Below are 144,179 nucleotides of genomic sequence, written 5' to 3' on the forward strand. Positions count from 1 at the left end.
GTAGCGCCGCCAAAGATAACCCCCTATTATCACACGTATTAATTCGAAGGATAACCCCCCCCCTATCTTAGTACCCTATTATCTTACTACTAATGTTTTGTAGTTGCATTTGCAGGCAATTTTTCTTCGATTTACAAGTGGAAAAAATTCCAGGACAACTAATAAACAGATTTTTGTCGCCCCACAATCAATCACAATAGAAGTTCTTGGATAAAAATACACAGCAAAGATATTACCAAAGTTTTAACGTTGCAAAAACGCGTTCAGAATATGGGCGCTTCGATGGACGACCGCGTAAATTAGAGATAATTTGATATCAATAATGTTGAAAATATAGTTAAATTGAAATAGAAGTTTTTGGTATTGAAAAATCATTCTGAAAAAATTTTTACAGCTGAGTCATCATGATTATATGAATCTATATGATCACTATCTTATTTTACAGTAATAAATCTTTTTTTTATAGATATCAACAACAAATTCTTCTGAGTTTTTTATTACTGTTGATATTGAACATTGCCAAGCATGATATTTTAACAATTCAGTTCTGCTATTTTGCAATTTTGCGATTGCAGACGATTATTTTGAATAATTTGGTCTCGTAAATTGATATATTTGACTGGTAGAAATGTTATTGGGCCCATAAAGTAGGAAAATTGAACGAATAGCAATATACCAATTTTTCTCAGTGCATTCTACGTAGAAAATTTAGCGAAGAATTTTTTGTAATAGTAAAAATTAGCACCACCATTTTTTCAATTGCCACATAGGGAATTAGGTATTCTACAGGACTGAAATCTTTTTCCACGGACAAGAATGTTGTTTTCATATTGACAACAGTGTGTTCAACTCTTTACTTTCCTCCTCCTAAAACATGGCAAATCAATATAGACTTAGCAAGCGTAATTATTTATCAATTGCTTAAAAAATATTGATGGTAATAAAACTGGGGAACAAGTACAAAGTTACTATTTATAGCTATTTGTAGAGCTAACGGTTAGCCATTTAACAGGTTAGTAAAATACGATATATTTGTTTTAGAGTAGGTTATTTAATCTAAAGACATTTTTTTTCTGTTTTCCATTTTTCTGTTCAGTTGACAAATTTGATAAATATAAAATTACGTTTTGTTTAATTGCTGCTTTCAACTAATATGAAGTACAACCTGAATATAACTTTGAGAAATACAAAACAGTCAATAGTTTTTTTTGCTCCTAACTAACAGAACTGCTTCAGGATTCCAAAAGCTATCTCAAATTTCACTTCACTGTATCACCAAATTTTTTTTGAATAAGTATAATGGGACGCCCTCTTTTAGCAGAACTCAAACGAAAACTTTTGACCAATTAACGCTATTTTTTAATCCTGAAGTCTGAAAATGGTTTGTTTTGTCAAAAGAAAATCAATTTTTGCATACAAATTTGGAACATTTCCTCAACTTTTGAAAAAGATAATTGGGTAAACAAAAACAATCGTCTCTTTTCACAAACGATCTGGAATCTAGTTGTTTAGCAGTTGTAAGCAAAAAACTAAACAAAAACAATCGTCTCTTTTTAAAAGCTATCTGGTGTCTAGTTGTTGAGCAGTAGCTTTTAAGCAGTAGCTGTGGAATCTAGTTGTTTCTTAGCAGTCTGATTGCTCAGTCTTCTAGTCATGTCAATTAGTATCCGCAAACAACTAGATTCCATATAGCTTTAAAAAGATACGATTGTTTTTGTTTACATTTTTGTTAACAACTGCTAAACAACTAGATTCCAGATAGTTCTTAAAAAGAGACGATTGTTTTTGTTTACATTTTTGCTAACAACTGCTAAACAACTAGACTCCAGATAGCTTTTAAAAAGAAACCATTGTTTTTGTTTACATTTTTGTTAGCACTCAATAATTCAAAACACGACACTTTTGCAAATAACCTTTTCTGTTGTTGGATTTTTTTCCCACACGAAACCACTGCAATGCTTTTGTGATATATGTAAAATTAATTTTAACAAAACTTTTCTAGATCTTCTCGAATGACCGGTCAGTTTTAAAATTATTGTTCTACTTTTTGTACAATTTGCAGATACTAAGTGACATGAAGAAAAGACAAAGCAATCAGACTAATCTACTACTAAACAACTAGACTCCAGATAGCTTTTAAAAAGAGACGATTGTTTTTGTTTACATTTTTGTTAACGACTGCTAAACAACTAGATTCCAGATAGCTTTCAAAAAGAGACGATTGTTTTTGTTTACATTTTTGTTAACAACTGCTAAACAACTAGATTCCAGATAGTTTTTAAAAAGAGACGATTGTTTTTGTTTACCTTTTTTATTACAACTGCTAAACAACTAGACTCCAGATAGCTTTTAAAAAGAAACCATTGTTTTTGTTTACATTTTTGTTAGCACTCAATAATTCAAAAGACGACACTCTTGCAAATAACCATTTAGCAGTATATAAAACTTTAAGCAAAACATTAAAAAACCTGACCAAAGTTGTCCATATGCTTTTCAATTCTCATGTCAAAGTTACTGCTGCCAAAAACCAGCATGATACAAAAATTTTAAATGGAATTTGAAAAATGGCTCCAGATTTTTTAAATGGAAATGGAGTTAAAAATGGAAGCAAAAATGTAACAAAGAGGGTCCATGATGTGCGCTCCAACATAATGTGTCCACAGCACACATCCTGATTCTTGGATTTTTGTATAATTCTATCAGAAAAACAACCAACAATTTGTAAACTAATACTTCTACGGTGACACAAACAATTGATTTTCAACAAAGCAAATTAAACCACATAAGGAAAAAATAATAGAGCAAAAGCAGGATAATTTGTTTCTTTTAAAATATCAAAAACAATTGAAAAGAACTGATATGCAAAACGCAAAAAAATTATTCCCAGTATTCCTACAACAGCATTGCGAAAAATGAAAACTAAGCTACGAAATTGACAAAATTGGACAACTACAAAACTAAAAAAAGAAAATGAAAATCACTTGCTAAAATGTTAACAGAACACCAAACCATATATCACAACCCCTATCTAATTAATGTCACTCGCAGTTGAAAAAGCAGCTAACATGGTAGTATCATCTTCTAAAACCATCAAGCAACAAATGAAAAGAAAAAGTCATGGCTTTTGAAAAACAACAAAAGAAGGCACGACTCAAACAACCAGTAAAAATGCTTGAATCTAATCGGAGAGGTGGTAATTTCAAGTAACTATAAACGAAAAACGCTAAATTAATTGACAAACGTCACACTAGAGGGAAAATGAGGTCGGTAGTTTTTTAATCTGAAACCTTTTATTGAGAAAACAAAGACAAACTAAGAAAAAACTCAGTAATTCACTTTTTTCACTTTTTTTAAAGGCAGGAATTTTCAAGGTCAAAAAGTTGCTCGATGAAAACAAAGTCCACTAAATAGATTCAATTATTCAATTATGTTGCGAGCGAAACCTGTGAATCAGACGACACCTGAGTAACCAGACTCAAATGAGTTTAAATTAAAAACAAAAAGTTTACGTTCTCAATTTTGACTCAGAAAGTGGGTACAGAAATCACCCTAACATTGTCAGTTAATTCAAGCACATTCGAGCGCAAAGTTTACCGAAAATTCCACTTATAAAAATGAGTCATTTTTTATTCCATTCATGGTGATCAGATGCTTATAAGAAACAGGAAGACCAAATAAGATAGCTTGAGTAGTATTGAACTAAATCGCAAGACAAATGGAAATACAAATAATTATCTAAAATTTTTGTGGCAGAACAGCCTTCCAAAACCTACACTGCATCTAACCTTTCATACGCGGAAAAACAGAAGAAAAAACTGATACCTCTTTTTTCCGAAAGCATCATTGTTATACTTCTTGAAGCCTGTCATATCATTTTGACGACAACCACAATACCCATCGCCTTGACAATCTCACACTGGCTGATTTTGAGAATATTGCCACAGAACACAACAAAAACGAGAAAACTGGACTTTTAGGCCCAAAAGAACTAGTGGCATTTTTCAAAGTTTTAACCAATTCATTCAAATTAAAACTCGAATAAGCAAACAATGAGTTCCGGTTGCAACTAAACAACAGAACAACAAATGAAATTATATCAAGGCATATCAATGAAAACAAATGAAGACAAGATACACAACATCAAAAGATAATTAGATATTTTAGAAAATAAGCGACCTTTCAGTGAATAAGATCAGGTGTAAACTGAAAACAGCAATTTAAATCAAAATGACACCCCACAGGGCCCATGTTATGTGCTATTATTGAGGTTAAAAACAAGACCTTCTGACAAAAAAAAACATCATAATTTACTGCAAGACGCAAAAAGCACGTTCTGTCAATAATAAAAGTTATTAAAAAAACTTTCAGTTACTATTTGAAATTACTAGTTAAGAAACGCCTTCTTCACTAATAATTCTCGGGGAGCCTGACATCATGGAGACAAATGATACAACAACAAAAAACAACAAAACTGAAAAACTAAAAAAAAACCGCATCATTTCTTTATTGCATTCCGATAATATTGCAGATGCATCACTAAAGCACAAATATCAACAACAGTAGCACTCTCGAGCACAGCAGGAGCAAAAAGCAGCAAAACGGCGTATTTTTCAGCACAATCCTGTACTTCAAAAAATTATGCATTGGAGATCCTCATTTTGTCGCTCTTCCTTTCCACCCTGATCAAAACTCCTTCTCATTTTTAATATCCCATTGACATGAATAGGACAAAAAAGTTTGAAAATATTTTTTTAAAACTGATCAAAATAATCCGAACCTTTGGAAGTGTAGACAGCCACATTGGGGTCTGAATTACTTCCAATACTAATCCGCAGCTACTGTAAATATGTAGTAAACACAAAAATAAACAAAAATCCATAATCACTATGAATTGACGCTTACAATTCTCTGCGATAATTAAAACTATTGAAAAAAATTTTTGGAAAACAAAAAATGTGTAAAACATGTAGTTCCTATCCCACTAATCGGCTTTTGCTATACGAGTTTATCAGTGTTCTTCATGATGATATCAGGGAGAATTTACACGACGAATCAGTGAGTAAACCTTCCTCTCTCCTTGAAATTGTGCTGATAAAACATCTGGTCATAGCTCCTAATTAATCGAAGTTGTTCATCTACATGAAATTATTTATTGTGAGAGTGGACAATTGGAAAACAAAACAAAAAATATTTTAATGGGTTGGGCGTTCTCTCCAGATAAAGTGGATTTTTTACGCTAATTATGCAGTTAAAATAAAACGATTTGAAAACTTTGAGTAATCACTAAAGTTGATTACCGTGAGATAGATTAGAAACTTCAGATAGCTATTTTCGTCCCGAAAACATTTTTTTGAGAATTTACGAAAATTTATGCTCATCTGAATCTTTATAGTAATCTAGTTCTTGTTCTTCAACGGCAGAAAATTAAAGAGAACAACTTTTGCAACCTTAAAACAGTGTACACTTGGCAATGTTTACTTAAGATTACTGAGCGTTACAATTAGCACACTTTCAGGAAGATTTATTCTGCCACAATAGATATTTCTCAAATATATTTAGTAGCAAACAATGGAAAGCAAACACTGTAGCTTCAATTTATTGATAAGGGAAAATTTTATCAAAGTATCCCTCTTATGTAAAATAAGCATTTTAAGAAAACCAATAGGACTTATCAACAAAGAGACTGAAAGAGACCAAAAACTACAAAAACAAAACAAAAAAACCAAAACTCAAAACAACTCACAGTGTTCAAGCAGTTAAAATCATAGGACGATTCAAATAAACAGTGAAATTTTTTGAAAATGAAAAAAGGGGTAAATAACATTAATAAGAATTGGAAAAAGGTTTGTTATTTGAAAATGAGACACTAGAGTGAAAAAAGGTCTGAATGTTTAAAATTGGAACTTGTTTTATTGAGAAAAAAACAGACAAATCTTTCAAAAACAAAATCTTGCTCAATGAAAACCGGATAGGCTAAGGAGATTTGATCGAGTTTAGAGAAAAATCAAATGAAATTTGTCAGTAAAGACACTAACGTAAGGATTTAGAAGCCAACCATAGAATATATAAATTGTAGCACCAGATTAGTAAAGTGGGTTGTTTTTCAGAAATTAACCCCTTCCAGTAAACAAATAAGTAAGACAGAAGAAAATGTTAATCAGACTTTCATTTAACGTGGCTTCAATTTTTCAGTTCTATCCAAAAATATATAAAAACTTGTCTGTATCAAAATGGAAAAATGTGTGGAAAATAGCAGTTATTTTGGAGCAGCAAGATAACCTGTGTTTTGTTCCCGACTTTATTATAAAATTTCATTACTAGTATTCATGGTTGTTCATGGTACCTGATTACCTTGAGATTATTATTTTCTTCTCCTAGATTTCAAGTTTATGGTCCATGAAACTAACAGTTTTTTGCTGGTCAAATTTAATCTTACTGAGGTGTACTCAGCTAAGGCTATTTTTTGCAGAACTATCTCTAATTAGTTCTGGCGTTGTTTCTTTTATATCTGATGTCTAAACCGATTGCATTATTATTGCGATTCAGAACAGTTTCAACGACAAAAGAAATAAATGACAATTAACGTCAGACTAAGAAATTAACCTTTTTCAAACTCGAAGATTACAAAAGTCAAAAACCTGTTGGAATTAAAAACATATCTCTTGAAGAGACGCTATTTTGTTCCATCATAGAATAGGATGAACCTGCTAAAATCAAAAATGAAGAACAGATAGGGTCCAAACACATAAATTCATTAGTTTTCAAAAACTAATGAAACTAAAGCAATGCTAACTTTTAAGTATCAACTGAAACAACTGTATATGTCAACTTAATCTTCTTTAGAAAACCAATGAGAGTTGTCAGCAAACAGACTAAAAGAGACCAAAAAAAACTACAGAGAAAGACAATGAAACAATCGAGCACAAATTTTAACGACAATCTTTTAAAAACATTCTGAGTTATTGTTGATTTCATTCAACTTGATCAGATGATTAAATCAAACATAAGGGAAGACATTGTATTTGCAAATTAGAAAGCTTTGGTAGTTTTGCGCTAAAACGATTGCCCACACTGCATCCAACCCCTCAACAAATGTAGTCTTAAGTGAACAGAGGAACCATTAATATTCTCATAATTTTGTCGCAAAACAGTCTTCGATAGCCCAAACTGCATCGTCATACGCGGAAAAACAGAAGAAGAAAAACCTGATACCTCATTTTCCCCCCAAAACCATCATTGTCATACTTATAAAGGCCTGTCGTTTCATTTTGACCACGATCTCACAACCCATCGCAATGAAAATCGCACAATGTTTGTTTTGAAGAGTATTGACAAAGAAAACATCAAAACGAGAAAACGGAACTTTTGGCAAAAAAATGAGCGGCATTTTTTCAAATTTTTTCACCATTTCATAAAAATTGAAACTCGAAAAAGCAAATATTGAATCCCAATTGCAGCTAAACATCGCAATGCAAACCAAATTGTACCAAGGAATAAAATTGAAAACAAATGAAGACAAGGTGTCGTACAGATTTACCATCTGTAGGAATGAGTTGTTTCGTGGCACCGATTAGCTTATTCTACAGCGGCTAATTAATGGTGATTTTGCGGTGCGATTTAACGCTATTGTTTGTTGCTTGTGGATTAAATATTCTAGTTACAGAATTTAGGTCGATTTGGCGTAGCGAAATCGCTTTCAATTATTTGTAGAGTATTTCGCTCAGCGAAAGATACTAAACTTTTGATACGTCTGAATTAAGACTTTGGCGAATCGGATTCTAGTTAAAGAGAGAGTCAACTAATTTGAATTGCGAAAATGAAGAGAATGAATTTAGACAAAATTAACAAAACTGATTAACAATTTGTTCATAAGATTACATTTCTAAATGCGGCAACTTACAATCACGAGACAATGTGAACAGACAAAAGATCATGCACAGGATGTAAACAAATTTACAAGTATGAAAACATAAGATTCGATCTTCAAAACTAGAACAAAATCAATGAACAAAATAAAGGTAGGTGAAATGAACTAAATTAAATTAAACATAAAATGAACCAATTTAGCTACACCAAACAATAGCCCCAAACTAAAAATGTACTATTGTACCACATTTCCCCCTTGGCGAAAATAAACAACAAGTTATTTATCAGAAAATTAATAGTCATATGTACTTTTTAAAATAATTAATTCTGTAATGTTTTAATCAGAGTTTTGAACGCAACAGTTTTTAGTCAAATCTACTTTAATCACTCTCACTTTCGTAATATCTCTCCGCTTCGCCAACTGTCATCGACAACTCTGGTTCTTCGTAATTGGGGGAGACATAGAATTGAGTAGGGTATGAGGTTGTTGGAGAACATGGGCCGACTGTAAAGTTAGATTCCTCTTGATTAGACTGTGCTGGAGCAGTTTGTATGGCCGAGATTATTGATTTATTCTCAATTTGTTGTTTCTTGATGTTTTGTCGTCTTTTTTTCCCAGTTGCTCCAGTACATGAGGTTGTGGGAGGGCAAGTTTGAACTGAAGTCGCAGATTCATCCGATTCTGTGATCGATACTGTGGAGCGCTTTCTTTTTGATGGAAATAATGCTACTGATGCTTTTGTAGCTGCTTTTCGCTTTGGCCTGCTGGGTGGCTCCGCGATGACAATGCTTGTGGTAGGTAATTCCATTGGCACCGCGAAATCGTTACTTGATTCGGTGGGTTGATTTGGCGGCGCTGTTGACAGTTGTCTTTTGGGCTTTGTTGGCATTCTTGCACGGATGGCACGTGTAACATTAGAATGAATTGACGACACTGTACTGACGTCATCTGCCACTTTCCTATGCTTCATTCGTTTCCCTCCTTCTAACTTCTTCCTGGATTCCTTTGCGTGATGGTTTATGAGTTCCTCAGTTGTTTTGCCCGTTGGTGATTTTGGACGTCGGTTAGCGTATACCTGCAATTCTGTGTCACGTTCCGCCTTCGTCCCAAACTTTGCTAGATTTGAGTTCCTGATTGTCACATCTCTCTTGCCCGGTTCTTTAATCACTGAATTATGTTCGTTCGTTTTAATTACTGACGATCCTGGTGCTAAGACGTCATATAAGCCATCGAGACTTTTCTTTGATCTTTTTGTGCGAGGTCTCTTTTTAGCCAGTTTTACCTCCAGTGATGCTTCCGTTCTGGGTATAGATTGGCCGACATCTGGATGAGAAATCAATCTTGATTCCTTATTTGGGTCCTCCTTTTGCCGTTTCATCGCCTCTTTGCCCAGTTTGTTCTTGTTCACCTCTATTTCAATTAAAACTGTAATGTTTTAATCAGAGTTTTGAACGCAACAGTTTTAGTCAAATGTACTTTAATCAATCTCACTTTCGTAATATCTCTCTGCTTCGCCAACTGTCATCGACAACTCTGGTTCTTCGTAATTTGGGGAGACATAGAATTGAATAGGGTATGAGGTTGTTGGAGAACATGGGCCGACTGTAAAGTTAGATTCCTCTTGATTAGACTGTGCTGGAGCAGTTTGTATGGCCGAGATTATTGATTTATTCTCAATTTGTTGTTTCTAGATGTTTTGTCGTCTTTTTTTCCCAATTGCTCCAGTACATGAGGTTGTGGGAGGGCAAGTTTGAACTGAAGTCGCAGATTCATCCGATTCTGTGATCGATACTGTGGAGCGCTTTCTTTTCGATGGAATTAATGCTACTGATGCTTTCGTAGCTGCTTTTCGCTTTGGCCTGCTGGGTGGCTCCGCGATGACAATGCTTATGGTAGGTAATTCCATTGGCACCGCGAAATCGTTACTTGATTCGGTGGGTTGATTTGGCGGCGCTGTTGACAGTTGTCTTTTGGGCTTTGTTGGCATTCTTACACGGAGGGCACGTGTAACATTAGAATGAATTGACGACACTGTACTGACGTCATCTGTCACTTTCCTATGCTTCATTCGTTTCCCTCCTTCTAACTTCTTCCTGGATTCCTTTGCGTGATGGTCTATGAGTTCCTCAGTTGTTTTGCCCGTTGGTAATTTTGGACGTCGGTTAGCGTATACCTGCAATTCTGTGTCACGTTCCGCCTTCGTCCCAAACTTTGCTAGATTTGAGTTCCTGATTGTCACATCTCTCTTGCCCGGTTCTTTAATCACTGAAGTATGTTCGTTCGTTTTAATTACTGACGATCCTGGTGCTAAGACGTCATATAAGCCATCGAGACTTTTCTTTGATCTTTTTGTGCGAGGTCTCTTTTTAGCCAGTTTTACCTCCAGTGATGCTTCCGTTCTGGGTATAGATTGGCCGACATCTGGATGAGAAATCAATCTTGATTCCTTATTTGGGTCCTCCTTTTGCCGTTTCATCGCCTCTTTGCCCAGTTTGTTCTTGTTCACCTCTATTTCAATTAAAACTGTAATGTTTTAATCAGAGTTTTGAACGCAACAGTTTTAGTCAAATGTACTTTAATCAATCTCACTTTCGTAATATCTCTCTGCTTCGCCAACTGTCATCGACAACTCTGGTTCTTCGTAATTTGGGGAGACATAGAATTGAATAGGGTATGAGGTTGTTGGAGAACATGGGCCGACTGTAAAGTTAGATTCCTCTTGATTAGACTGTGCTGGAGCAGTTTGTATGGCCGAGATTATTGATTTATTCTCAATTTGTTGTTTCTAGATGTTTTGTCGTCTTTTTTTCCCAATTGCTCCAGTACATGAGGTTGTGGGAGGGCAAGTTTGAACTGAAGTCGCAGATTCATCCGATTCTGTGATCGATACTGTGGAGCGCTTTCTTTTCGATGGAATTAATGCTACTGATGCTTTCGTAGCTGCTTTTCGCTTTGGCCTGCTGGGTGGCTCCGCGATGACAATGCTTATGGTAGGTAATTCCATTGGCACCGCGAAATCGTTACTTGATTCGGTGGGTTGATTTGGCGGCGCTGTTGACAGTTGTCTTTTGGGCTTTGTTGGCATTCTTACACGGAGGGCACGTGTAACATTAGAATGAATTGACGACACTGTACTGACGTCATCTGTCACTTTCCTATGCTTCATTCGTTTCCCTCCTTCTAACTTCTTCCTGGATTCCTTTGCGTGATGGTCTATGAGTTCCTCAGTTGTTTTGCCCGTTGGTAATTTTGGACGTCGGTTAGCGTATACCTGCAATTCTGTGTCACGTTCCGCCTTCGTCCCAAACTTTGCTAGATTTGAGTTCCTGATTGTCACATCTCTCTTGCCCGGTTCTTTAATCACTGAAGTATGTTCGTTCGTTTTAATTACTGACGATCCTGGTGCTAAGACGTCATATAAGCCATCGAGACTTTTCTTTGATCTTTTTGTGCGAGGTCTCTTTTTAGCCAGTTTTACCTCCAGTGATGCTTCCGTTCTGGGTATAGATTGGCCGACATCTGGATGAGAAATCAATCTTGATTCCTTATTTGGGTCCTCCTTTTGCCGTTTCATCGCCTCTTTGCCCAGTTTGTTCTTGTTCACCTCTATTTCAATTAAAACTGTAATGTTTTAATCAGAGTTTTGAACGCAACAGTTTTAGTCAAATGTACTTTAATCAATCTCACTTTCGTAATATCTCTCTGCTTCGCCAACTGTCATCGACAACTCTGGTTCTTCGTAATTTGGGGAGACATAGAATTGAATAGGGTATGAGGTTGTTGGAGAACATGGGCCGACTGTAAAGTTAGATTCCTCTTGATTAGACTGTGCTGGAGCAGTTTGTATGGCCGAGATTATTGATTTATTCTCAATTTGTTGTTTCTAGATGTTTTGTCGTCTTTTTTTCCCGATTGCTCCAGTACATGAGGTTGTGGGAGGGCAAGTTTGAACTGAAGTCGCAGTTTCATCCGATTCTGTGATCGATACTGTGGAGCGCTTTCTTTTCGATGGAATTAATGCTACTGATGCTTTCGTAGCTGCTTTTCGCTTTGGCCTGCTGGGTGGCTCCGCGATGACAATGCTTATGGTAGGTAATTCCATTGGCACCGCGAAATCGTTACTTGATTCGGTGGGTTGATTTGGCGGCGCTGTTGACAGTTGTCTTTTGGGCTTTGTTGGCATTCTTACACGGAGGGCACGTGTAACATTAGAATGAATTGACGACACTGTACTGACGTCATCTGTCACTTTCCTATGCTTCATTCGTTTCCCTCCTTCTAACTTCTTCCTGGATTCCTTTGCGTGATGGTCTATGAGTTCCTCAGTTGTTTTGCCCGTTGGTAATTTTGGACGTCGGTTAGCGTATACCTGCAATTCTGTGTCACGTTCCGCCTTCGTCCCAAACTTTGCTAGATTTGAGTTCCTGATTGTCACATCTCTCTTGCCCGGTTCTTTAATCACTGAAGTATGTTCGTTCATTTTAATTACTGACGATCCTGGTGCTAAGACGTCATATAAGCCATCGAGACTTTTCTTTGATCTTTTTGTTCGAGGTCTCTCTTTAGCCAGTTTTACCTCCAGTGATGCTTCCGTTCTGGGTATAGATTGGCCAACATCTGGATGAGAAATCAATCTTGATTCCTTATTTGGGTCCTTCTTTTGCCGTTTCATCGCCTCTTTGCCCAGTTTGTTCTTGTTCACCTCTATTTCAATGTCGCTACGCTCATCATTGTTCCAGTTTTCGTCTGTGATGAGCTCGTCCCATCCGACAGTCTCCAAATCTAAATAATTGTTTAAAATGTTTTTGTAAGTTAAACTTTTTGGGTCTGGTTTAGTCGTTATATTGCTTAATGACGTATTCGCATTTCTACCAAAATGTGCCTCAAATGGTGATATATTAATAGTTTTTTGACGACATATTCGTAGCTGATAAATTATTGAATTTATTGAAGCTTTCAAATTGAATTGATTTTGCGCGCCGTTTTAATACAAGCTAAGCGATTCTTGATTGTTTGAATTAGTCTTTCAACAAAACCAATTACTCTGTGGTCGTGTATTGGCGCCTCGATTAGCTGTATGTTATTTTGACTAGAAAATGTTTTAATTTGTTGCCCCGTTTGACATCGAGCTTGATCCAATCTAATTGCACGGGGTATACCGTGTAGCAAAACATACTCTCGAAGGAACCTTAAAATATTATCTGCATTAGCTCTATCAAATACTTCTGCTGTTGGAAATTTCGAAAATCGATCAATACATGCAAGAAAATAAATCTCTTGATTTTTTTCATTATAGATGGGTCCTCCAAAATCAATTTGAATTTCTTCATTTGGAACTTTACATAACTTTAATGGTGCCCATTTATTTGCAGGTATAATAGGTTTTAAATTTTTACCAATCTTGACACAGGGGTTGCACTTTGCAGTTTTCGTAGCTATGTCCCTGTGCATATATGGCCACCACGCGTGTGTTGCCATATCAGTCATCCCCCATGTGCCAGAATGAGTTGCGTTGATGGCGTCTACATAGGCATCTTTGATCGCATGGGGAAGAGCAATCCTGTCATCTATGCAGACACACCCGTTCTTTACATGCAAGTCTTTCCAGAAGGAATGGATGTAAAGGGAAATTTGTCTACATCTATCTTCGTTGTCCGTAAGAATGCAGTGGCGAATCTCTTTCAAAATCGCGTCCTTGGTTGTCAGGCTGGCCCTTAGGGAGCTGGAGAAGATCTTGGAGAGCGCGAAGTTGAAAGAGTCCAGGTAAAGGTCGTCTACTGACGGCGAAGTGCTGTTGTATCGGTTGTGGGCGTTATTGGAGTTACGGGTGCTGCTTGAGCTGTTGAAGGTCCCTCTTCTGCAAAGCGTACTCTCGATGGAGTCGATTGTTTGACTGTCATCAGCGTTTCATCATCAGAAGTTGATTGGGACATCATGTAGACGTTTTTGAATTTCGTGGCGATTCGTTGGAAATTGTTTAAATTAGAGAGTGACTGTTCAGTGGGTCGGTTTAAGGCAAAAAGCGAGTGAGGAATGTTAGTTGTCTCGATTTTGGGGATGGAATTTAAATTATTGATTGTTAATTCGCTAATTGAGTCGTCAAATTGCGTACTTGTAGAATGTTCTGGATTTTGCGGTGCGAATTCACTGCATAAGTTATAAGTGGAATTTGGATTATTTATGACGCATTTTGTAGGTGGATTTCGCGCTGCAAAATCGACGTAATTTTCGGCATTTAATAAGAAGCGTTTCGCACTACGTTTAATTACATCCAATTTAGCTACAATAAATTGCTCGTCATATGCAGATATATTAACAGCTTGTTGATGCGGGTCGCGAGAGATATAATCCACTAAACCCATTTTTGTGCCAGGAAGGTGATCAATCGAGAAATCAAATGGTAGTAAACGACCTACCCAACGTGTCAGTCTACTATTATATGATTTGTTAGATCTATTTTCTCTCATGATTGAGAGAAGTGCTCTATGATCAGTTATCACAGTAAAAGGTTTGCCGTATAAATAATACTTAAAATGTTCCACGGACCAAACAACACCCAGAAGTTCTAGTTCGTTTATACTATATCTGTCTTCAACAGAGTTCAAAAATTGTGACGCAAACAATACTGTATGCCACCCATTAGGTGTTCGTTGTTCCAATGCACATCCCAATCCTTTACGTGAGGCTCGCATTTAATTCGTGTTTCTAATTCCGGGTTGAAATGTTTATTTTCAGTGGTTTCCGTAATTTGTTCTTTTATTGGAGAAAACTGTTTATCGTGCTCTTCCGTCCAAAGAATTTTGAATTTTTCTTAAGCAATGGTCGCAGGGGGTAACATAATTGTGACAAATTTGGGATAAATTTTCCTAAATGGTGTACTGAACCCATAAAAGATCGAAGTTTTTTAAGATTAGTAGGTGCCGATAATTTTCCAATTGCATCCGTTTTACTTGAAAGTGGGGTTACACCTGATTGTGTAATGTTATGACCGAGCCATTCAATCGTTTCTTTCGCGATGACATTTTGCAAGATTTATGCGTAAGTTTTCTTGATCTAGTTTTATTAGGCATTTCCGTACCAAATCTAGATGTTTTTCGATTCCACCTCTGCTGACGATCAAAATATCATCTAAGAAACAGAAAGTATTTTCCAAAGCGGCAAGGGTACAATCAATAGCTTTTTGGAATTCAGCTGGCATATCCGTTAAACCGTAAAATCCAGTTTTAAATCGATACGTGCCAGTCATATCTCCGCTAACAATATTGAAGTTACAATGGCGAGCCGTATCACTGTGTAACTTAAGTTGACTCTAAGCGTATTGCAAATCAAGAGTCGTGAAATAAGCAGTCTCCTGCGGCGCCGTTGACAGTGTTTGCGAAATTGTTTGAATTAGCGAATCTATATTGGGCATTTGATACTTGTTTTTATGAATAGCTTTATTTAGGATTTTTGATAAAGTGCTATTTTGATTGATTTGTCCTTTTTTACCGTAATGACAATCGGAGATATGAAACATTGATCAGAACATTGTTTCAGATATGAAACATTGATCAATTTTTCGATATGTCCTTCATTTAACAGTTTTTCTAATTCAATTTTCACTTTCGGTTGAAGATGTATTGGCACTTTTCGGCCTTTCTGATGTATTACTCGATAATTTTAGTGGAATTTTGATTTGACCGTATGATATTTTGATTTTCCAATTCGGGATATCAAATCAAGAAACTCCTTTGCAAGTGATTTCTTTATTGCACAAGGTTGATCTATATTATTAACCTCTGTTTGCGGACAAGGCTCCTGAGAAATTGTGATGCCTAACTGATCAAAAAGATCTCGTCCTAATATTGGTCGAAACCCATCAGCTACAACTGTTGTTTTTGCTTTCTGAATGCTCCAATCATTACATTTCACCGGCGTTTTCAAAGTGCCGAGGGGTTGAACGATATCGTTAGAAAATGACTTCAATTCCAATGGTTTTTTCTCCGACCATTGTGATTGCGCACAGTTGAGCATTATTTCTCTTGCAAGTGACATATTAATAATGGTACAACCATTACCGGAGTCGAGAAGTAATCACAGTTTGTGTTTCCAATCGTTAATGACAAATTTTTCAGTGCTAAATTTGGTGAACTAATATTTTCTACTGTTGCAACGTAATTATCATCCGAGGAATCATAATCCGAGTTGATTTGTTCATTATAATTGATATAATTGACGTTCTGATTTTCCTGACAAGAATTTTGATTAGATGTTTCAGCTGTTTCTACAGTGTTAATGCGATTGGTTTGTTGAGTGTTTCTTGTATTGTTAAGTCTTCGACGACATACCTTAGCAAAATGGTTTTGCAAACCACAGTGGTTATATTTCTTACCCATTGCGGGGCAAACCTGACGATGTGTTGGTGTCCAGATTTGACCACAACCACGACATTGTCCAACAGATGCGCGGTTGGTGACTGCTCTGCTTGATTGATTTCCACGTACACCCGCGCCGCGAAATCGATTGAATTGTTGTATTGCGTTCACTGTACTGCCAGTTGCTCCGTTATGAAATTCTTTGCTGATTCTGATTACCCATTTCCATGTTGACTGCAATGCTGAGTGCCCTCTCTGGTTCAACTGTATCCCGTAGAAGCTCCCGCTGAATGTCATCATCCAACATGTTCGTGATGAAAATGTCCCTGATGATTGCTTCTTCACGGTTTTCAAAGTCACAATTTTCAGCCAATTCTTTCAAGATGCTGTAGAATTGCTCTACAGTTTCGCCCTTCTTCTGCTTCCGAGAGAAGAACACATATCGATCAAATGTGATGTTTCTTGGGCGGATAAATGCAACCTCCATCATTTCCCAGAGTTTGAGGGTAGTCAAATCGTAAATATTATCGTGCGGAAGTTTTTGTGTCAATAGTTGTCTTCCTTCAGTACCAATACTTTGGTACAACAAAGATACGCATTTTTGGTCACACAAATTCCATGGACGTTCCCCGCATAGTATTCCCGCTTCTGTTATCTTTTGAGGTTTTAGTTCCCATTGCAACTTCAACTGGTTGTTTCTAATTCGACGCTCTCTCTCTGCTTCCTCGGTTGTATCTTCAATTGGCATCTCGTACTTCGGTTCCGCTGGCAAGCGAACTGTCGTTGGTTTGGGTTGTAGCAATGTATCTATAGTGATATTCTCTCGAGCGAGAATCGCTAGTTTTACTTGAATTCTCCATTTCTCCCATCTGATTGGTGGGTCTGAAATTGGTCGTTCCCAAAATGGCTCTATCGACAACGGTGTTTTTCTAGATTCTCGAGCTGACTGCGCCATGTCGTACAGATTTACAATCTGTAGGAATGAGTTGTTTCGTGGCATCGATTAGCTTATTCTACAGCGGCTAATTAGTGGTGACTTTGCGGTGTGATTTAACGCTTTTGTTTGTTGCTTGTGGATTAAATATTCTAGTTACAGAATTTAAGTCGATTTGGCGTAGCGAAATTGCTTTCAATTATTTGTAGAGTATTTCGCTCAGAGAAAGATACTAAACTTTTGATACGTCTGAATTAAGACTTTGGCGAATCGGATTCTAGTTAAAGAGAGAGTCAACTAATTTGAATTGCAAAAATGAAGAGAATGAATTTAGACAAAATTAACAAAACTGATTAACAATTTGTTCATAAGATTACATTTCTAAATGCGGCAACTTACAATCACGAGACAATGTGAACAGACAAAAGATCATGCACAGGATGTAAACAAATTTACAAGTATGAAAACATAAGATTCGATCTTCAAAACTAGAACTAAATGAATGAACAAAATAAAGGTAGATGAAATGAACTAAATTAAATTAAACATAAAATGAACCAAGTTAGCTACACCAAACAATAGCTCCAAACTAAAAATGTACTATTGTACCACACAAGGTACAAAATAAATAGATAATTTAGAGACGACGTGACCTCTCAGTAATTATTAACAGGTTTAAACTGAAAACAGCAATTGAATTCAAAATGAGACATAACAGGGCCCGTGATATTTGCTATTATATAAACAAGTTAAAAACAGCTTCATGGAGAAAACAAAAACTGACAATTTACAGGAAGACGTAAACGCAACGCTGTTTCAATAACGAACTTTATCTAGTAAAAAACACTGTTGACGAAAGCTAAAACCAGTTATCCATAAAAGTTACTTTTTAAAGAAAAATGGCTCTTAAGAAAACGCCTTTGCTGATGAGTCCCGGCGGCCAGCAAATCTTGGGGACAAATGATACAACAATAAAAAACTAACAAACCTGCAAAACTCAGAAAATACGTATTATGTCCAAGTTGGATTCCAATAATATTGCATATACACCACCAAAGAACATATGTTAACATCAGTAGCACTCTCGAGCAAACCACGAAAAACATCAGCAAAAATGGGGTTTTTTTACCGCATAATCTTACAGTTCAAAACAATTATGCTTTGGAATACCTCACGTTTTGCAGTTTTTCCCCCGAAATCAAAACCACGATCAAAACCGTGATAAAAAATTGATCAAAACAACCCCAACGCTTTGCAGACACGAAAGGGTCTGTAAATCCTTCAACTCATCCCCAGCTACTGTATAACAAATTCAAAAACATAAAAATCCATAATAGATCAGAAATGGCGCTTAAAATTCTCAACACTAATTAAATCGATTGAAAAATATTGACAAAACACAAAAAATTTGTAGAACATTTCAGTTCCTATCCCACTAAGTGGGTTCGGTTTTATGAGTACACCAGTGTTCTTCATGATGATGTCAGGCCATAGTTCCTAATTAATCAAACTTGTTCGCCAACATTAAAACCGAAAGCACGTATGTTAGCATCAGTAGCGTTCTCAAGAAAACCAGGAGATATATCAGCAAAATGGGGCATATTTTTTTGCACAATCGTTCTCTTCAAAAAACTTTTAAGCTTTGGAACCTTCCATTTTTTCTCTGTTTTTTTCACTGTGATCAAAAGCCGTTCTCAAATTAAATATTTCCTTGACATAAAAAAGACGAAAAAGCGTCAAACGATTTAAATAACAGATCGAAATAATCCCAACGCTTTGCAGCGTAGAGAACCACGATGGGGTCTGTAATACCTTCAATACTGATTTAAGGTACCTTCAACACTGTAATTATTTAAGTCCAAAGAAAGCAATAAGATCCATAATATATCATGAATGGCGCTCACAATTCTATACAAAAATTTATTCGTTTGAAAAAATATGACGAAACGCCAAAAATGTGTAGAACATGTAGATCCGATCCCATTTAGTGGGTTCGGTTTCATGAGTATACCAGCGTTCTTCATGATGATATCAGGTAGAAAACATTATACGAGGGAACAGAGAATCAACACTCGTTTTTCTTTGAGTTTGCGCAGATAAAGCATCTGAACATATTTCCTAATTAATCAATTTGTTCACCTACATCAAATTATACTTTGTGAGAGTGGGCAATTAAAATACAATAGTTGCGAATTAGGCCGAGTATTTCAATCGGTTGGGCGTTCTCTCCAGATAAAGTGCATTTTTTAACCCTCACCAATGCAGGGAGAATGAAGCCATACTAAAAATTTGAGTAATTACTAAATTTAATTGCCAAGATATAGCTTAGAAAATTCAGATAGCTATTTTTTCATTGTCCCAAAAAACATAATTTTTGAGAATTCACAAAGTTTTATGGCAGTCATGCTCCTCTGAAACTTTATAGTCATCTAGTTCATACTCTTCAAAGGGAAAAAATTAAAGAGCTTAACTTTTGCAATGGTAGTTATGCTCCTCTGAAATTTTATAGTGATCTAGTGCTTCCTCTTCAAAACGATAAAATTAAAGAGAACAAAATGTAAGAGAACAATCCTAAAAAATTTAAACTGGGAAAATTTACTTTAATTTCCAGAACTTTATAATTAGCAGACTTTCAGTATGATTTCTAGTGTCAAATTTGGTCGAAAACTATCAAACACAAACATTGTAGCTTCAATTTAAAGACATGGGCTGATTTTATTAAAGTGAAATATTATTCTTCTGGCTAAAAAATAGAGGAAATCAATCTAAGAGATCATAAAAACAATTTTGAAATCTTTTGACAATATTATACCATCAACTATTAGACAACAGCGAACATTTCTTCCTAATTATAATCAAACAATAAAACGACAAACAGTATCAAAGCAACAAAAAACAATTTAATGCAAGATTCAAATGTCAATAGGGATATTGGAAAATAATTATTCTCGCGGTCAAGATTCAAATGTCAATAGGGATATTGGAAAATAATTATTCTCGCGGTCAAGATTCAAATGTCAATAGGGATATTGGAAAATAATTCTCGCGGTAAAAAATAATTATTCTCGCATGCCGAAGATATGTGTAATTCTTGAGATTCAGAACAGTTTCAATGGCAAAAAAACTAACAATTAATGGTAAACTGAGAATTTATCCTTTTCAATATTGAACTTTAAAAAAGTAAAAAAAAACTGTTGGATAAAATTAGAACCACTAAAAACACTCAATTTTGTTCCGTTTTAAGTTGAGAGACACCTGTATAAGATCAAATTTAAATGAAACTGTTGAGAATAAAACAGAAAAAGTTATCAAAACCAAAAACTCTCGATGAAAAACGAATATACTAAAGAGAATACATTAAAGAGAATCACTAACAAATACACCTGTCATTAATGAGGCTAACGTAACGCTTTGGGAGCCAACTGTCGAGAACATAAATTTTAGCACCAGATAAATAAAGTGGAATGCTTTTCAGAAAACGCTCGCGTCAAGTAAACAAATTAGTAAAACATGAGAAAAAGACATTAATCAGATTTTTATTTAACGTGGTTTAACTTTTTCATCTTTATCTGAAAATATATAAAAGTTTCTTTCGATCAAAATGGAAAAATGCGTGGAGCAAAGCAGTTATTTTGGAGCAGCAAGATTCTCAGTGTTTTGTTTCCCACTCTTTTAAACAACTTCATTACTAGTATTCATGGTTTTTCATTACTTTTAATCCAGAGTTTCGCTTTATTGGGATTATTATTTATTTATTCTAGATGCTCATTGGTCTAAGGTAGAAAAAACTACCGGTTTTGCTGCTGGTCGAAATTGATCATTCTGAAGCATAATTGCCAACAGCGGTTGTTTTCGCAGAATTATTTTTAAATAGTTCTGGCGTTGATTGTTTCATCTGATATCCAAAGAGATCATAATTTCGGTCATTTTTTAAATGTTTTGATTATCTTTGATGAGGAGACTCAACATTTCTTCAACCTTTCTCGCGATGCAAAAAAATGCGAAGTTTCTTTGCCATTGCAAGTCACTCTGTACCCCAGTCAAAATAGGACGGTTATCTTGCAAGATCTTGCAAGATTCTTGCAAGAATCTTGCAAGATTACGTATCATCTTGCAAGATCTTGCAAGATTCTTGTAAGATCTTGCAAGATAACCGTCCGATTTGCAAGAGTCTTGCAAGATAACCGTCTATCTTGTAAGACTCTTGCAAGATAACCGTCTTGCAAGAAGCGCCGGAAACGTGCCTTAGCTGCTGCATGGGCCTCGTTGGCTTCTTTGAAGATTAGAGAATAGGATTCGACCAACTCTCTAACCGTCAAAGAAAAGAAGAGAGACCCTAAAATTACTCCCTAAAATGCACCCTAAAATACATTAGTCACACTTGATGTAGGCAATATAGGTAAAAAAACAACTATTGAATAATCTTTTTTGAAACCGGTCTTTCAAATACGTTATCGCCGGAAAAGCCCATATGAAACTTTCTGTTTAGGCCCGAGAGAAAAATTGGTTTAAGGCAAAAAATTTTTTGACTCAAATTTTTGAAGTTTAAATGTGTGTTACCCTCAGTAGGAGTGTTGTTCTGCTATAGAACGCTTTTTAAATGGATCGGAAGGCTTACCAAATTGACAATTTACGATTTTCGACATGTACACATTAATTCAAGAAAAAACGTTATTTTATCGCTATGCAAAACGTAATATCAGCTTTTCTGCCTCCCATACGTGTGTGGTCCAATTCATCGCACTACTTTTAATTAATTTTCATGGTATTTGAACACTATTTATGATTAAATGTGACTGGAATCAGTGAAAAGGCTTTTTTCGCCATGTACATATTCAATCAGTAAAAACGTTGTTTTATCGCTACACAAAACGTTAAATCAACGTTTCTGATTGTTTTCAAGTTTAAATCTACCAAATTTTTTTGACGGTTATCTTGCAAGATCTTGCAAGATTCTTGCAAGATAAACGTCCGGATCTTGCATCTTGCAAGATAAACGTTGTTTGCAAGAGTCTTGCAAGATGTTGCAAGATAAACGTTATTTGCAAGAATCTTGCAAGATCTTACAAGATAACCGTTGGAGTTCGTCTGGGGTATAGGACTCTTTGATTATATATTTCGCAAATTTCCCCCTTTTCCAAGTTATCTGACCTAAACCAGAGGAAAATTTTCCATTTTTAGCGCACTATTTTAAGTTGAGCAATCATAAGATTAAAATAATTGTTGGGGTTTTCCCCCTCTTAAAGGACAAGAAAATTGTTTAATTTTTCTTTCAAGACTTAGAAGCTGATGGTTTTCGTGTCTTCAAAATTAAAATTTGAAGGTATATTTTCTTCGAACAGCATCAAAAGAACATTGCCGTTTTTTTTGAGGAGCCGTCCAGATATCTGACTGACCTGATTCAGATTTTAGACTACAAACTTCAAAACGTCTAATCATATCGTGAAGTCTCAAAACCCTGAAATTTATCTGAAACAGGGTCAAAGTGCGGACTATACATTAAATTTATTCTGATCAGAGTTCGATTCGGTCTTTGAGAGTCTGATCAGAGATGCCGTCTAGTTCACTTCGAGCGCACGGAAATCTTCGAGCAAACGAACGTCTGGTTATAGGTTACTTAGGTCTGGAATGGTCGGATCAAAAGTCAATTTGTCAGGGACTGTCTTCCGATCAGACGTTGCTTCGATGGACAGGACGGCCTGGATGGCCGGCCTGGACAGGACGAAATGAGAGGCAAAAAATGGTTTGTAATAATTGAATTAAACGAAGTAAAGTTTCATTTGATGAAGAAAAAGACAATAATTGCGATAAATATTGCCACAATTGTAACGCTCGCAATCACTGCCACACACATTATTCGCTGAAACACAACAATAATCTATATCAACAAAAAAGTTTCCTAAAATTAAGTTAAATATAGTTTATAATAGCTCTGATGAAGTTGGATCTTCTCTGTTTCTGCCCCCCTCGCCGCCACCTGGGTTTTTACGCCCCTCACCTACAAATGATGTTTTGCTCTATAGTACGTTTAAAATATAAAAAATAACACGTGCGTCGGGAGGGGGCGTAAAAGTTTTTTTTTGGGGGGCGGGGGCAGAATAGATCAAGAAATCCGGCATTTTCATTGAAAAACCTGTAGCGTTCGAGATCAAATTCTCTTAAGTGACCTTTAGCAGGGTTACGTAATCTTGCTTGAAACCCCAACGTGCAAGTTTCATAATGCAGTTTTATAAATCTGTGCAGTGCAAGACTCTACAATGCAAGAGATTTATTAAAAAACAATGCCACATTTGAAAAAAAACTCCTGCCATATTAAAATTTTCCACAGGTACTTGTTTCAAGCTAGGTTAATGACTCCTGCGAAAGTCACTAGAACAAACTCTGGCTTAAAACTCGAACCGATTTCCGTCTCTCGGTCAAAGCCACATTTAAATTTCAGAAGTTGTTTATGGAAGAACCCGGCTCTGCAGTGATACGGTATTTTAAAAACTGTGCGTGAGTATTTCTCAAGGATAGGTTATAAATTTTGAATATCAATTGTTCAGAACCGCCGAATCAGCCTTTTTACAAAAATCGTACTCGTGCAAAAATTAGCGACCAACGCGCACCCTCAATATCCTGATTACAAAAAAAAAGATTTTTTATTCAGGGGATGCTAAGGGTTAAATGACCATATCTTGTTTTCTAAATCTGAAAAAACAGCAAATGTATTGAATTCCATCGGTTTAGTTAAAACTGTGCGTATATGTGTGATCCTTTAGGTTTAATCCACATTGAAATTTTGACGGAAAATCAGGAGAAATTAAAATCTTTTGTAATCACAAAAATTAAAGTTTCTCATTTTCTATTTCACCATAGTATATATCTTAATCAAATTTCAAAGGACATCAAAAAGTTGAAAGAGATTTAATTTTCTGAGCATAGCAAATAAGTCACCAAAAGTGTATATTAATCTCTGCACAAAAATAACTTCAAAAAAACAACACAAAATTGTTCTTATCACAAAACCTAAAAAGAATTACAATTCAATTCAGATATCAATACAAGGACCCAAATTGAAAATAATTTCTTTCGATAGTACGAGAAGCTCAAAACAGAAGACATCAACAGCTGGAAGCAAACAAACTTGAGTTGTGCAAAATTATACTTAATTTCTTTGGCTGCACTAAAATTTCGTTTTCAAAAACTGTACAAAATTCTTCAGCGAAAAGTAAAGGAAACGAAAACAGCATCTCAAAACTCACTTTTACTTCACCGAATAATTAGTTCTGTTGCTTGAATTTTCAATTGGTCTTTTATTACACGTCAAAAAAGAAAAACGTTGTTTTTTGTAAGTGAAATGACAAAAAGATATAATTTTGAGAAAAAAATGGAAAAAAAATAAACTTTTCACAGACTTTTGGATGCTTTCACTGCGTTCTTAAAGTTTGATTTGATGAACTTTTCTGGTCTTTCGAAAAATCAGTCTGTTTAAAATGTAATTAACCAGTGAGATAAAAAACACTACATAACAAAACATCTAGGAGAAAGCCAAAAGTGCTTTATATAGATTCAAAAATTTACATTGCCTAAAGGCATAGAAGTTGTATTGAAAAATTTGAGATTTATGAAGAAGAATTTGCACTACGCACAAGGCGCAGATTCACACGCGCCTTCCTCTTATATCTTAAATAGAGACTATTTTTTGAGGAACGGGTGTCAGGTTTTCCATGACAAAATAAATTGAACTTAAAGACAGATGAGTTGTTACAAAGGAAGCAATTGGTTCCTGTTTTGTTCCAAAAACTTCTTTCAACTAAATTTCTGTGCTTATGAAATATTTGAGTGCATTTCGTGAAAATCATATTTTACTCTGCTGACGCAATAACTGTTCCCATTTTGTACCTGCTCGGCACAATTTGTAGGAAAGTTGGAGACCAAATTAAGGGCCTAAACAAGTATTAACTGGAATTGTTTGGAAATAAGAGTTAGCAAGAAAGCAGTGATGAGCTATTAAGCAAAAAACTATCATAAAAGTTGGGCGAATTTTTTTTATTGTAGATACAATTAAATTTAAACCAATTGCTTAAAATTAAACAATTAATATCACTCATTTAGTCAACGTTTCTCATATCATCGCTCAGAGTAAAACTCTTTTTGAATACTTTTTTACGCTCAAATTTCTCTTTTCACAGGTAGTTTTTGTTTTTACTCATGCTACTTTTTTGGCCAAATACAACCACGGAGAAAATTCAGAGTAAAATAATGCATGTTTAAAGTTTGAGAAATTAAAAATCAAAACTTTTGAGAAAGTTTAAAATTTGACATCTGGCTAATTCACTCATTTGCGGGAAGATTGAGAAAACATTTTTAGGAATACACACTTTTTCAAAAAATGCGTAAAGTTTGGGTAATTTTGCAACCTTCGCCGTTCATTATGTAAAATAACCAGGGTCTGATGGTTTAATTTAGGTATGTTAGAATTTCGTTTTAAAACCGAATTGTTTTAATCCCATATCGCTCGGATTCTCCATTCGAAGTACATACGAGCAATCTCCTTCTCATTTCCCTCGTTTGGAAACAATTACTCAACGGGAGGGGAATCAAAGTGTAAGCAGAATCGGATTTAAAATTTTTTTCCCATGTCTCAAAATTTTCAAATGGAATTCACTTTTTAATCCGAGTAAATCGCTCGCTTCTTCTCTAAGCTTTCTAATCTGTAAACTAGAACGGAGATCTTGATCAAGAGATGATGGTTTTTTTACCGCTTCAGTTTAAATTCAAATTAAACGATTGTTTAAATCAGTAGGAGATTCGAACTCTTTAGATTATTATATAATGGAATTTACGTGGTTGAACAAATAATCTGAGCGAAAACTAAAACTAAATGTCATTTGCCAAACGTAACCTAAAACCTTCAGTTCATTACCGCTCCATTAATACTGCAGCAACTTCGCCGTATTTTTTTCGACTTTAAACTCTAAAATCACACCACAACCAATTTTCTCTATTTTTGTGACAAATTTTACTTAAAATCTTTCATAAATAACATCAACGATTTTATGATGGCGTCAATATCTTCTTTGACATCGTCAAAAACTATTTGTGATTTGCCCAAGTTGGGAAATTTTGGGATGAAAATAGAAAAATCCGCGGAAAACGAGCTTAGCGGAGAATTTTTGCGCAAAATCCGCTATTATGTTCATTTCCTGCATTAAATTTTGTCAAGTTTCTGTTCTTTTTTCTGCAATTCGCTGACTCTTTCACATGATTTGATTGCACAATTTGAGTGGAAGAAAAGGGAATATATTCTGTTTCAACTCTCCGTTCCTTTCTCTAAAAATAGATGTTATATGCCCACTAAGTGGGGGGGGGGGGGGGGGGGGGTCGGAAAAGAGGCCACCTTATATTAGGGTTATTGGATCCTTTCCGTTTGTGCCCCCCCCCCGCCCGCTTAGTTGCCGCATATTATTTGCATCCTTCAGACGCACGTGCCATATTTATACATTACGATTTACAATGTAATGGCATGTGCTCTGTAACTGGGTGCGCATAGCGTACTGGGGGGGGGGGGGGGGGGGGAGGGGAGGAGGGCAGAGCGTACTGGGGGGCACAAACGGAAAAGAGCCGGGCTACCTTTAAAAAAAGAATTAAATAACCGCCGCAAAAATATCTTACCGATCGTTTTCTCTGCTGTGACTTAATTTTTCTGGTACTAGAGGTGAAATTGTCAGCCTCGGTCGCAATGTCGCCTGAAATGAGAAGTCACTTGTGAAACCGTGCAATTGGTTAGGTAACATTTCAAACCAGACTAAAATACCAAAAAATACCCAGTGATATAATACCCAAAGAAGAATTTTTTAGATCGTTATTCTCAATTTCCAGTTACGAAATATCAGTTGTCCAAATTTGAAACAAGATGCTATGGGTTTTCAGATCTATTCTGTTTCTCCACCGTGATTTTTAAGAAAGTATTTTCAATCAGGATTGTACGTTAGAACATGAATCTATTTTCAACGTAAAGGTTCAATCTCTGTTTACAGGCAACCCTGTCAAAGCAAGAAACACAATCAAAACAACTCAGTATATTTTCACTATTTTGAAACTCCAGCGAAATTTCGAAAAATTGTAGGCATGCATATGAACATCAAATTGACTATAACTGAAGGTTTTAGATTTGAACTTTGATCTTTGAAACGTTCACTGGCTTTTCAACTGTATGCTACCCGAGTTGAGGTGGTCGAAATATGATTCGACAATTTTTTGTCTGGGGGTACCCCCTCCCAGACGATAAATACACGGTCTGGACCAAACTTTATTGTCGCACTATTTCAACTCATGGTCTGGCATCAACGAATCATAGTAGCAAAAAATCTGATATGCACGCCTTAATTCGAATCATAATCGGACACAACCGAATCATAGTCCCACAAAATCTTCCTAAATCGCCCTATTTCGGTTCAAAACGGACTATATTTCATATGCTTTTGCAACCCTCGCTCGCGTTGCAAATCTATAAATCTAATCTTCACCTGTTCGCTGCTGTAAATCTCTCAGTTTGTCGTCTCTGTCTTTGAATTTGCCCAAAGTGTCCCGAACTGCACTGGTTGCCGCATGCGCCTCCGTTTGCGCCCTAAATATTGGTTGTGATTAAAACTACTGCAATTACGATAAAAACTAAATTAAAATTACACACGTGATCATAATGATGATCACATTAACACATTGCTCAGTGTCAATTATTGTAACTTACAGTTTTTATTTTTTTGGGTTATTGGCCACTGAAATTTGGGTTTAGCGAGCAATGGTAACTTTTAATGAACCCAAAAAATTTTAGATAAGATTATATTAGTTTTTAAGGGAACAGAATATCAATGAGATGAATTATTGAATCTCTGGTCAAATCAATACTGTTTTAATTTGATATTTATGACAAATTTGTGATGACATAATAATACATTAGTATTTACACTAACGGCCAGCGTCCCTACTATAGATAAAGTGGGCTATTTCGTCCATTTTTCATATTTGGTTCCATAAAACGTATTTAAAAATGGCCTCTTAGTGTAGGATAGGGTGAGAAAACAACGATAATAAAAATTGGGTCCCGGGGAAAAGAACGGGGAAAAGAGTGTAAAGAGTGTTGAAATAAAAAAAATTACCCCCCTATTTCTCCGCTTAATTAGCGGTGTAAGAGTGTAATTATAAGAGTGTAATTTTAAATAATAATTACACTTTTAATTTTCTTTTACAACCTTTATGTCACACCTTTAAATTATTTTTACACTCTAACGTTATACCATTAAGCAATAGATTACAGTAAAATAAAACATTGTACTTGTTATTATGTCTTACGATGCCTTTTTATCAAAATTCCACAAATCAGCGCAATTTTAATTAAAATCTATTCATAGGGTCGCCATGATGTTCTCATTTGAACACTAAATGTTGATATTTAAAACACCAACTTCATGTGCATTTTAGCACATACAAAACCTTAACACATACGTACGCAGATTAGAAACGATCTCAAGTTATGACTTGAAAGTGAGTTCTTGAAATCTTATGATTTGTGCGAATTGAATAATTTACAGCTTGATTATTGTACTCAATCGATACGAGGTCCAGCCAAGTTGCGAAACTTTTTGAAATAATGATGCGAAAAACATTCAACCCATTATGCAATGGTAAGAAAAACTATAAAAAATGCAAAGGCGAGTCTTCCCCCATATAAGTGGTTTTCTATGTCTATCTTAAAACAATAATCAATTCGGATTTGTACAACAACATTTGGTGTCCTAAAAAGCAGAAATTCAACCATTTAATTTCCATGTCGTACTTTATTAAATTACCGTCGGCTTCGCCACGCGAAGACAAACTTTCAATTTGTGATTGGACTTCGCTAGGTGAAATGCTTACTAAAATCTAAGCTTAATTTTGCAGAGCGGAATCAAAGAGATTAAGGCAACTGACGTTCAATTGAGAACTAAGAGGAACAAAAATGAAATGGTTGTCAACAAATGAAATCAGATGAACAGACATGTCTGATCACGAGGCGGGAAATAAAAATCAACTGAATCAAAACAAATTAAAAGCGGGAAACGTGAAAAAATGTCTAGAGGTAAATTAAGAATGAAGGGTAAAATAAAGTGAGAACTAAATTTTGACTTCCTATCAAATTTTACTGCACTAAATTAAAAGATTAAAAAATTAAAAAATTAAAGTTAGGACAGTTTTTCATAATAGTAACAATATTTATAAAAATTAAAACTTGGTCCCCGGTTAAATGTGTAGTAACAATATACTAAGTGGATATAATAGCCAGTAATATGTACTATTATATAAAGTGAGTTTTGTTGAGTTCAAATGTATGTAACCATAGTTTTCATGATTTTCGGCCTCGTAAACTGTCATTGAAACGACGTCTTCCTCGAGGGTCGGGCATCAATAGTCTGCCTTAGCACGCACTCACCGGTCAGGGGCGAAACTGTTTCGATCAACTGAGAGATGCATGGTTCTTCCTGAACTTGGTCGTCTGTTGATTGGACTGTTTCTACCACCGAAAGTTTTGGTGGCTGCATATTTTCCACATCGCCCGCTCTACGTGGTCTCCTTGGTGCGGCCAAAATTTCCGTTTCGGGTGATGGATTTTCGAAACCATAGTATGAAGGGCTTCGGCGGTTTCGGCCGAATGAACGTCTATCTGCATTGGTCTTGGGTGTGGACGGGGGAATTTATTGCAGCGCTGAGGTCAGGGAGGTCGGTTGAGGGGTGATGAGTTCGCTTGGCGAATCAGGATTCGTTATTTCTTGTTGGTTTCTGAGTGCCAAAAAGTTTGGGAGTTTGAGGATACGACACCGCATTGCGCGTGAGATGTTTGATTTTGAGGAAGATACGCTGCTGCCTGGGTCCCATCGCTTATGCTTCATATCCTATCTCCTTTCAGATTCCCTGTCAATTCTTTACTTTGACTTTGAATTCTTTCTTCTACAATCTTTTCGCTTGTGCGCGATAACGACGGTCGGCATACATTTTAGGGATGTCTGGCGTTGTTGTTGTGTTCCACATTTCGCAATGTCACTATTGCGGACAAGGACAATCGCCTTACCCGGTTTTTAATTCTTGAAGTTGTTCAGCTGACCTTCAGTATATGAGATCCGGGTGGGAGCACTTCAAATATTCCTTCGAGGTTCTTTTTCGATCCGCGCTTCCCATTCACTTTGCAGGCTAGCTTGACTTGCACTGCGCGTTCCGATAATGGTATGGGCCTGCAAAGTGAGGTGCGGAGAAATCCGGGCTCTCCGTCAGTGCTATTTCCTTCCCGATCATTGGCGTTTTTGGTAGCTCGTGTAATCCCCTTCTCGACTTCTATATCAATTCTGTAGCCATTCTCCCACTTGTCGTCAGGAAGGATGGCTTCGGGGGTAACCGCGCCTTCATCTTGTTCTGATGAGGATTGTGTGACTGCAAGTCCTAGTTGATCATAGAGATCACCACCAATGAGTGGTTTGAGGCCGTCAGCAACAACTGTGACAGTGGCGTCTGAAATATGCCAACCGCTGCTGGTTACTCGTGTTCTAATATTACCCTCAATTTGTATCGGTTGATTTGAGAAAGTCCGCAATTGTGGTTTATTGATTTTGCGTACAAAGATTGCATATGGGCTACTGTTGATCACTCGCACTGCGAGTGACTTATTCAAAATGCTACAAGCACTTCCAGAGTTAACTAGTAAATTTAAAGAAATTTGGAATATTAGGGTCTTCTAGTTTCTTGAGATCCTTGTGACTTGTAGCCACCATGTTATCGTCGCCACTACTTCAGTCGGATTATGACAATGATAAAAGTGGACTATGATTGTAGAAGGTTTACGGAGTCCTCGGGATGGGGTTCTTCATCTACTGTGTTGACCAATCTTTTATTGGATTCTGAGGATTCGGATTCTTTTGTTTTCAACATAGTTTTTCGAAATGGTTGAACACACCACAATTGTTGCAAGTTTTACCTTTTGCGATGCATTTGTCACGATGACTTCGAAGCCACGGTCCCCCGCATTTTGAACAATATAGAGGTGGACGGTTGCCTTGCTTATAGAAGCTATTCAAAAGAGACCAATTCGAGGAGTGGGTACTATGCGGGTACTGAATTGCATTCACGCTGGCCGGAATGAGAGTCTTGTATTGTATTTTAATTTGGTGCTGATTTCGCTTACCGAGTTCATTATCTATTGCTAGCTCTAGCGCTCTCCTCGGCTCTACTGTATTTTCTTAAAGTTCCTTTTGTTTTTCAGGGTCGATTAAATTAGTGATGAAGACGTCTCTGATCAATGTTTCTTCTTTCTTCTCGAACTCGCAATTTTCAGTCACTTCCTTGAATTTTCCCTAGAAGTGTTCTACAGTTTCTTCCCTGTGATGCGCAAAACGTGTCTGTCAAAAGTTGGGTTATCGGGCCTGATGAATATGTCTTCTACGATTTTCCGAAATTCAGCAGTTGTGATAGAGTCTATCATTATGTGCGGATTCTCGCTCTTGGGGATTCTACGTCCCTCCAAGCCAAAACTAATGTAGAGTAGGGAGACTGTCTTTCGGTTGGCGAGTGGCCATGGTTTGTCTCCGCATATTATTCCTATTTTGATGAGTCTCTGGCATTTGTTTTGCCAATTCATCTTTTTTTGAGCATTTTGGGCGTTGCGTTCCCGTTCTGATTGCGCTGAAGAGCCGATGATCGTTTTTTCGTATATCGGCTACACGGGAAGTTCTACCATTTCGAGTTTCGGGCCGAGAAGTGTGTCCAGACAAACCCTTCACTATTCCCATCAGAAAAAAGGTTCGGGTGTAGGTTTAACCCAAAAGGCGTCAATTCCTAGTAGAGTTGGTTTCTATGCCGTAATGTCGTATTTCATTAAATTACCGTGGGCTTCAACAGGCGAAGACAAACTTTTACTTTGTGATTGGGTTTCGCTAAGCGAAATGCTTGCTAAATTCTACGTTTGATTTTGCGGAGCGGAATCGGAGCGATTAAGGCAACTGACAGTCAATTGAGAACTAATAAAAATACAAATGAAGTGGTATCAGCAAAGAAAATTAAGTGAATAAACATGTCTGATCACGAGGCGTGCAATTCCAATGAACTGAACCAAACAGAATTAAAAGCGGGAAACGTGAAATAATGTCTTGAGGTAAATTAAGGATGAAAGGTAAATTAAATTGAGAACAAAAGTATAACTTTGTATCAAATTATACTGCACTAAATAAAATGAAAGATTGACAATAATTGCAGAGGTAACACTCAACGGCTAGAGGCTGTTTTACGAACTTTTGACAAAAGTAAATGACCTTGTCTTCGTTTTCCAAAATGATCCAAAATTCACTTTTTTACATACTATTTGACCGTCCCTGGGATTCTAAACAGAAAAAATAAACAAAACAATCAGAGGTGTTTTAGGAGCAGACGAACAACATCAATAGGTGGGACACAAAAACTGTTATACAGAGCTTCTTCGAACATTTTTTAAAGAAAGTTTGTTAAACTGAACGAAACTTTGGTCAAATTTCCAGCGCAGCTTAAGGCCTGAAACAAAAACTTATGTTTTCTTTTTATAGTTTTATACTTTGCCATATAGAAAAAAGTGAAGTGCAAAATTTTCTGTTTTTTGAGAGCGAATAGGAAATATGTAGGCATTCAAAATTGCAGGCTCTACAACATTTGATATGTCACTCAATATTTACAGATAAATTAGGGACATATTCATCCTTTGCGAAAATATATAGATCAATACACTTAGTACAGTTTCCGGGATCTTAAACTTGGAAAATTAAGTCCAATAAAAGGCAAAACTAGGCAGCGCATTTTGGCGATAAGAGTCTGAGATCCATGTGAATTCAACATAATCAAATAATTATCACCTATTTACTGTAGCCAAGTTTTGATTAAAATACATTATGGTTTTTAGCTACAACATTAAAAATGATTAAAAGGAAGACTACGACCACTGAACTTCTGCAATTTATCTATCGAAAAGATAGTGTAAAAATTACAAGAACGTAACAAAAACTAATGAACATGCAGTTGCAGAAAATTAATACATTTCTGGCCAACTTTGCGGGCCGGACTTATAAAATTGAGCGCGGAGAAAATTTTTTGGATTATAGAATAAAATCCTTGAGTTTGAATAGAAAGATGCAGTATTTACTTTTATTTAAAGAGGCAAAAAATATATATTTGTTTGAGGGCAACTTTAATGTATTTTTAATGTATTTTTCTGGGTCTGTAGCATTATAGCCCCCAGCCTAGTGGTCCAATAATCTAAAGCCTCCCTCCAATTATGGTAACTTGACTATAATGGGGGCTATAATTTCAAGGGTTTTATAATGAGAAAAAAAATTATTTTTTTCAGCGAGTTTATTCTCTACTGGATTTTCTTTTTCGTCAATTTCAGTGTTTCAGAAATGCTTCTACTGAGGACCTGATTTTAATTATCACTTTTCACAACCAAAAAATCTACCAGATAGTGGTGTCCGCTCGCAAGCTAATTGCATGTGATAAATAAAAATCTACTTTTTTTGTCTTTTTCATATCGTTAAAGTTCGACAATCAGTTAGTATTATGTTTGCGAACGGAAACGGAGAAATTTGATCAATTGATTTCTTAGAGTATCACGATAGCCAAATTTCGTTTGCCAAAATCTGCTCCAAATAATTTTTCTTACATTACAGATCACGTTTATAGCAGTTTTTTTGAATTATTGGAGAATTGGTTTTAAATAAGCATCTAAAATGGAGAAACTCTTCAAATTTCAGACCCTCGTTTATTTTAAAAAAAAACAGATAGTGAGCAAAAAAATACACGCCTTCAAACGGCGCTGAATCTTTGCAACACAAGGAGAACATCTAAATTATTTAACTTGAAAGCATGAATGAAGTCATAAGTAGCCTAGAGTTCTTATACGTTGAGTTGCTAATATTAAAATGAAACAAACTGTAGTTATCAATTTAAAATTTGAGAAGTTTATGCCTAATACGAATTATAACTGTAGACAGTTAACAACTTAGGTTCGCTCAGGTGTAGGATTTCTTTTCAAAAAAAATTTTATTAAAGGTTTTAACTATTTAAGCTAACTGAACTTAATTATCATATCCAAAACATCTTATTAATAGTTAAATTATTAGTAAAATGCTATTGTTCATTTGACGATGACGACATTTATGCCTAATAAGGACTTTACATGTAGACTGTTGATAATTCAGGTGAACTCGGGTTATTGGCTATCTAGCTTCGAAAAAAGAGTTTAATGGAAAGTTTAATTTCAAGCTAACCCATCAATTGCAGCATATACCAAAAGTTTAGTGAAAAAATCACTTTAGTGACAAAAATAATGGACTATTACTTTATGTTCGTTCAAAACTAAATTTTTACTTGGAGGGAACATTGTGTTATACGTTTTTCATATAGATTTATTTATTACCGGTCACTCAATCATAGATATCGTGACAGAAAGCGAACATCCGACTGACCCCAGTTGAGTTGCTCCCCGAAGACTGACAGGGCCGGACTCTATTGTAACCTCCTTCAGCCAGGCTTGGGAGGAGTTTCTTGTGACGTGCGTGCTGCCATAAATTTACTGAGCGTGTTCGGAATGACCCTATGTCACTATTATAGACGAAATAGTCAACCAATTTTGCGCACTTTTCAAACTGTTTGCCCTTCGAAATGCAAAGTTCAAAATGCTATCCGAAACGGTCAGTGACAGGGCATTTTAGTTCAAGCGAAACCCAAAAAGCCAAGAACAAACGGTCAGGCCACACGTCAGGCGGTGAGCATAAAAGTAAAAATCGCCAGCCATAAATCTTTCGAACTTGACACCAATTAAAAATTTTCCACCCTAGCCTTAACTACCAAATCTTGTACATTCTCAAGTCTCCGATTTGAACTATCTGAAGTCATAAAAAGCCTCGAAAAGGCGAGTTCTTTGACGTTGAGAAGCTAAAAATAAATTACAAAAACTGCATTGATCTATTGCATTATTACAACATAGGTGGCAAACGGTCAGAAAATATACTGAACGAAATAAAATTTTTGAGGGGGAAAATTACTCCAACTTATCAAATTTTAAAAACATTTCTTGCTCATTTAATCCCGTACACCAGTACTCTCACCTACCTATGAATTTCTGATAAAACTCAACGTCCACTTACCAGAAATCCCAATGTAAAGTTGATGAACTTTTTCCAAGTTTCACAGTTGAAAAAGTTGGCTCAAAAAGTAGTAAGTTCTAACGTATGTTTAACTATGATTGCGTTAGCATTTGTGTTATACATGTCGCAACTTTCTTTACTGTGAAACTTCGATGCAGTTCGTCAACTTTACAATGAAATTACCGTAAGTGAACGTGAAGTTTTGTGTGAACTTCAAAGATAGGCGAGAGGAATTGTGTACAGTATAAAGGAGCAAATGTTTTCAAAACTTGATGTTAAGTTGGGGTAATATTGCCTCAGTAATTGATTCTTTAGGGGGTGCTAACTTCTTTTTGCCGTTCAGCGTAGCTGCCCTTGACCCCCTTGATGCACATCGATTTTGCGTAACTCATTCAGTGAATGGATTTAAAATCCATTAAGTGGAAACATTGAGTGAGATAATTCAGGAACCAAACCTGAAAGTCGTAACTTATGTGGAACTAAAAACGTTGTGTCGAAAGGTAAATAACTTAAAAACATGCCAAGACGATTCCTGACATACAATTCAAAAAAATTTTAATGATTAAACAAAAAACGAGACCTAAAATGGACTATGGATAGACCACTCCACTTCCTGTTTTGACGTGACCAAAACAAAACCATCACTTCCGCTTGACTTCAAAAACCATGAAAATGTGTTAACAAATCATTTTAATCAAAAGCGTAATGAAATGCTCGCAACACAATAGGCTGAAAAATGAAGACGCGCATCGAATCGTAATGAAGACATCGCCACAATAAGTTCAAATTCTTCAATTGTATGAAATGAGAGCGCCTAAATAATAGCCGTTGAGAGGCTGACGGAGGCTATTAAAAATGTATGCCATTTACGGACTCACGTGATCGGCTATCACGTTTTAAAAATCATTTTCTAAAATTTTGGAACTAACCTATCAATTGCAGCATCTATTCGGGTATTTCTGGACGAGGTTGCTCCGTAGGTTCCATTACTAGAAGGCCTGTTGTCCATTTTAGACTATTTATATTTCAGCGGCAACTATTGCAACAAATGACAATTTGACCATTAGTTGTAGATCAACGGCTTATAACTGAATTGAGCGACTGATTCTTAGTTTGCAATACGAGTCAATAACCATCATTCAGTCAACAATAATAAACAAAACAATGTTTTCACACAATGCCGGATCTTAATTTGTAACATTCCATCAGTTTCTAGTAAGAATGGCTCACTTTTTTTGAAGACGAAATTCTCAAAATATCTCTAAGGGAACTAAAAGAGACTGCTCCGTATTTTTTAAAGCCACTGCTCTATATTTTTGTCCAAATCGATTCTCGATTTTTTGTTCTGTCGTTAGTCTTCATTTCTCGTCTTGGTGAGCTGTTAATTAACAAATCACTCACTATTAGAAGAACCGAGTCTTCCAAATTTGTTTATTACTATAATGAGGCACATTTGTCCACTCAAACAACCTAGTTTTTGGCCGAGTGAGATAACATCTGCCAAGATAATTCTAAATTTTGTTCAAATTTGACAAACCAGAGCTGGCGCTGCGGTATCTTCGCTGCTGAAAAAAAATGGATGCTAAAGATGCGAATTGAATTTATCCAATCCCGAATACATTATTCAATTTACAGTAATTTGTATTATGTAGCTGCAGCGGCAAAAGAGGAAATATTAAAAATTATGTTTTTCATTTTTGATACAATTTTGACATCAATAATAAACGCTATGAAAAAAAAATCGTTAAAACTGTGATTTTTAGCGTATTTTTTTATTGATGTCAAATTGTATCAAAAATGAACAACAGAAATTTTTAGTATTCCTCCTGTCTTGCCGCTGCAGTTACATGTTACACATTACTATTAACATCGATAAACACCAGTTTCTTCTCCTGCGTTCAGTCTACGAAAAATGAGCTGCAATGAAATCTACAAAATCTCTAAGAGGCATAAGAGCTTTGCCAGATTTCGAAATATACTTCAAAATAACTGGTTTCAGTTCAAACAAAACCAATATGAAGAGTTCTTTGCTTTCGGCATGTTCGTACAGTTCGAATTCAATGTTGTAGCCAAATTCGGGCCACGTATAGTCGTGGGCTCTCATGGCTAGTCGGAGGAGTTGCATAGTTGTGTCATGGCCGCTCAGAAGACATAATTTGTGACCACTGTCAGTTGTGAGAAGACGAAGAACTTCTTGCATGAATGGTGTCCAGGATAAACGAAGACCATCGTCTACTAAAAATCAATCGAAGTTATCACTTATATTACTTAACACAAAAATTGTGATCTAATCTGTTCATTGATCTATTACCAGTACCTTTAATGAGAGCGTTGCAAAATATTTGTTTATAGAGCACATAAGTGTGTAAAACATATAGCCGGCAGATTGCCGAAATAGCTGCAAAACACAATAACGTGATGTAGAATATAGATAGCAACAGATACAGAATTGAGTTGATGTAGATAGCAACCTTTCTTAGACTAAGAATTTTTCAAACCAATTTCTTATTACAAAATCAAAATTATTTTTTATCTTGCTCGCGATGCTTCATTATTAACATTAATCATTATATGGCAGTCCTATATTGACCTCGAAAGGGGTTCGAGTGATCCCAAGAGAGCGGCAGGTAAGTTATGACAAAATCACACAGTCCAGCTCACCGCGAATTAGTTTAGGAAAAGACATCAAGCACAAAGTATCGACAAGGCAGTAAAACAGCGTCATGAAAAAATCAACGAAATTGCTTTTGAATTTGCAGCAAGAAAAAATAGAAAAAGAGTGCAAGACAAAACCGAAACAACATATGTACCAGGAGGCACGTGCTAAAAACTGTAACTTTGAAACACCAGCGCCGGTGAAGCAAGCTGATCAGTAGTGTGTGTTTCTCCGTTTGACTCCACGACGCAAGGACGCATCGGCCGTCCAACCTGGAGTGAGAAATTCATCGCTCGCTCGCTGTTTCACATTTCACCGTTCGTGCTTCGCACTCACTCTCGCTCTGAATTCCCACACCAACTTGAACAACCTCACCGTCCTCACCTCATGAAGTCAAACGGAGAAACACACACTACTTGTCTCGCCGACGGGCCAGCTACGCATAGAATCATAATTGAATGAATATGTTCACATAATGTTGAAATATAGTTTTATAATTGAATGAATATGTTCACATAATGATAAAAAATAGTTCGAATGCCTGTATATCCGCACTTTGGCAAACACAAATTTTTTCAAAAGTAAGCGTAGGTCTTTCAAAAATTGGTCTCTTGAATAAAGTTGACAACTTCAATAACTCAAAAAGCATAAAGCAATTAAAACGAAATCAGTTTCTTTTTAATTGCTCTGTTTACGAAAACATTTACGCTTGAGTGATTTTAATTATGTTAATTATCGCCTAAATGAACACAAAATTTCCAAAAATTATCTCCACAACTACTGCGAATTGGAAACTCTGGTTTTCACCATTATAACTAACGCATTCATACGAGTAAAATGAAATGTCGATGATCGAAATCCATTCAGTATTTCAAATGTTTGGTTTTAGGTGTATTGTTTACTATTTCTCATAAATAGCAGTATAAAAAACATCAAAATGTGCTCAGTTTTTGGATAATTTCTCCATGAATATTCATCCCATTGACTTCAAACAAAGGTTAAAATAACGTACACAAAATCCCAGATAAAATTATGAAAAATTATGGAAAAATTGTTAGGGAAAATTTTGGGAAAATCTGGGAAAACATGGGAAAATTTTTAGGAAAGTTTAAAATATATGGTTTGTGATATATCGTTGGAAAGCTGGGGATTTTTAGAGTTAGGAAATGTAATTAGTTTTTAAATAACCTCATTAATTCCAAGGTAAACTTTCAATTGCATTTTCATATTTACGTTTTTCATCAAATGTGCTGAGAGTTTTTTTCTCAACTTTTTGAAGGAACATATCATGATTAACAGATCTTATTAAATAATTATCACAAGTCTTTTGGTATTCTTTTCCAAATAAACAATTATAATACTCTTCAAATTTAATATTTTTTGCTTGTGCTCTAGTAATTCCTTTTAATTTATTAGTTGATTTGTTATTACATTTGAATGCATATGCTTTACTTCTCAAAGCTATAAATTCATCTATCCAAATACTTTCAGGTGTTTCAATTTTAAATTTACCAAGTACTTTTTTATTTTTGTTGCTAAATAATTCATTATTGGGATTCAAATTGCTAAAATCAAATAAGTCTTCTAGATTTTTCAAATCACTTATAATATCATCAGTCCTAATACTTAATACCATACTATCACAGTCGGTATAGTGATTTTGAATATTTTCTAAACCAAAATATGGTTGTAGTTTTTCATAATAAGTTTCATACATTAACAATTTACTCAAATCTAGAACTGCAAATCCTAAATAAATAGGTTTATCCATCAGAACTTCTGTTTGTTTGAAAGTGAAAGAACTATACTCTTCATAAGTCTTATGAATGCCATTGAATGATAATTTAGATTGCCATTTCAAATTTTTTTCATTTTCATTATTCTTTAGAAATTCAACTCTGATTCTATTCCTAACATTTTCCATAGTTTTGCCATAAAATGCATTATTCAATAAATTATAGAAGTCTTTTTCAAAATCATCATTAGTGTTATTTCGTTTTTGGGTATTATAATCAATATATTTTTCCAACCAGCAGGACTACTTAAATGATATAACTTCGTGAACTTTCGTAATTTCCATACCATGTTTCACATAAAATTTGAGCAATCGGTAGTGTACAAGATATTTTTGCTTATCAGTCCAATCACAAATTAGTTTCTTACATTTAACATAACTTTCAGGTTTATTGAGATCCATATAATCTGTAAAATTATCAATAGGTGAAAATTTATTCTCTGGACAAAATGGGAAGTTCTTTGTTTTATCTTTAATTTCATCTGGGTATTTCAAATCAACTTCTACAAAATAACCAATTTCAGAATCATCAGGAGTTGAAAGTATAGTTTCAATATCAATAGAATCAAATTTTAAATCTTTATAAGGTAATGATTGAGACATTGCATATCCATATAAATTATTAGCATCAATATAAAATATTTTCTTGTAATCATCAGATTTCACATATCTATCACCCATAACACTACTTATTCCACCTCTAATATTGTTTTCAAGCAATAATATCATATCTTTATCCTGTAAGGTATCTAATTTAATACTAGTATATTTCAATCCACATTGCCAAGTATAACCAGGTAAACTCACACTATATAATGGATTAATACCAAATTCTTTTACAGATACTTTGACAAAATTTTCAAAAACATCTGCTAACAAAATTACATCAGTTTTCAAATATAGTTCAGTCAATTCTTTTCCATTTTTGACTCCAAACACATCGATTATTTTATTTGTGCGTTCAATTTCTTCTGTATGGGGATAAATATTTGTAAGGATACTATAGTAGTCCTTTTTATCTAAGCTATCAAATGGAACTTCATAATCTTCAAATGATTTGAAATATTCATATGGATATGCTAATTTTTTGTTAAGGAGATCTATATCTTCAGGAAATTCTTTTTTGAGTAATACTAAGTCATTTTCTTGTAGAGACTTTACTAATGAGTCAAGTGATGATTGTAAAAATCTATAACTATCTATAAATCTAATACAACCAAAATTAACTGAAATATATTCTTCATTTGTTTTTGGGATTACTTTTAATTTCTGTGATTTAGATTTACACAATAAAGTTTTAAAAAACAAATGGCAATCATATTTACTAAAATTATGAAACATTACTGGAATAAAATTGCTTTGTTGTTTCTTAACATTGATGTTACAACTTTCATGAGCAGCACCTCGATATTTACCTGTCAAATGACGATGATCTCCAACTTTAGCTGATTCAAAAGGTAATTCACAAAACCAGCATTTATCACTTTTTTCAAAATTATATTCATCTTCAGGAAGCATATTCAGTTCAACATTAGTATTTTTAAAATAGAAATTCATTTTATTTTCTAATTTAATAATTTCATCTACAAACCAATCTACATTATTAGGACCAAAATTTGACACATAACCACTTTGTAATACTGAGGGTAAATTGCTTACAATATAGTAACCATTACAAACTAGATTCTGTTTATATATATTAGTAGTGTGAAGCCCCACATTCGACTCTACAGGTGAGTTATTACACTCAAAATCTGCATATATCCTAAAATATAGAGGTATTTTTTGATAATGCTTTTTCCAATTTAATTGTTTATCGAGTGGGAGTTTAATTGCAGTGAAATCTTGTTGTTCGCACCTATCTTTATGTTTCATCAACACATGCTCATGTTCAAAGCAACTCAAACATCTTCTACAAATAAATTTAGATTTAGAGTTACCTATAAATGTGTGCAATTTCTTAATTAGAACATAGTGATTTTTATAAATTAATAAGTCAATTGTGGTTTCATGTTCATTTTTTGAAAGCTCAATAGGTACTAATTTATGTTTGCCTTCCAAGTTAAATTTTAATTCGAAAATATTAATTGAGAGATTGTTAGCTGTTTCAAATCTCTTAACATCTGAAGTTTTGAATCCATTTGTAAAATCGAATCCATCAATATTTAATTCATTGAAATATTCTACATAACTAGAAGTTCTCTCAGGATGTCCATTCTTACAGGGGTGTAAGTGAGCTAGTATGCTCCATAAAAAGCAAAGTTTATCTTTATTCTGTATATTTAATAATGCTTGAGTTTTCAAAGGTAATTTTACATATGAAGACCCATTTAATTCATTAGTTTTATAAAAATAGATAGTCATTGAAACTAATTTGTCGAATACCCAACCAGATTCTTTCATTTGTTTATTTTCGATTTGTGATTCAACTTGAGAATTGATAGTTAAGTTATCCAAATCACTTAAAGTTAGTACGTGATTTAATTTCAAACTAATGTACATTTCAGTTTTATTTTCAATGTAACCAAATTCATTCATTTTCTCAAATAGAGCTGAAAATACAACTTGATATTTAAATTTATATTGTCCTATCAATCTTGCATAGATTAATGCCATTTCTTTAAAAATATTATTGATTTCTCTATTTTCAATTCTTAGATCATATTTGCTTCGAACTGTAATTTTACTATTGAGATGGTTTATGTTATGAGAATCTAGTTCGATTTTGTAGGCTAAATTTAATCTTTGAGAAAAATAATAAGGATTAATCATTTTCTGAGCTAACTGAGAATCAATTTCACTAGGCTTTTGTATAGTTAATAATTTTTTCATTGATAGTTCTTTCAAAGTTGGTACTTTTTTTCTAACAACAGTTTTAGGCTTCACTTCACTCTCTTTAAAGAAATTAGAAGGAATTATTCTTTGATTATCTTCATGCATTTTACTCCGTAAGTGTTTTGCATACGAAGCTCTTTGAACTTCAACATTACAGATATCACATTTTCGCGTCTCCATTTATTAGGAAATAATTTATTCAAATAACTTTTTCAAAATAAAATATTTAATAGTTTTGAATCTTTGAATAAGTATACTTGGTAGCCGAATTTATCTACATAATCAAAATCAAAATTAGTATTATTTACAAGCTCCACACTCTCACCCGACTCACCAAAAAACAAATTTATTTGAGTAATATATTAGCGAACTATTACTGTAGAATTGAAAATAGTACATTTATCATTCAAAATTTCATCGTCAGATTCATCACTACTATCTGATTCATCACTACTTGAATCATCAATAAAATCAAAATCAGAATCATGTATAGATTCATCACTGCTTAATTCACTATCACTATATATTGTTTCGGAGTCACTTGGTAAGCTCATTTATACTATCAAAAACTTCTAAAGTTATTATTATGTTTTTGTCTTTATTCATTATAGTGTAAATTAAATCAAAATAATTAATGTTATCATAATACTTATCTGATTGTAACCATTTAACGAGCCTTAATGCCTCATATCCATAGACCCACACACTCTTTGCATCTAAAACCACACTAGAGCCTAAATTATCAAGCATATTACAATATTTTTCAAATAAAGTATCATTAAAATTTAATTTCGATTTCTTCAGTAATAATAAAATTGCTGCAATTAAATTTGGATCACAAAGTGTATATATCTGCATAACATCCATACAAATAACTGATATTTTCAACTCTGCATACTTGAATCGATTACTAAAATTAGCTAATCTTTTTCTCTGAATCTTTGTTAGTTTTCGTTTTGGTTTTATTGCTTTAGCGTTACAAATTAAACATCTATATTCATATGGAAATTCGATAAAAAATCTTCGGTTGCAGCTTACACACATAGTAGCATATTTCATAATTATAGCATCTTCGCTTAGGACGTCTTCGGTAAGTTTTTTTGATTCTGTGTTTGCGAGTCGAGTAGTTTAAGCGTCCCATCGTCTAATTCTACTACTGATTGTGTTTTTGTTATTTTAGTATTGAATATAACTTCATATCTCGTTTTCAAAGATTTTGGCATTTTTGTTTCAAACATAGTTTTACCATCATGAATTATATATTTTTCGTTTTCAAGTTCTTTATAAAATTTTGCGTTGATGTATTTCATTTATTATAAATAATTTTATTCAAATTATTTTTCTAGGTTTAGATTTGACATAACTTGATCATTTTCATCTAGTGTTAATTTTGACTTCTTCAATATCGATTGATTATATCTTTCAGGCAAAAAATCAATATGGTAACTTGGTATTGTCTCATGAATTACTTCTGTTATCATATATAGCTTGTTACTCCAATTTGTAGTATCACCTTTGGAGAAAGTTTTATCAATATCAGCTGTTCTAACTAAGTCTCCTAATTTAAATTTCGGTTTTTGTTTTTTCCGCTTATCTTGCAAGTTATTTAATACTTTCTTTTGATTAGTAACTTTAGAAGCTTGAATTGGTGTCAATTTTGTTGAACTGTGAACTGTGTTATTATATTTTTTGATTATTGAGTCAATAATATCAATCCAGTTAGCATCACCATTTTCAAATACTGGTTTCTTCAAAAGATTCCTTATAGTTCTGTTAAATCTCTCTGCAAAAACTGCTCCTTTCGATGTATATCTAGAATATCTTTTAATGTTTTGAGATTTTAAGTTTCGAAGATTTTGTTAGCGAATTCTTTTCCATCATCAGTTTCAATTAAGTTTGGTTTTCTTTTTGAGTTTGTTATTATTTGTTCAAATGCTTCTTTAATCGTGGTTGCATATCTATTTTTCAGTGGAATTGTCCATCCATACTTTGAAAAGTTGTCAACACAAACCAAAACATAGCGATAACCTCTATTATTTTTCACATTATAATCGATAAGATCAAGAAGATCTAAACTCCAAGTATCATCTATACTTTTAACAATAGTTTTATTTGTAGGATAAATCTTTTTTGCTGGTTTATCATAAATTTCATCAATGAATATTTTGGTTGGGTCCTTCTTCATTTAATTTTCACAAAAGTTAGTGTCGAGGCATAACTCCCAAACGGACTCCTGAACCACTATAATTATCTGTTAATGTCAAAATTTTACCACCTGAAATTGATTTCAAGATTTGTGCAGTTGCTTGACCAGCTTTTGGGTTCTTCGATTTTGCTGCGACAGCCATACCAATAACAGGTGCAGCAGCGTTAACAGCAGGTTTCAAAAATTTGTTCCATGCAGTCTTGCTACCCTTAAATACTTTTTTCATAAAACTTTTTAAACTACCACCTTCTAATTCAAATTGTCTAGGAGTAAATGTTATCTGTTTTTGACATTTGCAATTTTGATTTGGACACATATCGTGAAGTTTTAGAATTGTTCCATTTGTGTTTAAATCAGTCCAAGCTGAACCTGATAAGCTACTAAAATGATTATTTCTACATTTTCCACATTTCTGAAAGTTTTCACCACGAGTCATTTAAATAGCTAAAATCATTTCGTTAGAATTTTCGATTTATTTCTGTTGCAGATTGAACATTTTCCTCTTATGACTACTATAAGTTTATTAGTTTTTGGATTAACTTTTTCAGTTTTTATTTCGTTAATAGTGTTTGAATAATGACGACCCCCTACGCAATATGTCTCACTCATTTAATAGTTGAGAAATATGCATAATCATAAACTCTATTTGCTTGAATAACTAAATCGTGTTCGTGATAATTATTACTTTTAATTCTGTTATCTTTTGCTAGTAAGGGTTGAATGTTAGAATAATGTGATGCTTCTTTTAGTTGTTCGTAATCTTTTAAATCGAATGAAGATAGTGGTCTGACATGGTCTAATTCAATATTGTTCCATTTCATTTCATCACTCATTAAGAACTCAATATAGTTTTTAAATTCTGAATATGAAATTCCTAAAAGCGCTTCTGTTGTGTCATTTTTTGATGCTACGAAGTCTGTTTCTGAGATTATGTGCTAACCTGAAGTTCATATCATTCGCATATTTATCTTTTTGATATTGATTATGATATTCAGGATTATTTTGTCTCCATTTTTTCTGACAATCTCGACAGTTATACTGTGTACCATCAATAGAATTGGCTCTTTTGTTAAATTCATTAATAGATTTTACAACATTACATTTTGTGCACTGTTTTTCAATCATCTTTTATATAATAATTTAAATTTCAAACAATTTCGTCATATAGTGGTAATTCGGGCGCAGATGGCTCTGACTTATCAATAGGTTTTAAGCTAATATCTATAGTTTTCTTGAATAATGACTTCCTAATCGATATGGTTATTTCATTTTTGCTAAAAAACTACTCAATTTCTGTAGTTGTTCGTTGCTGATAACATTCTCAACCATATCACCAATAATATCTTCAACACTAACGTTAGTCTCACTCATAATTTTCTTCTGATTTTTCAAGTAAAATTCATATATTTTCTTTAGTTCTAATCCTTCTTTCTCATCAATAACTTTATCAGCCATCGATTTCTTCAATACTTTTTCATAATCAACTCTTATTTTATTAACAAAAGTTCTTAATCTGATATAGCGTTCTTTTAATTTAGAAATATATTCGTTAATAGCTGTAACTGCGATCGAAATTAATAGACCACTAGTAGCTATTACTGGAACACCCGCGATCGCACCTACACCTGTTGCTGTTAGTGTTATTCCAGAGCTAACACCCAAAATTCCACTGATTATTCCTGCTACAATTGAAACACCTTTCTTTGTGTTTAGGGCTTTGTATTTTTTCTTGAATTTCTCTTCATCATCAATTAACTTCTTAATCACCCCTTCATAATTAATTTTTAGGTAATTATATTGTAAATCTCGGATATCGTTTTTTGATCTAACTGAGATGAGATCTGCTTCAATATCTTTGTTTAAGTCTTTATAGGTATTAGTCATTTAATAGTTTAAAATCTAGACTATTTTCTATATGTTTTATAAATTTGTCATAATCTAATTCTCCAGTGTTAACTTTATTAGCATATTTGAAAACATTATTAGTTAGCAAATATTTCATTACTAGTTGTAATATCCTCTTATCATTCGATATAATATTTGTTTGAACAATATTGTTATTTTCATCAAGAGATAATTTTGTTAGATTTGGATCGAATTTAAATTCAATAACAGTATCATTTTCATTTGCATTTAAAACTCCGTTTTTAACCAAATGATAATCAATCATTTTACCATTTCTGAAAATTACATAGTAGTTATCCATTTATCTGAGCAAATTACAAGTCTAGTTCAACCCAAATTGCAAAAACATCGACAGTGTTACTAGAATGGAAACTTAATACGTCGCCGTTTGATAATTCAATAGGATTTTGAAATATAGTTATAAATCTATCTTCATTTGAAGGTTTGGTAAAACTTGTTACGCTTGATCCATTAATTATAATATTTTGAGTCATAGTAGTACTAAATGAACCACTTAAACCTGCACGAATTATTCTTCCACTAGATAGCATAATAGTTTTTAATTTAATTTCAACAACTCTTTTGCGATCATCTACATATTGTTTAGTTGCAACATCTTGTGGGTCAACAGGATTTTTTACATTGGTTATTCTTGTGTCGTTGAAATTGTTGATTGTACCAATTTCTTTAATATATAAAGCAGCAACATCTACTTCATCATTTACAGCGAGATTAGCGCTTTCTCCTCTTAATCGCAAGAAAAAATTGAACTGTGTTGTATTATTAACAACTTCTTCACTTTCAGCAAACGACCAAGATTCCTTCAATATTGAATTTTTTTCAGATTGCATACCCCCTTCTTTCCAAATTCCTAACCCAACTGTCTTACCAATACTGCTATTAACACCACGTATAATAAATGTCATCTTATAAGTTTTATTTTGTATTAGTTCTGGTAGATTAGCTTTTGGAATATGCATTGTATAACTATTACCACCTGTGCACTTATATCGTTCGTATTTTTCACCTAAGAATGATAAATCATTAACAGTGTAACTTGTTGTATTATTACCACCATTGAAGGGAAATTCATTATATTTTAACCTGTAAAATTTATCAAAAATGTGTGGTGATGCAAAGATTTTCTCTAATTGATATTTTAATACGTATGGATGTGTTGAGATAGCTGCTTTTACATTATCATCAATATAACTTTTAGTAACAGCATCCTTATCATCAACTGGATAACCAATATTTATAATTCTGTTATTATTGAAATTGTTATTTTTGTTATTTCTAACAATTGTTGAATCACTATCAATATAACTTTTAGTAACAGCATCCTTATCATCAACTGGATATCCAATATTTATAATTCTGTTATTATTGAAATTGTTATTTTTATTATTTCTAACAATTGTTGAATCACTATCAATATAACTTTTAGTAACAGCATCATTTGCATTTACTGGATTTCCAATATTTATAATTCTGTTATTATTGAAATTGTTAACTTGATTGTTTCTAACAATTGTTGAATCACTATCAATATATGCTTTATTGACAGCATCATTTGCATTTACTGGATTTCCAATATCCGTAATTTTGTTGTTATTGAAACTATTTTCTTTGTTATTATATACTATATTATTATGGCTATCTATGTAATTCTTATTTGCAGCATCATTAGTATTAACTGGGTTTCCAATATTACTAATTATATTATTATTGAAATTGTTATTTTTGTTATTTCTAACAATTGTGTTATCATTATCGATATAGTTTTTCGTAGCAGCATCATTAGTGTTAACTGGGTTTGCAATATTTGTTAATCTGTTGTTGTTAAAGTTGTTTATTTTGTTATTATAAACAATATTACTATGTGAGTCTATATACCGCTTAGTAACTAGATCATATTCACCTGTTGGATCATCACTATTTATAACTTTATGTTGAAATTTTAAATCTATATTTTCATTTATTTGATCTGAAGTGTTTAATGCTTCAATATATAATGCAGCAATTTCTATTGTCTCACCCACTGAAAAAGAAGCCAAATCAATAAACACATTGAAGTCATTAGGGTTAGTATGTGTTGCTGTTAATTCAATAAGCTCGAAATCATAACTCAACACATGTTCTGAAAATTGATTTGAGAATCCAAATTTAATATTTTTCAGTGATTGTGATCTAATTAAAAATCGTAGTGTGTATTGAGAGCCAATATTCACATTAAGATCAGAAATATGAATTTGTGCTACTTTTGCATTTGGTCCTGTAACTGTGAAAATAGTATATGGTATTCCAAGAAAACTGTGATCTGGAGAAATCTCACTACTAGCGTTAGTTCTACCAGTTGAATAAACTTCATAAAAATTATTATATACAAATTTACTTCCAAATGTGTGTTCCAAATCTTTACGCAGTATATCTGGATGTTCATTTATTGATCTCCTAGTTCTGTTTAACTTAGAATCAACATATTCAGTGGTTGCAAAAGCAACATCTTGTCCAGTTAAGTCATTTACAAGATGAATATAATCGTTTTGAAAATTTTCATAATACGGAATTCGTAGTAGTGATCTTTCATCAATTTTTTCATCCATGTGTTGTTTTGTTGGTAGGGTTACTATTTCCGGAGTAAAATCATGATTAGCAATATCAATTGAATCTATTGTATCATTTGTTTTATTATAATTTTCAATTGAGATATCGTCTTTGACATAAATTGTAGTAGCTAATTCAACTACCTTATCTGACTCTATATTCTTTAGAGATACATAATCATTTGTTAGTGGTTCATATATTGGAATTCTTAGTAATGTACTTTCATTAATATTTTTATCAACATATGCTTTGTTAGCAGCTTCAAAATCATTTGTGGGATCTACTAAATTTGTAATTTTAAATTTCTGTTTCATATCAATATCTTCTTCCATATCAGATTCAATATAATTAGTTCTCAAATATAGTTTTTGTACAAAAAGTGTTGTATCTAGATTTGTTTGACCAGTCGAAGATGTACTACCAAACACATTCATAGGCATTATTTAACTAAAGAAAATATTCAATACAGCATCTTCATAGTTTACATTATTTTCCAGTAAGTAGAGAAAATATAGACAGTAGGTACCACACATTTTACTATAGATGTCTTGAATGATGTAGTTGTGATATATTATTGGTTTTGGTAACTGCTTTATCAACCATTGATCTGGTGGGCCTCCGAATGAATCAAAATAGCTACTACCTTCAAAAGCCACCCAGTGAGTTCCACCTTGTGACCCATTATCAATATTACAAATACCTTTTGTTGAATTAATTATTGAGTCTCTTGGATAGATTTCTACACCACTTATTTTAATTTTCTACAGTTTCTCTAATAATTCTGAAGTTTTCATTGTTTGATTTTTTAGCCCATAGGATTTCATAAACCGTTCTAGTGTTAGAATCATTATTTATACTAGAATAACTTATGATAGATATTTGCATCATCTATGACATCTATAGCAGGGTTTACTCAATATGTACTGATTTAGTGTTAATATCATTTATATAGTTATATAATATTAGCACTCACAATTTTATTTCCATCCGAAATCATCACTAATTCTCTATGTCTAATTAAAACCATAAACAGTCTCGCATTTGCAGGATCTGCTCTATACTCTTCGAATAGTTGTCTTTTTTGGATTAATGTGGTCGACTTGATGTCTTAAATCAATAACTTGAAATGGATATTTAGTTTTCACATCTGGATAGCTTATAAAGGGTTTCAATAGTGGTTCTCCAACATATTCTTTGAAAAATGATTCAATATCTCTATATTGATCTAAATAGTTATTAACTCCATATTCAGTATCAACAGCATCTTTGGGATATCTAATACCATCGATTTCAACATAGTATTTTCTAACGTTTAGGTTGTCGAAAATAGCATTGTTTTGAGTTTTCCCACCTCCTGCTCTAGCAATTGTTTGATGAGCTGCAATTAAATATTTAGGACTGTTTATATTTTGTGCTGAACCTATATCAACTTGGTGTTCTAAATCAGTATTACCTATATTTCTTAAACTTGTCCAAGAATCAAATGATATTTTGAAATTATCTTTTATAGAATTATTGAACATAGCTTGAGTTGCTGCATCTGGAATTAAAGTTGGAACAAACAAATGTAGACTATTTATGGTTACATCAATATCATCTGCAATAGTTGTGTAGAGTATATTTTGTAAGTCAGGTGTTTTTAAAGTTAGTTGGAATCCTAAACCTTTTGTAATTTTTTTGAATGTTTTACAGAAACCAAAAATGTGTTCTAGTGGTAACTGGCCAACTATTTTACCTTTATTAGCTGCAACTGTATGATTATCGATCAGTATTTGTTTTAACGATGAATTATTTATACCTGCTTGAGTTTCGTTAATATTATCAAAATATGACATCAAATCTCCATCTTTTTTAGTTAGAACTCTCATTATTGTTGAAATCGGTCCTACATATTTATTTTGTTCTATCTCTGAACCGCCTGTAAACGAAAGAGTAGCTTCTTTAATACAATAAGCAAATGCATTGTTAACTAATCTAATCACAGAAGCGTCTGTAAAAGGGGCATTATCGTGTCTCCTAACTGTTATATCATACTGAAGATAACTATTTCCAACTTGATGATAGTTATTATTTTCACCCCAAATGAATTCAACATTTTGATTAGAATCGTTAAGGTTTGCTCTATGTTGGTGATATATTTTTGTGTAGTCTCTTTTAACTATTGATGTGTCGATAGTTGTTTCGTCAATTAGTTGAAAATCTTCGATGCTCATTTACTTTCTGAAAATCGATTAGTGAATTTTAAGAAATCCTGAACCAGAGAGTAATTTTTCCTTGAATTCTTCTAATTTATCTTTGTTATATATGATTTTAGGTTTTTCTTTAACACTTTTTATTTTTGAAGTATTTAAGTTGGGTCTTTTTATTAAAGTTTTTGGCATTTACTTAACAAAAATTAATATTGCTTATATTAATGAAATTGAGTTTTCATTAAATTTAAAAAACAATAATGATAAAAATAACTAACTGATTGTATTGAAAAATTATTAAATTTAAAAACAAAATTGATGTTTTATAATTCCTTAATTGATAATCTAAAAGTAACAGATTGGCCATTAAAAGAAACAAGGTTTCCATTTTCGCTTCGTAATTTAAAATTGATTGCAGATATAGAATCTTTGCTTTCCATCATAAACCACATTATTCCACCTCTAAATTTTTCAATATATTTATAACCTGGATTCACATCCATAGTAAAATTATGAATTACACGAGTTCTTTTTCCATTAATAATCATACCTTGAGCAATGTCACATTCAACAAAAATATTATCAAAAGATATTATATCAACAGGATGATCAGATAAATTATAGTTTCCATTAACTACCCTTGCATCGAATCCTAAAATATTTCTAATTGTTCCAGCATAGGTAAAATCTATTTCCCATCCATCTTCAATTTCAATTATAGATCCCTGTGTTGTGAAATTTGGTTTAATTTTAAATGGAAATGTTTCACCATCAGAGTCGCCGTTTAAAACCATTAATCGTTTGATTTCTAAATCTATTGCTTCCAACTCATAGGCACCGTTTGGAATAACAATATCAACAATCATTTTTTCTGGAGTAACATAATAAAATTTGTTGTTTGCATCTGTAATATTGAAAATACCATTGTAACCAGTTAGAAATGTAATTGCTATTTTGAATTGTTTGTTATTAGTTTGAAGTGGTTCGTTTAAAATAAACTCATAAGTTGATTCGTCCATCACAATTAGCATATGCTCTTCAATTTTTGCTCTAGTATTGAAAGCTATTTGATCTAGTGTTTTATTGGATAATTCCATTTATATATTCATAATCAATATTGTTATTTGAACTTATCAATAGCATTTCGATATTGTTGTTCTGTCTCAATTTCACCTCTTTTTAATAAAGCATCAAGCAATTGTGAAGCTTCTATTAAAGTGTCAGTGTGACCTGCTAATTTTAATCCTAATAGAACTTGTAATCTAGTCCATATCTCATCGGTATCTGATGGCACTACTATTGTCTTTGTTCCATTGCCTTCTAAATCTGATTCTAAAGATTCATATTCATCTGATTCCCCACTTGCTATAGCTGCTACTGGAAATTTTAAAATATTTTGAACTCGTGATTTAAGTTGGTTTTTTATATATTTTTGTCTTGTAGATGAATTATCTTCATTTGGATTATAATTTATATCATTCAGAATTTCACTGAAGGTGAGAATATCATCATCACTCATTTTATTAAAATTATAACTTGTTTCAGTTAGAGCTTTTTGAATTGATGGTGTTATTTCATATATATTTTCTCCGATTTTCACGTTATTTCCACCCATAGGGTCCACATTAACGCCATTGAACATATATCGTCCTCCTTTTTTCTGATCTAATTTAAATTCGTTTCTGGCATTGACCATTTTACCTACTGTTGCGAATAGTTCACGACTCACTGTTACACCAGGTGGAGATTCTAACATAAAATTGTTCACAACGTTTGATGATTCTAATTCTTTTGTTGCCTCAACTACTTTGTCAATTTTTTTAGTTATGGGTTCGAATGTTTCTGATAATTTTTGATCATATGTTTGTTTGAATATCCTCTTCTTAATTTTTCTTGCTTTTTCATTTTTCTGTTGTTCAGCTAATTTTTCTAGTGAGAGTAAGTCTTCTTCAGTTACATGTGAATATACACTCATTTATCAAGTCAAAATGGGTCAGATTTAGGAACAAAAATAGAATCTAAACCTAATTTATATTTTCCTACTTCTTTATCTTTCGACATATCAATTGTCAATGGTTGAAATTTAGTTTGCCAACAGATATTGCATAAGAGTTTAAATTCATCAATAATCATATCCATACTAGCTTTATCTTGAAATAGATTTTGAACATCTAATATTATTTGGTTTGAATAAATGAAAAACATTACTGTTAGCTCTTATTGTTCTTTTTGGTAGTTCATAATAATCTTGACTAATAATGAAAACAGAAATATTATTATGTCGTGATCTTTTAAATAATACTTGTACTCGTTCATCTTTCATTTCATTTTCATTGAGGTCGTCTAAAATAATAACAGTTGATTCACTTTGGTAATCTTGTGGATATTTTAACTCATCAATATTTTCATGAACAAATATTTCAATGTTAGAGAGTTCATCACTAAGACAATCTTCAATAGTTTTTTTGTTTTTTAATATTTTAGAAATTGATATTGGTGGTATCTTTTGTTCGAAACATTCTATCAATTTTGTATATGTTTCTTGATGTATTGATGGTGAATAGATATATATTTCATTATAATCATTATTTCAGTTATTAATTTTGTTAGTAAACAGGTTTTTCCACAGCCTGATGGACCTGATATTACTACTCGTACAGGTGATTTTGGATAAAGAGTCCGATGCATCTTTTACTTTAAAAAAATATAATTAATAAAATAATGTTATTTAAATATGAATGAAGAACAATCACAAATTTGTTCTAAATGTAACCTTGTGAAAAATTTTGATGAATTATATTTTCGAAAAGATGTCAACAAATATATAAAGAATTGTAAAGTTTGTACTTTAGAAAATAGCTCGAGATACTATTTCAATAACAAAGATAAAATAAAAGATAATAGAAAACAATACCAAAAGAAAAATAAAGAAAAAATTGATATTTATAATAAAGATTATTACTTAAAAAACAGAGATAATCTGAAAGACTATCAAAAAAATTACAGAGAGAATAATAAAGAAAAAGTGAATGAGTGTAAAAAAAATTATTATTTCAACAATAAAGATAAAGTGATTGAATATCATCGAAAAAGACGTCAATCCAATACAAATGTTAGATTAATAAGTAATATGAGAAATCGAATTAATAAAGCTCTCAAAAATAAGTCAAAAGGATTTAAGGCAAAAGAAATTTTAGGAATTGATTTAGAAACTTACAAATTTTGGATTGAGTATCAAATGAGTGCAGAAATGAATTGGACTAATATTCATATCGATCATGTAAAACCAATTTCATCATTCGATGTTAGTAACGAGAATGAATTATTAGAAGCATTTAACTGGAAAAATACTCAACCACTATTAAAAGAAGAGAACCTTAGAAAAAGTAATAAATTTAACGAATTAGAATATCACCTTCAATTTGTTAAAGCAGAGATATTTCTTGAATTACATCAGAATTTATTTAATTATAAATGATGATTCAAACTGATAATGAATTTTATAATTTTAGATTAGCAATGTATCTAATATCTATGTTGTTAGTGGTGATATCGATTTCAAATTTAATCGCTATAATTTTATTCCCAACTATATTTAATTCAAATAATTGTTTATATATAAATGGTACCGAAGTGTCCTATCAATAGTATTGGGATTAGAAATCCTGTTATGTGTAGTGATGGTTATATGTATGAAGAGAAATGCTTAGTTGAGTGGATTAATTCGAATTGTACTTCACCTATAAATCGAGAATTTATTGATTTTGTTAATGTGTTTGAAATATCTGAAAAGTGTTTGAATGAATATTGTGACGAATTAGAAGATCCATATGAGAGAATTAATTTTACATATTCAAAAGAAGAAACAATAATTAAATATTATTTAAATATGCTTGAGAACGATGATGAAGTAGATACAATTTTTGATAAAGATTTAATATTAAAGCTAATTGATAGAAATTGTGCATGGTTCGAATTTGCAAGTGAAGAATTGAAAGATGACAAAGAAGTTGTGATGAAGGCGATTGAACATAGTGGAATGCTTATAGAATATGCTAGTAGCAGACTACAACAAGATGAGAGAGTCATTCTAGCAGCTGTGAAAACTGCTCCCAGTATTATATTATCTAATAAAATTTTGATAAATCATTTAATCTATGAAACTGCGTGTTATTATAATAATGTAAATTTTAGAGATGACTTTCTTTTAAAAAATAAATTAAATTCTGACTCTATTTGCAATATGATTGAAGAATTAAATAATATGAAAAAGTTATTTGAATAATTTGTTTCTTAATAAATGAAAGACTATTTGCCTCTTGTTAATTCTGAAGATACTTTTTGGAATGTCCCTTCTGAATCGGATTGTATAGAGAGGATTAAAAGACATAATAAAATATCTAAACGAATACTTATTACTAGCACTATTATTTTCCCAATTCTCGTTCCTACTATAATTATACCTAATTTTTTAGTAGTAAATTTACACATATTTCATATATCTCGTTTAGTTTTTAGAATAAGTAAAAAATATCTGAATATTATGAAAGAAACAGATGATCCTCATCATATTTATAATTGCTATGTGAAAGAACTTTATACAGAATCTGAAAGAAATGAATTAGGATTAAATATTACAGAACTTTTAAAAATTTAAGGTTGTAAACTTATAAGTATATGAACATATTTAATCAAATATTTTTTACAGTATGCGTAGCTGGCCCGCCGGCGAGGCAAGTAGTGTGTGTTTCTCCATTTGACTTCATGAGATGAGGACGGTGAGGTTGGAAAGATGGTGTGGGGAATTGATGAGTGAGTTATAGCGCGAGAGTGAGTGCGAAGCACGAACGGTGAGTCACTATGTGGCGAGCGAGCGCTAGAGCTAACGAGAGAATTCTCACTCCAGCTTTACGGCCGATGCGTCCTTGCGTCGTGGAGTCAAATGGAGAAACACACACTACTCTGATCAGCTGGATTCTCTGACGTCCGGCCACACCACCACCAACACCACACATTAACTGAAGGTGGAACACCGCACAACAGAGCAGGACAAATCCTGAACTACTATAAAAAAATTGTCACTGACTTAACAAAAAACTAGACCTAGAACAGACAATGAATGGATTGCGAAAACCATTTAGAAAAAATCCGATAGAAAAAAAGTGAAAAACATTAAAAATCAATGTCAGAATGCCGCAAGTCAAACAACAACTTGCGAGAGAACAAATTTTTCTCAAACACCGTGCTCTCACTCTGCCTAAAAATTATAGTAACAATTTTACGCTGCAAAAAAACTTCACTTCTTCGCATCACTTCCTGTTATAGGTGACCAAAATCTTCACTCGATTCGACTTCAAAAATCATGAAAGAGTGTTAACAGATTTTAAATCAATTATAGCCGGAAAAAATCAGGAATCAACTCGAAGTATCATAATGACTAACCTCACTGACATGGTGCACCTCCTAATTCATTACACAACATTAATGAACAATAACAGGAAAATTGACGAAAAAATTAATTAACAAAAACTGATAACGCATCTGATAAAACTTTACATGTTGCGATTATAAATTAACTATGGCAGTTCCTTCCGATACGGTGAATTTTCATTCTGTTGAGATCTTGTTGAGGAAAACCAACAAAAATTGTTCACATAGAGAAAACCGAGGAAACGGATAAGAAATGTAGGACAAAGTAAAAAAATATTCTCTACAAAATTCTCGAACAAAAACTTTAAAACCTACTTCTCAAAAAAATTGTTGAGAAAAACGAATTACTTCTGCGCAAAAATTCACGCACCCACTACCTGGTAGTAATATATGATACCAAGAAAAAAAACGGAAAATTTAGCAACATGTAATTAATTACTGTGAAGAGCACCTTCTAGCTTTCAAGTGTCACCTCACAGCAGCAACACCCACAGAGCCAGTCCCAATTAAAAACCGATCAAGAAAGGCAACAGCGGAAGGCATGAAATCAGAAGACAGGTAGAAAAAAACATTGACAAATGTTGGCCGAAAATTGCTCAAATTTACTCAATTTTCGTTAATAAACATACCCGGCAGATTGCCGGAAAATAGCCGCCGTTGATTCCAATAAGCATGATTGGGATTGAAATAACAGAAGATATTGAAAAAAGATTTTTGTACAAAAAAAACATTTTTTTAAGTCCGATTTATTTTGATGGCATTTCGTGGTTGAACATACTTCTGTTTTAGAGAGAGGCTACAGGGGCTACCATCAATAACAATAAGCATTAGAGATGGTAAATAAGACTTATAGGAACGACGTTCAAATAGCGGGCATCTAAAATTGGGCTTTATGGGTTTATCCCGTTTCTATTTCTGACTTCAATTTTTTATACCGACTCTGTTCATTTTGAATTGCTTTGCTGAGCAACTGATGTTCAAAATCACTTTTAGCAGAATGAGAGAAGAGAGAAACTAGCCTAGAGAAGTCAAAAAGATTTCACGCAAAATGTTGAAAAGGCGGCAAAATGAGGTAAAGCGAAACATTTTTTTATTCGACGAAGTAAAAAAAAAAAATAGGAGCGCTATAATAGCCGGCTGAGAAGATGAGGGCGGCTATTAAAAATAACTCAAAAAGTATTATCAAACAAATTGAGAGAAAAAATACTAGAACAACTGATTTCAACCACAAAAATTTCCAAACTATCAAATTGCAGAAAAATACAAAACTACTGAAAGCTCAAAACAAAACAAATGGTAAAAATAGCTAAAAGACACTCAGGGCTTAATATTTGCTTCAGATGATCAAAAATGCTTTCAGGCACACTTTTAGCAAAATAGATTCTTCAGGTAACCATATTTGACTGAAAAAGTTGGAGTTAAAACTATAAAACTGCTTTGCAAAAGCAGCACGTGATCAAAAAATTTTGCTCGCTGAGTGAAAACTTTTTCACGCCTACTTTTCTCTCTCTCTCACACACACACACATACACACAAAAAAACTCTCTCGCTCTCTCAAATAAGCGACATCAACAGAAAGCACTCTTTTTTTCATCAATTTGATCTAAATACTCTTTCACGTATATCACTTCCTGTTTCAAATACGCCCCGACAAAAATACCCATCGAAAAATTTCAATCCTGAAGGCCTTGAGGCAAGGCTTCAGACACGCAAGTGCACAGCATAAAATGCCGAAAGTCTGCAGTGCCAGAAGTTGCTATAAACATAGCCAGACGTTGACATTCGATGACTTTCATTATAAAACGTGCAAATTGCGTGCTTCAAGCAAAGTTACGTTGCTCCATCAGAAGTTCTAAATGACTTCAAGCAGAGTCACCTAACCTATACTTCATTAAACATAACCAACTAACGTCGGGAGAAATGCTCTCAAACGATCAGTTGGCTTCGTCAGTAGCTAGGCACGATTTAGTGAGGCTAGCTTTAGCTTAATTGAAGGTGCGCGCAGCGGGAGCTGATGGGGGTGGAGGCAACAGCGGGGGGGGGGGGGGACAACGGTGAGAGTGGGGTCTTTGGCTGCACGGGGCCCTTACCGCCTGAACGATGTGCAGGGGCAGGGCTTCGGTGGGGGGTCAACTTCTAAGAACAGCCCTTCACACCATAAGTTTAAGTCCCCAAAACAGTTTCTGTGAATCGCATATTTGGAGACTAGTGAGCTGAAAGGCTCTAAGAAAACTCAATGCCCGCTGGGCGCTACCTGTTTATCCCGTTTTTGAGGACGAAAAGTCAAAAGCGTCAGATGAAAAATCAGTCAAGCAAAAACTCGCATAAAAAAGACCGACAGGACTAATATAATTGCTACAAAATTCGTTTGAGAGCAATTAATAATTAACAGGTGTTGAGCGATACACATGTTGCACTCAAACTTACAAATAATAGATTCCAAAGCAACTGTATAGCTGCAGAACCTTTCACTCGTATCCAGATCCTCTTTGGTCAAATAGTTGCAGTGCTCCATCATGTCAAATGTCCAGAATGATTTGAGATAGTCCCGGATATGATGAATGTCCAGAACATCAGTTGAGATGCCAGATCTGTTCTCCACATACTTTGCCCACTTTGCGTAACCTTCTATGAACTTAGCTTGGGCTGGGGGCGAGTGTGAGAATAGCTGCGCCTGTTTGAGAATGGGATGTCTAAAACGTATGTAGATGTGTTTGCGGAGTTAGGAATCGGAGCTGAACGGCCGCAGAGCCGAATGAGAAATTTAAGCGCAGCGCCGAGCGCTTAAATTTGACTGGCCAAACAATCTGATTGTATTAAAATAAAGTACACCAAAAAAGAAATGGCAACCACGGATAGTTCTTTAAACTATTTTGTCATTATTGTCTCCAAAAATTTCCTTTAAAGTACTGAGATTAAGATCAACCAATCAAGTCACGGGCTCTAAATCTAATTTTATCGCATTCAGCTCTATTCCCGTCCTCGATGATTTGCGGGTATAAATATATCTGCTGAATTAAAGACAACGCGTCCTATTTAAATGATTTATTTTTATTGCGTTGATTTGACTTGTAGGAGGTTTTCGAATCATAGATAAAACACCATTTGCTTCATTCAAAATTGCAATTAACCCATATTAGCATAAATATCAGGACCAGATTCCAAAATACCCACAGTTTGCATACTGTTTCCTAAATTTCCAAATTTCAGAAACGTCACCTATCATGAACCTTCATAAATAATCTTATTGGTCGAAATTTGGAGTATGGACGTATAAATATAACCCAAGCACCTTGTAAATGATCATTATTTCTCAACGCTTGGCTGGAAACAATTAGGTTGGAACAAAAAAAGTTTTTATCATACCCACGGCTCCGCATATATCTGTTCAAAAGAACACCGATAACCTCTAACTTGAACAAAATAACCTATTAAGATGAAGCATAAACATAACTGACTAACGTCGGGCAAATTGCTCTCAAACGACAGCCGAGCGGTTAGCTTTGTCAGTAGCAATAATTTTCCGAAAAATTTAAATTTTATCAAAAAAATGCTGAGCTGGAGTCATTGAAATATTGATAACCATTACCTTAACTCTAGAAACTATGCAATAACTTATTATCAAACCATGGAGGAGGTCCCTAGGACCCTGGTGTCGGAAAAAAAATTAAGATTCAAAAAACTTAAAATTGCAAATATTTTTTTAAAAAAATGCTAAATTCGTGATATTAAAATCTTGAAAAACATTCCATTACATCTAAAAACTATGCCGAAATCTATTATCAAACCCTAGATGGGGTTATGTGGCTCTTGAGGCTGGAGAAACCTAGAAAATGACAAAAAATTTCAAAAAACTTGAAAATTGCAAATTTTCTAAAAAAAAAATTGTTAAAATTTGTGATAATAAAAAGTTAATAACTAATCCACGGCCAAAAAAAACTTTTCAGTAAAATATTATTAAACTCTAACGGAGTTTTTCTGATCCCTGAGGCTGAATAACCCTGAATGACAATAAATGTCAAAAATTGAAAAAAGTTTTGTCAAAAAATGCTAAATTTTGTGATATTAAAAAGTTGAAAACTATTAAATGGCAAACAAAATTTTTTCGATGGAGGGGGCTGCTGTGGGGGCAAGAGTGGTGGGGGCAACAGCGCGTTGCGAGGGGGGGGGGGGGGGGGGCAAAGTTGGGGGTGTCTTCAACCTCCAAGAACCGCCCTTCACAACATAAGTATAAGTCTCTGAAACAAAGCTGAAAGGCTCTAAGAACACTTAATGCCCACTGGGCGCTACCTGTTTTCCCCGTTTTTGAGTACGAAAAGTCAAATGTGTCAAACGAAAAATCGGTCAAGCGAAAAATTGCATTAAAAAAGACCGACAGGTTTAATATAATAGGTACAAACTTTGTTTGAGAGCAATTAATAAAAATCATTTCAGAAAGTTAGCATGCCAAAAACAAAGCTCATACTCAACAGCCTGAGTTATTTTCAACCCATTACTATCTCCTCCAAATCTAGTTTGTAACGAAAACCTAACTGGTTATGAAAAACTACTTCGTTACTTTCATTACTAATTCGAAAATTACATTCTAATAAAAAATAGTAGTTAGAAGACTCACTTATTAAATGGCAGATAAAAGTAAGTGTTAGCCGCATCTCTCTCAATATTAATCTTGACTCTAGGGCAAGTATCAATTTGACAAGAACCAATCAATCCGTTCAACAAACTCTGCAAAGACTCAACAGTTCGTTCGAAAGGTGTCGCAACTGTGTAGATAGAATTGTCTAGATCCAGACTACTCGAACACTGTTCCTTTAAAAAGTTTCCATATCTAGATCCCATTTGTTGGCCAACGTTGAAAAGTTGCTCAGCTCCTAAGTCGGTGAGAACTGCGTTTGTGTTGATACTGAAAAACAAGAACCAATTATTTTGATGAAACAAATACATAGCTACACAACGAAAAAGCTAAGTTGAATTTACCTTGACAGAACTAAGGTAAACTCATGTTAATGTTCGAATAAGGTAAACGTAATTTTAATTTTTCACTAGATTTTAAACTAGATTGAGTTAATTTTAAACTAGCCTTAATTTTACTCTAAATTACCAAGAACAGTTTTCGATATCCAATCAATGCCAAATTTTCTTTTGATAATAAAGATAGCTAAATTAGATCAACATCCACTTATTTTGAATTATTATTATTATTTATTCTTATTATCTGAAAATAGAAAAAAAAACAAAAAATCGAAGCCAAAATACCGCATGTAAACACCAAAACCACTAACGAAAGCGAATTTCTGTTCATACACCGTTTTCTCTACTTGAAAATTTAAATTAAAAAAATCTGCTCCGCAAAACCACTGTTTTTCGCTCAACTTGCTGTTTCGGCGTGGCCAAAATCATCGCTTCAATTTGACTTCAAAATTCATTAAAATGTGTGAAAAGATATTAAAACATAGCCAGAAAATTTCCGATACGACTCGAAGATGTCTTCGCCAAAAAGCAGTCTGCCAAATTAGTGGTTTCTGATGGCGGTAAGCATCGAAGAAAAGAAGAGTAGTAACTCAATTAAAGAGTTAACCAAAATGTAATTTAAATAAAAATAATACAAAAAACTTAATAAAATTCTCAAATTGTACCAATACATATACAAAGAGAAAACAATAATTCAAGCAATAAAGACATCTCCATTGCTAACACAAAATCTGACAAGCCAAACTAAGCAAAAAATTACACTTCGTTTTGAACTAATGCGAAAAAACAGTAAATGGTTGACTAAATTCGAAAAAATGAACCAAAAGAACCTGTATTTATTGTGTCATAGAAACTGCCCACGAGCAATAAGCTTAAATTCAGCAACAAGTACAATCAATAACACAGCGGGCCAAAAATCGCTAGAAAAGCCTTAAAACCAAAGAAATCGTCTAAAAATTTAAAATTAGCGCAAAACCCCCTTTAATTAACAGAAACCTTCGAAACTCTATCAAAACAGCCTGCAAATTATAACTTCAGCCATTTAGAAATAGAAATTTAAAAAAAAAATAAAAAACAACTTGAAAAGCCGCACGTTAACAAAAAAAATAGCTTAGCAAAATTTTTTCAAACCTACATTTCTCCCTGTTTCAAAAGAAGGCTTGAACAAAACAACAACAAAACAAAACAACCTGAACTTCCGGTTTCCTAAACTTGCTCGCTCACTTATCAAAAAAAACAGAAAATCGTAAAGCCTCTTCGACTCTTGAAAAAACAAGAGAAGGCCAATAATAGCCTCAGCTATCGCTTTGCGGATACTTACAAAAAATATTTCATTTCATGCATTCAAAGATTGAACTTTGGTTAAACATGGCCAGAAGACTCCCGGAAACGACTCGCAGCATAAAACTGACTATCATAACTAACATAATAAAACTTCTAATTGATAATGCCAATCAATTTAAAACAATAACAGGCGAAAAAACAATGGAAATAAAACTGCCCACAAAAACTGAAAAAGAAACTGATAAGTTCATCACGAATTGCAGCTACAAAACAACTACTGGCAAAAACCCTTTCAACACAGTTCTAGTTCAATAACCGAATGCCAATTGATAGAAGATGCCACAAAATAGTTCATACAGAGAAAACCGGGGAAAGGAAAAAGAAGAGAAGGACAGTGTCGAAACAAAAAATTCGACAGAACAATTGAACCAAATCATCCTCAAATTGTTGAAATGCAATTTCTGCTCAATCATTCGGCTGCTCAATCAAGTTTTATTAAATCTTCTGTTCAGGCACTTAGCCTCCCAACACATGGCAAAATCTTTTTAACAAAAATGTGAACGAAAAAAAAAAGGATTTTGTTTTAATTATTTCAGTGAAAATTACCCGCTCGGACCTTCAATGGCACCTTTTAGGATTAAAACCTATAGAAAAGATCCAAAAAAAAGATTGAACAAGAAAAACTATAGCGAGAAGCTTAATATGAGCAAAAATATTCAAAAGACCTAAAAAGCAGACAAAAATCGTCCAAAATTTTCTTATCAATTATCTTCAAAAAACAACTCAAAATGTAAAAATTATATCGCATAGCCAACCCAAAACTACTAAAACAGCTAGTTTGAACCACAGGACTCTCCAAATGCTTCATAAACTTGAATACAGAAAAGCTAAAAAAGCGTACAACATGGCAAAATGGTAAAATCAGCTCAAAAGTGAATCCAAAACACCACTTTTTGATTCAGATGCTCAAAACAGCATTTAAACACACTATTACTAGTTTGCGTGAAAATACAAACCTATTTGATTGAAAAAATTGAAGTTTAAACTAAAAAATTGCTGGAAAAATGCCGCACGTAATCAAAATAGTTGGATCAGCATTTTGACCTAAACACTTTTTTTCACGCATTTCAGTTCCTGTTTCAAATACACTCCAACAAAATAACCGATCAAAAAAGACGCTCCAACAATACTCCTCTTCGAGTCGTAATAAAAACAGAAAACCATAAAGCCTCTTCAAGTCTTCAAAAAGACAGCGCTCCAATACAATTCAACTTCTTGGAATTGTAAAAAATACAGAGCCCCAATACAATTCAAATTCTTTGAATTGTAAAAACAAACTAAGAGAAGGCCAATAATAGCCCCAGCTATCCCTGTGCGGCTATTAATATTAACCTGCTAAGTAAAATATTAACCTGTTGTCAAACTGCAGACCAAGATCATGCGTAATCTCAACATCAACATTCTTGTACAGAAACGCGTCTTTCTTCCCAAAGCAGTCCCCTTTGAAATGTTTGAAAAAGGTTTCATCAAACAATTGCTTCCTAGCGCCCTGCGCTTTCAAATTCAGCAGGGGAGTCCTGTGACCATGTCGGAATACAGCCACGACTCGCTTCAATTTGTAATTGGACGAAAAGTCTTCAGGTAAGCATGAGAAGTCGCTACATAATTCTGCTTGATTGTACTCGGCAAAATTGACCGATTCTTTAGGGACGAAGCTGTCGTTTTTAATCGTATCGCCACAATTCACCATTGTCAATTCAAGGTCAAAAACAAAGCAAAACTATCAAAGAACCTGAAAGTACGAAGAGGTGATTTCTTATCTTTAATTAAGAGTCTGATTACACAGGTCTTAGCTGTAATTTATGTCATGCTTGTTCTGAGAATATATAAAAAATGATGGACAGTACTGTTTCTGATGATCAAACAAACAGACAAGTTAGCCTAGCCAACTAACAATCCCACAAGACAATTTTGGGTGAGCGGCATCCTACTTCTTTTCATTAAGTTTCTTCATTGATATCGAACTTTCGGTTAAATTTAATCGACCTCCAAGACGCTTTCTAAGACTTCGAACATCGTTACACAAGATTAAATTAATTCATTAGTTAAATATATTCTCTTTGACATATTGTACAAAATCATCGTATGGAATTAATGGACTGCTATCTCTTGATATGTCCATCAAAACTACAGGATTCAAATTATATAGCACCACAATGAACAACTTCTTGTTCACGTTCTCTTCATAGAGTTCAAACTCGATATTGGCGCCAAAATCGGGCCATTGATATTCAACACCCCCCAGGGCTAACTTGACAAAGTTGATAGTCGTATCATGGGCGCTCAGAAATGTTAGAATTCTGTCGTTGGAATCAAGAATTTCCAAAAGGTGCCAGAAAAATTCACCCGCTGCTTTTCCCACTCCTTTGTCGACTGAAACAAATCATAACTTTGATCATAGTAAACTGCAACATTATTTTAAAATTGGTGGCACCACAAAAAGAAACATATTCTCAAACATAACCGACTAACGTCAGTAGAATTGCTCTCAAACGACTGCCAAGCGATGAGGATCTTGTCAGAATTTACGATTTGAAAAATCACCTAGAACTGATAAGAGTTTACACGATAAAAAATACTCATTAGTCATTTGTCAAAAAACTCCAGTGTTCATAATATTAATCATACAATAATTCGGTTGTAAAGTATACAGCGGTCGGTCATTAATTTAGGATAAAAGAGTAAATTTATCCCGGCCTATAAATCAAAAGTACAAAGAAAGATAAATAAAAAAAAGGCCAAAAACCACAATCAAACATGCAAATCTAATGCTTTTAATAAATCTAAAAAATCAAATTTGGATCTATTCTGTTTTGCCCCCCCCCCCGCTTAGTGAGCTTATATTTTTTACGCCTCCCAAGCGCACGTGCAAGTTTTTTACATAGTAACGTGCTATATAACAAAATTTGTAACGGGGGGGGGGCGTAAAAAACACTGGGGGAGGGGGGGGGGTGGGGACAGAATAGATCCCTCAAATTTATATTTAACGATTTTTTCAGGCTTCAAACAAGATTATTTTTACAAACCTAGTAGCGTCTCAGACGAAACCGAATACATTGTCATCTGGTTCAGAGCACTTAAGTCATTATCATTAAACACTGTGTGGTCGCTGCCAATCATCATATCGAATGTCTTGAAGGAGGTCACAAAGTCTCGGATCATCGAGAGATCCAGCTCTTCACTCTCAGCTCCAGTTCGGTCCATAAAATCACTCGACCACTTCTCATATCCTGGAATTTGTTCACGCTTGAAATCGTGTTTGTGTGATTTACATAACCCATCTAGGAGCTCTGGGTATCTAAACATACAGGGTTCTTTTCTTTTCCTTTTTTTCATAAGCTTATGTACACTTCACGAGCTGTTTTCTTAACACTAATTATGGTTTGCTTTGCATACGCACGATCAAAAAAACGGGCAACAAAAATTACAAAAATTTCACCCAGCTCAAAATTGAGCTGGCGGCTTTATTTATCTGCAAAAGGCGATGAAGTGAACCAATTTTCGGAAATTCAATATATGAACAAGTGTACTGTACTTCTGTGGTCTGAAAGAAGGGCTTTACAAACAACCAATGAGGATGATGATAAATAACACATACTATTATGAGGGTCTCTGATAATTTCAGCGGATCTATTCTTTTTGGCAAACACCCAAAGTTGGTTCAATAATTAATAGTCATGAGAGATTGTGCCTTAGGTACGTTTGTTATGGCTCAGTCATGTATCCATGGTTCAGTGGGTATGGCTATCAAAACAATTGATGAAATTGAAAATATTGGCCCGAGTTCGAGACTGGGTGGTTGGGATCCTAAATCTGTGCGGTAGACCCCCCCCCCCCCCCCCATTTCTCACTACTGTTGTTATATAGCACGTTACTATGTAAGAAAACAGCACGTGCGCCTGGGGGTCATAAAAGATTTATACTCACTAAGCTTGTCAAAACAGGCTAGTCTTCGCTAGGCAAAACAGAATAGATCCATTTCAGCTATAGGGCAAAATATTTGGATCTATTCTGTTTCAGCCCCTATCATTAGTGGGCATACATCTATTACGCGCCCCATTCGCACTTGCTAATTTCTTACACCGAAACGTGCTATAATACATATGATATAAATATTGCAATTAATGGTTAAAATTGAACTCACTTCTCGTACGGTATAAGCAGCCAATTTCGCTCACAAGTCTCATCAAAAACAAATATCTTCAAATGAGGTTGTATCTGCTTTGAATTGAAAAGGCCAGCTAGCACACCTTTGAGAGACTCTATGGTACGCTCAGTCCTAGTCGAAACAGCACGCAATAATTGGTTCGCATCGTCACCAACAATCTGGTCAACTTCCTTCTGGTATCGATCACCGAGTGATAAACCCAAAGAGTAAAGTTGCTCCGATCCAAGTCGCGTCAGAATTCCGTCTTGTTTCAATCTAAACGATTAGCACATATGTTTACCAAAGAATAATAGCATTTTCGTAGACATTTTTAAAAAGAGCTTTTTATTTTTCCACGCGTATGATTTGGTCATTGACAATTAAGGTTTTCAGGCCTTAATAAAACAGTATTTGTATATAATTGCTTAGCCCCACCTCTAAATCGGCTATAGGAGCTTTTAATATTTAAAAATAATGATTAGTTTCTGATCTATTTTTATGACCCCCAGGCGCACGTGCTATTTTCTTACATAGTAACGTGCTATATAACAACATATAATTTGTAACTGGGGGTCATAAAAAACACTGAGGGGGAAACAGAATAGATCCTTAGTTTCTTCACGCATGGTAATGGAAACAGAGAATTTGGTTTTGCAAGGGGGAATAAAAAGGTAGGAGAAACTATGGAAGTCATGAACAAACTTGCTCCAGCTAAAAAAACCTGTAGAATACCAATACTTCTCTTCGCGTTGTAATAAGACCATCAGGACTAACATAATCGCTACCAACTTCGTTTGAAAGCAATTAATAAGGCAAATTTCATAAGAGGATCCAACAACGAAAAACAATGACGAAAAAGAGCAATCGCAAATGGCAGAAGAAGCTGTCAGAGGATTTATTGTTTGATTGTACTAACGTATGCTAATAGTTGATTTATGCAAGTAATTAATCAAATTATTTTAACTTGATGTATTGTCCTTTTTGCATGCTCAGTTTTTCTAAGTTGTTTTCAGGATTTCCAAGCGGATGAAACAATCGGAGCTGGGTCGACAATCTTCAAGTCTTATTTCTCTCTTGGCGCAACTTAGTAAGTAGTAAGTTAGTAAGTAGATTTAATACTTTGAAATTAACAACTTAACTGTAACCCAACAATCTGTTTTTGTGATGGTGAGGCTTGTTTACTTAAGAAACATTTAAACAATTCCAATGATAAACCAATAAGCTATCAACAAATAATGATAATAATTGTTTCAATTTATCGGGAAATTCCATTCATATACTTGACTCTACCCTTCTTTTGGGTAAAACTTTCCGGACTCTTGTTTTCGTCCATCATTCTGTCAGGTAGTTGAAGTAGAAAATTGATTTGAGATCTATTACTTGATTTGAAATCTGCCACATAGTTCCAATCCAATTGAGTGAGGTTGAAATATAGTCCATATGAATACCGAAAGGATGATGATCCGGAAGATTTTGGGTCTCATAAAACGCGTTGGATAAAGCATTAGTATTTTACAATACATCTGCACCAATGTCAGCAGTTCATATATGATGCATAGAAGGGGAAAAGGCAAGCGATTGCCTTGATTTAGTCATGGATGGATTGAGGGCATTGGGATCGATGTTATCAGCATTCAGGTTGAGATTTGATGCTCGACTGGATCGAAATGATTGAATTTGTTCAGATAAAACATGAAATTTCCGTTTCCATTTAGGATTGATTTCGTCTTTGAATTGGTCTTTCACGAAAATAACTGGTTTGACACCAATTTTGGTGTTACCATCACGCTTTAGGAATGAAGGACCAAGCTGTCGGATTATGTGAAATCTGTGATATAGCCAAAGGAAGAGGGCATGAAGTATCAAGTTTTAAGACAAAGACAATGACAGTCTGGCTGAGTGATAGTTTAATTGGAACATAGGAACTGAATTCTTTCATCAGAAATGGTTTGAACATGGTCATTTCATGAGCTATAGATTTAGCAATATTCGAGAAATGTTTAGATTGTGACCACAGGGTTTAATAACATTTTTTCTCTGACTTTTCTCAATAGATTGACACCAGCTGTTCTCGTTTCAAAGTACGGCAAGCTGTTAATTGGTGGTAGTTCGCTTAGTAGAAATTCTAATGGATCGGCTAGTTTCACTTGGACTCTTTTTGCTGGTATTCGGTCGCTGCTTGAGAGATCGGCTCGGATTTTTATCATATGACCTAAAAGTTGATAACCGCATTCAACGGTCATAATGCAAATCTTGCATCCTGGGACAATTTGGCTTTGTGTTGGAACAACTGTGTCTATAGAAGTTTTTCGAAGACTATAGTCTTCTGTTGCTGAAGTTATCAGCCATATACCATACCCTAAGTTTCGTTATTGAACTTGGTTTGGTAGAAAGATCACTTCAGTCTCACATTCTCAGATAGCTTCAATTGTTGTCTTGAAGAACAAAGTAGCAAGATAAGATCCATGGCTTGGCTGCGTAGCTACTGCTTGATGGCAAATTCGGTATCTTGACGATCCCCGAAATTGCTCAAACTGGCCCGCAGATAGTGGTATCCACTCCATCTGATCCTCAGATATTGCAAGATATGGAGCCTCGATGCTCCATTTAATTGCCATCTGAGGTTCAGGTTGTGGCATTGGAACTGTTTCTGCACTATATACTGAAAAAACGGTTTGACGCGATGCTAAAGGTATAGACAAGGTCACAAGTCCTTCATCCCACTCCTGTCACCAACTAACGTATGCTAATAATTGATTTATGCAAGTAATTAATCAAAATGTTTTAACTAGATGTATTGTCCTTCTTGCATGCTCAGTTTTTCTCAGTTGTTTTCACGATTTCCAAGCGGATGAAACAATCGGAGCTGGGTCGACAATCTTCAAGTTTTTTTTCTCTCTTGGCGCAACTTAAAAATATAAAAGTAAGTAGTTTTAATACTTTCAAATTAGCAACTTAACTTTAACTCACCAATCTGTTTTTGTGATGATGAGGCTTGTTTACTTAACAAACATTTAAACAATTCCAATGATAAACCAATAAGCTATCAACAAATAATGATAATAATTGTTTCAATTTATTGGGAAATTCCATTCATATACTTGACTCTACCCTTCTTTTGGGTAAAACTTTCCGGACTCTTGTTTTCGTCCATCATTCTGTCAGGTAGTTGAAGTAGAAAATTGATTTGAGATCTATTACTTGATTAGAAATCTGCCACATAGTTCCAATCCAATTGAGTGAGGTTGAAATATAGTCCATATGAATACCGAAAGGATGATGATCCGGAAGATTTTGGGTCTCATAAAACGCGTTGGATAAAGCATTAGTATTTTACAATACATCTGCACCAATGTCAGCAGTTCATATATGATGCATAGAAGGGGAAAAGGCAAGCGATTGCCTTGATTTAGTCATGGATGGATTGAGGGCATTGGGATCGATGTTATCAGCATTCAGGTTGAGATTTGATGCTCGACTGGATCGAAATGATTGAATTTGTTCAGATAAAACATGAAATTTCCGTTTCCATTTAGGATTGATTTCGTCTTTGAATTGGTCTTTCACGAAAATAACTGGTTTGACACCAATTTTGGTGTTACCATCATGCTTTAGGAATGAAGGACCAAGCTGTCGGATTATGTGAAATCCGTGATATAGCCAAAGGAAGAGGGCATGAAGTATCAAGTTTTAAGACAAAGACAATGACAGTCTGGCTGAGTGATAGTTTAATTGGAACATAGGAACTGAATTCTTTCATCAGAAATGGTTTGAACATGGTCATTTCATGAGCTATAGATTTAGCAATATTCGAGAAATGTTTAGATTGTGACCACAGGGTTTAATAACATTTTTTCTCTGACTTTTCTCAATAGATTGACACCAGCTGTTCTCGTTTCAAAGTACGGCAAGCTGTTAATTGGTGGTAGTTCGCTTAGTAGAAATTCTAATGGATCGGCTAGTTTCACTTGGACTCTTTTTGCTGGTATTCGGTCGCTGCTTGAGAGATCGGCTCGGATTTTTATCATATGACCTAAAAGTTGATAACCGCATTCAACGGTCATAATGCAAATCTTGCATCCTGGGACAATTTGGCTTTGCGTTGGAACAACTGTGTCTATAGAAGTTTTTCGAAGACTATAGTCTTCTGTTGCTGAAGTTATCAGCCATATACCATACCCTAAGTTTCGTTATTGAACTTGGTTTGGTAGAAAGATCACTTCAGTCTCACATTCTCAGATAGCTTCAATTGTTGTCTTGAAGAACAAAGTAGCAAGACAAGATCCATGGCTTGGCTGCGTAGCTACTGCTTGATGGCAAATTCGGTATCTTGACGATCCCCGAAATTGCTCAAACTGGCCCGCAGATAGTGGTATCCACTCCATCTGATCCTCAGATATTGCAAGATATGGAGCCTCGATGCTCCATTTAATTGCCATCTGAGGTTCAGGTTGTGGCATTGGAACTGTTTCTGCACTATATACTGAAAAAACGGTTTGACGCGATGCTAAAGGTATAGACAAGGTCACAAGTCCTTCATCCCACTCCTGTCACCAACTAACGTATGCTAATAATTGATTTATGCAAGTAATTAATCAAAATGTTTTAACTAGATGTATTGTCCTTCTTGCATGCTCAGTTTTTCTAAGTTGTTTTCACGATTTCCAAGCGGATGAAACAATCGGAGCTGGGTCGACAATCTTCAAGTTTTTTTCTCTCTTGGCGCAACTTAAAAATATAAAAGTAAGTAGTTTTAATACTTTCAAATTAGCAACTTAACTTTAACTCACCAATCTGTTTTTGTGATGATGAGGCTTGTTTACTTAACAAACATTTAAACAATTCCAATGATAAACCAATAAGCTATCAACAAATAATGATAATAATTGTTTCAATTTATCGGGAAATTCCATTCATATACTTGACTATTGTATTCTTCAATAAGACTTTTTTCAGACAGAACTTTGCAGAGTAAAATTGATTTGAGTCATTTTAAAGTCTATAAAGTCAATTCTATTGTCATCCCGAGTGAAACAAAACATGAACAATCTTTCCAAAATACAGAATCTTGTTTTCTCTAGAAAATTGAATGTCTTAGCACGATCGTATTCAGCGTTTTCACGTGCTGTGTTCAAACGATTTTGATTTGCAACGACCTTTTACATGTATACATATGTTGGATGCTGACGTTTTCGTTTCAGGAATTTCAGCAAGATTTCTCAAGTTTCAATTCCCTATTAAATAATGATTTTCACAATTGGTTTCTAATCTGATTTCAATTTTCAAAATTAAAGTGAAAAGTATATGTTTCAGAAGTTTCCCATTGTAGCTCACGCATTTTGATGATCAGTGATAACTATTCTATTCACTCAATGGATTCTTGGGTCAAATCATAAACGAACATTACAATTATATAATATACGAATATTTCTAACCAAGTGTACTCTAAAATAATCTATATGATTCAGCGGACAAATTTGAGATCAAAATACAACTGCTTTTACCTTTTAAGTCAGCCTATCAGTCATTTAAAAACATTAAAACATAACAAGCCTTCAGATTTTAAAGATAAAGTTCAAGAGATTGAGCTTCCGGGGTTGAAATAAGCTTTTCAAATAAAGATAAAATTGATAAAATGTTCTGAGATTAGCGGAATTAGGTTCTGGCTTTATAATGCCATTCTGTTTTTGAAAACTATACAACTTTCTTGATCCACTCGTGAGCAATCTATGATCCTCTGCTTGTTTAATTTAAGCTGAAACCAGCATTTCATTGCTGAACAGTTCACTACGTACCTTATTATTTAATGGAGCACAAATTTCAAAATCCCAATAAACGAGGTCTGTATACCAGTAGGACAAAATTAGAAAAACAAATCGTGCACACAATCTTTTTTTTCTAAAGTGAATCAGTTTATACTGGTAAAATGAACATGGGAAGCATTCAAGGAGGCACTTTAATTTTGATGGGGTGTACCTTAGAAACGATTAGTGGGTACAAAAACCGCCCCAGCAGGGATTCGAGACCCGCACCTCTAGGTCGGCAGTCTCACATATTCACCACTCAGCTACAAAGGCTCGTGTTTCCTTTCGCTCACAATCACTTTACCAACGACGTTTATTTCAGGATGAGAGAAATTTAGATGACTCAAAAATGAAAAGCTAAGTGTGAAAATGTCACCCAACAAGTCAAAGAATGCTCTAGGACAAAATTGCAAGCAAAAATTTTGCATAACAGACCAACACGTTTACAAAAATTGAAAAATATTTTACAACCTAGAAAACAAGTAACGAACCGCAAAAAAAATAAGGAAAATTATAACCGGTCGTTGAAAACTGTCAGCAAAAAACACCAGCCAGTCTTCTTTTGCTCGCATAAAATTACAGCCATATACTTGCTTTCCACCTGAGGTTCTTATTATTTGCAGTGCTAAATATGTGAGTCTTTTAAAATCAAATTTTCTAAATTTTAGCAAAAAAGATTTCAAAAGTAAACAAAATGAAATAAAAATTTATTAAAATGTATTAAAATATAGTCTTACACTCTTTAAAATGATAAAAACTTTTGGCGATATACGTTTTTCTGGGCATTTCAAATAAAACAAAAACTTTCACTATCTACGCTTTGCGATATGTTCCATAAGACATGTTCTCCAAATCTTAAGAAAGTGTGTCGAAAAACCGACAGAATTAGATGGAATTCTTACCATTTGTTTTTGAATCTCAATTGCTCAACACAACAAAGAGAAGGCCAAAAATGTTCTGAGTACTGTCTTCTCGAGAAAATGGAGTTTTTCAAAGTTACCAGAGTGAGAGAGAGAGAGAGAAACACTATTATTATACAGGAATAGTTAGCGCTAAATACCAGAAGTGTGAATAATTTATGCAGGCACAAAAAGTTTTTATTAAAATTTATTGAAAAGAGGTTAGTTTAAGCGGAAATAACGCCATGTGCTAGCTTGTTGAATAGGAAATGTTGTGGACTCGGCTAAATACCAGTAAACATACACTTGTATCTTGCAGGTTCAGTTGTAGTGAGTTCCACTTCATAGATACCTAACTAAAGAGAAGACGATTAAACAGATGAACTATTCGCTACATAAATTATTCGGTTAGTATGCATGTTAATCCTATAAGTGGACGTACGTTATTTAAGCTGGTTTTCAAAGACTTTTTTTCATATTTAATGAATTGGAAGAACTAAGTTAAAGTGTATGTCATTAACTCAATCAGCTGTGTTATGCCGATTACATTTGACGCTTTCTTAAACCTCTTGACAATACATTCTTCAAAGCCCAGTTCGTTTTTTCTCCAAAGAAAGCACCAAAGGTGGGCTCATTTGAAAGCCAAAGCGTAATACTGTGAATAAGTAATGACAAGTGCGTCGAAGAGCATGGGTAATACTGTTTTAGGAAATCCATGTTGTACAGCTGCAATGGTTTTGATACTAACAGCCATGTTTTTCATAACTTTTTCAATTGTGTTTGAAAACCGAGGTGATTGTCTATGGCAACACCCAATTATTTATATTGGTTTGATTTTTTACTATAGCTGCTCGCACAACTACAGTCTCGAAATCGGTGACCCTGTTATCATTTTTCTGCGAGGTTATAAACTCGCATTCAAAATCAACCAATAGAATGCCATTATATTTGAATTCTATACACAAAACTTTAAACTGATACCACACACAAAATCGCCTGAAATCACTCAAAAAGATTTTTTGTCTTATCAAAAAGGTCTAACAATTTTTTACACCGTGGGAAAATTGTAAATCGCAGTGTTACAGCTATAGCAGATTGATGGTGGAGCCATCAAGAAAAATCTATTCCGTTATTTTTTGACAAGCTTGACTGGGCAAACTCCAAGTTTATAATAATACAGAGCAATGGAGAGACACTACTTACTTAGTATTAAACTGCAGATAAAAATCGGCTTCCTCTTTCTTTTGTAAGCTGCCATACGAAACGAGATCAAAATTCTGATACAACTTTTCTTGTTTATTGTTGAAGCAATCCATATTTAGTTTGCTGTAGAATTCTGCGCCCAAAGAACCTGCCAGACCCCCTCTTCCATAATTGAACGGTGTCCTGTGCCCATGCCGAAATAAAATAACAGACGCTTTTCTGCAGTAGTTATTTGATATATCTTTGTTGAAATTTTCTATATAGGCACGCTTTTCGAAATTGCTGTACTTCTCGAAATTCAGCATTGCGATTCAAGGTCAAGTCGTTCAGTAAATCAAACGAGTCAAACGTGACCATGAATTAAATCAGTAAACCTTGACATGCTTAGTTTCGATTAATCAGTCAATGCAGATAAACCGTGAAGGTCCAATATACAGGCGTAGCTCGAAGCATCTACCTAAAATTATAACGACTTATACATAAGCATTCTGCGGTGAGATGGATTTTTGAGTGATAGTGCGATAGAGTGGATGACACGGATGACTTAGGGGGGGGGGGGGGGGGATTTGGAAAAATTACTTGGAATTGTAATTAATTCGCAATTAATTGATTGCCGACTAATTTAAATGAATGCTTCAGATAATATAACAATTTGCTTCAACTTTTGGGTAAATCATTGTAAAATTGTTCTAAAAGCTACGAAAAAAATTGTTGATAAAGTCAATCTTAATTGGTCAATAATTGCAGTCATAGATTTTTATGTTTTGCCAATTACATTGATTGTTCCTCTCTTTGGCTAGCCAACAAATTGCAATTAATTTTTCCAAATATCATATGCCTCAGAAGGTGCCGTGGTTCCAAACGGCCGACTGACATTGATAGTTCTTGCAGTGCCATAGTGCGGGAGGGGAGACTAGATTCACAACAAATTAACTTCTATAGAAATTCAATTCTCATGACGCAGCTCAGAGAGTTATAGTGCCTTGTCTTTAAAATTATATACGATGCAATGATTTCTCATAGTACCCCCATTTATTTCATTAATTGTTGCAAAATAATTTGTTGCAAAATTAATTGTTGCTCAAAAATTTTAAGGATCTATGGGCACTATACAGACAGAGCACCCTTCAAGTTCTTATCGATGGAACGCTCAGCCGAAAATTTGTGCAGGCCATGGGACTCCCTCGGGGAGATAAACTATCCCCGTTACTCTTCAAAATTTACATTGCCGACCTACACCAGAGGTTACGAGATGCCGGCTGCGAAACTCTATTCTATGCAGACGATCTTATCACGGGCTCCTCAGACCTGGCAAAAGTGCAACAGGCATTGGATGTCCTCTCAGACTACTGCTACTAAAACGCCCTGAACCTCAATGCAAGCAAAACGAACTTTAACAAAATTTAGATTATGTTGTTGCAGTTAAGGACTGTCGCATAGTTTTAAACTGAATCATTAAAAAGTGCAAAGTCGATGTTACCTATCGATGTTTCTACCCTACAAACTTTTGCAGAGATTGGATGACCTCGGACTCTGGAAAGCCTATCTGGATTACCAAAAACAAAGACGACGAGTGATCCACAATCTTGCCCGGGACGAGTTTATTAGAAGATGTCTCAAAAATGACTCGATTCCAAATTTCTTGAAATTCCGCATTCCTGCAAATGGATGTTTTGAGCAAGCAACTGTTCACAACTTTGAGAAAAGGCTGCTTCGAAAAGAACTATCTACGGCTGTTACTGCTCAAAACGAGGCTCAAGAACCATTAGAGAGGGCACGTAACAAGCTTCGGGACTCTGTTCCACAACATCTGCTCATCTCGATTGTCTTCAATAACAGACAATTTCTGCGGGGAGAGACAAGAGGTATAACACTGCGCCATGAATAGAAACTTTCTGCACTTGCTGAACAAGCACAGAAACCCTTAAGGTCTATCGGAAACACGATGCACATTATTGGTGACCTAAAAACCTCCTCAGTACGTAATCGATATTCTTTCACTTGGTCCAAAGCACCCAGTATTGGAAAGCTTTGATGAAATCTCCTTTCTTGCTGACTACGATCGCTGTTTGTCAGCGATATCTGCCAGTTCGTCTGCTGACGAAAGTAACGAGATCAATGCACTTCGAACGTGGTACATCATAGCGGCCCGCAAGCAGCGAGGAGACAGGGCTGTCGCCAAGGTGCGCGCCTATGTATAACACCACAACCTCAGGGCCGTTCCGTTTGATAAAAGTGCTGGTTTCTGCCTGATGACCGCTGCTGAGTATGATTCGCGCCTTCGGGACATACTTGATGGCACAGTTTGCGCGATTCAGTGGTAAAACCAGGAAGCCCATCGTCTTAGAAGTGGAAGAACGTTTGAACTCACGTCTCAAAAGTCTTCATGTCGAAGGGAAAATCTCGAAGGAGTCCTTTGAAAAGGCCAGGAGTACGGGAGCGGGACACGCACGGCTTTATGGGTTAGCGAAAGTACATAAAGCAAACGTTCCTCTTCGCCCAATATTATCCCTGCCGGGCAGTTGTTACAACTTGACATCAGCGTTGGCGGATTGGGTCATTAAATTTCCGGATGCTGCCATTGAATCATCGACAGTAAAAGTAAAGGAAGCGCTTATGGATCTGACTCTCGAGGAAGATGAAACAGTCTTTTCATCAACGTACCGGTGGAGGAGTCGATCGATCTTGCTGCTGAGCAGGTATTTGCGAGGGATATCACACCAAAAATGAGTAAAGAAACTTTCATTGTGTTGATGAAGCTTGCCTTAAAAGACATTGTTTTCCAATGCGGTGAGGAGTGGTATTGTCAGAAGGATGGTGTGGCAATGGGGTCAAAACTCGCCGTCATGCTAACCAATATTTGGATGAAGATGTTTGAGAAATATCTCGGTGGAGATATCCCGGGTGATCCATCTGATATTGAATCGGGTGAGGTTCTTGCTGACACAACCAGTAGTCATCACCGGAACCCATGTGGTACAAGGGTAACGAGAAGAGCGATTCGACGAAAATAACATCTGTAGCTGGCATCTATGCTGTGACTGTCAGATCTGCAGAAATAATAGGACAATTTTCTAAGACGACGACTGGGACGAAAATCCCCTCAGTGAAAACTGTAAATCCCCAACAACAACAACAACAACAACAACAACAACAATCCCGTACAGTGTAACCGATGTGCCTTCTGGTATCATCGGCAATGCACCGAGCTCACCGCTGTTGAGATAAAACGAATGTTGGACGGTGATTGGAATTGTGGTTGCCGTGATATGACACGCTTGCCAGATATGTTGATGACATTATACGCACCGTCAAGATAGCGGATGTCGATGACATGATGGAGCATGCCAACCGGCTACATCCCAATCTTGAGTTCACCATAGAGATGCCATCTGATGGGAGACTAGCTTTTTTTTGGACATGCTAATAGACAATAATGAGGGTCGTTTGACCACTCAATGGTACATTTAGCCCACAGATACCGGACTGTCGCTTGCTTATTATGCATGTGCCCCACAGCGCTACAAGCGGAACATCATAGAGGGAACATCAACAACGCGACCTCGACGTGGAAACTGTTCGATGAGGGCCTTACTAAGGCCAAAAAACAGTGGGAAGCCAATCAAAATCCTCCCGATTTTTACAATTCCCTTGTCAAGAAGGTCATCGAAAAATTCCATCCTGGCGCAGACCCAAATCTTGAGACACAAGCTAAAGTCTCAAGCCCGATTCCTGACAAGGCTACAGACAGGGCGATGCTTGTAACCCAGTACCGGGGAACAATATCTGACAAGATGACCAAACAACTACGATCTTTGAAGCCGAATAATTCTGTCATTTTTACGACCAGAAAACTTAGAACTTGCCTCCCCTCCTTAAAGGGTCCGGTTGAAAATGACCTCCGTAGTCATGTTGTATACCAAATAAAATGTTCAGGCTGTTTAGCCTGCTATGTCGGCCAGACGTCTCGACATTTTCGAACAAGGCTACAGGAGCGTCTGAAACCAATCGCTCCCGTAGGAGAATATTTGTCAACATGCTCAGGCACTGCGGAATATACAACGAAGGTTCTGAATGGGAGTCAAGATCTGACTAGGCTACTTACTATAGAGGCCTTATATATTAGAGAGGGCACGTAACGAGCTTCGGGACTCTGTTCCACAACATCTGCTCATCTCGATTGTCTTCAATAACAGACAATTTCTGCGGGGAGAGACAAGAGGTATAACACTGCGCCATGAATAGAAACTTTCTGCACTTGCTGAACAAGCACAGAAACCCTTAAGGTCTATCGGAAACACGATGCACATTATTGGTGACCTAAAAACCTCCTCAGTACGTAATCGATATTCTTTCACTTGGTCCAAAGCACCCAGTATTGGAAAGCTTTGATGAAACCTCCTTTCTTGCTGACTACGATCGCTGTTTGTCAGCGATATCTGCCAGTTCGTCTGCTGACGAAAGTAACGAGATCAATGCACTTCGAATGTGGTACATCATAGCGGCCCGCAAGCAGCGAGGAGACAGGGCTGTCGCCAAGGTGCGCGCCTATGTATAACACCACAACCTCAGGGCCGTTCCGTTTGATAAAAGTGCTGGTTTCTGCCTGATGACCGCTGCTGAGTATGATTCGCGCCTTCGGGACATACTTGATGGCACAGTTTGCGCGATTCAGTGGTAAAACCAGGAAGCCCATCGTCTTAGTAGTGGAAGAACGTTTGAACTCACGTCTCAAAAGTCTACATGTCGAAGGGAAAATCTCGAAGGAGTCCTTTGAAAAGGCCAGGAGTACGGGAGCGGGACACGCACGGCTTTATGGGTTAGCGAAAGTACATAAAGCAAACGTTCCTCTTCGCCCAATATTATCCCTGCCGGGCAGTTGTTACAACTTGACATCAGCGTTGGCGGATTGGGTCATTAAATTTCCCGATGCTGCCATTGAATCATCGACAGTAAAAGTAAAGGAAGCGCTTATGGATCTGACTCTCGAGGAAGATGAAACAGTCTTTTCATCAACGTACCGGTGGAGGAGTCGATCGATCTTGCTGCTGAGCAGGTATTTGCGAGGGATATCACACCAAAAATGAGTAAAGAAACTTTCATTGTGTTGATGAAGCTTGCCTTAAAGGACATTGTTTTCCAATGCGGTGAGGAGTGGTATTGTCAGAAGGATGGTGTGGCAATGGGGTCAAAACTCGCCGTCATGCTAACCAATATTTGGATGAAGATGTTTGAGAAATATCTCGGTGGAGATATCCCGGGTGATCCATCTGACATTGAATCGGGTGAGGTTCTTGCTGACACAACCAGTAGTCATCACCGGAACCCATGTGGTACAAGGGTAACGAGAAGAGCGATTCGACGAAAATAACATCTGTAGCTGGCATCTATGCTGTGACTGTCAGATCTGCAGAAATAATAGGACAATTTTCTAAGACGACGACTGGGACGAAAATCCCCTCAGTGAAAACTGTAAATCCCCAACAACAACAACAACAACAACAACAATCCCGTACAGTGTAACCGATGTGCCTTCTGGTATCATCGGCAATGCACCGAGCTCACCGCTGTTGAGATAAAACGAATGTTGGACGGTGATTGGAATTGTGGTTGCCGTGATATGACACGCTTGCCAGATATGTTGATGACATTATACGCACCGTCAAGATAGCGGATGTCGATGACATGATGGAGCATGCCAACCGGCTACATCCCAATCTTGAGTTCACCATAGAGATGCCATCTGATGGGAGACTAGCTTTTTTTTGGACATGCTAATAGACAATAATGAGGGTTGTTTGACCACTCAATGGTACATTTAGCCCACAGATACCGGACTGTCGCTTGCTTATTATGCATGTGCCCCACAGCGCTACAAGCGGAACATCATAGAGGGAACATCAACAACGCGACCTCGACGTGGAAACTGTTCGATGAGGGCCTTACTAAGGCCAAAAAACAGTGGGAAGCCAATCAAAATCCTCCCGATTTTTACAATTCCCTTGTCAAGAAGGTCATCGAAAAATTCCATCCTGGCGCAGACCCAAATCTTGAGACACAAGCTAAAGTCTCAAGCCCGATTCCTGACAAGGCTACAGACAGGGCGATGCTTGTAACCCAGTACCGGGGAACAATATCTGACAAGATGACCAAACAACTACGATCTTTGAAGCCGAATAATTCTGTCATTTTTACGACCAGAAAACTTAGAACTTGCCTCCCCTCCTTAAAGGGTCCGGTTGAAAATGACCTCCGTAGTCATGTTGTATACCAAATAAAATGTTCAGGCTGTTTAGCCTGCTATGTCGGCCAGACGTCTCGACATTTTCGAACAAGGCTACAGGAGCGTCTGAAACCAATCGCTCCCGTAGGAGAATATTTGTCAACATGCTCAGGCACTGCGGAATATACAACGAAGATTCTGAATGGGAGTCAAGATCTGACTAGGCTACTTACTATAGAGGCCTTATATATTAGAGAGGGCACGTAACAAGCTTCGGGACTCTGTTCCACAACATCTGCTCATCTCGATTGTCTTCAATAACAGACAATTTCTGCGGGGAGAGACAAGAGGTATAACACTGCGCCATGAATAGAAACTTTCTGCACTTGCTGAACAAGCACAGAAACCCTTAAGGTCTATCGGAAACACGATGCACATTATTGGTGACCTAAAAACCTCCTCAGTACGTAATCGATATTCTTTCACTTGGTCCAAAGCACCCAGTATTGGAAAGCTTTGATGAAATCTCCTTTCTTGCTGACTACGATCGCTGTTTGTCAGCGATATCTGCCAGTTCGTCTGCTGACGAAAGTAACGAGATCAATGCACTTCGAATGTGGTACATCATAGCGGCCCGCAAGCAGCGAGGAGATTATGTTGATTATGTTGCAGTTCAGGACTGTCGCATAGATTTAAAGTGAATCATTAAGAAGTGCAAAGTGTTCAATAATTATCTTTTCTTTTATGTTTTATATATATTTTTAAACTTAATTGGTCATAACCGATGTTTTGTAAATTTGTTTATTTTCACACTGAAGATGGCTGAAATAGCCAAAAATATTTTTGCATTTTTATAATCAATTAACGATTTTTATCATCGATCCTGTTCTTCACACAAAACGAAAGTGATGAAATTCCCGGAAGGAGGAAGATTAGAAAAAACGGAAACTCATGTACAGAGCAGAAAAAATAGAATGGGTTAATGAGTTCACCTAACCTGGAATAGCCTTCACGCCAACGTTATCACCAACTAAGCACCTGAAAAACGCTAGGAAAAAGCAACCCTGTCAACAAACAGTCTCGTAACATCTTGGAAACTACAAAAGCTGAAATTCTCATCTGCCCAAAACCTTCTCAAATCGATTGTGTTGCCATCTGGATTTTATGGAATGGAAATCTACGCTGAAGATTATGAGGAAGCATTAGAGAAGCACAAAAGAAACATTGTGGTGTGGAAAAAAGTGGGCTGGCATCAGCAAGTTCACACCCAGATCTGGACTGATCATTATTCTACTAAACCACGACTATCTTGACGCCAAAATAGAGCCCTGAACCTGAGGAGAGGTATCTGCGATTTCTATGCAAGTGGATGCCACCAGCAGCCGTGCGCACAGGCAGGTTTCTACCGGGCCCAAACGGACTGTACTTGTCGTAACCTGCAGAAATAACGTATCAACCTTACACTTCTTCAGCTGCAGCTATTTTACCTAAAAAATTTCATTAGGACAGAATTTTGTTTATGAATTCAGTGACGTGAACTGATTTTTTAGTTTTTAGATTTAGTAACATTTTAATACCATATTTTATTTCTCTTTTTTAATCCTCTATAATGAAAAATATGAAAAAGGACCGTGTACACCATCCGGCAACGATGGATGTAGGTCAGAACATAAGGGATGATGAGTAGCACTTAGCTGGATGCTGCACTCCAAGCTGTTTACCTCCAGACAGTGTAAAGACGGCCCAGTCACAGAAATAACTAACAGAAGGAGAGGAAAACACCAATATATATAAATAGCACACATAAGGAACTGATAAGGAAGGATTAAAATATAATTAGGATATCAAGGAATGAGCAAAGAATAAAGTCAAGCAGCCATACACTCAGTGCAGCCTTCCCTCCTCCACGACGGCGCTAAATAGGTCTCATTGATAACACGAGGCTTGAGAGCGCGACATCCCCTCAAGCAGAGAACACAGCTCCTCAGAAGTGCGAAGCTGATTTTCGTTCGGATGTAGCTTACAGTGTCGGCGTACGGCTCTACGCGTTTTTCGCTGATCTTGGTTGCGAGTTGTTTCATAACGCGCAATGCCGATGGCCCAGCACCGCCCGAGCAAGCAAAAACCATGGAGCCCAACAGACCGTTTGCTTTGATGTCAGCCGAGCGTCATCATAAGTAGTGGTGGACATACTCGAGAAAATTTCTCCATCGAGAGACTGAAGTTTTGGCTCTATCTGGACATCGTGGCAGACGTCATCCATCAGGTTTTCAAACACGTCTCTGATTTCGTTGTGTCGTAGGTGCGTATACCCACCTTTGGCGCAATGAAGGGCATGAGTGAGGCTAAATTCCTCCCGCATGGGCATATAGCTGGCGTGTTCTTCGCTTCCCAGGTGTAGCAAAGTGCTATTCCATCACGGAACTCAGTCTTCGTGAGGTCGAAACCATGTGTTGATCACGGAAGCGCGTTAAGCCAGCTAGATGCTCCTTTCTCCGAGGCCAACTGGATGGTATAATTCACTTCTGGTTTTAATACCATATTTGTTTTATTTGTAAATTCAAACATGATCATCATTAATATTTTTTCCAAATCCCTGATAAAGGGCAAATTGTTAAAATTAAGAGTCTGCTTTCGCACCGGTGAATCAAAACAATAGAGACCCCTGGGTACGATTTTATCGGGCAACAAATTTTTAACTCAGAGAAAGAATGAACTATGAAAGAATGAAAGAAAGTCAAGGAAAAAAAAGCTGATTTAAAAATTTTTTGACACCTGTGTGATACCTGTGTGTATCTAACAATTCCTTTTTTTAATTGTTGCAGTAAAATTTCATATGATGTTTTTATGTAGTTCAGTTTATATGCCGTTCATTTAGATTTCACGTTTATTCATACTTTGACTCTCAATTATTTCATTTCGTTCTTTCTTGGTCTCCCGCTTCACGATCAGAAATGTCTGATCATACCTTTCATATTTGCTTACAAGTATTTGAGTTTATAGTATCACTTTTTGTAATTCAATATCAGTTGCTCTGCGACCTCGCTCCGCAAGTAAGCGTAAAGTAATTAAGCTTTGATTTCACTCTGCGAATCACAATTCTAAAAGTTATAAGTGAACCCGCTTCGCAAGTGACTGTCGAATTCTATTAGGACACGACATGGCGCAGCCAGTTAACAAACGCAGATCGCTCGGGATAGATACAATTTGGGACAAGTCAACACCCGACCCCCCTTGTTGGGAAAAATGGAGAGTGCAATACAAATTGGCACTACTCGCAAAGGAGAATATCATTCTGGAGGCTCTAATCGGACCAAAACCTGAGATTAACGACCTCCCGTTGGAACCCATATACAAAGAGACAATAGTTGGTTCGCCGGCACAATCGGAGAGAGGAAGGAATGCCCGCAACGCTCAGCAAAACATGAATTGGCAGAACAAGTGTCAACGGTTGATTGAAGTCGCTATAATGTGCGGCAAAAAACCATGGCCACTCTCAGTTTGTAAAATGGTCTCACTTCTCTACTTGAGCATCGGTGTGGAAGGACGAAGGATCCTGAACTGAAAAAAAACCCGCATAAAATGATTGATACATTGTCCACCGCGGAATTTTGGAAGATTGTAGAAGCTGCATTTTTACAACCCCGGAATATCACTTTCGATCTTCACATCTTCTTGATAACTTCGAGGTGACACCGTCGAGCATTTCTACGGTAAGCTAAAAAAATTAGCTGAAAATTGCGATTTTGGAAATAAGGAGGAAACCTTGATACGTGATTTATTCATCACCAATTTGAAGGACCCTGAGACCCAAAAAGATCTCCTTAAACAACCAGTAAAGCCGCGTCAGGCGTTGGAATTGGCCATTATTATGGAACTCGGGATGCAAAACCAGCATCAAATTCAACACATAACACAACCCTTATCCCGGACAGCGTGAATGCAATTCAATTTCCAAGCAACTAACGATCACCGAATTGTTCATTCTCAAACAACTTTAAAAAACAGGCCAATCGTCCACCACTATTTTGTTCAAATTGCGGCGGAAACTGGCTACCAAATCATCGCAATAAATGCAAGGCTAAAGTCAAAACTTGCAACAGTTGCGGGTTAATGAACCCCTTTGCTAAATCTGCCAAAAACAAGAGAATGTGAAGCCTCAAAATCCCAAGAAAGGAACGTTAAATACAGTGAATGAAGAACCGCATCCTGAAGATTCAGTGAATTTCCTTCAGTCGGCGATACGATACGAATCTGATAACAGCAGCGGGGAGGACAATACGGTTGCCCTCATCAAAAACGACAATGAAAAATAGAACTTCTTAACATGTACATCAAAATTGGTACCATTTCAACTACACTCCTCGTGGAATCCAGGAGCACTTGTATTGTTCTCAATCGGTTTCTCTGATTGCACGTAGAAAAAACAGCCCCCACAATTTCTGGATCAACGAGAACGTCATTCCACAACTCAGGACATTTTCGAATGGACCGATTCGCATAGAAGGAAAAGTACAGGCTCCAATTACAAGCATCGGTTGGAATTCAAATTCGGCCACATTCAATGTCGTCGCTGATGGGGGGAATTTATCTAATTTGTAGAGATTTGTTTGATCAATTAGGCCTTGCTATAAAACAATCCTCTTCATCTCAACGTAATCACGTCAATACCATTTCATCATCGTCAGAATTCAAAAAACATATTGCAAAAAATTTTCCTAATCTAATCTCGCTCATCAGAAGATCAAAAAATCTCGTGGTTAAATCTAATTTTCACAAAGATTTCCAACCTAAACATCAAAAGAGTAGACGCATACCTTTTAATCTCCTAATAAAATAAAGTCAAAACTGAACTTAAAAAACTATTAGTTGAAAAACACATAAAAACGCCTCTCTAGATGTCCTGATAAGTATTTCATTTCACCCATTGTAGACAAAATAAAAAAGGCAGACAATCAGACTTGCACTGGATTCAAAAAATCTAAAGAAAGCCATTCATCAAAAAAATCAAATGCCTAAAATTGGCACGCATATCGAGTCTATTTTTCAACAAATTAGTGCTTCCGCATCGCAGAACACATTTTATTTTTCTACATTAGACTTAAAGTACGCGTACAGTCAATTGAAATTAGATTCCAACACATCAAACCACCATAATTTTAATATAATTAGCCGAAACCTGACAGGCACTTACAGATTTCAAACTGGATTTTAAGCCTTAGCAGATATGCTGGCAGAATTTCAAAAAGCAATGGATTATACTCTCATTGGTTTTAAAAAAAATGCTATTGTTTTCTCGATGACACCTCTTTGTAAGTAAAGGATCGGAGGAAGAACATAAGCATTACATTCTTAATTGTCTCAAACGGTGGGATGACAAAAACCTTAGAATAAATCTCCCAAAATGTCATTTTTATAAATAAGAGCTTGATTGTCTTGGAAACCATATCTCACAATCGGTTATTTTGCCTATCCAGAGCAAGACACCAGCTATTTTGGCTCTTGAAGCGCCAAAGACATTGAAGAAACTCCGTTCCTTTCTGGGTTCAGTGCACTATATTAGTAAAATTATTCCAAATCTAGCCCAAATTAGCCATCTAGTCCGCCCTTTATCAGACAAATCTTCTAAACTCATCTGGACCGATGTATATGAAAATTTTTCTATTGAAATAAAGAACCGAATCGGGAATGCTACGAAAAATATTCACTACAACCCGAAGCTCGAAACGCGCGTAAAATGTGACGCCTCACGCTCCCGTCTCAGAGCAACGCTTGAACAATTAACAGTTGATAGGTGGAGACCAATTGCGTTAAAATCCCGATTTTTAAATTCATGTGGAGAACAACATAACATCAATGAACTCGAACTTCGCGGGGTAGTTTGGTCTATTGAATAGTTAAAAAATTATCTTTATGGAAAGCATTTTACGGTAATTACCAATCACAGAGTCCTTCTCTCTATATTGAGGGAAAAATGTTCCAATAAATTTTATAACAGTCAAAAAAATCAAAAAGCTCAAAAGGTTTCGCATATTGATCTCTGCATCAGTTAATTCATTAAATTTAAAATCCAATGAACACGCACCTCATATACATAAATTAATACAAGCGCACGATCCCGCTTCTCAAATCACACCTAAAATTGAGGCTATATCTAATGCAATAAATTTAATTAGCACACGCGCTACCCGTGTGAATAAGCTTGATTATTATTTATCCGCCGCGCCGCAAAATGAAGTTACAAATGCTAGCTGTATTTTAAACCATTTAAAATATACACATCTTGGGTCACAAACACCAAACAACACACAACTCGCTAAGCGAAATGCAGCTCAATGTTAACAATCATTTCAAAATCGGAATGAAATATATCTTGCAAGGCGCAAAACTCAATTCAAAAACTCTAATTTCTGGCCAATTCGGAGACAATCCAGTAATATTTCTGAAAGTTAATACCCAAAAATAACATCGTAGATTCCTGCCTCAAATCATCCTGAAATACTGTTGCATAAATCTCCTCAAAATAATTCTTCACATTGTAAACGCTACTCAGACATCAATTATATCAACGCAAATAAATCCAACATGCCTACTAAAAACGCATCACGAGTCCGATTCACCAACTCTTTACGCACTACGAATTCATCCTCTACGCGTTCAAACTCATCTCTCGCCGCAAATCAACCGCTAAATTCCCCAAGTGCTACTCGAGCCGCGATTCCTACCCTCATTACAAACCTAATGTCCCCAGCTCTGTCATCAAATGTCAGTACTCCCCTAGCACCTAGCCACCAAATCTCCACATTTGACCATATCGTTAACAAAAAATTGAGTGAGTCATTGATTTCATCTCTTACTAGCAAGAACGCTGTATTAATAGAGGTTCGAGATTGTATCCTCACTAATAATGAAAACAGATTAAAAGCTCTTAATCCATATATTAACTGCTCTAAGTTCGGTCTGGGAGCGTATGTATCGACAAAAAAGTTGCGATACGAAACGTCCTTCGCGTAGACCTGATCGACGATATCCACGCGAAAAACCCAGGTACTTGGGGGATGATCTGCATGACCACACATTGCTGTTGGCCCTATATGAATCGGAAAATAATCGTCAAAGAGAAAGAGTGCAAACATTGCACTACAGTCGGTAAGATCTTTAAATCTTTGATTCCCGCTATGCAACTTTGACCCCATATAATGTGCGCTGAACCGAATCAAGAAGTTCAAATCGACTTTGGAGGACCTAATTTTGAAGAAAAAGGCAATGAAGTTTATTTCATAGCTGCAATAGATCGTTTCTCTAAATATTTTACTGCAAGTATATATACGAAAAAGCCAATGGACCAAATTGTTTAAAATTTTTACTCATGTACATCGAGATTCATGGAATTCACCGTTCTTTCTGACTGGATCAAGCAAAATAATCAGTTGGAAATCAAGTAAAGCCCTTCTGTACTAGAAATAAAATTCGAATTATTGAAGCTCCTGTTTGTGCTATTGGTTTCGTAGAAAGATTAATGCAAACGGTAGAGAATAGACTGGCATGTATCAAAGAAGAAAAATCGGCCCATAATTCATTTCATGTAAAGCATGCATTAAAGATTTTCATTCATCAATTGCGAATCTGCAAACAAACAACAACAGATATCTTGCCATTAGAAGCACACATTGACCGTATACCTAATACTCACTGAGCGTAATCTCCACAAAAAACCTAAAATGTTTTATCTCTCATAGGAGAATATTGTAAACCACCATTTAGATGAAGACACAGTTACATCCGAGACCCTTTTCCGCACGATAAATTGCTGAATGGATATCAGAGCAATATTGAAGAGGAACTCGGAGTGACTCGGGCAGCGCGGCAGTCAAATGAGAGAAAACAGGCGAATACACACGGCGAATCACGATTCATTCGCTCAGGCACATGCCGGCCAATCCCGATCACAGAAAGAGCTGTACAGCTCATAATGGCCCGCAAGATAAATGGAAAAAGAAGATCTAAGAGGAATCAGGATGGCTTATGCCAGGTTTTGGCTGCCAGTTCTACCATTTTGAAAGTCAGTCCAACAGCCTCAACTATAAAAAAAAAGCGGAAAAGCCATCGTCGCTGTACGCAACAGTGACATAGTTGAAATCGGGACTGTTCAGGAGCGACAAACACTTCTAAGGGTGTAAGCGGATCGATGGGGACCAAGGACTTGCGAAAAGCTTGTGGAAGAACAAATTCAAAGCCACATCAATTATTTCACCCGAAAACTTAAGGTTGATGAGAAGATGAAGCACCGCAAGCGAGATCCAGGCAGAGGGGTTTAATCTTATCCCTCCAATACTTCACGCAGGATGCGAGAGCATAGACCTAAAATTTCGGATTTTCTCGCAATCAGAAATCAAAATAACGAAGAACAGACTGATCTGACAAGTTGTATAGGTCTTCCCGCACAAACAGCATCCTCAGTGGCCCTACAACAAGTTGCACCAGCATCATCGACATCGCAGGGCAAGCGCACTTCAGATAGGAACCACCACAGACCTTCATAATTCGGTTTTGACATTTCGTCTTCGGACTCGGCTGTCGCAGTTCCACCTAAATGACAATGCCACGCGGGAGACGTTGAAAACTTCCAGCACCCACCTGCTCCGGTTGTAGAGACAGTGCAAAATATCGCTATCCAACAGCCCGAGCAGACCAACATTTCAACCGTTATCTGAGAAGTTTTGCCACCCAATCCTCGCGTTCGACCACTATTTGATCAGCACACCCCAATATTGGGGGACAATGTGAGATCGATGACAGTTCTTGAAGCCAAAAAGAATGAAATGAATGACTGCTTACTACCGCAGCCAAAACTGCATAAAATTATTGAACTCTTAATTTAATAATATGTTATTTTTAGATATGATACCCAGTACATATATCTTTTTCATTCATTTAACCGTGGACCAAGTTTTAATTTGTAAATATTAATACTACTATTATCTACAAAAAATTTTTTGCATTACACAATTTTTCTTTTTGTTGCAAAAAGGGGTATGTGATACCTGTGTATATCTAACATTACCTTCATTTATTTGATGGAGTAAAATTTCATATGATGTACTTATTTAGTTCTGTTTATTCACTTACATTTCACATTTATTCATACTTTGTTTCTCAACGTTTTTCATTTGACCTTTTCTTGTTTTCCCGCGTCGTGATCACACATGTCGTCTGATCACACCTTTTATACTTGCTTACAATTACTGCAGTTTATAGTTTCACTTTTGCGATTCAATATCTGTTGTTCTTCTCCCTTTGGAAAGTCGCTCCGCAAGTAAACGTAAAGTAAATAAACTTAGATTTTGCTTCGCAAATCACACTTCTAAAAGATGCACGCGAACCCGCGTCGCAAGTGACTATCGAATTCTTTTAGTGTACGACAACTTGAATGAAACCACCATAAAGAGTCGGCTGCTTCGCTAACGGAGACGTTTGGTATATTTAATAGTAGTGGTAGTTGTAGTAGTAATAGTTGAGATAAGAATTTAGAGTTCATTTCTAGGGTTGTTTCGTACCCACTTTTGATCCATTGAAATTGACGAAAAAGTTTCAATCTATTTTGCACATTCAGTTGCAATTTCTTCATCTGCATATTAATCTTCAAGTGCATTTTTTTTAGTTCTGAGTACTTTCTCATGAAAATTTTCAGTATATTTTTCCAATTGTTCGTTTGTCCATTTCAGGCGCATATCTCAAAAAGATCATCATAGAGAATTGAGTGGTTGTGTTTTATGGAAGAAATTGTCACCTGCACGGGTTATTTTCATTTTGAATTGCGCCCCGAGTCAGTTTTGAAGTTCGTTTCTACCGCCTAGTCTGGTTGGAATTTGTTGTGTGTTCCTAAGATTTTTGCACTGTATGATGTATTGATCACTATTTATCACATGGAACACCATATTATGCATTTCAGTATTAAAATTCAGTGACAGAATCTGGAGTTGGATTACTCGGTCTTTAAGTTTTTTGAACCCACTGACACACAGATTCTATTGTGTGCTGCAATTTTTCTAGGTCTTTCATATTCGTTCTGCTTGGCATGCATGATAAGAGCAAAAGGATTCACGAACAACGTAGCCTTTATACCCATTTAGTTTAGTTTTCCAATGCAAGATTCTGACACATTTTGCTTTAATCGGAATAATACACCTAGCGCTTTTCGTTTACGAAGATGACAACTTTAATTCTATGTAAACTTTTTGTTAACAAAAAGTTCTAAGTGTCTTAGCACAACAGTTTCAAAAGAGCTACATTTTTTACACTGGTCGAAGTTGAGCCTTTGACGTTTAAGAGCTGTGTCTTTTTATCATTTAGGTTCATTTCGTTTTGCGAGCAGCACGTTGATATTTTTGCGCTTGAATGATCAAGCATGCTTTTCTTGCCGGTAAGTAATATCCAGTCGACAGGAAAACCAAATTAATCTGCATTGTTTAGGGTTTGAGGAAGATCATTAAGAAAAATTAGCAACATCAGCGGGTCCCGGATAGACGCCTGGGGACACCACTAGTGACATTTCTATTGTGTGAAGGATTCTGATATACTGTAACATAGTGACAGTTTGCTGTCAGATAAGAGGTTAGTAGTATTAGTAAGGATCTACCAATTCTAAACCGTCTTAGTTTGTTAATCAGTATTTCATTTGATACCGTATTAAAAGCCTTAGCGAAATCTAAATACAGAACAGTTAACTCGCTAGCTAAAAGATCATTGTTAGTTTGGCAAACGGAGTCAAAGAAAGCAAGAAGTTTAATGGTGACCGATCTATGTATTAAAAACGAATTTTGATGTTGTTCTCATTTACGTAATACGTGCTCATAATCATGATCCAAAAAAAATTTTCAAGAGCCTTGATAGTGCAGTTTGGTAAACTTTTCGGCCTGTAAAATTGAAGGTCAATTTTGTCAGTTCTCTGAGAGATAGCGCTAATTTAGATGAAGTGATAGCTCAAGCCTTAAGTACAAATTATAGTCCTTTTAGCTGAAACTGAAGACGAAAGGCTTATTATAATATTAAGTCCCTTTTGAGACGATTGTCGTCTGTAACAAAACTGTACGCGGGCTTCTTCTCTCAGGTTTGCTTTTTCCACAGCGCTTTACTTTGGTGATTGTAGCAATTGGGATTTCCAGATCTTCTAGCATTATTTTTTGTTCTAAGATACTCGAAAACAGTCAAATATTAGCATTTTTTTTCTGTGTTTTCGGTGATTCCTCGTACTCGTATACCAAGATTTTAGACGTTGGCCGCCATGATGGACATTGTAACGCTTAACAGCAATTTAAGAACTACATTTCTTGGCATATGTTGCCTTGTTTAATTTAATTTCTCTGACTTCCCACTTGATGTCTGAAAGCAGTTTGTTTGACGGCTTGACGTTAATAGCAAGTTTGTTCAAATTTTCCTTCAACATTTTTATTTTGTTTTTGATTTCGTCTTGCTCAGACTCATAAATTATAGCTTTCCCGGGCCATTCATCACAGGTCTGAAGTAAAATTTGGTATCATTTTAAAGATATGGGTTTCAGCTTCCAAAATCAAAGCAGTCCGTGAACAAACAAAATTTTTGTTTGCTGTACATGCAATCAATTTTTGATTGCCTGGTTCCTTCTTTGGATGTGTCACATGCTTTTCTAATTGATTTGTTATTTTCTTTCAATTTGGCGGTGACAGATTGTATGTTAAAAGTTTGTTGATTGATGTATTAAGCTCAAAAATAGACAAATGTTTTCGCGCTTTATCTATTGTTTCGGTTTTCTGACCTAAAGAGCCTACGGTCTCCGTGGCCAAAAAATGAAAATACAAGAAGAATCAGTCTCTGTTTTCTTGTACAACCACACACTCCTCGCGGAAAATAAAACAGCAACAAAAAATACCTTGCTTTTTTTGGATTAGCCGACAGGTTGAAAGCTCCACAATTACAAAGGCACCCGTTGTTACAAGCGAAAACGTTCAAATTTCCAGCTTCCTGTAGTTCTTGATTGAATTTTTTGGGCAGTCCTGAGAGCAGCTTCAAATCAGTTTGAATTATAAAAAAAATGAATTACTCATTAAAAAGAGTAATAAGTGTAAAGGAAAAGTTGTTTTTGAACGGATAATAATGAAAAAAAACTTAGTGGATGAGCATCATATAAAGAGATCATTCCTATCATTCCTAGTGCAACCAAAAATAAAGGACACTCTTTCAATTTCGCAACAAAAAATTCTCTTAAAAGTCTGCTGAAAACTTCTTAATGACCCGGGGAATGATTTCACTTCGTCAATTATTGGTGAAAATTGAGTGTCCTAGAAAGACCGACGATCTGTGGCCCTGAAAAATGATAAAATTACTTCTGTTAGTTAATTGATAACTGGCACTGTTGAGACTAACACATTGATCAAATGCTTTCTTATTACTTCTGACACCTACGTCGTCAAATTCTATCTGGGAACAAAATCTACTGGAAGACAAAGATTTCGTTCCAACAATTATATAGAGACTAATAAGACTATAGAGCCGCTGAGCCATTTTTTGACGTTGTCTTCCAAACAATTAAATTTGTCTGACGAAAAATTATCTGACCCAGGGAACCCCAAAAATAAGACTGATGACAGATATAGCTATTAAATTTGTGAAAAAAGAAGAGCATACAAAAAATTGTCCCAAAATAAACCTCTGCCAAATAGTGTTCCACAAACATCAGACGAACGTGAGATTGTATTAAAACTAGAACCCAAAGAACTAATCGTCTAATTCGAGGCACAAACGTTGTAAACAAAGGGCTTGTGGTTGAAATCAACAAAACAGTTGCTCTCAGAATGAACCGAAAAACAGATCTAACGATAAATATTTCTCTCACAGTTAGTTGTAAAAAACTGTGTGTTTCAAGAGTGACGATAGTTTGTTCTGTCATAAAAGTGCACTTGCTATGCGGGCCTGTCTTGGAAATCTTTTCGCAGGCATCTGGATGAAATGTTTAGAGAGGACAGTAAAATTCCGTCCAATGAGGACTGGTTCAAGTTTCTTAAACATGAAATGGAACTCTTTGCAAATTTCATTCATAAAATCAGCTATTGTAGGGAAAGTTGAGATTCACAAATGTGAGTACCGGTTAGCCAAAAGCGTTAGATCATCATGGATGAGAGCAACGAGCCTCAAATCAATTTGAATTATAAAAATAATGAATTACTCATACAAAAAGAGTAATAAGTGTAAAGACAAAGTTGTTTTTGAACTAATAATAATGAAAAAACTTAGTGGATAAGCATCATATAAAAAGATCATTCTTTGTGCAACCAAAAAAAGAGGACACTCTTTCAGTTTCGCAACAAAAAAATTCTGTTAATTTTGTTCAATGAAAATTAGGTCTGCTGAAAACTTCTTAATGTCCCGGGAAAAGATTTCACTTCATCAAATATTGGTGAAATTTGAGTGTCCTAGAAAGACCGACGATCTGTGGCCCTGAAATATGATAAAATTACTTCTATTAGTTAATTGATAACTGGCATTGCTGAGACTAACATATGGACCAAATGCTTTCTTAATAATTCTGACACCTACGTCATCAAATTCTATCTGGCAACAAAATCCACTGGAAGACTAAGATTTCGTTCCAACAAATAATTAGAGTAATAAGACTATAGAGCTGCTGAGCCACTTTTTGACGTTGTCTTCCAAACAAATAAATTTGTCTGACGAAAAATTATCAGACCCAGGGGACCCCATAAATAAAACTCAAGACAGACATAGCTATTAAATTTGTGAGACATAGCTATTAAATGCTTTTCTTATTACTTCTGACACCTACGTCATCAAATTTTATCTGGGAACAAAATCCATTGGAAGACTAATATTTCGTTCCAACAAATAAATAGAGACTAATAAGACTATACAGCTGCTGAGCCACTTTTTGACGTTGTCTTCCAAACAATTAAAATTGTCTGACGAAAAATTATCTGACCCAGGGGACCCCATAAATAAAACTCAAGACAGACATAGCTATTAAATTTGTGAGACATAGCTATTAAATGCTTTCTTATTACTTCTGACATCTACGTCATCAAATTTTATCTGGGAACAAAATCCACTGGAAGACTAATATTTCGTTCCAACAAATAATTAGAGACTAATAAGACTATACAGCTGCTGAGCCACTTTTTGACGTTGTCTTCCAAACAATTAAAATTGTCTGACGAAAAATTATCTGACCCAGGGAACCCCATAAAAAAACTGATAACAGATATAGCTATTAAATTTGTGAAAAAAGAAGAGCATACAAAAAATTGTCCGAATATAAACCTCTGCCAAATAGTGTTCCAAAAACATCAGACATCAGAAGAACGTGAGTTTGTATTATTACTAGAACCCAAAGAACTAATTGTCTAATTGGAGGCACAAAATTTGTAAACAAAGGGCTTGTGGTTGAAATCAACAAAACACTTGCCCTCAGAATGAACCGCAAAACAGATCTAACGATAAATATTTCTCTCACAGTTAGTTGCAAAAAACTGTGTGTTTCAAGAGTGACGATAGGTTGTTCTGTCATAAAAGTGCACTTGCTATGCGGGCCTGTCTTGGAAATGTTTTCGCAGGCATCTGGATGAAATGTTTAGAGACGACAGCAAAATTCCGTCCAATGAGGACTGGTTCAAGTTTCTTAAACATGATATGGAACTCTTTGCTAATTTAATTCATAAATTCAGCTATTGTAGGGAAAGTTGAGGGTCAGAAATGTGAGTACCGGTTAGCTGAAAGCGTCAGATCATCATGGATGAGAGAAACGAGCTTTAAATCAATTTGAATTATAAAAATAATGAATTACTCATACAAAAAGAGTAATAAGTGTAAAGACAAAGTTGTTTTTGAACAAATAATAATGAAAAAACTTAGTGGATAAGCATCATATAAAAAGATCATTCCTTGTGCAAACAAAAAAAGAGGACACTCTTTCAATTTCGCAACAAAAAAATTCTGTTAATTTTTTTTTCAATGAAAATTTGGTCTGCTGAAAACTTCTTAATGTCCCAGGAAAAAATTTCACTTGATCAAATATTTGTGAAACTTGAGTGTCCTAGAAAGACCGACGATCTGTGGCCCTGAAATATGATAAAATTACTTCTATTAGTTAATTGATAACTGGCACTGTTGAGACTAACATATTGATCAAATGCTTTCTTAACATTTCTGACACCTACGTCATCAAATTCTGTCTGGCAACAAAATCCACTGGAAGACTATGATTTCGTTCCAACAAATAATTAGAGACTAATAAGACTATAGAGCTGCTGAGCCACTTTTTGACGTTGTCTTCCAAACAATTAAATTTGTCTGACGAAAAATTATCTGACCCAGGGGACCCCATAAATAAAACTCAAGACAGACATAGCTATTAAATTTGTGAGACATAGCTATGAAATGCTTTCTTATTACTTCTGACACCTACGTCACCAAATTTTATCTGGGAACAAAATCCACTGGAAGACTAATGTTTCGTTCCAACAAATAATTAGAGACTAATAAGACTATACAGCTGCTGAGCCACTTTTTGACGTTGTCTTCCAAACAATTAAAATTGTCTGACGAAAAATTAGCTGACCCAGGGAACCCCATAAATCAAATTAATGACAGACACAGCTATTAAATTTGTGAAAAAAGAATAGCATACGAAAATTTGTGCGAAAATAAAAGCTCTGCCAAATAGTATTCAAAAAACATCAGACGAACGTGAATTTGTATTAACATTAGAACCCAAAGAACTAATTGTCCAATTGGAGGCACAAAAATTGCGAACAACGGCTTGTGGTTCAAATCAACAAAACAGTTGCCCTCGGAACGAACCGCAAAACAGATCTACAGATAAATATATCTCTCACAGTTAGTTTTGAAAAACTGTGTTTCAAGAGTGACGCTAGGTTGTTCTGTCATAAAAGTGACCTCGTTGTGTGGGCTCTGCATGAAAATGTTTTTGCAGACATCTGGATGGAATGACGAAGGACAGTAACAAATCGTCCAATGAGGGTCGACTATAATTCCTAAGCATGCAATGGAACTCTGTGCATAATTCGTCCACAAGATCACCTGTGGCAACAAGAGTTGAAAGTGAGAAATGAAAGGGACTGGTTAGCAGAGAATGTGAGAACGCCAATGATGAGAGCAAAACGCTTCAACTCAATTTGAATTATAAAGAAAATGAGTTAAAGAAATAAAAAAAAAATTAAAGGAAAAATTGTTTTTGAACGGATAAAAAAGCAAAAAATTAGTGGATAAAATTAGCAAAGATACATTCTATAGAGAAGGTATCCTTCCTAAGGCCACCATAAAATGAGTACAATCATTGAACTTGCTACAAATGAAATTCGGTAAAATAATTTTTAGTGAATTTTTACTATGCTTAAAATTTCTCATTGCACCTGGTAAAAAGTTGCAATTCATCGAAGTTTGTTGAAAATATGAGCGTTCTAGAAAGATCAATGAACTCTGGTCTCGAAACAAGGTACGAATAATTCTATTGTTTATGTTATAATCAGCAATAGAGAGGATAATGAATTGCTTAGATATTTTGTTTTTACCTTAGATGTAGCAAAAATATAGAGTAAATATTTTTGCTGAATGCGTTCGCAAAGCTCAGACACTTTTTTGATTAGCGCAGTTTCGACAATGACTTACAAATAATCTAGAAAAAACTGTTCTCAAACCCCAATCAAGTGCTCTCCCATAAATTGTAACAAATTTATTCTTATACCATTATGAAACGGCTACTCTAGTCCATATGAGAAAGAAAAATGGCTTCTATTAAAACTATTATTGTTTTTCATTCTTAAGCATGCAATAGAACTGTGTGCATATTTCGTCCGCAGAATCAGCTATGGCAGCAAGAGTTCAAAGTGGGAAATATGCTTTTGGGAAACTGTTTAGCAGAGTGTCAGAAAATTAACCATGAGAGCGAAACGCTTTAACTCTTAACACTCTTTAACGCTTAACACATTGCTAAACTGCTTTATTATTACCTCAGATGCCTACGTTATCAAATTTTATCTGGGAAAAAAATTCCACTGGAAGATTTCGTTCTATGAAATACGTAGAGGAGAATTAGCCTAGAGAGCTGCTGAGCCACTTTATAACGTTGTCTTCCGAATAGTTAAAAGCATCTGATGAAAAATTGTTTGACCCTAGGAACCCCATAAGTAAAACTCATGAGAAAAATAGCTCGTAAAATTGAGAAAAAAGAAAAATGTGTGATATTAAACCTCTGCCAAATGGTGTTCCAATAGGGACAGAAGAACGTGAGATCCTATTAACACCATAAACCAAGCAACTGATTGTCTATTTGGAGGTACCAAGATTCTAAACAAAAGGCTTGTTGTTGAAATCAACAATTTCATTACTCTCAGCAAGGACCTGAAAACAGATCTACCAAAAGTTTCCACTTAGATTTAGTTCTGAAAGAAGCTGTGTTTCAAGAAAGAAGATAGGTTGTTTTGTCATAAAAGTGCAATCGCTATCAGAGCTTCTCTTGAGCTTGTTTTCGGAGACATCTGGATGAAATGCTTAGAGGAGAATAACAGTTTGTCCGCTGAGGTCTGACTAAGATCCTAAGCGTGCACTGGAACTCTTTATATATTTTTTCCTTAAAATTACCTATATCAACAAGAGTTGAAAGGGAGAAATCTGAGGACTGGTCGGCAGAAGGTGTCCGAAGCTCAACAATGAGAGCAAAACGCTTCAAAACGCTTCAATTCAATTTGAATTATAAAATTAGTGAGTATTTCAATGAAAAAGAGTGATAAATATAAAGAAAAGTTGTTTTTGATTGGATAGTAATGAAAAAATTTTACTGGATAAATTTAGTGATGATTCATCATATAAAAAAAATCCTTCGTAGTGCAACCACAAAAAAGTCCAATCTGTAAACTTTGCTCCAAAAAGGTTCCGTAAAATATTTTTCATTGATATTTTGTTCTTCTGAATTCTTCCTATTGTACCTGGTAAAGAATTTCGCTTCATCAGTTTGGTTTTAAAAAATGAGTGTCTTAGAAAGACCGATGATCTGTGGCCTCGAAATATGATATAATTAGTTCTTTTGTTTAAGTGATAACTGCCATTGGTGAGGCTAACACATTGATTAAATGCTTTCATGTTGCTCCTGGCACCTACGTCATCAAATTCAATCTGGGAACAAAATCCACTGGAAGTCTAAGATTTCGTTCCAACAAATAATTAGAGACCAATAAGACTAGAGAGCTTCTTTCTGAGCCACTTCATGGAGTTGTCATCCAAAAAATTTTCTGACGAAAAATCATGTGACCGCGGGAACCCCACAAACAAAACTCATGACAGACATAGCTAAAAAATTTGAGAAAAAAGAATAGCATACAAAAAGTTGTGCGATATTAAACCTCTGCCAAAAGGTATTTCAAAAGCATCAAAAAAGCGTGAGATTGTTTTAACACTAGAGCTCAAAGAAGAACATGTCTATTTGGAGGCACAAAAGTTGTAAACAACAGGCTTGTAATTGAAATCAACAAGACAGTTACCCTCAACATAAACCGCAAAACAGATCTACCGAAAATAATTTTTCTCACAGTTAGTTGTGAAGAACTATGTGTTTCAAGAGTGACACTAGGTTGTTCTGTCATAAAAGTGACCTCGTTGTGTGGGCTCTGCATGAAAAAGTTTTTGCAGACATCTGGATGGAATGACGAAGGACAGTAACAAATCGTCCAATGAGGGTCGACTATAATTCCTAAGCATGCAATGGAACTCTGGGCATAATTCGTCCACAAGATCACCTGTGGCAACAAGAGTTGAAAGTGAGAAATGAAAAGGATTGGTTAGCAGAGAGTGTCAGAACGCCAATGATGAGAGCAAAACGCTTCAACTCAATTTGAATTATAAAGAAAATGAGTTAAAGAAATAAAAAAAATTAAATTAAAGGAAAAATTGTTTTTGAACGGATAAAAAAGCAAAAAATTAGTGGATAAAATTAGCAAAGATACATTCTATAGAGAAGGTATCCTTCCTAAGGCCACCATAAAATGAGTACAATCATTGAACTTGCTACAAATGAAATTCGGTAAAATAATTTTTAGTGAATTTTTATTATGCTTAAAATTTCTCATTGCACCTGGTAAAAAGTTGCAATTCATCGAAGTTTGTTGAAAATATGAGCGTTCTAGAAAGATCAATGATCTCTGGTCTCGAAACATGGTGCGATTAATTCTATTGTTTTTGTTATAATCAGCAATAGAGAGGACAATAAATTGCTTAGATGTTTTCTTTTTACCATTGATGTAGCAAAAATATAGAGTAAATATTTTTGCTGATTGCGTTCGCAAAGCTCAGACGCTTTTTTGATTGACAGCGCAGTTTCGACAATGACTTACAAATAAGCTAGAAAAAACAGTTCTCAAACCCCAATCAAGAGCTCTCCCACAAATTGTAACAAACTTTTTCTTATACCATGATGAAACGGCTACTCTAGTCCATATGAGAAAGAAAAATGACTTCTAATAAAACTATTATTGTTTTTCATTCTTATGCATGCAATAGAACTGTGTGCATATTTCGTCGAAAGAAAACTTTCTATGAGTGACCATGAGTTCAGTGAAAGACAAATCGACCAAAATTTTTTTTAGTAATTTCGGTAATGGTACTGAATCAAAACCTTTCGATTGGTCTAAAAGTGCAGCAATTACTCTCTCCCTGGAATCAATTGCCCTCCTGAAAAATTCGATTGAGTATAGCAAAGATTGATTAGTAGAGAATTTTGATCTAAAACCAAATGGCAATGGTATTATATTTTTGGTCTCTCTCTTGATGTGCAGATTATTGAGTATGTAAAACTTTCAAATAATTCAGAAAAAAGAAATTTTTGAAAATGAGCGCCAATAAATTATAACGTTTAGCGAATCTTCTTTTTTGTGAAGCGGTGTATCATGAGCATATTTGAGATCTCGAAATACGTTGGTTTTGACACATTGTTTATTCTGTCTGGCAAAAGAATTGATGCGCTGTCTTTAATTGCCATAGCCGAAATGCATGGTCTACGTGGTCTACAAGGATATAACTCCCCAATTGTTAAGCAACAATTAGGGAGTTATATTGAGTTATTCAAAGAAAAAGAATGATAAATAAAATAAATATAAAGAACAATTTTTTCTTTGAGTTATACAAAGAAAAAGAGTGATAAATATAAAGAAAAGTTGTTTTCGAGTAGATAGTAATGAAAAAATTTTATTGAACAAAAATAGTGATGATTAATCACATAAGGAAGAATTCCTTCTTAGTGCAACCATAGAAAGAGGACAATCTGTAAACTTTGTTCCAAAAAAATTCCGTAAAATTTTTTTCATTGAAATTTTGTTCTTCTGAAATCTTCCTATTGTACCTGGTAAAGAATTTCGTTTCATCGGAGTTTGGTTTAAAAAAATGAGTGTCATAGAAAGACCGATGATCTGTGGCTTCGAAATATGATATAATTAGTTCTTTTGGTTAAGTGATAACTGCATTGGTAAGGCTAACACATTGCTCGAAAGCTTTTTTATTACCTCTGATGAAATCAAAAACCTGGGGTTAAAAAGTTTTGCTTATTGCGTTGGTGATGCTCGAACACTTTCTGATAAACGCAATTTAGAGAATTATTTTACAAATAGGCTGGAAAAAACAGATCTCAGACCCCAGTTTATCAGTTTTCACAGAGAAACGCTTCAATTCAATTTGTTATTCAAACAAAAAGAGTAATAAATCAAAAGGAAAAGTTGTTTTTGAACGGATATAAATGAAAAACAAAGAGTGGATAAATTTAGAGATGATACATCCTATAGAAAGGAAAAACTTCCTAATGCCACCATAAAAAGAGTACAATCTTTCAACTTGCTACACAAGAAATTCGATTAAATAATTTTTAGTGAATTTTTAGTATGCTTAAAATTTCTCATTGCACCTGGTAATGCGTTTCAATTCCTTGAAGTGAAGTTTGTTGAAAAAATGAGTGTTCTAGAAATATCAATGATCTGTGGTCTCGAAACATGGCAAGAATAGTTCTTTTGTTTATGTTATAATCAGCAATAGTGAGACTAATACATTGCTTGGATAATTTCTTTTTACCATTGATGTAGCAAAATTATAGAATGAAGATTTTTGCTGAAAGCGTTGGCAAATCTCAGACACTTTTTTGAGAAGCGCAGTTTCTACAATGACTTTATTAACAAGCTAGAGAAAACAGTTCCCACACCCCAATCATGTACTCTTCCAGAAAAAGTAACCAATTTTTTCTTTGGTAAAAGGAGAAACGGCTACTCTAGTCCAGAGGAGAAAGAACAATGGCATCTATTAAAGCTTTTTTTGTTTTTATATAGAACTCAATCCTAATTGTTTTGATTGTTTTGAAACCCATTGCGGTCCTTTAAAAAAAGTCGCTTGATTTTCAAATTTTAAGTGAAAGTCAAGTGTAATTCCAAGATATTTGCGTTTTGATCTCTTTTTTGTTGTCCAGTTCAGTTGTTTTTGATAAGATGTGACACTCAAGATTAGGTTTGCAAAAAATGTAATTGGATTTTGTGGCACTTAATATTAGCTGATTTGACTTGAAAAACAAATACGCTTGGGCAGGATTTTGCTCTAGATAAAACTTTTAGGTTTGATTTGATTTGTATGCTGGAAATAACAGATAGTCATTCCCGTGTTACGCTAAAGTGCCGTTTCAATCAATTTTACGTTCAGATCATTGATATAGATAATAATTAGGACTGGGCCAAGTTCAATGATTTGTGGGACGCCTAATTTGACCTCATACCAGCACACGTATACATAGTTTACACGGACGCGTTGAAGGTTTTCATTAAGAAAACTTTCTATGAGTGACCATGAATTCAGTGAAAGCCAAATCGACCAAAACTTTTTTAGTAATTTTGGTAATGGTACTGAATCAAAATCTTTCGATTGGTCTAAAAGTGCAGCAATTACTCTCTCCCTGGAATCAATTGCGCTCCTGAAAAAATCGATTGAGTATAGCAAAGATTGATGAGTAGAGAATTTTGATCTAAAACCAAATGGCAATGGTATTAAAATTTTGGTCTCTGTCTTGATGTGCAGATGATTGAGTATGTAAAACTTTCAAATAATTCAGAAATAAGATATTTTTGAAAATGAGCGCCAATAAATTATAACGTTTAGCGAATCTTCTTTTTTGTGAAGCGGTGTATCATGAGCATATTTGAGATCTCGAAATACGTTGGTTTTGACACATTGTTTATTCTGTCTGGCAAAAGAATTGATGCGCTGTCTTTAATTGCCATAGCCGAAATGCATGGTCTACGTGGTCTACAAGGATATAACTCCCCAATTGTTAAGCAACAATTAGGGATTTGTATTGAGTTATTCAAAGAAAAAGAATGATAAATATAATAAATATAAAGAACAAATTTTTCTTTGAGTTATACAAAGAAAAAGAGTGATAAATATAAAGAAAAGTTGTTTTCGAGTAGATAGTAATGAAAAAATTTTATTGGATAAAAATAGTGATGATTAATCACATAAGGAAGAAATCCTTCTTAGTGCAACCAAAGAAAGAGGACAATCTGTAAACTTTGCTCCAAAAAAATTCCGTAAAATACTTTTCATTGATATTTTGTTCTTCTGAAATCTTCCTATTGTACCTGGTAAAGAATTTCGTTTCATCGGAGTTTGGTTTAAAAAAATGAGTGTCTTAGAAAGACCGATGATCTGTGGCCTCGAAATATGATATAATTAGTTCTTTTGGTTAAGTGATAACTGCATTGGTAAGGCTAACACATTGCTCGAAAGCTTTTTTGTTACCTCTGATGAAATCAAAAACCTGGGGTTAAAAAGTTTTGCTTATTGCGTTGGTGATGCTCGAACACTTTCTGATAAACGCAATTTGGAGAATTATTTTACAAATAGGCTGGAAAAAACAGATCTCAGACCCCAGTTTATCAGTTTTCACAGAGAAACGCTTCAATTCAATTTGTTATTCAAACAAAAAGAGTAATAAATCAAAAGGAAAAGTTGTTTTTGAACGGATATAAATGAAAAACAAAGAGTGGATAAATTTAGAGATGATACATCCTATAGAAAGGAAAAACTTCCTAATGCCACCATAAAAAGAGTACAATCTTTCAACTTGCTACACAAGAAATTCGATTAAATAATTTTTAGTGAATTTTTAGTATGCTTAAAATTTCTCATTGCACCTGGTAATGCGTTTCAATTCCTTGAAGTGAAGTTTGTTGAAAAAATGAGTGTTCTAGAAATATCAATGATCTGTGGTCTCGAAACATGGCAAGAATAGTTCTTTTGTTTATGTTATAATCAGCAATAGTGAGACTAATACATTGCTTGGATAATTTCTTTTTACCATTGATGTAGCAAAATTATAGAATGAAGATTTTTGCTGAAAGCGTTGGCAAATCTCAGACACTTTTTTGAGAAGCGCAGTTTCTACAATGACTTTATTAACAAGCTAGAGAAAACAGTTCCCACACCCCAATCATGTACTCTTCCAGAAAAAGTAACTAATTTTTTCTTTGGTAAAAGGAGAAACGGCTACTCTAGTCCAGAGGAGAAAGAACAATGGCATCTATTAAAGCTTTTTTTGTTTTTATATAGAACTCAATCCTAGTTGTTTTGATTGTTTTGAAACCCATTGCGGTCCTTTAAAAAAAGTCGCTTGATTTTCAAATTTTAAGTGAAAGTCAAGTGTAATTCCAAGATATTTGCGTTTTGATCTCTTTTTTGTTGTCCAGTTCAGTTGTTTTTGATAAGATGTGACACTCAAGATTAGGTTTGCAAAAAATTTAATTGGATTTTGTGGCACTTAATATTAGCTGATTTGACTTGAAAAACAAATACGCTTGGGCAGGATTTTGCTCAAGATAAAACTTTTAGGTTTGATTTGATTTTTATGCTGGAAATAACAGATAGTCATTCCCGTGTTACACTAAAGTGCCGTTTCAATCAATTTTACGTTCAGATCATTGATATAGATAATAATTAGGACTGGGCCAAGTTCAATGATTCGTGGGACGCCTAATTTGACCTCATACCAGCACACGTATACATAGTTTACACGGACGCGTTGAAGGTTTTCATTAACAAAACTTTCTATGAGTGACCATGAATTCAGTGAAAGCCAAATCGACCAAAACTTTTTTAGTAATTTTGGTAATGGTACTGAATCAAAATCTTTCGATTGGTCTAAAAGTGCAGCAATTACTCTCTCCCTGGAATCAATTGCGCTCCTGAAAAAATCGATTGAGTATAGCAAAGATTGATGAGTAGAGAATTTTGATCTAAAACCAAATGGCAATGATATTAAAATTTTGGTCTCTGATTTGATGTGCAGATGATTGAGTAAGTAAAACTTTCAAATAATTCAGAAATAAGATATTTTTAAAAATGAACGCCAATAAATTATAACGTTTAGCGAATCTTCTTTTTTGTGAAGCGGTGTATCATGAGCATATTTGAGATCTCGAAATACGTTGGTTTTGACACATTGTTTATTCTGTCTGGCAAAAGAATTGATGCGCTGTCTTTAATTGCCATAGCCGAAATGCATGGTCTACGTGGTCTAAAAGGATATAACTCCCCAATTGTTAAGCAACAATTAGGGAGTTATATTGAGTTATTCAAAGAAAAAGAATGATAATATAATAAATATAAAGAACAATTTTTTCTTTGAGTTATACAAAGAAAAAGAGTGATAAATATAAAGAAAAGTTGTTTTCGAGTAGATAGTAATGAAAAAATTTTATTGGATAAAAATAGTGATGATTAATCACATAAGGAAGAAATCCTTCTTAGTGCAACCAAAGAAAGAGGACAATCTGTAAACTTTGCTCCAAAAAAATTCCGTAAAATATTTTTCATTGATATTTTGTTCTTCTGAAATCTTCCTATTGTACCTGGTAAAGAATTTCGTTTCATCGGTGTTTGGTTTAAAAAAATGAGTGTCTTAGAAAGACCGATGATCTGTGGCCTCGAAATATGATATAATTAGTTCTTTTGGTTAAGTGATAACTGCATTGGTAAGGCTAACACATTGCTCGAAAGCTTTTTTATTACATCTGATGAAATAAAAAATCTGGGGTGAAAATATTTGCTTATTGCGTTGGTGATGCTCAAACACTTTTTGATAAACGCAATTTGGAGAATTAATTTACAAATAGGCTGGAAAAAAGGTTCTCAGACCCCAGTCTATCAGTTTTCACAGAGAAACGCCTTAATTCAATTTGTTATTCAAACAAAAAGAGTAATAAATATAAAGGAAAAGTTGTTTTTGAAAAGATATAAATGAAAAACAAAGAGTGGATAAATTTAGAGATGATACATCCCATAGAAAGGAAATTCTTCCTAATGCCAACATAAAAAGAGTACAATCTTTCAACTTGCTACAAAAGAAATTCGATAAAATAATTTTTAGTGAATTTTTAGTATGCTTAAAATTTCTCATTGCACCTGGTAATGAGTTTCAATTCATTGAAGTTTGTTGAAAAAATGAGTGTTCTAGAAAGATCAATGATCTATGGTCTCGAAACATGGTAAGAAAAATTTTTTTGTTTATGTTATAATCAGCAATAGTGAGACTAATACATTGCTTGGGTAATTCCTTTTTACCATTGATGTAGCAAAATTATAGAGTAAAGATTTTTGCTGAAAGCGTTGGCAAATCTCAGACACTTTTTTGAGAAGCGCAGTTTCTGCAATGAATTTATTAACAAGCTAGAGAAAACAGTTCCCACACCCCAATCATGTACTCTTCCAGAAAAAGTAACTAATTTTTTCTTTGGTAAAAGGTGAAACGGCTACTCTAGTCCAGAGGAGAAAGAACAATGGCATCTATTAAAGCTTTTTTTGTTTTTATATAGAACTCAATCCTAGTTGTTTTGATTGTTTTGAAACCCATTGCGGTCCTTTAAAAAAAGTCGCTTGATTTTCAAATTTTAAGTGAAAGTCAAGTGTAATTCCAAGATATTTGCGTTTTGATCTCTTTTTTGTTGTCCAGTTCAGTTGTTTTTGATAAGATGTGACACCCAAGATTAGGTTTGCAAAAAATGTAATCGCATTTTGTAGGACTGGACCAAATTCAATGATTTGTGGGACGCCTAATTTGACCTCATACCAGCACACGTATACATAGTTTACACGGACACGTTAAAGGTTTTCATTAAGAAAACTTTCTATGAGTTACCATGAGTTCAGTGAAAGACATCGATCAAAAATTTTTTTAGTAATTTTGGTAATGGTACTGAATCAAAATCTTTCGATTGGTCTAAAAGTGCAGCAATTACTATCTCCCTGGAATCAATTGCTTTCCTGAAAAATTCGATTGAGTATAGCAAAGAATGATGGGTAGAATTTTTCGATCTAAAACCAAATTGCAATGGTATTAGAATTTTGGTCTCTCTCTCTCTTGATGTGCAGATGATTGAGTATGTAAAACTTTCAAATAATTCAGAAAAAAGATATTTCTGCAAATGAGCGCCAAAAAATTATAACGTTTAGCGAATATTCTTTTTTGTGAAGCGGTGTATCATGAGCATATTTGAGATCAGGAAATACGTTGGTTTTGACACATTGTTTATTCTGTCTGGCAAAAAAACTGATGCGCTGTCTTTAATTGCCATAGCCGAAATGCATGGTCTACGTGGTCTACAAGGATATAACTCCCTAATTGTTAAGCACTCCCTAATTGTTAAGCACTTAAACCTCGGTTATTTTATCAAAATTGAACAGAGTGGTCTGGTCGTTGGTTAGCAGAAGACTTGGTATAGAAATTTATTAAATTATCAGCAGTGTAAACATCCATGTTATCAAACCATCAGTTGAAGTATGCAGCTATATTGTAACCATCTGTTACCAAATGTTACCAAATGAGTGTCTCAGAGTATGCGTTAGTGAAAAAATTAGGCTACAGCCCCTTATTTATATGATAAAACTCCATTTGTTTTTTTGCACTTTTGAGAGGTACAAAAACTTCATGTGCATGATTTTCTTGATCTTCTTATTGCGAAAGCTAAATCATTTCTTCTATTTTGTATAGGTTTCTACTTTGGCAATTCTGTCTTTCTGAAAGTTAACAAAAATTCTTTTTGCGTTCATTATGTTCTCTTTATGTTTTCACTAAAGGTAATTTGCATTAATCATTAAATCGTCTTTTATTCAACAGTTCTGTTGATTTTACATTACGATGAAACTTTTCTGATGGGTGGGTGCTTTGGCAATGCAAAAACAATCAACTGAATGAAACAGAAAAAGTTATACCAAACATCGATACATCGATATGTGAAAACAGAAAACGCCAGGGTAGCGTTGATAACGTTTTCGTAAGGGATAGGGGCCTATAATAGCATTTGTCAAAAAAAATTATTTTTAGATTTTTTTCATTGTTGTTTGAAACAGCGATTGAGTTTTCTTTTTGAAGAATTCTGCCAATCACAAATTCTGTTTTTTATGTTTTTGTTTCCATGATGACATAATATATGTGTGTTTCAGTTGTTTCACAGATTCTAGTCTGGAGATATGAGCAGCGCAAATTTAGGCAGTAGGGTTTTAAGACACTGTCCAGATTACGTTTTCCAATTTCTTCAAAAACTCTATATTATAATAACCCATGAGAGTAACAGAGTTGCCTTGATTTATGGCATTGTCGAGGTTTAATGCCAGCATATTAAAAAATTTTCTTGATCGCTTTAATTTGTGTTGTAAGTTACATTTAATTGTAAATTTGTGTTCGGTTTTGAGCTGAAATCCATTTTGCACTCCACCAAAATTGATTTGTTTGTTTTCCTGTCAATCGTGTTCAAACCATTTGTTTTTTTCTGAAATAAAAGAGCAACAGAACCTCCTTTACAAAGCATGATTTTATTGCAAACGTTCTAAGGAGAATGTACACTTAAGATGAAAAACTTCAACTACTTTTTTCATCATTTTTAATTAACCAAGTCAATGTGATCACAAGAAATGTTTTTTTCACTTTACACAAGAATTGTTTTGTAGGCTAAACAGACTACGTTTATTGTTAAGATTTTCATCGTTTAGTAGACAGAACTTAAGATTTCTATGAATATTCGGCAAAATTTCAATAACATTGTGGTAAATCATTTTGATACCGGGCTTCTTCTCAATGTCTCCATCTACTTTATTAGGGAGACTGAATGAATTAAAACTAATATCCTTTTATCGACGCTAACCTGTATGATACTAAAAATTTATGTATAAGCATGCTTAGATTTATTGAACTACTTTTTTTACAACGATGATGCCCTGTGACACTACTGAACTGCATTCAATTTAATAGCTATTCAGACAGTTCAACTATTTCTGAGGAAGCTTATAATTTTTTTGTGTTGATCGAGTTTTGAGGCGTTAAATTTTGGTCTTGAAATTTTTCTATTGCTGATACTTCAATACCGTAATCATTACAGCGTGCTCTGATTTGATTTACTAAAGTCTGAACGCCCAAATCTAGAAGATGCAATCCGTCAGTACGCAAATAAATTGGATTTTGCGGGAACTCGGGGTAAAAAACTTTCTCTTTTATTTTATAGCTTGTTAAATCTTTGATGCTTCTGGTCAAGGACTTGATTCTTGTGGTAAATTTTTGTCCTTTATTGTTCAAGTCTTTTCGAGTTGACCCAAGTGGATTTAGTAGACAAACTTACTTTACTTCGGGTAAAAAATTGTGAGCGCAGCTTAGGTGTAGATCGATTTTTCATAGCTGCTTGTGAACGTCATTGATATCGAAGTAACTGGACATGCGCAGTCATTGGCCGCACAAACACAAATACCTGTTTCGTTTTCTTCGGCTGTGTGTTGCCTTTTCTTTCTAGGAGGTCCTTAGTCCGGTGTTCGCCCAAGCCTCTAGCTACTACATTTGGACCATTCTGTTCAGAATTTATTCTCTTCGATAAAGGGTCACCGATTGTCATCGCATCAACATTGCCTTTTCTCGAGATTACCAGATGTTTCTTCCTTCCTAATGTTGCAGCGTTTGTGACATCTCTGGGTAATTGGCGGCCCGGTTGTGATTGCACCTATAACTATAGTCCCTAGCTTGAACTTGGTTTCTGCTATTGACAGATTTAGTGCAGTTTCAGTATTTTTGCTCATTTCTGCTTTGAGTTTGTCTTTTGGATTTGCACATTGGTGTTGATTGCTGAAAAAGGTTTTTGACAATTGTTCAGAGCTTTATTATATTTCATCTGTAGTTGTTCTGAAAATTTCAAATTTAACTCCGTCTTTAGGTCAAATATTTATTCAAGTTCAACAACATGCTGAAAAGTTAGGTTGAGGTCATGGGGGAAACTCTTGATTTCAGTGCCGAGAGTGGCCTTATTTAAGTTTTAAATATTTTGAATCCTTGTCACCTTTCGAGATAACAGTGAACTCAAACCGCGAGACTTGAAACTTCTGGGGATGGCGAAAAAGACAAAAACCCTAAAAAAGTTTTTGAGGAGAAAATAATTTTTTTGCTGTTAACTAGTGCAACTGATTAGTATACTTAGAGCTCAGAAAGCAAGATAGAGTCAAAAAAGTGTTTTGCATGCAGTGAAATATAGTTTGCAATTTTAATTTATTATTAGTCAACCCGCTTTAAAAGTTAAGTTCAATTATTCAGCCTGATTAAAATCAATACTGTATCCAGCTCAATTAATTAATCCTCTGGAATACAATTTGAACTTTTTAAACTCTCGTAGCTGTTTAACAACAGCACAGAAAAGATCATTAGGTGGACTATCCAACAAGTTTAATGTAGTTGACGGTACGTGTGTTGACAAACGCCAATGAGAGAAATGAATGAAAATGTTGAAATTTAAAGTCAGGAAACAATTGAGAAAAAGAATACGGGCAAAACTTATGAAGCCGTGTTATAATTATAATAATTTTTTTAAATATTTTTAAAAATAGCACGGGTTGAGATTTGGTCAAAAAATAATAAAATAATTTAAGATTAGCGGTGAATAGCTGTGAAAAAAACTTTTTGCACCGCATATTAAGCAACCGCATATTTTAGCGTTGAATGCGGTAAAGCACGGTGTATTTTTGAAAGACTGGCGGTTTTTAGCGGTGAATTTTTTTTAAGAGTTGGGGGGATTTTTGGCGGTCAAAAAATTTTTTACCTCATTCAACGGATTTCTTACAAAAAAGAAACTGCCGTACACGGTTTCGAACCTCTCATCTCCTGTCAACGAAATGTCAACAACTTCTTATTCAACTGCCCCATCTACACTTTTTTCAAAGACATTTCCTGTGAATTTAAGACAAGCGTTGAATTTAGCAGTGAATTTATTTGTAAGATTTGCGCAGCTTGAGCGGTGAAAGAAATTTTTTTCACAGCAACCAGCAGAATGAGGTGAACGAAAATGCGGTGAAAATTTCACCAGAATGTGGTGAAAAAAAGGTTATTCATCGCCATTCTTGCATCTTTTACAACTATTCCAATTGTGAAATTTTGTAAGTTTAGCCGTGAATACAGCAGTGAAATTTTGTAAGAATAGCAATTCTTATCGGTAATTGTTTTTGACCGCGTAAAAGGTGAAAAATAATTTTCACCGCTCATAAGTTTTTTTTCCGTATTCATTGCATTGAGCGCAAATCTTACACTTTTTATTCAAATTCATCGCAAATCTTTTAGGATTTTTAGCGGTGACACCTCTACCCTAACACTTCGTAAATCTAGCTCTTCAGTTCAAAGGAATTTGCTTACTCAGGTTATATTTTTAAACATTCATTAAAAAAGAGAACAAATGGACTCTCCCTGAAGTCTCTCCCATGGAGATAGAAAAAAATTCTAGCTGATTTGAATCAACCTGACTTGATCAATGATGTCGACATTCATAAATGAAGATGTCCGAATGCCACAAAGTAAGTTCACTGTACTTTGTGGTTTTTCCATGTTTTTGCTTCTCGGGCCGAGAAAAAGTCGGAGAAATATGTAAGATAAGCGGTGAAAATTATTTTTTTTCACCGTAAATTTCGTACATAATTTTGCGGTGAAATACGGTGAATGCTGTGAAATTATGTAAGTTCACCGCTAGAGTAAGCAGTGATCTTACGAAAATCTACCACAATTCACCACTAAAATATGTAATTTCACGGCTTAAGACGTAATAATCTAGACGTCATAAACGTAATGCGGGTCGTTAAAATCTTTCGAAAACGAAATTCTGGAACAATCCTGTTTAGCAGAAAAACTAATAACGATTAAAGATTTTCTGATTAGTCAGCACAAGCCAGCCAGCTCTCGATACGCGCAATGAAGATGAGCACAGCCGGAAATTAACTTTGAAATAATTGTATTAGTGAAATGAACTACCCTCACAGGCAAAAAATTTTCAGTCGAGATTCAAACGTCGGATATTCGCTTTGAAAAGCTGAAATCAAAAAGTGACAAAGACAATGATATAAAACTAAGGATTGAAGTCTACCACTTCATATCAATGTGTTTCAATTCTGAACGTTACGCAAGAAGGTTAAAATTTCACACGTGGAAATAATTGCATTGGTAGCGTTGAAAATATTGTGCTGATTTTTGCCTTAAAAAATAATCAATGGTTTTAATAACGGAATCCTGTCGAATAGGAAAAATTGCAAACAAGTCCAATTTTGAAATTAAATTGTGATTTTTATCAATTTCTCTTTACATTTCACCACTAATATTCTTATCTATCCAATCTCTTCTCTCATCAAAACAACTTTTATTGAGATTCTAAAAATTTTCGAATTATAGTTGACTGTTACACTCTACTAAACTTAAAAAATTATATTGAAATGTTGTACGCAACTTATTTGATTTAACTTGCTGCAATTTTTTGTAACAAAAGTGTACAATTTTTAAGTATCAAAACTTTCACCAACAGATGAAATCAACTAAATAAGACTAACAGTCTGCAAAATTCTGTAAAGTCCTGTTAAAGATATTTAACTATTTAATTTAGAAACCAAAAGTAAATAAGCCATGGGTATAGCAAAAAAATGATTAATGATTGTGCTCTATCAATGAAGCTACAAAAGACAAATAAATTTACTTGACTTTTTAAAACCAAACATTGAATACCTTAAAAAAGAACACTGAATTCCGAACCATCTCAAGTAGTATATAACTAATGTTAGTCCGGCAGTGTAATTATTTACAAATTACAGATTACTTTAGCATTACAACAAGAAAATTAAGTGAATTGCGTTTTCGTGGTATCCCAACGTCAACTCAACAACAGTAAGTCTAGTTCATATTCCCAAGTTTAAAGTCACGCCATGCTGAACAAGTAACCTTCCACAAACAAGGGTTCAAGTTAAAAACTGAGCAGAAGAAGATTCTAAGCACCTTGGTGAAATTTTTTTCTCTTGTTTGATTTTAATTTCGCTGGGTAGCTCATTCCAATCTAGAATTGCCAATCTTACAAATGAACTTTGATTTTTTGCTGGAAACAAATATTAGGGTTCCAGAACAATTTCTTTGCCCTGTTAGACTCATGAAGTCTGTTATTTTATGGTAGTCTTAACTGTTCTGACACCGTCAGTCTACAAAAATTATGGAACGCTCTCGAAAGTTATAGAGAAACACTTATTTAAATTCTTATTTTGACGTTTTAACATGAAGTGAAAACAGGCTCTGTGTCGGAAAGGTAAATAGTTGAACTGGTAGAGATGCAAATTATGTACTTATTGTCAATTCTTGTTAATAATAAATTATATAGTTCTTTTAACAGATCTCTGACGAATCAAAGATTGCACAAGCGTTCAATTTTAAAAACACAAAATAACTGTACTATATTTTTAAATACCTTTGGCAACAAATTCTTTTGTATGAATTTTTTCTAAATAAAATATTGCTTTTTGATATTCTACAAAATTTTGACTACATAGTTTAATTAATAGTTATACAATACTCAACAACATTAAATTAAATTGAATAAATGTACAAAACTTAATAATTTAATTTACATAGCTGCAGTGTAGAAAAAAAAGAACGAAAGATGATAAAAAAAATTTAATTAATTTTAGCAGCTGCTTGCTTTTTAAGGGCTGCAGTTGTTTAGTATCTTTCAGTTATGTAATTTTTCTTGATTATTTTTCAAGGAACAACAAACTTTGAATGTGTTTGTTCTAAACTTCTATACTCCACTGTTGAGAGATCGACTTTATGAAGAGACCTAAAAAGTCGACCTACGGGGGTATTTTCCTACCTTAAGTACACGGTCGACCTCCTAGTAAGGATCGACCTAGCAGCTGCTTGCTTTTTAAGGGCTGCAGTTGTTTAGTATCTTTCAGTTATGTAATTTTTCTTGATTATTTTTCAAGGAACAACAAACTTTGAATGTGTTTGTTCTAAACTTCTATACTCCACTGTTGAGAGATCGACTTTATGAAGAGACCTATAAAGTCGACCTACGGGGGTATTTTCCTACCTTAAATACACGGTCGGCCTCCTAGTAAGGATCGACCTAACCCGGGTCGAGGGGTCAGCAGCTGTAAGCGGATATTTTTGTAAGAAATCCGCTGAATGTGCTGAAATTATATCAGATTTGTGCTGAATGCACTGAAAATTGAGAATTTGGTGGTGAATCCGCTGAGAAAAATATTTCAGCACCTTTCAGCGCATTTCGTACATAAAATTAGCATATGATTAAGCACCTTTCCTACATATTTTCAGCGCTTGTGAAAATTCCAAATTAAGTGGATTCAGCACCTTTCTTACATGATTTGAACACTTTTCTTACAAAATTTCAGCAGCTTCTCAGCACCTTTCTTACATATTTTCAGCACTTCTGAAAATTTCAATTTCAGCGGATTCAGCACCTTTCTTACATAATTTCAACACTTTCTTACTAAATTTCAGCAGCTTCTCAGCACCTTTCTTACATACTTTCAGCACTTGTGAAAATTTCAATTTCAGCGGATTCAGCACCTTTCTTAAATAAATAATCTTCTTAAAAATTTTGAGCAGCTTTTCAGCGCCTTTCTTACACGTTATCTTGAGATCACATGCCAATCTTATGACTTTTATTAAAAATTTTCAAGGATTTGTTGAATTAGTTGAAGAAATTGTCGAATTTCTTGGACAACCTTTATAATAACTTTTTGAAAAAGACGAGTCACAAAGTGCATCATAGCTTATTTGGTGATCGTGGCAACGTACTTTTAGACTTAGTGTAGAAACAGATGCAAATCTTTTGACTTGTATAATATTTATTTTTCGAATATTTAATTTTTAACTATAGAGTTTTTCATCGGGTCAAGAATTTATTCAAATCAAACCAAACTCGGTATGGAGTATCCCCTGTGTTCTTAGAGTCTAAAACAGAAAAAATTTTTGTCATTAGGTGCACCATCCCCCCTGTCCCGTTGAGACGCTGGTTGGTCAGCTCCCCCCCCCCCGCTTTTTTCGGTGCACCTGCAAATTATTTACGAAAAGTGCTGAGAGATGCCGAAATTATGTAAGAAATGCGCTGAAAGGTGCTGAATAATGCAAAACAATGCGCAACAAAAGTGAAGAAATTATGTAAGAAAAGTATTGATAAGTGCTGAAATTATGTAAGATATGCGCTGAAAGTCGCTGAAAAAAAATATTTTTCAGCTGAATAATCTTACATAATTATCCGCTTAATGTGCTGAAATTATGTAAGAAAATTGTTGAGAAGTGTTGAAATTATGTAAGAAATGCGCTGACAGTCGCTGAAAAAAATATTTCTCAGCGGATTAATCTTACATAGTTATCCGCTTAATGTGTTGAAAAGTGCTGAAAATATGTAAGAAAATTGCTGAAAATTCAGCAGATTAAGCGGATTAATATGTAAGATTTTTCCGCTGAAAAATATTTTTTAGCGGTTAGTGCATTTCTTACATAATTTTTGACGAATTTGGAAAGTCTTTTCATAAATCGACCAATGGTCTTTTCATACCCAATAGCTGTCCTATTGGCATAGTGTTCATGCAAATGTATATATATGTATATAAATATGTATATATATATATATATATATATATATATATATATATATTTATTTATATATATATATATATATATACATATATATATATATATATATATATATATACAAATATGTATATATGTATATCTTTATATATATATATATATATATATATATAAACAAATATGTATATATATGTATATATGTAAACAAATATGTATATTTATTTTTATATATATATATATATACATATATGTAAACAAATATGTATATTTCTTTCTATATATATATATATATATATATATATATGTATATATATATATATATATATATATATATATATATATATATATTTGAATTTATCTGTGAAAAGTAGTTACAATTTTTAAGTCTTTTTACATAAGGTATAGGTAATTTTTTACGTTTTGCTTAACCATATTCGATTGCGGTAAATGGTATGTGAAAGCTGTAAAGTGGGGACAAGTTTTGGCACTGATTTCCTCAAAACGCAATTCACAAGAATTTGTCTCTTTGGACATTGGCTACGAAATGCATAAGCAAAATGTGCCGTAAGAGAGAACTCCAAAAGTTGCGCTCCTAATTCATACAAGCTTGAAGCTAAAAAACGAGGTAGACCTAATTTTTGGTCTAGAGAAGCTGGAATTAAAGTTTTGTTGTTTAAAACTCCTCGTAATATAATTATGAGTTTATTTGAATCACAACATTTTCACCCGATTGGAAAACGCCTTTACTGAAATTTTATTTTAGTTTTTTTTTAATTAGAAGTTCGATAATATAACTGTTTTAGAGAATCTGAACAGTGTTTAAGTGTTTCATGCTCTAAAAATATAGAGGAGAAAACACGATAAAACAAATTTTCCACCCTAAACATCCAAAAAGACGACGAGTACTCATTAATTTACAAGATAGAGTCAACACTGTAATTCAAAATTCACCTAGAGTGCGATCATTGTAGGTCTTCTGGCGATCTTGTTCGACATCCTTATGTTCTCGCATCAACTGATACGTTTCCTGTAGTTTCTGTTTCCTTTTTTAAAACATAATCACTTGGTGTTGCATATATTTCGTTCTGTGGTGTGCTATAGATGCAGTCTATAGGTAGCGACAGTGGAAAACCCTATACCGCATACGCTGGGCTGTATTTTGTTACACTTTGGATTGATGATCGATAGACCATCACCTCTTAATGTAGAAATTTGGTCCACTCATGTTGATATTGGCCTATGTATTTGGAGAGACATTCTTCTATTGTCCGATTTGTTTTTTCAATCATCGCCTTCCCTTGTGGGTGTTTGTTGGACGTTTTTGATGTCCTCTGAATTTCCAGTTCACTGCAAAGACTACAGAATAATTTTTACATAAAGTTCGACCATTGGTCACTGTGTAGGTTTAGCTAGACAACGGAATCTCACTATCCAGTGTTCAACAAACACTCTTGACACAGTTTTTGCCTCTTGATTGGGTAAAGCTACGGCTTTGTACCACTTACTGAATTGAACACCGATAAGCAAAATGTACTTGTTTCCCTGAGACTTGGGAGGTGGACACATGATATCAAGAGATACTCGCCGAAATGGATGACTGGTTTCCATTTTGTGAGTGGATGCCGATGTTTCCGCTTTCCTTTTTAGGCACAAGTAACCGCTTTCTATACTGTTTCTTACGTCCTTTCTCATGCATGGCCAATTAAAAACCTTTCACAAGCCCTTTGGTATGTTTTCTCAATCCCAAAACGACCTACGCTAGGAGAGTCATGCAACAGCTCAAGCACGTTGGAAACTCTCTCCCATGGGACAAGCATTTGGTAAACAGTCTCAAAGTTTGGTTCTGTTTGGTGTTTACGATACAGAATCCCGTCTATGCGAACAAGATTTGTATACTGAACCCCGTATTTCCATAACTCTTTGATGTTCCATTTTCATTTGCCGTAGTTCCGGTCTTTTTTTGTTTTGTACCCAGGAGTCTACTTCTTTGAGTAGTTTGTCATTTTGCTGCGAATCTCGCAGTTTTACTCTCTGCAGTTTGTCTAACTGCAAACTTCGACTACCAAAATCGGTATTGTCTTGCTCTGCGTCCATAGCAAAAGGTTTAGCAAAAGCTGTTTGTTCATCGTCTTCTGTGTTGATTCGCGACAAACAGTCAGCTTGTGGGGTTTTTTGCCTGCTCTATGCTTGATGAAAAATTTAAATTGCCCAAGTTTCTCTATGCATCTTGCAAACATACCGTCTGGTTCTTTAAAACTATAGATCCAGACAAGAGCCCGGTGGTCCGTTATAATTAAAAAGTGCTGAACAAGTGAATAGTTTTTAAAATAATGAGTAAAATGAACAATTGAAAATAGCTCCCGCTTATTGGCTAATTTCGCTCAATTTTACTCGGAGTTTTGCTAGCTTGTGCAATAATTCTATCCTCGTTTCCTTGATTTTGGGTAAAATATGCTCCATTTCCTGTTAAAGAAGCATCAGTAGTTAAGGTATACGGATCCCTGTCGTTTGGATATCCTGAAACTGGGGCGTCCAGTAGCATCTTTTTTATCTCGGTTACTGCATTTCAGCATTCTACACTTCATTCAAATTTATTTAACTTATTCATTAAACTGTAAAGAGTTTCTGCTGTTTTTCTGAAACCAGGAACAAATTTTCGATAATAGCCCACAAAGGAGCCTTTTCCACTTATTAAGGCCTAAAGGCGTTATGAACCTTTTCAATTCTGACTTCCTTCCTCTATCTCCATCAGAAAAAATCCCGACAAGAGATCTATGTTCAAGAAGTACATGTTTTCCTCCAGTGAATCAATAACCACATTAATTCGTGGTAAAGGCCAGCACCCTTTTTCTATTTATGTGTTCACACCACGATAGTCTACAACCAAGCGATAGGTTTCATCTTTTTTGGTACAAGTAATGATTGTGCTGTCCAGTCGCTATGTGTTGAATCGACTAAGTCTTCTCGTTCCAAGTCTTCAATAAGTTTTTCCATGGCTTTTTTTTCTCTAAGCTCATCCTGCCGTACGTCTAAATGGCACAGCATACTTTATTTTTTAATCTTTTTTATGATAAATTCTGTCGCAAAATCCCATATCAGTTGAGTTCCTTCATATTTTGTGCAAAGTGACCGCACTTTTGTAATTTACTCACAAGACAAGCTCATTGAACTTGCGTCCACATGCATCTCAAAATCAAATTCATCTCTACGTTTTGTTTTATTGTCAGGGTTATTTTGATGTTTTCTTGAAATTTTTTCAATGTTTTCCGCACATGCGGTTCCCGCATTTTTATAAACTTTCTTTCTTTCAAATGTGAGATTCAGAACTTGAACACATACAACAGCCTCAATCGTGTCATTCAGCGATTTCATTATTATTAAATGTGGTTTGTCTTCAAACTCTTTCGTAGGTTCGACTATAATTTTTGTTTGCTGTGTCTTGTTACCTTCTTCATCAAAAATTTTGCATTTAGTGAAACTATCGCAGAAAAGAGGTATTTCGTGATCCTCAGCAGGACCTGAATAGCTGTTGACCCTTTTACAGGCATTTTTCCATTGTTGTCGGCTACTATATTTTTATTGCACATTTTGATGTGGCTCGGTTCTGCCAGTTGCTGGTAGAGTGTGTCGCTTTAAAGAGTAACACTACTTCCAAAATCAATTAAGGCCATTATCGGTTTGCCTTTTATCATTATTTTGGCAAACAAGGCCTCCACTGGGCTGTTTCCGCCACGCAAAATTTTCACGTAGCTAGCTGAAAACGAAACCCTGCCACCTTAAGCTAGTTCTCGTTTAAATACGGGCATTTTTGTTTGAAATGATTTGGACTCTCACATTCAAAGCAATTCTTGCATTCCTTAGATGCATGATTTCGCTGACCGCAAAGGCCACTTTTTTCTCTCAAAACTCACCGCTGTCTTTGACTGCTCGGCACGACTCTCGTGTGACTAATCTCGGCTTCTGCTCTCGCCTCCTGGTGAATCTGTTATCAGCGCTGCTTCTGTTATAGCTATTATATTTTCTATTTCTATCTCCAGTTTCTCTTGAACTACGCTCACTTCCGCGCAGAAACTCTTTTGGCCTCGCTCCTTGCGATGAAAACTTTTGATTATTTTGCCAGTTAGATTGGTTAGCCTGCAGTGTTTGCACTAAATCGTTAATCGAATTAACTAGTTGAGTGTTTTCATTCGATTGGATGGGAGAAACCCTCGGCTCATTATCGTCCTCCTCAATTCTAGTGACTGCTTCAATTTGTAGTGCTCTTTCTAAAGCTTTGTCTAAAATCATGTCCACGTTACCCAAGTTCTTTCTCAGGTCGATTCGCCTTCTAGGATTCTGTGCCTTCGAGGAATGCCCTCGAAATGAAATGTTCTCCTATCTCTTTAGACTCCTGAGTGTACGCTTTCAAGGCTTACGTTTTTTACTTTTTTCAAATCTGCTTAAGTCAAATCTGTTATTTTTTCACCCGGCTGCTGGACTCTCCTGGCTAGCCTCCCCGGAAAACTACAAGTTTCTCAAAATAATGTCTGAAAACTTTTGCGGTTTCATCATAGCTCTTGATATTGTCCTCAGAAAGTGTCAGATAAAAATCAATACCCAACTTTTGTAGCCTTAACGCAAAATAATGGGGCCGTTCTTCAGTTTCGGTTTCGGGGCCGTTTATTGTTTCATTTCTTTGCCACTTCAAGTTGTGACAAGAGCTCGAAGCTTGTAACATAACTTTCAAAATCTTTCGAACCCCTAAAAGCTTTGGTAACAGCGTTTTTGAGGAATGCCGCGCCATCAGTGTTTTATATAAAAGCTGCTGTTTTCAAATTATTTCAATAATTATGTTTGAAACGCGAACTACATATTGGCACCCTAACTCAACAGCTTTTGAATCTTATTGACACTGTTTTTTTTTGAAAAATTTCAAAAAAACTCAAAGTTCAATGGTGTATTTTAAGTTAAATTATGTCGAATACAATTACGCTTGATTTGAACGCTATTTTGTTATCGAGAAAACATGTACGAACCGATTTACGATATTCATAATTTAAGGGAGTACTCACTTGAAATTTCGCTGATGGTCGAATCCCGACACCAGTTCAAAATTCCTCTTTCGTGTCATGATGTTAAGACGTCAGACTCGTGTCGAAAGTTGATTTTCAAACAAAAAATAGATTTCTTTTAGAAATCAGTACAACGCTCGATATTATAGGATGGTGGTTTTCTTTTTACTTTTAATCTCTGTCGCCACTATAGTAGCCGCCCGTGCGCAATGCTCTATGTCTTTGGCTAATTGAGCGTAATACTTGGTTAAAATGCAAAGTTAGAAGTTAAAATGTTAAGTAGATTAAAGCAAAGAAAAATTTGTTTTGAATAGATTAAGATTTAATAGAGTGGTTAGCTCTGATAGTAAGTTTGGTGTTCAATGAATGAATTTAATCCTGGCTTTGGTCGGTACCCAAAATCGGTTCTATCATCGTGGTAATTTAACCAAGACAACAATGATATGTCAGTTTCGATGATTTCGTTCGAAGCCCGAGGTTTGTCTAATCACAGGTCTATTTTCTTTTGTGACACCTATCAACCTTGTGTCAGCCATAAATCAGCTAATAAATCAAATTTTAAACTGAATCTTCTAAAAAACGAATGGTTGTATTTATCGCGATAGCTGATGAAAATTGGCGGTTCAAGACCACCAGTCATCTTGAAATATTCGACCTATCGTCTATAAGCTCAAGCGGTATCAGATTGAATTTTTTTCATCGAAAAGTTTTGTACGCGTATCAGTTCAATTTTCGGGTCTTTCCCATTATAGCCCCCCCTCCACCAGCTTAGTGGGCATGTAACCTATAGCCCCCCAATCATGGTAATTAATTATAGTAATTATACCATAATGGGGGGCTATAATTTCATGGGGGGGGGGGGGGGGGGCTATAATGGGAAAGACCCCAATTTTCTTCTTTTTTTCCAAGCATCTTATTTGTATTAAGAAACTCCTCCAATTTGATAGATATTTTGGGTCTTTCCCGTTCTAGCCCCGGATCTAATCCTGCCGCCCCCCAGCTAAGTGAGCATAAACTTTTTATGACCCCCAGCCGAACGTGCTGTTTTCTTACATAGTAACGTGCTATATAACAACATATAATTTGTAACTGGGGTCATAAAAAACACTGGGGGCCGAAACAGAATAGATAGATCCATAGCCACCACTAACCCCCCCTCTGGTTTTGTGGTCAGATAACCTATTGCCCTCCACTCATGTTAAATATACCAGAATGGGGGGTTATATTTTCATGGGTGGGCTATAATGGGAAGGAATTAATGTTTTTATTTCATATTTTTTGAATATTCATTTTTAATGGTCATTTATTTGAAAATTTATTGTTGATTTCCTTTCATTGATGTGTGTGTTAAACTTTTCGAGCAATTACATTTTTAAATGCTCTTTTCTCTCCTTGTGATAAATTTGATCGTTAACATTTTCGAATTTTCGTTTTGAGTTTTCATTTCTCGTAACGTGGCCTGTCAATTTGTGCGATTCGATATGTGACTCACTGGCATGCTTGCAGCTACACGTGTTAATAGAGTTGGTACAAAAAATCTTGCAAGTTTTGTTCGTTGATTTTCGTCGAATTGAAAGAAGTTTCACGAACGCTTTCTGTTATAACCTGTTAATAGTAGAGTGTCAGTAGAAAAGACTTTTGTTATTTGTAGCTCTTGACTAGAAGAAAGTGTGGTTGGGGAGTGCGAATGGGTTTAATTTCACCTGATTTCAGATTTCGAAATGGCCGAAACTGAACTCTTGGACTACGAAGAGGAGGAAGCTACTCAGAATGCGGTTAAGGATACCAAGAGTACAAAGGAGGTCAAGGGTATGTATGTGTCAATCCATACATCCGGATTTCGAGATCTGCTCTTGAAACCTGAGTTGCTGCGAGCAATTACCGACTGTGGTTTCGAACATCCAAGTGAGGTACAGCATGAATGTATTCCTCAAGCGATCCTGGGCATGGACGTGCTGTGTCAAGCTAAGTCTGGTATGGGTAAAACTGCAGTGTTTGTGCTGGCAACTCTGCAACAGCTTGAGGTTATTGAGGGCCAAGTGAGCGTATTGGTTATGTGCCATACACGTGAACTGGCCTTCCAAATCGCCAAAGAGTATGAGAGGTTCTCTAAGTATATGTCAGCCGTTAAGGTTTCTGTGTTCTTCGGTGGCGTGCCAATCACCAAAGATAAGGAAACTCTGAAGTCTAATTGTCCATCAATTGTCGTTGGAACTCCTGGTCGAACTCTTGCTCTCATCCGTGAGAAAGACTTGGTGTTGAAGAATCTGAAACACTTCATTCTCGACGAATGCGACAATATGCTCGAAAAGCTAGATATGCGTCGTGATGTGCAAGAAATCTTCAAGCAAACGCCTCATCAGAAGCAAGTAAGTATTAGAAACATCAACCGACGCTCAATCTAGTCTGTCAGCGATTGCAGCCGATATGAGACTACTGGTTTGTGAGTTAGGCTGCAGCTTCGAGTTGTCAGTACACATCCTGGTGTCTTGTTTCGTCCTTGCACCAATCGCGGAGACTGGCGTAGCGACACTTCTCAGTTAACGCTTGTGATAATTTCTTAGGTGATGATGTTCAGCGCAACATTGGACAACAGCATTCGAACCGTCTGCAAGAAATTCATGCAGGATCCTCTCGAAGTCTTTGTTGACGATGATACCAAGCTTACGCTGCATTGCTTGCAGCAGCATTATGTGAAGCTCAAGGATGCTGAGAAGAATAGAAGACTCTTCAGCTTGTTGGACATCCTCGATTTCAACCAGGTGGTAATCTTCGTGAAATCAGTTCCTCGATGTGTTGCCCTGAACGATCTGCTGATTGAGCAGAACTTCCCATCTATTGCAATCCACCGAGGAATGAGCCAAGACGACCGTCTTGCACACTACAAACAGTTCAAAGATTTCTCGAAACGAATCTTGGTTGCCACTAATCTCTTCGGCCGAGGAATGGATATCGAGCGAGTCAACATAGTGTTCAACTATGACATGCCCGAGGATAGCAATATGTACTTGCATCGAGTAGCAAGAGCTGGACGTTTTGGAACAAAGGGATTGGCCATCACCTTCGTCTCAAGTGATGAAGATGCAGCTATTCTTAACAAAGTGCAAGAACGATTTGACGTGCAAATCAGTGAACTGCCCGATGAGCTAGATGTTTCAACCTACATGCCGGAAAATCAGAAGACGGAATGAGAATTGAGCGTGTTGGTAATAGCATGAGTTGAACTTTAATTGAAAGTCAAGATGTTTTACCGGTTCTTAGCATTATAACCCCAAGTTAGTGTCACATTAATTATTGCCCCTTTCGCATTTTGAGATAAACTGTTGGGGCTATAATAAGAAAGAACTGTTTTACCTGAATAGTTTCCTCTACGAATTTGTGTTTTATGCTGTTTTTATGTCTTGTACATGTGGGCTAATATAATGCCGATTGATCTTGTACACAGCTGATTGCGACCATCTTTATCGCTGCAATATTTAATCTACTTTGAAATGACTCGCTGATTTTCCTGTTAATTTCTTCCTCAGTATCAATTCACTATTTGTGCGTGAGTATCTCTATACAACATAAAATTTTGCGTGCTGAGGCTGAGGGGATAGTTCAAAAAAGGAGTTGTACACAAATTTATTGAATTAGTTATCAGAAACTGAAACTTCATGGCATGAAAGTTGATGTTCTGAAGGTGACATTAAGTTCGTTTTTACAATCCAAAGGATTTGACTGCATGCGAGTGAGGATTAATTGCTCTCGAACGATGTGAGGCAATTATTGTAAATGTGTCATGCAAAATTTTCGCGTGACAGTTTTTGCGCTTCAGTTCATTTTTGATTTCATTTGCTCCCACTGCAAAGTAAAGTCTTCGCTAAAATAAAAGGCGTTTGTATAACAGGATATCGCTAGGGCCTGATAGCCGAGCGGATATGCTCGGAGGTCCCGGGTTTAATCAAACGACTTTGCACCATGAATTTAATGGAAGGAACCGAATCCATCATTGGTACTACATTTTGGCAACAAAAATCAGGCTACAGTCGGGCTCGACTTTCCAGCCTTTCGTTTGAGGTCAATTTGTCCGACGTTTGTCGGTTTGCTTTATGACGATGTTTTCCTTGAAACGGTTAAATGCCCTCTATTCTGTTACGCCATTGTAACTGAATTTCCCTAATTAGATCTACGAAAATAATTGTTTCAAAATATTGGATCTATTGTTTTGCCCCACCACCCACCACAAGCTTAGTGATCATAAATCTTTTATGACCCTCAGGCGCACGTGCCATTTCCTTACATAGAAACGTGCTATATAACAACATATAATTTGTAACTTGGTCAATAACACGAGGGGGGGTTGCGAAACAGGTCTGTAATTTGTGTTTTGACTGTGGTAATGTTAGTCCGGCTGGCCATTCGCTGTGTTTGTTTGGAGCTGATTACCGCCTGTATATAATTATTAAAAACGAAGTTTGTAGCAATTATAGTATTCATGTCGGTCTTTTTTAATGCAATTTTTCGCTGGACTAATTTTGCGTCTGACGCATTTGACTTTGCATAAACGGGACAAACAGGCAGCGACCAGTGGGATTTAAGTTTCATTGCAGGCCCCTAGCTGCGTTTAGTATTCCTACAAGTGCTTAGTCTGGTGAAGCTTCTGGGAAGGCCGTAGTTCAAGGTTACTCAATTCAAGAACTTTTAAGAGCCCGAAATTTTGCGTTTTTATCGATTGTTAGACCACTCTAAAATTGAACCTGGTTTTAGTTGATAAACGTCTTTTGCAAGACATGTGTTTATGAGAATTTTAAGAGCAATATGGTTTGATACTCGCAAAAACATGCTAAATTTTTAAGTTTCAAATTTGTCTTTATTTAGCCTTAGGCGCCAAGGAATCTCCTCTAGGGTTTGATAAAAGGTTTCCTGCTGTAATGAAATGTTTTTCAAGATTTTATGAATCTCGGCAATTTTAAAAATTGATGGAAAATTTTTGGCAAGCTTTGAAAATTTTCCAAGTTGAAATTCTTCCATGTGTGTGTGTGTCCCCACATCTTACGCTCCTTTTTAGTTAAAGCTAGCCTAACAAAACCGTTGCTAGCTACTGACGAAGCGAACCGCTCGCTGCTTGTTTCAGAGCAATTCGCCCGACGTTAGTTGTTTGTAGTATACAGAATCACAAAACAGGAATCGTTCACAGACTGATAACAAGTTTTTTTTTCGTTTGAGAAAAAAATTTCCGAATCTAGTCTTTAGGGTCGATTATTGAAAAGGGGGAGAAAAGGAGTCAACTTCCTGCTCCCTAGATGATTCCCTCTCAAGCAAAAGTCGAGAAGCGGTAGTTCGCGAAAAAAGGTTTGACATTTTTCGCTTGACAGAATTTTTGTCCTCAAAAACGAGATAAACAGGTAGCGAGCAGTGGGCATTTAATGCACTTGGAGCCTTTCAGCTCCCTCGTCTCAAGTGTGCGAATCACAGAAACCGTTTTGGAGACCTGCACATATGACTAGCTCAAGAGGTTGATCCCAATCCCCACCATTGCAGGTTTCCGGCCGTTTGGGCTCCGTGCAGACAAAAATTGACCCTTCAATTAAACTAAACCTAGCCTCACGACACCGTGGCTGGCTACTGACGAAGCCAACCGGTCGTTGGATAATAATTCGCCCGACGTTTTACGGTTATGTTTTAATCGATCTCTCATAACTTCATTAAAAGAATTATTTTCTAATCTGACGAATCGAGGTTGATTGCTTCCGAACGAAGCAGTTATGGTAAAAGTTGTTGACATTTTTTTATGCAAAGTTGTGGACTTGTTTTGACAAAATTTGTAATTTTTTAATATTTGTATATAATAACCTGATAACGTAATTTATCAGGTTATCGATTTTTGTTACCCCCCACCAATGACTAAAGCAGGCTGCAATAGATTAGAGCTCCCCCTTGATCAAGAGGGAATTCTCGACGTTATTCGGTTTTTGTGATAGTTTGAATTGATGGAAGGTTTATAGTGTTCACAAACAAGAATATTGAGGTCTTTTCCCATCATAGGCACCCAGCTTAGAAATCATTATTGGTCTCTTGTGCATCAAAATTTGATTTCAAAAGAAGACTGATTAAGAATCTGGGTAGTTGGTCTTCTAATCGGGGTCGCCGCAGCAGTCAACAATGATTTGCGAAACTAAAATTTTTTGTCAATAAATTACAAAAAAAGACAAAGTTAAGACTAATTGACAAAATTGGTTTCGGAAAGCATTGTCGACTTATGGAAAAACCAAATTCGGCTAGTGTTCTCGTATTGTTAGACTTAAAAAAAGAGTCAACTTCCTACTCCCTAGATGATTATCTCAAGCAAAAGTCGAGAAGCGGTAGTTCGCGAAAAAAGGTTTATGCAACTTTTGGCTTGACAGAATTTTCTTGTCTTTTCATTCTCAAAAACGAGATAAACAGGTAGCGATCAGTGGGCATTTAGTGCACTTGGAGCCTTTCAGCTCCCTAGTCTCAAGTGTGCGAATCACAGAAACCGTTTTGGAGACCTGCACATATCACTAGCTCGAGGTTGACCCCAATCCCCACCATTGCAGGTTTCCGGCCGTTAGGGCCCCGTGCAGACAAAAATTGCCCCTTCAATTAAACTAAAGCTAGCCTCACGACAACGTGGCTTGCTACTGACGAAGCCAACCGGTCGTTGGATAATAATTCGCCCGACGTTTTGCGGTTATGTTTTAATCGATCTTGCATAACTTCATTAAAAGAATTGTTTTCTAATCTGACGAATCGAGGTTGATTGCTTCCGAACGAAGCAGTTATGGTAAAAAATGTTGACATTTTTTATGCAAAGTTGTGGACTTGTTTTGACAAAATTTGTAATTTTTCAATATTTGTATATAATAACCTGATAACGTAATTTATCAGGTTATCGATTTTTGTTACCCCCCACCAATGACTAAAGTAGGCTGCAATAGATTAGAGCTCCCCCTTGATCAAGAGGGAATTCTCGACGTTAGTCGGTTTTTGTGATAGTTTGAATTGATGGAAGGTTTATAGTGTTCACAAACAAGAATATTGGGGTCTTTTCCCATCATAGGCACCCAGCTTAGTGATCATTATTGGTCTCTTGTGCATCAAAATTTGATTTGAAAAGAAGACTGATTAAGAATCTGGGTAGTTGGTCTTCTAATCGGGGTCGCCGCAGCAGTCAACAATGATTTGCGAAACTAAAATTTTTTGTCAATAAATTACAAAAAAAGACAAAGTTAAGACTAATTGACAAAATTTGTTTCGGAAAGCATTGTCGACTTATGGAAAAACCAAATTCGGCTAGTGTTCTCGTATTGTTAGACTTGAAAAAGGAGTCAACTTCCTACTCCCTACATGATTCTCTCAAGCAGAAGTCGAGAAGCGGTAGTTCGCGAAAATAGGTTTATGCAACTTTTCGCTTGACAGAATTTTCGTGACTTTTCATTCTCAAAAACGAGATAAACAGGTAGCGATCAGTGGGCATTTAGTGCACTTGGAGCCTTTCAGCTCCCTAGTCTCAAGTGTGCGAATCACAGAAACCGTTTTGGAGACCTGCACATATCACTAGCTCGAGGTTGACCCCAATCCCCACCATTGCAAGTTTCCGGCCGTTAGGGCCCCGTGCAGACAAAAATCGACCCTTCAATTAAACTAAAGCTAGCCTCACGACAACGTGGCTTGCTACTGACAAAGGCAACCGGTCGTTTGATAATAATTCGCCCGACGTTTTACGGTTATGTTTTTATCGATCTTGCATAACTTCATTAAAAGAATTATTTTCTAATCTGACGAATCGATGTTGATTGCTTCCGAACGAAGCAGTTATGGTAAAAATTGTTGACATTTTTTAATGCAAAGTTGTGGACTTGTTTTGACAAAATTTGTAATTTTTCAATATTTGTATATAATAAACTGAAAACGTAATTTATCAGGTTATCGATTTTGGATACCCCCCACCAATGACTAAAGTAGGCTGCAATTGATTAGAGCTCCCCCTTGATCAAGAGGGAATTCTCGACGTTAGTCGGTTTTTGTGATAGTTTGAATTGATGGAAGGTTTATAGTGTTCACAAACAAGAATATTGGGGTCTTTTCCCATCATAGGCACCCAGCTTAGTGATCATTATTGGTCTTTTGCATCAAAATTTGATTTGAAAAGAAGGCTGATTAAGAATCTGCGTAGTTGGTCTTCTAATCGGGGTCGCCGCAGCAGTCAACAATGATTTGCGAAACTAAAATTTTTTGTCAATAAATTACAAAAAAAAGACAAAGTTAAGACTAATTGACAAAATTTGTTTCGGAAAGCATTGTCGACTTATAGAAAAACCAAATTCGGCTAGTGTTCTCGTATTGTTAGACTTGAAAAAGGAGTCAACTTCCTACTCCCTACATGATTCTCTCGAGCAAAAGTCGAGAAGCGGTAGTTCGCGAAAATAGGTTTATGCAACTTTTCGCTTGACAGAATTTTCGTGACTTTTCATTCTCAAAAACGAGATAAACAGGTAGCGATCAGTGGGCATTTAGTGCACTTGGAGCCTTTCAGCTCCCTAGTCTCAAATGTGCGAATCACAGAAACCGTTTTGGAGACCTGCACATATCACTAGCTCGAGGTTGACCCCAATCCCATCATTGCAGGTTTCCGGCCGTTAGGGCCCCGTGCAGACAAAAATTGCCCCTTCAATTAAACTAAAGCTGGCCTCACGACACCGTGGTTTGCTACTGACGAAGCCAACCGGTCGTTGGATAATAATTCGCCCGACGTTTTACGGTTATGTGTTAATCGATCTTGCATAACTTCATTAAAAGAATTATCTAATCTGACGAATCGAGGTTGATTGCTCCCGAACGAATCAGTTATGGTTAAAGTTGTTGACTATTTTATGCAAAGTTTTGGACTAGTATTTGACCAAATTTGTAACTTTTTTGATATTTGTACATAATAACCTGATAACGTAATTTATCAGGTTATCGATTTTTGTTACCCCCCACCAATGACTGAAGTAGGCTGCAATAGATTAGAGCTCCCACTTGATCAAGAGGGAATTCTCGACGTTAGTCGGTTTTTGTGATAGTTTGAATTGATGGAATGTTTATAGTGTTCACAAACAAGAATATTGGGGTCTTTTCCCATTATAGGCACCCAGCTTAGTGATCAATATTGGTCTCTTTTGCATCAAAATTTGATTTGAAAAGAAGGCTGATTAAGAATCTGCGTAGTTGGTCTTCTGAGCGGGGTCGCCGCAGCAGTCAACAATGATTTGCGAAACTAAAATTTTTTGTCAATAAATTACAAAAAAGACAAAGTTAAGACTAATTGACAAAATTTGTTTCGGAAAGCATTGTCGACTTTTCGAAAAACCAAATTCGGCTAGTGTTCTCGTATTGTTAGACTTAAAAAAGGAGTCAACTTCCTGCTCCCTAGATGATTCTCTCAAGCAAAAGTCGAGAAGCGTTAGTTCGCGGAAAAAGGTTTATGCAACTTTTCGCTTGACAGAATTTTCGTGACTTCATTCTCAAAAACGAGATAATTAGGTAGCGATCAGTGGGCATTTAGTGCACTTGGAGCCTTTCAGCTCCCTAGTCTCAAGTGTGCGAATCACAGAAACCGTTTTGGAGACCTGCACATATCACTAGCTCGAGGTTGACCACAATCACCACCATTGCAGGTTTCCGGCAGTTAGGGCCCCGTGCAGACAAAAATTGCCCCTTCAATTAAACTAAAGCTAGCCTCACGAGACCGTGGTTTGCTACTGACGAAGCCAACCGGTCGTTGGATAATAATTCGCCCGACGTTTTACGGTTATGTTTTAATCGATCTTGCATAACTTCATTAAAAGAATTATTTTCTAATCTGACGAATCGAGGTTGATTGCTCCCGAACGAATCAGTTATGGTTAAAGTTGTTGACTTTTTTATGCAAAGTTTTGGACTTGTTTTGACCAAATTTTTAATTTTTTTAATATTTGTATATAATAACCTGATAACGTAATTTATCAGGTTATCGATTTTTGTTACCCCCCACAACTGACTAAAGTAGACTGCAATAGATTAGAGCTCCCACTTGATGAAGAGGGAATTCTCGACGCTAGTCGGTTTTTGTGATAGTTTGAATTGATGAAGGTTTATAGTGTCCACAAACAAGAATATTGGGGTCTTTTCCCATCATAGGCACCCAGCTTAGTGATCATTATTGGTTTCTTTTGCATCAAAATTTGATTTGAAAAGAAGGCTGATTAAGAATCTGCGTAGTTGGTCTTCTAATCGGGGTCGCCGCAGCAGTCAACAATGATTTGCGAAACTAAAATTTTTTGTCAAATTCCAAAAAAGACAAAGTTAAGACTAATTGACAAAATTTGTTTCGGAAAGCATTGTCGACTTTTGGAAAAACCAAATTCGGCTAGTGTTCTCGTATTGTTAGACTTAAAAAAGGAGTCAACTTCCTGCTCCCTAGATGATTCTCTCAAGCAAAAGTCGAGAAGCGGTAGTTCGCGAAAATAGGTTTATGCAACTTTTCGCTTGACAGAATTTTCGTGACTTTTCATTCTCAAAAACGAGACAAACAGGTAGCGATCAGCGGGCATTTAGTGCACTTGGAGCTTTTCAGCTCCCTAGTCTCACGTGCGCGAATAACAGAAACCGTTTTGGAGACCTGCACATATCACTAGCTCGAGGTTGACCCCAATCCCATCATTGCAGGTTTCCGGCCGTTAGGGCCCCGTGCAGACAAAAATTGCCCCTTCAATTAAACTAAAGCTGGCCTCACGACACCGTGGTTTGCTACTGACGAAGCCAACCGGTCGTTGGATAATAATTCGCCCGACGTTTTACGGTTATGTGTTAATCGATCTTGCATAACTTCATTAAAAGAATTATCTAATCTGACGAATCGAGGTTGATTGCTCCCGAACGAATCAGTTATGGTTAAAGTTGTTGACTATTTTATGCAAAGTTTTGGACTAGTATTTGACCAAATTTGTAACTTTTTTGATATTTGTACATAATAACCTGATAACGTAATTTATCAGGTTATCGATTTTTGTTACCCCCCACCAATGACTGAAGTAGGCTGCAATAGATTAGAGCTCCCACTTGATCAAGAGGGAATTCTCGACGTTAGTCGGTTTTTGTGATAGTTTGAATTGATGGAATGTTTATAGTGTTCACAAACAAGAATATTGGGGTCTTTTCCCATTATAGGCACCCAGCTTAGTGATCAATATTGGTCTCTTTTGCATCAAAATTTGATTTGAAAAGAAGGCTGATTAAGAATCTGCGTAGTTGGTCTTCTGAGCGGGGTCGCCGCAGCAGTCAACAATGATTTGCGAAACTAAAATTTTTTGTCAATAAATTACAAAAAAGACAAAGTTAAGACTAATTGACAAAATTTGTTTCGGAAAGCATTGTCGACTTTTCGAAAAACCAAATTCGGCTAGTGTTCTCGTATTGTTAGACTTAAAAAAGGAGTCAACTTCCTGCTCCCTAGATGATTCTCTCAAGCAAAAGTCGAGAAGCGTTAGTTCGCGGAAAAAGGTTTATGCAACTTTTCGCTTGACAGAATTTTCGTGACTTCATTCTCAAAAACGAGATAATTAGGTAGCGATCAGTGGGCATTTAGTGCACTTGGAGCCTTTCAGCTCCCTAGTCTCAAGTGTGCGAATCACAGAAACCGTTTTGGAGACCTGCACATATCACTAGCTCGAGGTTGACCACAATCACCACCAATGCAGGTTTCCGGCAGTTAGGGCCCCGTGCAGACAAAAATTGCCCCTTCAATTAAACTAAAGCTAGCCTCACGAGACCGTGGTTTGCTACTGACGAAGCCAACCGGTCGTTGGATAATAATTCGCCCGACGTTTTACGGTTATGTTTTAATCGATCTTGCATAACTTCATTAAAAGAATTATTTTCTAATCTGACGAATCGAGGTTGATTGCTCCCGAACGAATCAGTTATGGTTAAAGTTGTTGACTTTTTTATGCAAAGTTTTGGACTTGTTTTGACCAAATTTTTAATTTTTTTAATATTTGTATATAATAACCTGATAACGTAATTTATCAGGTTATCGATTTTTGTTACCCCCCACAACTGACTAAAGTAGACTGCAATAGATTAGAGCTCCCACTTGATGAAGAGGGAATTCTCGACGCTAGTCGGTTTTTGTGATAGTTTGAATTGATGAAGGTTTATAGTGTCCACAAACAAGAATATTGGGGTCTTTTCCCATCATAGGCACCCAGCTTAGTGATCATTATTGGTTTCTTTTGCATCAAAATTTGATTTGAAAAGAAGGCTGATTAAGAATCTGCGTAGTTGGTCTTCTAATCGGGGTCGCCGCAGCAGTCAACAATGATTTGCGAAACTAAAATTTTTTGTCAAATTCCAAAAAAGACAAAGTTAAGACTAATTGACAAAATTTGTTTCGGAAAGCATTGTCGACTTTTGGAAAAACCAAATTCGGCTAGTGTTCTCGTATTGTTAGACTTAAAAAAGGAGTCAACTTCCTGCTCCCTAGATGATTCTCTCAAGCAAAAGTCGAGAAGCGGTAGTTCGCGAAAATAGGTTTATGCAACTTTTCGCTTGACAGAATTTTCGTGACTTTTCATTCTCAAAAACGAGATAAACAGGTAGCGATCAGCGGGCATTTAGTGCACTTGGAGCTTTTCAGCTCCCTAGTCTCACGTGCGCGAATAACAGAAACCGTTTTGGAGACCTGCACATATCACTAGCTCGAGGTTGACCCCAATCCCCACCATTGCAGGTTTCCGGCCGTTAGGGCCCCGTGCAGACAAAAATTGCCCCTTCAATTAAACTAAAGCTAGCCTCACGACACCGTGGCTGGCTACTGACGAAGCCAACCGGTCGTTGGATAATATTTCGCCCGACGTTTTACGGTTGTTTTAATCGATCTCGCATAACTTCATTAAAAGAATTATTTTCTAATCTGACGAATCGAGGTTGGTTGCTTCCGAACGAAGCAGTTATGGTAAAAGTTGTTGACATTTTTTTATGCAAGATTTTGGACTTGTTTTGACCAAATTTGTAATTTTTTAATATTTGTATATAATAACCTGATAACGTAATTTATCAGGTTATCGATTTTTGTTACCCCCCACCAATGACTAAAGTAGGCTGCAGTAGATTATAGCTCCCCCTTGATCAAGAGGGAATTCTCGACATTAGTCGGTTTTTGTGATAGATTGAATTGATGGAAGGTTTATAGTGTTCAGAGACAAGAATATTGGGGTCTTTTCCCATCATAGGCACCCAGCTTAGTGATCATTTTTGGTCTCTTTTGCATCAAAATTTGATTTGAAAAGAAGGCTGATTAAGAATCTGCGTATATGGTCTTCTAATCGGGGTCGCCGCAGCAGTCAACATTGATTTGCGAAACTAAAATTTTTTGTCAATAATTTACAAAAAAGACAAAGTTAAGACTAATTGACAAAATTTGTTTCGGAAAGCATTGTCGACTTATGGAAAAACTAAATTCGGCTAGTGTTCTCGTATTGTTAGACTTAAAAAGGAGTCAACTTCCTGCTCCCTAGATGATTCTCTCAAGCAAACGTCGAGAAGCGATAGTTCGCGAAAAAAGGTTTATGCAACTTTTCGCTTGACAGAATTTTCGTGACTTTTCGTTCTCAAAAACGAGATGAACAGGTAGCGATCAGTGGGCATTTAGTGCACTTGGAGCCTGTCTGCTCCCTAGTCTCAAGTGTGCGAATCACAGAAACCGTTTTGGAGACCTGCACATATCACTAGCACAAGAGGTTGACCCCAATCCCCACCATAGCAGGTTTCCGGCCGTTAGGGCCCCGTGCAGACAAAAATTGCACCTTCAATTAAACTAAAGCTAGCCTCACGACACCGTGGCTTGCTACTGACGAAGCCAACCGGTCGTTGGATAATAATTCGCCCGACGTTTTACGGTTATGTTTTAATCGATCTTGCATAACTTCATTAAAAGAATCATTTTCTAATCTGACGAATCGAGGTTGATTGCTCCCGAACGAATCAGTTATGGTTAAAGTTGTTGACTTTTTTATGCAAAGTTTTGGATTGTTTCGACCAAATTTGTAATTTTTTAATATTTGTATATAATAACCTGATAACGTAATTTATCAGGTTATCGATTTTTGTTACCCCCCACCAATGACTAAAGTAGGCTGCAGTAGATTATAGCTCCCCCTTGATCAAGAGGGAATTCTCGACATTAGTCGGTTTTTGTGATAGATTGAATTGATGGAAGGTTTATAGTGTTCAGAAACAAGAATATTGGGGTCTTTTCCCATCATAGGCACCCAGCTTAGTGATCATTTTTGGTCTCTTTTGCATCAAAATTTGATTTGAAAAGAAGGCTGATTAAGAATCTGCGTATATGGTCTTCTAATCGGGGTCGCCGCAGCAGTCAACATTGATTTGCGAAACTAAAATTTTTTGTCAATAATTTACAAAAAAGACAAAGTTAAGACTAATTGACAAAATTTGTTTCGGAAAGCATTGTCGACTTATGGAAAAACTAAATTCGGCTAGTGTTCTCGTATTGTTAGACTTAAAAAGGAGTCAACTTCCTGCTCCCTAGATGATTCTCTCAAGCAAACGTCGAGAAGCGATAGTTCGCGAAAAAAGGTTTATGCAACTTTTCGCTTGACAGAATTTTCGTGACTTTTCGTTCTCAAAAACGAGATGAACAGGTAGCGATCAGTGGGCATTTAGTGCACTTGGAGCCTGTCTGCTCCCTAGTCTCAAGTGTGCGAATCACAGAAACCGTTTTGGAGACCTGCACATATCACTAGCACAAGAGGTTGACCCCAATCCCCACCATAGCAGGTTTCCGGCCGTTAGGGCCCCGTGCAGACAAAAATTGCACCTTCAATTAAACTAAAGCTAGCCTCATGACACCGTGGCTTGCTACTGACGAAGCCAACCGGTCGTTGGATAATAATTCGCCCGACGTTTTACGGTTATGTTTTAATCGATCTTGCATAACTTCATTAAAAGAACCATTTTCTAATCTGACGAATCGAGGTTGATTGCTCCCGAACGAATCAGTTATGGTTAAAGTTGTTGACTTTTTTATGCAAAGTTTTGGATTGTTTCGACCAAATTTGTAATTTTTTAATATTTGTATATAATAACCTGATAACGTAATTTATCAGGTTATCGATTTTTGTTACCCCCACCACTGACTAAAGTAGGCTGCAATAGATTAGAGCTCCCACTTGATCAAGAGGGAATTCTCGACGTTAGTCGGTTTTTGTGATAGTTTGAATTGATGGAATGTTTATAGTGTTCACAAACAAGAATATTGGGGTCTTTTCCCATCATAGGCACCCAGCTTAGTGATCATTATTGGTCTCTTTTGCATCGAAATTTGATTTGAAAAGAAGGCTGATTAAGAATCTGCGTAGTTGGTGTTCTAATCGGAGTCGCCGCAGCAGTCAATAATGATTTGCGAAACTAAAATTTTTTGTCAATAAATTACAAAAAAGACAAAGTTTTTGAGACTAATTGACAAAATTTGTTTCGGAAAGCATTGTCGACTTATGGAAAAACTAAATTCGGCTACTGTGTTCTCGTATTGTTAAAATTAGAAAAGGAGTCAACTTCCTGCTCCCTAGATGATTCTCTCTCAAGCAAAAGTCGAGAAGCGGTAGTTCGCGAAAAAAGGTTTATGCAACTTTTCGCTTGATAGAATTTTCGTGATTTTTCGTTCTCAAAAACGAGATAAACAGGTAGCGATCAGTGAGCAATTAGTGCACTTGGAGCCTGTCAGCTCCCTAGTCTCAACTGTGCGAATCACAGAAACCGTTTTGGAGACCTGCACATGTAACTAGCACAAGAGGTTGACCCCAATCCCCACCATAGCAGGTTTCCGGCCGTTAGGGCCCCGTGCAGACAAAAATTGCCCCTTCAGTTAAACTAAAGCTAGCCTCACGACACCGTGGCTTGCTACTGACGAAGCCAACCGGTCGTTGGATAATAATTCGCCCGACGTTTTACGGTTATGTTTTAATCGATCTTGCATAACTTCATTAAAGAATCATTTTCTAATCTGACGAATCGAGGTTGGTTGCTCCCGAACGAATCAGTTATGGTTAAAGTTGTTGACTTTTTTATGCAAAGTTTTGGATTGTTTTGACCAAATTTGTAATTTTTTAATATTTGTATATAATAACCTGATAACGTAATTTATCAGGTTATCGGTTTTTGTTACCCTCACCACTGACTAAAGTAGGCTGCAATAGATTAGAGCTCCCACTTGATCAAGAGGGAATTCTCGACGTTAGTCGGTTTTTGTGATAGTTTGAATTGATGGAATGTTTATAGTGTTCACAAACAAGAATTTTGGGGTCTTTTCCCATCATAGGCACCCAGCTTAGTGATCATTATTGGTCTCTTTTGCATCGAAATTTGATTTGAAAAGAAGGCTGATTAAGAATCTGCGTAGTTGGTCTTCTAATCGGGGTCGCCGCAGCAGTCAATAATGATTTGCGAAACTAAAATTTTTTGTCAACAAATTACAAAAAAGACAAAGTTTTTGAGACTAATTGACAAAATTTGTTTCGGAAAGCATTGTCGACTTATGGAAAAACTAAACTCGGCTACTGTGTTCTCGTATTGTTAAACTTAAAAAAGGAGTCAACTTCCTGCTCCTTAGATGATTCTCTCTCAAGCAAAAGTCGAGAAGCGGTAGTTCGCGAAAAAAGGTTTATGCAACTTTTCGCTTGATAGAATTTTCGTGATTTTTCGTTCTCAAAAACGAGATAAACAGGTAGCGATCAGTGGGCATTTAGTGCACTTGGAGGCTTTCAGCTCCCTAGTCTCAAGTGTGCGAATCACAGATACCGTTTTGGAGACCTGCACATATGGCTAGCTCAAGAGGTTCACCTCAATCACCACCATTGCAAGTTTCCGGACGTTAGGGCCCCGTGCAGCCAAAAATTGCCCCTTCAATTAAACTAAAGCTAGCCTCACGACACCGTGGCTGGCTACTGACGAAGCCAACCGGTCGTTGGATAATAATTCGCCCGACGTTTTACGGTTATGTTTTATTCGATCTTGCATAACTTCATTAAAAGAATTACTCTCTAATCTGACGAATCGAGGTTGATTGCTTCCGAACGAAGCAGTTATGGTAAAAGTTGTTGACATTTTTTTATGCAAAGTTTTGGACTTTTTTTGACCAAATTTGGAATTTTTTAATATTTGTATATAATAACCTGATAACGTAATTTATCAGGTTATCGATTGAGGGAATTCTCGACGTTAGTCGGTTTTTGTGATAGTTTGAATTGATGGAAAGTTTATAGTGTTCACAAAAAAGAATATTGGGGTCTTTTCCCATCATAGGCACCCAGCTTAGTGATCATTATTGGTCTCTTTTGCATCAAAATTTGATTTGAAAAGAAGGCTGACTAAGAATCTTCGTAGTTGGTCTAATCGGGGTCGCCGCAGCAGTCAACAATGATTTGCGAAACTAAAATTTTTTGTCAATAAATTACAAAAAAGACAAAGTTTTTGAGACAAATTGACAAAATTTGTTTCGGAAAGCATTGTCGACTTATGGAAAAACTAAATTCGGCTACTGTGTTCTCGTATTGTTGAACTTAAAAAGGAGTCAACTTCCTACTCCCTAGATGATTCTCTCTCAAGCAAAATTCGAGAAGCGGTAGTTCGCAAAAAAAGGTTAATGCAACTTTTTGCTTGATAGAATTTTCGTGATTTTTCGTTCTCAAAAACGAGATAAACAGGTAGCGATCAGTGGGCATTTAGTGCACTTGGAGCCTTTCAGCTCCCTAGTCTCAAGTGTGCGAATCACAGAAACCGTTTTGGAGACCTGCACATATGGCTAGCTCAAGAGGTTCACCTCAATCACCACCATTGCAAGTTTCCGGACGATAGGCCCCGTGCAGCCTAAAATTGCCCCTTCAATTAAACTAAAGCTAGCCTCACGACATCGTGGCTGGATACTGACGAAGCCGACCGGTCGTTGGATAATAATTCGCCCGACGTTTTTCGGTTATGTTTTAATCGATCTTGCATAATTTCATTAAAAGAATTATTTACTAATTTGACGAATCGAGGCTGATTGCTCCCGAACGAAGCATTTATGGTAAAAGTTGTAGACTTTTTTATGCAACGTTTTGGACTCATTTTTGACCGAATTTGTAATTTTTACATTATATTCGTATATAATAACCTGATAACGTAATTTATCAGGTTATCGATTTTAGTTACCCCCCAACACTGACTGAAGTAGGCTGCAATAGATTAGAGCTCACACTTGATCAAGAGGGAATTCTCGACTTTAGTCGGTTTTTGTGATAGTTTGAATTGATGGAAGGTTTATAGTGTTCACAAAGAAGAATATTGGGGTCTTTTCCCGTCATAGGCACCCAGCTTAGTGATCATTACTGGTCTCTTTTGCATCAAAATTTGATTTGAAAAGAAGGCTTATTAAGAATCTGCCTAGTTGGTCTTCTACTCGGGGTCGCCGCAGCAGTCATCAATGATTTGCGAAACTAAAATTTTTTGTCAATAAATCTAGAAAAAAGAGAAAGTTAAGACTAATTGACAAAATTTGTTTCGGAAAGCATTGTCGACTTATGGAAAAACTAAATTCGGCTACTGTGATCTCGTATTGTTAGACTTAAAAAAGGAGTTAACTTACTGCTCCCTAGATGATTCTCTCAAGCAAAAGTCGAGAAACGGTAGTTCGCGAAAGAAGGTTTATGCAACTTTTCGCATAATAGAATTTTCGGGATTTTTCGTTCTTAAAAACGAGATAAACAGGTAGCGATCAGTGGGCATTTAGTGCACTTGGAGGCTTTCAGCTCCCTAGTCTCAAGTGTGCGAGTCACAGATACCGTTTTGGAGACCTGCACATATGGCTAGCTCAAGAGGTTCACCGCAATCACCACCATTGCAGTTTTCCGGACGTTAGGGCCCCTTGCAGCCAAAAATTGTCCCTTCAATTAAACTAAATCTAGCCTCACGACACCGTGGCTGGCTACTGACGAAGCCGACCGGTCGTTGGATAATAATTCGCTCGACGTTTTACGGTTATGTTTTAACCGATCTTGCATAACTTCATTAAAAGAATTATTTTCTAATCTGACTAATCGAGGCTGATTGCTCCCGAACGAAGCAGTTATGGTAAAAGTTGTTGACTTTTTTATGCAAAGTTTTGGACTTGTTTTTGACCGATTTTGTATTTTTTAAATTATTCGTATATAATAACCTGATAACGTAATTTATCAGGTTATCGATTTTAGTTACCCCCCACCACTGACTGAAGTAGGCTGCAATAGATTAGAGCTCCCACTTGATCATGAGGGAATTCTCGACTTCAGTCGGTTTTTGTGATAGTTTGAATTGATGGAAGGTTTATAGTGTTCACAAACAAGAATATTGGGGTCTTTTCCCATCATAGGCACCCAGCTCAGTGATCATTATTGGTCTCTTTTGCATCAAATTTGATTTGAAAAGAAGGCTGATTAAGAATCTGCGTAGTTGGTCTTCTAATCGGGGTCGCCGCAGCAGTCAACAATGATTTGCGAAATTAAAATTTTTTGTCAATAAATCTACAAAAAAGACAAAGTTTTCAAGACTAATTGACAAATTTTGTTTCGGAAAGCATTGTCGACTAATGGAAAAACTAAATTCGGCTACTGTGTTCTCGTATTGTTAAACTTAAAAAAAGGTGAAAGGAACCTTAATGGGTTGTAGAAGTAGCCCAGTGGGGAGACATTTTCTGCAGCCCTATATAATTACCTGGTCAACCTGCAGTTGTTCTTGTCGCCTTTTTAATACTACTAGAGCAAGCTGTCTGAAAAAGAGTGCAAGGTGTCTGAATAAAGCTTGATACAGACTGCTGTGGCCACCACGATAAGAAGACCAACAACGCAAAGATTTTTAATCATCTTTAATTTAAAATCAAATCGGGTTCGTGACGTTAACACTATACACCTTCCATCAATTCAGATTATTAATTATACTATTTAAAGTTAAGCGGGCTACAAGACGAGCATTACTGGGTGAGAAAGATCGCACCGCTGGAAATGTTTAAAAAACAGGCCTTTATTCTGGTTCTGCGTTAAATATTTGTTGACAATGCTTTGACAAAAATTGTAATCGGCTAGATTCGATAATGTACGCTTGCAACAAAATATGCAATTTTTGCAACACTTTGATAGGAAAAATTGGACCTTGAGTGACTGATGAGAATGTACAGAATAAATTTCCATCATCCAAGCCAAGTGTTTGCAACTTCTCCAATCAAAGTTTTGGAAGAAAATGCATCTTTTGTTGCAGGCGCACATTAGCGAATCTGTACGTTTCCTAATTCTCAAAGCAATGTCAACAAACACATTCAACAACTGCTCCCTGAGGAATACATTTTGAAAAGCCTCGTGTCAACGTGAAACTGCTTTCCTGCTGCGATCCTAACATTAAAAGCGTTAATAAAGCTGTCACAAACAAATTCAGACTCAATTCGTTGATTTAAATGATTCGATGCCTTAAACTGCCGAAGTTCGGAGCAATTAATGTAAATGTGTTCGTCCGTTTTACTGCAAATTTTTTCCGCTTGACAGTTTTGCGCTTTTCTAGAACATTCTTTGAAGTGGCTGTTTCACGTCTTCGTTCTTCGTTTTTGTGTGCTCTCACTCTTAAAACAAAGCTTGTTAAAATATAAAATCCATTGCAGTATAGTTATAAGGACCTGATAGCGGAGTGGGCAGAACCTCTGGTGATGGATCGGGACGTCAATGGTTCAAATCCCGGCGTGATCAACTATTTTCGAACCCATAAAGAAATGTTTTCGAAAATTGAAAAATTTTACTCTTTTCTCTACGCGTCGTATAGAAACCAGATCATCGTTTTATTGATTTTTTATTGATTCCCCAGGTCCAGGAATGTGCTGAAAATTGTAGGGTTTATGCTGTAAGTGACCAACGTTTAGTTTTGGTCGCTGAATGTGCCGACTGAAAGCACTTTTGAGTTTGTAAATGGTGTATAAACCTATATTAATAATAATAATAATGTTTGCAGCAACTGAAAATTCAGTTACAGGAGTTCAAAACATTTTTTGGTACTTCACTCTACTTTTTTTAGTACGCTCATGAAGAAAAACTCTACATATACCTGAACCTAAAAAATGCGAAATCTAGTAGTCCCAATACGCTACTAAAAAAACTCATCGCTACTGATTTTCAGCAAAATTATAACATGTTTTTGTCAGTTAAGAACAAGTTTTGGAGCTTTCAAAATTTTCCTTACTTAAAATTTAACGTGCAGTTTTGCTGCTCGAAATTGGTATTAACGTAGTCAGTATAGCATGTACCCGCTTTCATCTTTTGCTGTTGTGAAGAGCCATTAAGCAAATAAAAATCCTAATTTATGGTTTATCAAAATTCAATTTTTGGAAAGGAGAGTCAGTCGAAAGCGTCACACTGGAGCATAAATGCGTAAAATAGCGTGGTTTTGTTCAATCAAGTAATGTTGCAAAATACTGATGGGATAACTGCCTTATCGTAAGTGTTGGCAAAATTCACTTATGGCGGTTTTCTAACTGTTTTTGCAACTCTAAAACACTGCTGTGGCCACCACGCTTAGAAGACTAACTACGTAAAGATTCTGAATCGGACTTCATTTCAAAACAATTTTTGAAGTATAGACGAATCTTGTTCGTGACGTTAACACTATACAGCTTCCATCAATTCAGATTAATATTGCTATTATTTATAGTTAAGCGCGCTGCAAGACGAGCGCTACTGGGTGAGCCAGAAGGCGCCGCGTGCAATGTTTAAAAAACAGGCCCTGATTTTGCCGTTGTTAATATTTTGCTAACATGCTTCAAAAAAAGTAATTGACAAGATTCGATAATGTACGCTTGCAACAAAATATGCATTTTTTGCATCACTTTGATCGGAAAAATTGAGCACTTCGCTGGACTGATAAAAATTCCGGAATGTACAGAATAAATTTCCCTCATCATCCAAGCCAAATGTTCTGCAACTTCTCCAATCAAAGTGTTGGAACAAAATGCATCTTTTTTTGCAAGCGTACAATAGGCAATCTGTCCGTTTCCTAATATTCAAAGCACTGTCAACAAACATTCAACAACTGCTCCAAATATTTTGCGAATCCTGGTGACAAAATGTACAACTGTTTTCCTGGTGCGATCCTAAAATTAAAAGCGCCAATATAGCTGTCAGACGAACAAATTCAGACTCAACTCGTTGAATTAATTGATTTAATGCTTTAAACTGCCGAAGTTCGGAGCAATTATTGTAAACGTGTTGGTCTTCAAAATCCTAGACTAAAAGTTTGCTACGTCACATCTGATCAAAAGTATAGTCTATTCAGGGGAATGAAAACAAGCTGACCATTTGAGTGTTACAATGGTTGTAAATTTCAGACGTCTTAGGGAAAGATCAAAATGTTTACGATACTAAAAACAACCATATGTAATTGTCAATTGGGAAAATGATTCTCAACCTGTCGGATGCATCTTGAATCAATGACTAACATTATAATAGACAAGATAGCATTTTAAAAGCTAATGAAAAATGTGGAAGAGGAAAACAGAAAAGAATTAGAGGAAAGAAAGGTACATAG

At 35.6% G+C, this 144,179-nt stretch overlaps 4 protein-coding genes across 6 annotated transcripts; 1 reads left to right on the forward strand and 3 right to left on the reverse strand.

The window, feature by feature from the left end:
- Nucleotides 1-22,896: 22,896 nt before the first annotated feature.
- Nucleotides 22,897-36,440, reverse strand: LOC142345978 (uncharacterized). Of its 2 annotated transcripts, XM_075398450.1 has the most exons (4): nucleotides 36,258-36,440; nucleotides 27,667-27,767; nucleotides 26,813-26,886; nucleotides 22,897-23,015 (listed from the first exon to the last, which is right to left on the reverse strand). In XM_075398450.1, the coding sequence occupies exons 1-4, from the start codon at nucleotides 36,335-36,337 to the stop codon at nucleotides 22,932-22,934; spliced, it is 339 nt and encodes a 112-aa protein (XP_075254565.1). In that variant the 5' UTR covers nucleotides 36,338-36,440; the 3' UTR covers nucleotides 22,897-22,931. The 2 variants fall into 2 exon arrangements, with proteins under 2 accessions (XP_075254565.1, XP_075254566.1); XM_075398451.1 differs by lacking the exon at nucleotides 26,813-26,886.
- Nucleotides 36,441-36,910: 470 nt separating this feature from the next.
- On the reverse strand, nucleotides 36,911-65,030 carry LOC142345979 (lysophosphatidic acid phosphatase type 6-like). 2 transcript variants are annotated; one of them, XM_075398452.1, is made up of 4 exons: nucleotides 64,619-65,030; nucleotides 61,567-61,854; nucleotides 59,379-59,644; nucleotides 36,911-37,563 (listed from the first exon to the last, which is right to left on the reverse strand). In XM_075398452.1, the coding sequence occupies exons 1-4, from the start codon at nucleotides 64,954-64,956 to the stop codon at nucleotides 37,232-37,234; spliced, it is 1,224 nt and encodes a 407-aa protein (XP_075254567.1). In that variant the 5' UTR covers nucleotides 64,957-65,030; the 3' UTR covers nucleotides 36,911-37,231. The 2 variants fall into 2 exon arrangements, with proteins under 2 accessions (XP_075254567.1, XP_075254569.1); XM_075398454.1 differs by having other exon boundaries at nucleotides 37,350-37,563; nucleotides 59,417-59,644.
- Nucleotides 65,031-65,281: 251 nt separating this feature from the next.
- LOC142345980 (lysophosphatidic acid phosphatase type 6-like) lies at nucleotides 65,282-75,773 on the reverse strand. The gene is made up of 4 exons (XM_075398455.1): nucleotides 75,320-75,773; nucleotides 67,411-67,689; nucleotides 66,293-66,564; nucleotides 65,282-65,639 (listed from the first exon to the last, which is right to left on the reverse strand). The coding sequence occupies exons 1-4, from the start codon at nucleotides 75,622-75,624 to the stop codon at nucleotides 65,308-65,310; spliced, it is 1,188 nt and encodes a 395-aa protein (XP_075254570.1). The 5' UTR covers nucleotides 75,625-75,773; the 3' UTR covers nucleotides 65,282-65,307.
- A 47,468-nt stretch (nucleotides 75,774-123,241) lies between these two features.
- Nucleotides 123,242-125,113, forward strand: LOC142345575 (ATP-dependent RNA helicase DDX39A-like). Its single transcript, XM_075397696.1, has 2 exons — nucleotides 123,242-123,931; nucleotides 124,127-125,113. Exons 1-2 carry the CDS (start codon nucleotides 123,284-123,286, stop codon nucleotides 124,751-124,753), a joined length of 1,275 nt encoding a protein of 424 aa, XP_075253811.1. The 5' UTR covers nucleotides 123,242-123,283; the 3' UTR covers nucleotides 124,754-125,113.
- Nucleotides 125,114-144,179: the final 19,066 nt, after the last annotated feature.

This window comes from Convolutriloba macropyga, chromosome 9, assembly GCF_964194025.1.
Source record: "Convolutriloba macropyga chromosome 9, txConMacr16.3, whole genome shotgun sequence".
NCBI classification, from domain to species: Eukaryota; Metazoa; Xenacoelomorpha; order Acoela; family Convolutidae; genus Convolutriloba; species Convolutriloba macropyga.

Excerpts from the sequence above, each read along its gene's own strand:
- LOC142345978 (XM_075398450.1), bottom strand. The coding sequence starts at position 36,337 with ATGGACAACAGGCCTTCTAGTAATGGAACCTACGGAGCAACCTCGTCC. Across the intron at positions 27,768-36,257 it reads ATAGATGCTGCAATTGATAG|GGCGCAAACGGAGGCGCATG; the intron begins GTTAGTTCCAAA and ends ACCAATATTTAG. Across the intron at positions 23,016-26,812 it reads CACAGCAGAGAAAACGATCG|CGAATAATGTGTGTGGCAGT; the intron begins GTAAGATATTTT and ends GTTGTGTTTCAG.
- LOC142345979 (XM_075398452.1), bottom strand. The coding sequence starts at position 64,956 with ATGGTGAATTGTGGCGATACGATTAAAAACGACAGCTTCGTCCCTAAA. Across the intron at positions 59,645-61,566 it reads TTTTATCTGCCATTTAATAA|ACATCCCATTCTCAAACAGG; the intron begins GTGAGTCTTCTA and ends CATACGTTTTAG. Across the intron at positions 37,564-59,378 it reads TGCTTTGGAATCTATTATTT|TAGACGATGGTCTTCGTTTA; the intron begins GTAAGTTTGAGT and ends ATTGATTTTTAG.
- LOC142345980 (XM_075398455.1), bottom strand. The coding sequence starts at position 75,624 with ATGCTGAATTTCGAGAAGTACAGCAATTTCGAAAAGCGTGCCTATATA. Across the intron at positions 66,565-67,410 it reads CTGCTTATACCGTACGAGAA|ATACCCAGAGCTCCTAGATG; the intron begins GTGAGTTCAATT and ends CTGTATGTTTAG. Across the intron at positions 65,640-66,292 it reads TTCGTCTGAGACGCTACTAG|TCGACAAAGGAGTGGGAAAA; the intron begins GTTTGTAAAAAT and ends GATTTGTTTCAG.
- LOC142345575 (XM_075397696.1), top strand. The coding sequence starts at position 123,284 with ATGGCCGAAACTGAACTCTTGGACTACGAAGAGGAGGAAGCTACTCAG. Across the intron at positions 123,932-124,126 it reads AAACGCCTCATCAGAAGCAA|GTGATGATGTTCAGCGCAAC; the intron begins GTAAGTATTAGA and ends ATAATTTCTTAG.